Source organism: Camelus dromedarius, chromosome 3 (assembly GCF_036321535.1).
Source record: "Camelus dromedarius isolate mCamDro1 chromosome 3, mCamDro1.pat, whole genome shotgun sequence".
NCBI lineage: Eukaryota > Metazoa > Chordata > Mammalia > Artiodactyla > Camelidae > Camelus > Camelus dromedarius.
Window position 1 is genome coordinate 49,604,190 of NC_087438.1, and position 129,660 is coordinate 49,733,849.

At 35.6% G+C, this 129,660-nt stretch overlaps 1 protein-coding gene across 1 annotated transcript; it reads right to left on the bottom strand.

The window, feature by feature from the left end:
• Positions 1 to 3,609: 3,609 nt before the first annotated feature.
• Positions 3,610 to 112,748, bottom strand: ANKRD31 (ankyrin repeat domain 31). The gene is given in 27 exon segments (XM_064481560.1): positions 3,610 to 3,798; positions 6,080 to 6,104; positions 12,848 to 12,894; positions 15,628 to 15,730; positions 18,482 to 18,622; positions 22,889 to 23,885; positions 26,196 to 26,292; positions 29,187 to 29,274; positions 35,224 to 35,339; positions 36,941 to 37,103; positions 42,465 to 42,607; positions 49,855 to 49,992; positions 53,979 to 54,149; positions 54,930 to 56,451; positions 57,412 to 57,464; positions 61,664 to 61,808; positions 67,739 to 67,881; positions 74,959 to 75,114; positions 81,169 to 81,278; positions 83,323 to 83,594; positions 85,917 to 86,474; positions 88,949 to 88,992; positions 90,689 to 90,765; positions 97,772 to 97,812; positions 100,011 to 100,120; positions 103,783 to 103,856; positions 112,446 to 112,748. Coding segments are annotated over 27 exon segments (5,775 nt in total). The 5' UTR covers positions 112,541 to 112,748; the 3' UTR covers positions 3,610 to 3,652.
• Positions 112,749 to 129,660: the final 16,912 nt, after the last annotated feature.

A 129,660-nucleotide genomic window follows, 5' to 3' on the forward strand; every position in this document is an offset into this window, starting at 1 on the left:
AGCTAGAAGAAAGATGGAAACAATAATGACACAGTTGAGTTGAAGAATTAACTAACCCAAGGTTCCTACCTCTGGACTTACTATATGAAATAATAAAGTTTCCATTTGAATAAAGTTTCATGTTATTGTACTTGAAAACACTCTAACCAATTAATAGTTCTTAAGTATCTGGTATGTTCAAGATATTTTACTGGAAACACAAAGTGTAAAACCCTAAACCTGACCTAAACAAGTTTTCCAGCTACTTGAGGGAGATAAGCCATGAAAAGAAAACTAGTAATATCAAGCAGTAAATACTAAGTGTTTGGCCTGAGAAAGCACACAGGAGGTCGTATATGAGGAGAGGACTCAGAGATGGACTGCGGGGAGAGGGAACGTTCCCTGTAGTGTAGACAAGCGTCGGGTACAGTAGGGACTGTGTCACCGTGCTAGGGCTGCCATAACAAAATTCTACAGACCGAGTGGCTTAAACAACAGAAAGTTATTTCTCACACTTCTGGAGGGTAGAAGTTCAAGATCAAAGAGTCAGCAGAGTTGATTTCGTTCTGAGGTCTCTCTCCTTTGTTTGCAGATGGCTGCCTTTTTGCTGTGTCCTTACATGGTCTTTTACCTGTAAACATGCATCCCTGGTGTCCCTTTTTTATGTCCAAAGTTTTTCATATGAGGGCACCAGTCTGACTACATCAGGACCCACCATAACTGGCTTGATTTAATTGAATCATCTCTTTAAAGGTCCTATCTCCCAATACAGTCACATTTGGAGATACTGGGGGGTTAGGACTTCAACATACGAGTTTTGAAAGGACACAACTCAACTTGTAAGAAGGATTTAAAAAGGAGTTTAAGAATGAGTCAAAGGTTAGAGATGACTGGGAGTTGAAGCTGGAGTTATGTCAGGACCAGAGAGGAGGGGCCTCAAATGTTGGGCCTGTATTTCACTCTTACAGCCACAGCAAGGAAGTAAAATAGACTTTTAGGAAAAACAATTTGGCATGATGTGCTGCAAGTTTTTACAGGGGAAAGAACTGGGGTGAGAGAGATGGGATACGATTACTGTTGCACATAGTCTAGATTGAAGATGAAGTCAGGAGGGAAAGTAGAAGGCACTGAATAACAGAGAAATGGAGGAGAGGAGGACAAGATGCTTATCAGCAGTCAGACCAGGGGAGGCTTGTGCCATAATGTAAGTCTTAAAGTATTATTTTGTCATAATGGATTATGAGTCCTGGGACACTGGGGTTCCAGCTTTCTAATACTTAGGTGTACTTGCCTGGAAGGGAGAAGGCTTCTGTGCTGGGTATGGAGTATCCTGGAGATGCTCAAGCAGTTAGTTTCATAGAAATGATACAAGCATCAGAGAAAGTTGGATTATTAGATATTTTTGGAGGTCTCTTTTATGGCTTAGGGTCTGAAAGCTTCAGCATTTCATTTAGAACCCAGAAGAGGCAAAACGTCTATCCAACACCCCAAACTGTCCAGTCTTCTCACAGGGATGATCTGGGGTAAGGCAGATGTCTAGACCCCCAACCCTGATGCGAGGTTTAGTTCTTTGATTTGGTTCTGCTTTTGTTGTTTAGTTTGGGCAGTACTCAACATGCCTCTAGCAGGTGTTATGTCAGCTACCAGCTGGTATATTTAATGTCAAGTAGGCTTGGATAATTAAGTCTAAGAATTTGATCATTAAAACGAGAACTCAGAATTGCAAGATTTCTTGTTCTATAAACTTAGCATGCAAGGCTTTTGTAAGTTGTAATCACTAAACAAAATACCTGCTCTTAAATTATTCTTTTAAAAAAAAATTTTAAATTACAAAAGAAATGTGTGTGTGGCTTTAAGTTGACAGTGAACTGTAAAAGTATCCTTCTGCCTTCCCCAGTCCAACTCACTTAGGGACAGGCACTGCAAACAGATTTATTTGTAGCATTCCAGTCCTTTTACTTGACATCCTCTACCCCACACACATACTTATCCATACAAATACACATTTCATAGCTTAGAGTGGATATGCCATACATAATATAAAATATGTATATTTATATGGCTATATATATTATACATGCACCCAAAGACATATAATTTTTATTTAACACAACCAGGTCTGTATTAACCATTGTTTAACAATTTGCATTTTTTTTCACTTACTTATATATACAGTTTCCCCTGTTAGTACATGCATTCCCAAATGGCCCATGTTTGAAACACCTCCTTAAGTAATAAAAGTCATATAGACCACCTCAGGTAGATTATTCAAAAATTTGGAAAACTGGATAGTCTAAGAAAATGATAATGGAATAATAAAATTCTCATCAGTTCTCAAATATTATAACACGTAAGGTCATTCTATCCTGAACATTTTCAATGGACTCTCAAAGAAAAATAAAACGATCTGTCTTTGCACTCTTATTAATAGGCAAACCTTTCCAAGTGCTTTCTTTACAGAAATTTAAAATTTTTATCTGAATAGAAAGAACACACATGGAGCACCAATTTCAAAAGCTGCCAAAAAGTACATGTACTTAGTCTTCTTTTGCCTTCAGTTCTCCAGACCCATAATTTTTATCTTCACAGGCATCTGTTGACAAGTTTCTTATGTATCCTAAAGATATTTAAGATTCTGTACATTTAAAATAAGAAAATATCAAAAAGCAACACCAGGGGGGAGGATACAGCTCAGTGGTAGAGCGCGTGCTTAGCATGCATGAGATCCTGGGTTCAACCCCCAGTACCTCCATTAAAGTAAATAAGTAAATAAATAAACCTAATTACCTCCCCCCCAAACAAAAATAAATAAAAAAATTTAAAAAGCAACACCATATCACTTCCTCTCTCCCCTCTCCAAATTTGAGCACTGGCTAGAGTGATTTTTATTGCAATTTTGACTTCTCTACCCAAGTGAGAGAGAAGGGACAGAATTAGACCACAAAGTTTAAAAGTGTATTTGGGAGCCTGGGGTGAAGAAGGATAAGAATAAGATGGCTATTAAAGGATTAAGACAGACCCTTATAAACAAAGCTCATAGTAACTTATAAAGCTCTTGAATGTAACCCTTTAAAAAAAATCATCATGATAATGTAGCAAAAATCAAAGGTGAAATATATCCTATTTAAAATAATCAGTCCCCATATCAACATTTAATTCATTTTTTGTTCTAAGACTTAGCATAGATACAATTCTACCCACACTAAATTTTATGAAACTTAAAAAAAAAACCTCTTTCATAACTCTACATTTTGATTTCAAGATAAATTTCAAAGTAAATAGGGGAAGGTACTGGGACTTAAAAATTCTTTTTAAAGTAGGTTCACTTTACCAGGGACTTTTCAGGACCAATTATCACTCTTATTTGGAACTAGCGTAATTTATGCAAAGGTAGAGGTGTTGATTTAAAGATGAGCTTTAATTTTACGTTAGTAAAAAGAAAGCCAGAGCATCAATACAGCTTATGTCAAAAATGCCTTTATTTCAATGACAAAAAGTATTAATCTTACTACAATAGTTGGAGAGTTATATTTTTTCTTACAACAGTAAACACACATCTTAAGTAGCAACTCTTAAAGTGTGTGTTAGGCCCACCAGCCCACACAAGACAAAATATGAACATTGGTTAGTAATATGAAAAAATACCTAATAACACTATTAAGAAAACAAGGCTTCAGAATGTTAACTCTTCACATTCCACATAAAACTTCCAGTGCTCATCCATTATATGACATGGGAGAAATTCTTGTTCGCTGACTAACAGTATTTCATTTATTTGAAGGTAATGTGGGATACTTTGCATTGACTCTCCGGACATTCCTGTTTAAAGAAGTATCGACAAATTAAAAACTGCCTTTGAAAAAATACGATTTAAATTTACTTATTACAAACCTGTGAACGAAAAACACTGCAAACCATATCAGTAAACAAAGAATGCTGAAACCATCAAGTCATCAGTGGCTGCTGCCACCCCCCAGTGAAGACAAGCCGGCAGCCCAGCCTCTGCAGCCACTCACGATCGTGCACTCTGAGCAGACTCAGAATAAGAAAGGACAGGCTACTGGCCCTAGATAGCTAGATGCTTGTCAAAGGGATGAATTCAATGAGCCCAAATGTTTGCCTCCTCCCATATACAGAAAAGCACTAAATTCTTTAACTTGAGATGCCTGCTTTTCTTTAGATAACAAGTAATCTTTTATTGTTCCAACTACCTGGTCTTTGTTGTAAAGCTCCTCTATATCCTAGCTCTTCAGAGCAGCCCCTCAGAGCGATCTGAAAGGCTGTCATCCCCGCCAAATAAAACATAACTCTCAACTTTTAGGCTGCACATTTATTTCAGTCGACAAACCCTAGACCCTAGTCAAGTCTGTGAGCACGTGTAACAGGTTTCCAACCAGCTCATTCTTCACTCACTCCATTTTCTATACCCATGAAAAGGCTATAAACCAGCACTGACCAATCTTGGGAGAAAAAAGTGTTTGCAGTCTAAAACACTAAGGCAAGAAAAGGATAACTGATGCTTCTGAAGGTAGTTATGAAAGGGAGCAGGACCCTGTCAGCCCCCCACCCCACCCCCACCTCTTATTTATAGAAAAGCTGAAGCCTCCCAGGCTTCCATAAGTCTTACAAGAGCAGGCTCAAGCAGTTGATTAGGACAAGCCCGCAGGCACTGGGGAATGGAGACAACTCTCACCACCTATCTCAACGATTAACTGAGATTACTCCCCCATTCCCTTGAGAACTTCCAGGGCTGAACAGAATCTTTGGAGATTGGGGGGGGGGGGGTATGCTGGATCCACCAGATTGCAGCCATTCTGGTTAAAAGCAACTTTCCTTCTTGTTACCAAGGTTGTTGCCCCCAGGATCTTGCCCCTCCCTTGACTAGAAACCAATTACTCTTAATCTAATCTAAGTCTCAGGAGGCAGCTGCAGAGAAGGGACAAGAACAGGTTAGAACCCATGGAGCCAAAGATGGTGGAGGATTTGACTTCCAGTGGACCTTGAGCCTCATTATACACTCACTGTAATGTATTAGCATGCTAAATGATACACCCACCAGCACCATGACAGTTGACGACTACTGCGACAACTACCGGAAGAGCCCATACAAGGACTGAAAAGCCCGTACAAGGACTGACTGGCTCCATCACACCTGGAAGGAGGAATGATGGCAGAAGCCTCCCAATCCACATGGCTGGACCCAGGCCAGAGCCATCCTACTGGCCGTCTTGGCTGATGGCTCCCTGCTTGAGCGCCTTTTCTTCCATTTCCCCTTCTGAGCAATAAAGTGGCTGTTCACTGCATCCCTCTGCCTCTGCTGTGCAAATTCTTTCACAGCCAGTGACAAGGACCCACACTTTGGTGGGCTCCTTAATTTAGGGGTCCCTCCATCTGCTGACAGTTACACAAAGCCTCCCTGGGTCTCAATTTCCAGCAAGTTGAGAATAAAACAGTTGTGAAGATTAAATGAGATACTTCATGTGAAATGCTTGGTTACCGCCTAATACAGAGCAAACAATAAATATCAGCTGCTATTATCATCATTATTCAGTACTGAAAAGAGTGTTAGGCTGGAAGACGATCAATTTTCTAGGACATACAAACTTGGTTGCGATCTCAAGCAAGTTTAATGGCTTCTCTAGACTTCTATCTGCTCTGAGAGGTGAGAGAGCTGATGATCAACAGGGTCCCTTTTAGCTCTGCCAGTCCAAGAACTGATGATTCTAAAACTGGCTTCTTTAAGCTCCCTGACAGTCTTAGAGACTTCTTTTTTGGAGAAGTCTATATAAGCTATACATCATTCAGCTAACTGAATCTTATTCCACGGATAGCACCAATATACTGTACGTGTGACCTCGGCCAGGCAGTTTCAGTTATACTATATAGCCCAAGAGCTTTCTTTGTTCATAACTCTAAGCAGTGCAAGTACGTTTACATAATTCTTTATCTGCATGGATATCCTGTGTTTCTGATGCCCAGTATCCATTTATTCTTTTAATGGTGATTCCACCCTAATGTGCCTCTGGAGGACCATCCCTCTCCCCAACACCTGGCCCATATACTTCTGGTGTTATTGTTCTCAGCTGTGTGGCTGAACCACTCTGACTCCATTTTGTCAGCTCCATCTTAGGCCTGCAGTCCTACCTTCTCCTCTTTATGCATGAGTGAACTTCAGCCTACTCACAAGGAATGCGCCCTAGCCAGATCCCTAACAACTTTTACCCTTGCCTTCATCTGATATGACAACTGGAAGAATGCCTTTTGCTGATGCAGATTATTTAATGGTCTTGAGACCCCTGGGGAAGGGCAGGGAGGAAAACAATGCAGACCAACCGTGCTCCTCCCTCATGGTCAGATTCTATTTTTAGCTTTGATCCCTTTAAGTCCCCTTGTACCCCTCTAGAAGGCACAGAGTGCAGCTGTGAATGTCTCTGCCTGATCCTTCCTGCCTGTATGTAAGTTACCCACGGTAAACTTCATAGCTGCACTTTATGGAGTTTCCTGCTTTGTTTTTTGGTCTTAAAGTTCCTTCTCAGTTTGGGGGATATTATTTAGTATCTCTGCCTTCCAATATCAAACTCCTTATTTGTTTAGATATAAGCCAATCAGTAAACAGGCATTGATTCAGGGTAAGACCATGACCCATTCAGAGTGAAGTGAGATACAATGAGATCTTTGTTACACATTCTAGGAAAGAGTCACATCCAAATTCTCCCCCACCTCTGGACTTGGATCTGGAAGCATGTAGCACTGGGGTGATGAGAGCAGAGGCCGCTAGGATGTAGCTGGGAAACTGAAAGCAAGAGAAACTGTGTGCTCAGCCATGCTGTTTGAACCCCGGCTTAAGCCTGAAGACCTACTCCTTGTCTTTCATGTACGTGAGTCAACAATGCATGTGACTTCTGGGCTGGGGTTGCGGGGGTGCGGTTTAAGCCAGTCCAATTTGAGTTTTAAACTGTTATCTACAACCCAAAGAATTTTACCTTTCTTACATATGGTCCATATGTAAACACAAACATTCCCTAATTAGTAGCTTTGTTTTGTAGACTATCAGAAACAAGGTATGCCACAAAAGTTGGAAGCGGAAAGCATTCTCTCAGGAAAAACCCATGGAAATAAGGTTTTAAATATTAATTTAAATTCATTTTGCTAATTTTGGCTTAGTTTCATCAGAGCAAGGACGGAGCTGTACGCACGTGCATGCGCGCACACACACACACACACACACACAAACCTACTCTTTCAACGAGTGGGTCCTGCCTCAAAAGTCACAGACCTAAATATTCCTCAAAAGTTGTATGCCTCAAAAGTCACAGACCTCTAAGAGATGGCCAGGGACACCTGATGAGCTTCATCTTATTTGTAACCAGAAATTATTACCGTGGTGCTCACATAGAGAAGGTCACCAAGAAACTGCAGATGGTAAGCAGAAGCTCCAGAGGAAGCAAATTGCCCATCTTCCCAACTGACACAGTGGAAACAGTGGCCCAAACTTGGGATGCTTAAGATGATATAACAAAATTGTCTGAAAACAACATTTTCAGATGGACATTTGTTAATCGAGTAACTCCTAGAAGTGGAGTTTTTAATAAAGCAATGCTAATGCTAAACCTTTCTTTCCTGTTGCCTTACCATTCCCGTCACTGACCTTTGTCAAATGAGAAAATACCACAAATGTGAAAGCTTTCTGTAAAATTGTAAAGTGTTACTCAATATTGCTTTGTACTCCAAACTAGTTTTGCTTGTAGATGAATCTGGGCTTTCTCCCTTAAGGGCTATAATAAACTAAGAAAAAGGGACCATTTTAGGCTCACCTCCTTTTTTTTTTTTTTTCCCTTCTTCTTGTAACAGGGCTGACTTCATCATTAAAGCCAGAAGGGTGTGATGGTTTTGATTTATAACTTTCTCAACATGTTACTCATGATATATCCACATGATATATATTGACTGATATTCTACCTAGTGGCCATTGACATGGCTTCTCTTTCAAAGGGACAGAGGTCATGACAGCCAATATCCCATCCCCATACGCACTCAGGTTCACTGTCAGCATAATACACTTCCAAATTCCCTACAATTACAGGACTTTAGGAAAACTGCAAGTGGCTCCTCAGTAAGAGAAAGTGCCACTTCCTGGGTAAACCCATGGACGTGAAGTCTGGGAACATAAATATCATACTACAAAACATAGTATTATGACTATCTCCTAGTTTCTCACAGAATAGCTTCTTTTCCATAATGATCAGACTGGAAGAAAAAAAAGAACGTTTTTACAAAACACCTGTTTTCATCTCCTTTATCTCCCATCTTCTGCTGCCTTTTCCTTCTCTGCCACCTCTTCTGTACTAGGTATCTCTCAACTCCATCCTGCACTGCATTCCCACCCATTTCATTCCAGTCAGTGCTGCCAGGACCTGGCACCTCTGGCTGACCACTACTTCTAGCTTCCAAATTTCTTTGTTGTTATCCACAATTCCCAATATACTGGGATGAGGTGGGCAACAAATCAAAAAACATATACATACAGAAAACTGTGCTAAACAGGATAATCCCCATAAAAGGAAATCTAAGAATACAGCAAACTGATTACAAATTTATGATCCCAGTTTGAATTGTGTAAATTAACTATACAATTGTTAGGTTATCTTATTACATAATAGTACGAGCTTCAAAATTATTTGGATCATTCCAGGCAAGTAACATCCAGCAAAGTTAAAGCCAAAGAACTTCACTAACTTTTCTTCCTTTTTCGAAGTTGAGCAGACCTTTTCTCCATATCTACACATATCTCTATCTGAAAGCATGAGTGCCAGTATGTAATATTTTTAAAACTCTTTACTTTTTCTTTTCTTAGAAAATGAAACATATATGCAGTGTATTACATCTACCTTAAATAAGTGAAAAATATATTGTGGGTTGTATCAGCAGTCTTTTGAGAAATAAAGAATAATCTTACTACTGTAGCTGAGGACACAATTCTAGAACTGAGATTCTCTTCTGTGGGCCCTCGTCAGGGCTCACTCTGCATGTCTCCTGGCGTTCGGGCTTTTTGAGTTTTTAGTCTTTTAGTCTCTTACCTTTGTATGTACTCTGAATGTGGCCTGCAGGTGTGGTCTTCCTGTAACCCTCTCCCTGCCCTATCTCCCCTCCTGCCCAGGTAACCAGTGCTAACAACCCAGGATATAGTATATCCTTCTATAATTTGTTTCTGTGTTTTAATAACAATATCCTACATCTGCCCATCAGTTTTCAGTACTTGAATCCTTGTACAACCATGTCAGAAAAGAAAAGGAAAGAGTTCAAGTAGTTAGGAAACTGAGACTTAGATTTTATTTTTTTGATTTAATAATTCATTTATGGGACTCAATATACTTATTTAATATTAACTTAACAGGCTGCACAAAATAGGCACTTAAAAATAAAAGAGGAGTGAACAAAAGTTTCCCCCACCAATCTGGTCTATACTCTCACTGCATACCTTACTACTCCCACCAAGCCCTGGGCCAGTGAGGAGAGATGGGCACAGATAAAGGGACTGTGGGAAGGACACACTTAAAAGATCTGCTCCCAGACTGGAAGCTCCCGAACATTGGAGCCTTGCTTCTCCTCTAGCCTTGACTGTCATGGAGGTCGGGAGCTGAGAGGGAATGAAGCAGCAAGATTCAAACATTGCATGTACAACGTTTAAACTGACTTTACAGGAAATGATTTTACTTTGGGTCCATTAGTAATTGTTACTGTTCCATGGAAAGATCTTAGAAAAACTAAGCGGCTGTGATCTGTAGCAATATGAACTGACAGGTACATCACTGTAACACAGCAGGAGCAAATACACACATACAGTCTTCAGCAGTCTGACAATATCTACTGTTCATTCTTCCCAGTCCTCACTGTGGGGAGCATTAAGTGGAATAGAACTCAGAAGTCTAGCTTTGCTTAAGGTGCCAGACACCTCCTGGCTCTGGAGTCTCAAGGAAACAGAGACAAAGAGGAGGATTTAAAAAGAAGTTCTATCACTGAAAAGATTTTTGTGAATGAGGAAAGGAGAAATTAGAACCCTGAGAGATAGTAAATCTGTTATTTGGTCAAAGAGTTATCATATTTGTGATGGTAACCAAGGACACCTACTCGTAGCTTTGTGATAAAGAATTTTTCCATCAGGACTGTGAAAACCACCAACTCATCCCACTGCTGGGTAGGAGCCCTTCTCCCTTTAATTTCCACTTTTACTTGAGGTAGATTTCCCATGCAAAGTCAGTGGCTTTTGAGATCTGTAAATAGAACTTCTATACTTTTACTGTTCTTTTTCCTGTTTTTTTTTAAATTATCTTAATATATCAAAAGCAAAAACAATCAGATTCATTATTTTAACTGATGGTTCACTTCTGACACATCTCTTACCCATTTTACTTCTCTGGTTCTCAGTTTCATCATATGTAAAACAGGCCCAAGGCAAGCTCATATATTAGGTTTACTTCTAACTTTAAATGACTGAACTCAGACTTCTAGAACTTATGCTTGCAAACTAAGCATTCTACACTTCATTAAGATAATGGAATGAAATGTTACTCTAGTTTTAAATGAAAATGAACATACATATACATTCTTATTCTCAATTAGAAATATAATTCCAATCAAAGGCAAAATGACTAAGAATTATTTTAATAGATTGTAAAAATATATCTGCTCTAGTTATGCTGGGGAAAACATTCTGTTATGGCTATTTAAATACAAAGTTCAATGCCTTTTGATAAATGAAGGATCCTAAAGGATAAATATGGTGACAACAGTATTACATGATTTGATATTTAAAACTAAATTAATAACTGGCAAATATTTACACTCATAAAATCAAAAGCCATCTGTGAAAACTGTACTGGAATCAAGAAATAGACTTGACCATTATATTAGGAAATTTAAAACTATTTAGGCCCTCATTGTTCAAAGGAAAATTGAAATTAACAGGTAGTTCCTTAAGCTGAACTGGATTTGAGGCACTTGATTTTATATGTAAAGTCTTCAGGTTTTCTACATCTTTGCTGTATAGACATGAACCCTGGACTGAACTAAAAAGAAGCTTCTAAGTGTCCTAATATATGTAAAATAATCTGGCAGGGGGCTTGGCACATGGCAAGTGCTCAACAGATAATTTGGTTTTTTTCTCTTTCCTCCCTTATCAGTAGATGCAAGATATCAAGATTGAAAAAAAAATGATTAGAATAATGAAAAAGAATCAAGAGTTGTACATAGGAGCTGAGATAAACACCCTCTGCTCTGTTATCAGGCACCCATCTTCCTTGGGTGTTCAAGAAGTTCTTAACCACATAAAACAGAAGCACCTGTGAACGTCTGTGTTCTATCACATATACTTTTGCAGAGAAAAGCAGCACAATAACAGCACTGAAATGAAGAAAACTCTTTCATTAGAGTCATTTATTTACAATAGACTATCAGCAGGTCAAAGGATCATTTTTATTATAAACAAGAGTCTATTTTTTCCTGAAAAAGCATGTTCTATTTTCAAATGAACAAGTGACGTTAGGTCCCCATGAAAGAAAATTACAGATTATATAATCAGTGTGCATTAAATGATAGCTTGAGAAAAGAAAGTCCTCAGGCAATACTTTTTTTTTTTTTTTTTTTTGCTTAGATGATTCGGCTTCATGTGCTTTGAGTGTCTTGGTACTATGGTGACAGGGGACAAAAACACACAAAATTGGCTTTCCATGTAAATAGTGATGTAATCTATGTAAACAGCTTGTTTTTTAAAAAACTTTGTGAAAAATATGTCACTGTCCATACAAATTATCCAGAAGTTTTGGGAATGTTCATTTCCCCCTTCCTAAATATACTGAAATATCAACAAACATTCCCTCAATAACACAAAGGAGGAACTACAGCCAAGCAGGCAAAGAGAAGAGAGGCCTGCGAGGAAGTTGTGAAATTTCAAGGGAAAATGCATCATAGACTCCCTCCATTTTAAAGTTTCAAAGGACTTGAGAGAGAGATACTTCAGGGATTTCATCAACATTTCATCAACAGAACTTCATTTTTAAAGGCTGGTGTTGGTATGTTTAAAATCTTTCATTAGAAACAATATATGTCCTCAAATGTGTTAATATAACTCATTTTAACACCGTGGAGTCCATCAATACATTAACTTGAGTTGCCAATTTAACTCGTTTTTGTGTACAACTCAGAATAAGGCTCTTCCATCATCTTTGATTTACTGAAGAAAATCATTTTATCCCTTATCTTCATGACTCAGTGTTTTCTTGATACCATGAATCCAAAATGATATGTAGAAATAAACTGGAGGATAGGGGAGGAGAGACAGTTCTCTTTTAAATTTCTGGTTGACAAAATGTGAAGGGCCATCACTTATACCTCACAGTTAGAAACAAAAAATTCAGATAAAGGAGATAAAATTCAGATAAAGAAGATGGCATTAACTAACCAAAAGCCCATTTACCATTTGTTGAATTCTTCATCACAAATTCTGTTATAACATGTGGGATCTAGGTATGTCTCCCTATTAGAACAATCATAAGTAAATCCAGTTTTAAAATAAGCAGTCCTTTGGATCATATTCATGCTTCCATGCACTCATCCATTTATTCAATGAACATTTACTGGGAAGCAACTGTATGCCAGGCACTGGGGATATAACAGGAAGCAAGAGCCCACAAAAACCTCTCTGAACTCAGAGATCTCAGTCTATCAGGGGGTTAAGATTAGATAACTAGAAATTGTTTATAATATAGAGTGATATGCATAAAACTTAACAATATATTTGCACAATAGTATGTTACAAATTATACACTTAAAAATGTAGATAAAATTGGAAGTTTTTCTTTTTTTTTTTCACCAGCTATTTATTTGGTTCTTGTACTGAGTAATCTAAACAAAGCAGGTCTTAAAGTGAAAGGAAGTGCTACTAATAATTTTGCTGGATTAGGGACTGCCCTGGTCACATGAGGATACATGGTTATCCCAGTTATGAAAAATGTAAATAGCTCCTCCTAGTTCCCCTTATTCCCCCAAAATACTATTCTAAAGAGCGTGATCATCAAAAAGCATAAGAGAACAGATATGTTCATGATCTTGAGTAGGATAATGAAATCCACATGGACATGTTTTTCCTTTAGACTTTACGGTCTGTACAGTGCCAGAGCCACGACTTCCATGACCACGTTTTGATATGCAGAAGAGTTTGGAAAAATATTCTCTCCAGAATGCTTTGCTTGTAATAAGGTTAGAGATTTTATATTTTTCTAACTTGCCTGGTCTTTGGATTTCAGTCAGGTACCACGAAACCAGGTACAAAAGAATCCTAAATCAAGGTGTTCAAACAAAACTCTGACAGCAGCCTACAGAATGCCTGCAGGGACCTGTCTGTAGATTCCTAGGTTTAGGCCAAGGTAGCAAGAAGCTGGGTGGCATACTGGCACCTCTACAGTTCTCAAATTAGCACTATAATTTTCTGAAATATCTAAAGGAAAGAAAATTCTGGATTTCTGGAGAGAAATTAGTGGGAAAAAACTTTGTATTAGTAACAAAGAACCAGTAGCAAAAGAAGCAGCAACTCAGAACCCATTTTTCATTTCCTGCTCACTTAGCAGGGGAGCTGGGAGCCCTCGGAGGAAGGAGACACACGGCTGGGGCTAGAAATACACGCCTAGAACTAGAAAATCTGAGAAGCAGATAACCTTTGTGATGTAAGAAAGAACTTATACTTTTCTGCTTTGGTTCTTGAATTAGAAACTAGGAGAAAGGGTTTGCTTAACTTTCCTTCGTGAGTGTGTGTGTGTGTATGTGTATGTGTATGTGTATGTGTATGTGTATGTGTATGTGTATGTGTATGTGTATGTGTATGTGTGAGAGAGAGAGAGCATGTGAGTCTGCAAGCATGAGAGTGGGTGTGCTCTGGAATCAAAGTGAAGGGCTAATAGCAAGAATTTTCAAATTATTACCTGCATAAGAAATCAGATACTACTAGTCATTCAAAATCTATAGTCGGGCTAGCTGTTTAAGAATCACTTTTAAAAACTCAGGTTCCTGGGCCCATCTCTAAAATCAGATTAGATCTGCAGTCAGGGTAAGGAACCAAAGACCACGAATTCCTATAACAACTTCCAGTTTCTTAAGCCCTTTAACTTATCTGCAATTGCTATTTTACTTTCTGAGTTTCCCCAAAATGATAAATAAAACAGTTTTGAGTCTCTTCTTAGAAAACTGGGGGAAATGCATCTTATTCTGAAGCCAGTTTTTGAGACAAAGGACTCCAGGAGGTTAGGGTGAATTAGGTATAAAGTTAGGAAAGTACTTTGAATTACTGGGATTTGTTGTAAGGAAAGGAATAACCTTGAGAAACACCTGTTTAGGGGGCTTGGTGACAGTAATCCTGTTTGGTTCTTGACTCTGGTTATCACAGAAGTATCATTTTCTGTTTTGTATCTCCTCTCCTCATATATTGTCCCCAGTTAATCTAAGACAGGGACACTGGGGGAAAAAGAGGAGGTGCTGCAGCAGAAAAGGATAACATAACATCAGTTATGTCTGTTTTTCAGAAATGTGTGCTGCCCTTTCCAGTAATGTCAGAATCTGAGGCTGACTGGTGAAGACTACGTTGTCTTCAGTTTTCTGAAGGCGTGTTCCATCAGATGAGCTGTACTAGTTTACACTAATAAGCAAAGAGTAATGCTAGTATCTTTTTTTTTTTTTTAGAAAATATGGGAAACTAACCAAATCATACCTGCAGGAAGGAAAAAATATTTTTTCTTTTATATGACAGTTAAAAATCCACCTAAAGTAAGTACAGCATAGATTCAGAGAAAGGAATTGTGAAGGAAGGTGTTATTCTGCTAATTTAAGTTAAATGGAGTTTAAATGGAGTGCTGTAAACAAACAGAAAATAACAAGTTTGGTGGGAATGTGGGGAAACTGGAATGCTTGTACATTGCTGGTAGGAATGTAAAATGGTTCAGTTGTTATGGAAAACAGTATGGCTGCTCCTCAAAAAGTTAAACATATGAAACTATATAACATAGCAACTCCACTCCTTGGTATATACCCAAAAGAACTGAAAACAGGTACCCAAACAAATACATGTATACCTATGTTAATAGCAGCACTATTTCCAATAGCCAAAAAGTGAAAACCCAAATGTCCACCACAGGATAAATAAATAAATTGTGGAAGCCATAAAAAGGGATGAAGTACCAACAGATGTTACACTGTGGATGAGCCTCGAAAGCATTACGCTAAGTGAAAGATGCCAGACACAGGACGTCACATACTGTATGATTCTATGTATATGATATATTTGGAATAGGGAAATCCACACGGACAGAAAGGGGACTGGTAGTTCCGAGAGACTGGAGGGAGTGGAGAATGGGAAGTAACTGCTGAATGGGTATGGGTTTCTTTCTGGGGTGACACAACTGTTTTGGAACTACATAGAGGCAGTGGTTGTATAACACTGTGAACATACAAAATGCCACTGAATTGTTCACTTTAAAATGGATACTTGAGTATTATGGGAATTTCACCAGAATGAAAAAAAAAGACAAAAAAGTGAAAGGCCTTCTCCAGAGATTTGAGTGTATTTTCCCCACAACTAAGAAATGGGCATTGGACTGCACATACCTGGAGGACAAGGTTGACGTTGCTGAGGTACCAAGTTTGGGTCTGGAGGGGTGGGTAATTCCTCAGAAACATACTTTAAAAGCTCCTTCCCTTGATATGTTACCTGCACATAATTAAACATAGAATTTCAAAATCATACATTTTATAAGAAGCAAATACACCTATCTCCTGCAAATTTTAACTCCGATAAAGTATTAACTGTTGTACATTATGGATGGGCAAACTATAGCCCACAGCCAAATCTGGGCTGTCACATTTTTTGTAAAAAAGTTTTACTATAACACGGTGATACCCATTCATTTACTCAATATCTATAACTGCTTTTATGCTAAATAGGATTCAGTAGCTTTGACAGAGACTATATGCCCATGAAGCCTAAAACATTTATTAACTGACCCTTTGTAGAAAAAAGAATTGATCCTTGTTGTATATCACTAATTCTCTCAGCCATTCACTTATTCAGTAACTTAAGCCAGCACCCGCTACTTTATAACTTAAAAAAAAATTAATGTTGCATTAATAAAATTAAACCATAAAAGTAACGATACTTTTCAAGAAATAAGATACATAACTGGTTAGGTTAACAGCATTTCAGATCTATACATCAAAGTTTTTTTGTTTTTCTTGGTTTGTTTGTGAACTTAGCTATTGTTTATCAGTCCAAAAGGTCAGAGCTTAGCAATCCGTGCATTTGCTGGGTAATATCAAGTAGTAAAATTTTACCTTAGTTCCGTTAGGGGTCATGAGTCCCCACAGATCCTAAACACGTCACTAGGGGTAATTCACACATATAAAGAACACAGCTTAAAGGAAATCCACTAAATTAAAAATCTATTTTCCATAAGGTAGGAGTGATTTAATGCACATGGATAATAATGAACAGATCTCAAAATGAACAGGTACTAGGTCACTTCAGGAGACTGCAGCAGCAAGAGGCATGACGCCCAGTGGAGTAAGCATGAGGATTCCCCCGGCAGAGCTGTACAGCCGCCCAGCTGCTTGGGTAGGAAATATGAGTCATCTCTGTGTCTAGTGGCTCTGTCACTCTGTCTGATGCAGGACAAGACCTAGTTGTCTGGCATTTCTTGTCTGACAACCACCCAGTCCCGGATCTATAGCCCCATCATCCTTCTCAGAACTAATTAGTAGAAATGCTCACATTTACCAAGGTAGTGAGAAGCTCCTATCATCAAGATGTGACCTGAATTCAGAAGTTACCTCACGACAAGAGGAGGCAGAGATTACTGTCGTAAATTTTCAAAGCGGCTTTTAAAAATTGTAAACAAACTCGCTGGGGCAGTGTTTCTTAGCCTGGGGTATTTACTAGAAGTACACGAGTGCCCTACAGTAATCTGAAAAACCATTTCCATTTTTAGGATAATTTTTTAAAAATCTAAGCTTGCTCAGATAGTCTGTATATCTTATATCAAAGAACTGCCCTAATTTTAGTGACCACATTTGCATTTGGCTTCATCATCACATAGGTGTTAAACAATGTGACTAAATGACATGGCTGATGAGAAAGGACTAGAGGCAGTGTGATATGCAAATGAGACATATAAGTACAGAGTGAGGGCCAAATGATGTCACAGCCAGCTATTCAAAAGCAGAAGGTGCAGTAGTTCCAACAGAGAAAAAGAGTGGGAGGACTGAGTCATCACTGGGCACAGGCATGCTGAGCTCAAAAGAACCTAAGCTGCAGCCATTAGTACCATATACTTTATAATAAAATGGGATTTCCATGGGTAAAATGTTAATTATTAACATGCAATAATGATTTATGAATCCATAGAAAGGATTACACAGGTTGAATTGAAAGCAGATGGCCTAGTGACTCCAGTGCTGGGAAACAAAAAACTAAAACTTTAGGGGGAAAAAGGCGGACAGAGAGACTATAAAGCAGAGAAAATTTAAAATGTGCTCATATAAGTGAAGGAAATGAAACAAAGTTCTGGAAGCACCGGTCACAGAGGTCTAGAAGGCTAGAATGCGGAATTTAGGGACAAAGACCGAGAACAGGAGCTAGGAAGGATGGTGGGTACAGCTGAGTTGGATAAAGAATTAGAGAGGAAATGCCTTCTATTACTGGCGCACTAAGGTTTACTGTAATGGCGAGTGGAGGTTGAAGGTATTTGCAATTCTGTGAAACAGTAATGTTGACTGTCTGATGATTCACACTTTCCTGGGTGAATCACTCCAAGATTGTTCCTTGAAGTGGTGCCATGGGCATCCAGAGGCCTCAAGGACCTCAAGGGTGTCAGTAATCAATACTCCTCAAACTGGTGGTTAAACTGGGCTTATAACTAAGAAGACAGAACTGAGGGGAGACTAAGTCTGGGAAGTCTGAATTAAAAGAAATATTTCTTTTTGGGGGGCTAGCAATTCATGGAAAAGACTTTGTTCAAACATAAAAGTGCACCATTGGGGGGGGGTGTCTTAGTCCCATGATCATTATTTTTGTCTTTAGGGGAAGATTTTGCTTTATTTTTTTAGAATACTAATACCATATCAACTAAATTATCAATACACTAGTGGTCCCAAATTTTCTATGTGGAGTCACAAGGACCTGCAATCCTTGTAGGGGTGTGGTGTGGTGCTGGGGGCAGGAGGGGAAGATAAGGGGCATTCAAATTTCTGAGACTAGGTGAGGAACAAGGAAGAAGATTCTCAGTCAGTTGTGCAACCTCGCTGTGGGGAATTCTGGCAAATAGGAGTTGTAGGAGAAAGCATGTAGCATGCTGCAGAAGGAATGCATGAGGACAAAACTAAAAAAAGGAAATAGTTTTCTCATCAAAAAAAATATGTACCTTTCTATCTGAATATGAAGTTAAAGATAAACTTAAGAATGACCCACCTTACTCCAAGCATAATTCCAGGTCACATAACTGTCACCTCCTAGAACATCCTTGAGCCAGGTGACTGGGTTTTGATAAATCTGACCATTTTCTACCTTAATTTTGCCACTCAATAAAACACTGGCTTTGTGGGTAGTCTCCTGAGGTAAAAAAATAAAACAAAAATTAATATTAAAAAATACCTGAAATATGTGAACTTCTGCTTCTGTCCATCATGAACTAACAGGGACCAGATTTACCCTAATAAACACTCAATACAACCAAAAACCAGACAAAAATAAAAATATGAAACAATGGTTTCCAATCTACCAAACATCAGGAAACAAAGTACAGTGACCCTGAGAAATGAGAAACTAACGCGGTGAGCTCTACAACTGACCCAGCTCACTGCCTTGAGAGAGTGTCCAGGTCACGGTGCAGGGAGACGGACTCCAGGCACAGCCCGTGGATTCCCTGAGTTGAGTAGACACAGTGGGGTCTAGGGAGGCACAATGGCTGGAGTCTGCAGGACAGAGTACTGAAGAGAGAAAATTACAAAGACAGAGAGAGCCCTGTAGATCTTCAGAGGGTCCTCTTTAAGTATTCAGCTGAGTTGTGATGGGTCGTGTGTGAGGAAATTACGTAAGGCTGGGAAAAGAACACCTGAAAAAAATCAGAGGTACCTGAAAAAATCAGAGGGAATGGCATTTTCTGGGATTCTTAGAGGGCAGAAATAAAGCCTGTTCCCAACAGTAAGACTAGAAAAACCTCAAAACTGATGGGGCATTGGTTGGTACATGGAAGAGTCTTGCCTCTGTAGTGGGAAATAGTTAGCTCTAGACTGACCGCTGCTCCAATCCTAGCAAATTGTAAAAGCAAGACCCAAAAGGATCAAATTGTTTCCACGTAACTTAACTACATTCTAGAAAAAATCTCCAAAATACTTTTAAGAATACAAAAATATCCAGCATCCAACAAGATAAATGTATGGGATCTAATAAAAAATTAACAAGCCTAGAAAGAAGTAGATAAATACAATCCATATGGAGGAGATAAAGTAACCAACTGAAAATGACTGAAGATGGACAAAGATGTTAGAATTAGCAGATAAGGACATTAAGCAGTTACTATAATCATATTTCACATGTTCCAGGAGATATGTGGAGACATGGAAGATATTAAAAAGACTCCCAACTTCCAGAGATGGAAATTACAATGTATGAAATGAAAAATACACTGAATGGGATTAACAATAGATTAGACATTGCAAACCAAAAGATTAGTGATTTCAAAGACACAGCAAAAGGAAATGCATGAAAAAACACAGAGAAAAGATAATTTAAAAAATTAACAGATCATTATAGTGAACTGTGGAATGACTTTAAGCAATCTAATCTGTGTGAAATTGAAATTCAAAATAGGGAAAGGGAAGAAAAAATGTTTGAATAATGGCTGAATTTTTTCCAAAATTGAGGAAATAATAAAACAAGAGATTCAAGAAGTTCAACAAACCCCGAGCATAAGAAACACAAAAAATTAAACCAATGCTCATTATAATCAAAATTACTTAAAACCAGAGATAGAGAAACTTGAAGGCAGACAGAAAGGGAAAAAAAGACTTATTACTGAGGAACAGTTAAGAACAATGTTTCTTGTGGGAAACAATGTAAGTAAGAAAACAAGGGAGCTGTATCTTTAAAGTGCTGAAAGGAAAAAAATTCCAACCTAGAATCCTACACCTAGCAAAAATGTATTTCAAAAATGAGGTGAAATAAACTTTTTTCAGACATGCAAAAGTCAAAAGGATTTATTAGCAGCAGATCTCCAAGAGAAGATATATTAAAGATAGTCCTCCAGGCAGAAGGAAATTAGAGCAAATAGAAATCAGGATCTACACAAAGGAAAGAAAAGTACAGAAATAGTAGTTACATGGGAGAGATAATTTTCCTTACTATTTAAATCTCATTAAAAGATAACTGCTTAAAAATATAATAATGTAGTACGGATTTCATAACATTATGTAAAAGTAAAATATGAGAAAACAGGAAAGTCAGAAGTAGAGAAATAGAAGTATACTATTTTGAGGTACTTAAAGTAGACATGAAGTGGTAAAATAGCACTTAAGGTAGATGGTGAGAAGTTAAAAATATATACTATAAACTCTAAAGGCACAACTAAAATAAAAAGTTATAGCTATTAAATGAACAAAAGGGATAAAGCATAAAAAAGGTGAAAAAATGAACAAAGAAGAGATAAGAGTAACAGAAAATAAGTATCACATGGAAGATTCAAGCTAACTATAGGTCATACTGAACGTAAATATTCTAGACTTGACCTTGCATTAGACAAAGAATCCTTAGACAGGATACTAAAAATATAATCAATGATAGAACAAATTGATAAACTGGATTATATCAAAATTTTAGACTTCTGTTCTTTATAAGACAATGTTAAGAGAATGAGAAGAAAAGGCACAGACCAGGAGAAAATATTGGCAAAGTATCTATTTGATAGAGGACTTATAACCAAAATACATATTTTTTTAAAAACTCTCAAAAAATCAATAATAAGAAAACAAGCAACCAATAAAAAAAAAAAATGGACAAAAGACCTGAACAGACACTTAACCAAATAATAAATATGGATGGCAAATAACACATGGAAAGATGTTCAACATAATTAATCATTATGAAATGTAAATTAAAACCACAATGATAAACCACTAAACATATGCACATATTACATACATACATATAGCTACACTTTATGTTAACATGACTAAAATTAAAAGATTAATCATACTAAATATTGGCTAAGTAAAGAATGTGGAGGAACTAGAACTCTTATATACAGCTGGTGGGAATGTGAAATGTTACAAACAATTTTGGTAGTTTCTTAAACAGTTAAATATATACTTACCATACATGATCCAGTCACTCAAGAGACCTAGGTACTTTACTCAAGAAAAGTGAAAGCCTATGTCAGACCAAAACTTGTACAACAATGTTCACAGTAGCTTTATTTGTAATAGTCAACAACTGGAAACAACCTAAATATCTATCAAGGATGAAGTGATAAACTATAATATATGCATACTATGGACTACTACTCAGCAATAAAAAAGGAATGAACTATTGATACATGCTACAACAAGGATGAATCTTAAATAACTATGCTCTGAGAAAGAAGCCAGACAAAAAAATAAATGCAATTTTACTTATAAAGAATTCTTGGGAATGTAAACTAATCTACAGGGAAAGAAAGCAGACCAGTAATTGTCTAAAGATCGGCATGAGACAGAAGAGGTATGAAGGACATATACAAAATGGTACAAAGAAACTTCTGGGGGTAACAGATATGCTCATTATTTTATCTGTGGTCATGACTTCACAGGTGTCAAAACTTGTCAAATTATACACTTTAAATATGTGCAGTGCATTGTGCATTAATTATATCTCAATAAAGCTGTTAAAATAGCTAAAATATGAAAATTATATTAAAACGTTATTATTGCTGATCTAGAGAAGTAACCACAACTGTCAGAATTTGAGTTAACGTAACTAATTACTAAAGGAAATTTGAGTTGCTTTGGCTAATGTGAGGTAGGCATACTTAGGAATAAATTGACTGACAGGCAAACTAACAGGAACATAAAGGATCTGAGATTAAGCTACTAATCCAGGCTTTATAGTTTGGAGCTTTAAAAGTGAAATTTTTTTCTCCTAACTTATCAATAAAGTTTATTAACTAGAAAAAGCCTACTGTCGAGGGGTGGGAAAGGTTGCAGAAACGGGTCATTCAGATTAAATTCCAACTAGCCTGGACTGGTTTCTGTTGGCTTGGTCCATAAGCAAAGCAGCATTCCAGGACTCTGCAATCTTTCCCACTGTTACCTCCTCTTTCAAAAAGTGAATGTGGGGGAAAGGGAAAGGAAGCCTCTTTTGCAGGCATTTCTAGTAGAATCTTTTTTTCCTCATCTCCTTTTATGCATATGTGATATTGTTTTCACTGAGTCAGATTTACCCAAATTTCAAGTCACTTTTTGTTTCTAAATTGAGCTTCTATGGAAGATGAGTTTATACTTAAACCCTTATTAGGGGAAGCTTTAGCAGTACACTGGTAGTTCCCAAAACTTTGGAACCAAAGACAGCTCCAATTTATTATTTTTATTTTGTTCTTAAACCCTTCCTGCTGCAGTATAATTGACTAATTCTGGTCTGAAAGCCCAAAGATGCTTGTGACTAAAGTGTACAGGGCAATTTTAGAAGCATGATTTCACTTACTAAGAATACAATGGTTGTGTCTTTCTGTCCAAGAAGCCTAGTCAAACCCTATTTCCCTAAGCAGAGCTAAATGCTGACACTATGTGACAGCAACATTTACTCACTTATTTATACAATTTATATAATTTTAGAGAAAAAAAATACCTGTGTTTTAAATTCCAGAATGTTATTTCCTGGATTAATTCTTCCTAGCAATATCAGATCCTTTATCTGCATGCATTTCTTTTTAGGAGCTGTACTGTAGTTTAAAGGTTTTTTAATAGTATGTTGACGGCTAGACTCAGAGGAGGAAGAGCTCTGACTGTCATTTGCATGTGGAACAGCAACAGCTGATTTTTTAAGATACGGTTTCATCTGATGCCCAGTATTACTGCCAAAGACATCAATCTCTCGATGTGCCAGGGATTCTGATGCCCTCCTAGGTGGTTGCTGGGAAGCTGTTTTCCTGTTGTCTCTTTTTGGATCACAACTGGAAAAAGCCTGATCACAAAGAACAGCTGATGGATAGGGCTCATTGTGGGAAAGTACACTTGTGGTTTCTGAAATATTTAATGCGCCAGTTACTGCTGAAGGTCTAAAGGATGCATGCTCTTTGGCTGCCATATCTGTAAGATCATTTTCTTTTTGTGAATATTCTGCTTGAGTAATAAAAGTAACAGATTGGGATGGTAATTTAATCTTCTTAGTGCCATCTGAATGTCTGGATTTTGATAATCTGTCCAAGGTATAGTCACTGATGAGCTTAGAATTTAGCTCATTTCCAGAAAATCCTTCCCTTCTCATTCCCTTTGAATTTAGGCAAGTGTTGGTGTTCTGGCTGTCATGCCAGATTTCCGAAGACAACTGTGTCTCCTGCATGCTTCCATAAACAAGGCTGACAGGAGAAAGTGAACCTGACTGGGGCTGCACTGAAGTTTCCAGACTGGTAAACTCTTGCCTGCTTTTTTCATTAGAGATTTCTGAGCTGGATGGCAGCTTCTTGAAACTAAGACCAGACAAAGGTGTAACATTCTTATAGTTGTGAATTTTCTCCCTTATTTTTTTCTGGTTTTTTGTTACAGTTAAAAGGCTCTTCTGTCTTGTGGCCAAGTTAACCAGTTGTTCTCTCAGGACTCCTTGCTTAAATGACTCCATGGACACCCTACAGGAAGAAACAGAAAGAGGAAAAAATACAAAAACAGTAGAAAACTTTTTTTCAGCAACCATTTAGATCTTGTAGCTATGCATAGATAAGCCGTCTCAATTTAAATTTAATCAGCTCAAAGTACACAACAGTCTATCTTTGCGATGTATGTTCTTTGAGAGGAAACTGACTCTTTACTTGAGGTAAGCAAGTTTGCCTTTTTTTAGGAGATGACAGTGTGGTTATCCACACTTATATTTATAACATTATGTATCAGCTGTGAGTCAACCCTAAAAGGGAAATTAAACTTGGGTTGTTTATCTAGATACCTACCAGTCCTTCAGTTAGGAAGCACCAATTGATGGTTAAGGAGGAACAAAACTCTTTAAATTTGGAATTTGCTTACCTGTTTACAGTGAAATTCTGTATCAGGAAGTAAAATTTGGCAGTAAATTCCATTCAAATTCCCTTAGCAATGGAGGAGTGAGATTGTTTTGTGAATAATTATACATTAGCTAGACCTGAGAAATTTCAATTCATCAAGTAATCACTGAAATTGTACTCTGAATCCGTACTGAGGTACTCTGACATCAGAGGGACTCCCCAGACAAGCATTAGCCTGTGTGCCTTCCCCAAACCAAGTTCCTGAATGGGAGGAAATGGCTCGTCCCTATCTGTCTTTTGGTTATACCCACCTATTCCACACTGACCTTCAGGATTTGGACACTGCTTCCAGTGGCTCTCAAACTTTTTGGTCTCAGAACTCTTTTATACTCTTAAAAGTTACTGAGACACCAAAGATCTTTTTTTTATATGGGTTATATCTATCAATACTTACTGTTTTAGAAAATAAAATGGAGAAACATTTAAAACACAAGAATACACAAGTGTGCATATTTCATTAGCTATGAGAGTGATGATTATCATCACACACCATGTGGCCACTAGAAAATTCCATTGTACAGTCATGAGAAAATGAGAGCAAAAAAGGCAAATAACATCTTAACATTATTATAAAAACAGTTTTGATTTCATGGACCCATTGAAATGGTCTCAGGAACCATTCTCTGAGAGCAGCTGTTTTGAGGGAAAGCAATAGTACAGATATCTGCCTCTCTCCTAACATAGTTTAGAGCTGCTGGTACTGAACTCCAAGCAGACTGGATGTTAAAGCGAGGAGTAGCTATAATTAGAAGAAGCTAAAGAAGAAATCAGATTAGCAAACAACTGGTAGTATAAAATGCAAGATGCTGGATAGAGGAGAAAAAAGAAAAAAATTAGTATCACACTTAAAACTATGCAAAACAAAGAGTTCAGACAGAAAATAAAAATTCTCTTTATAAGATGTAAAGTCTAATAGCAATATTAATAAGAACATATATATAAAACATGGAATACTAATCAGTTGTAAAAAAGAAGGAAATCCTGCCATTTGTGATAACACAGATAGATCGTGAGGGCATTAGGGTAAGCGAAATATGTCAGACAAAGAAAGAAATATATTGTATGATCTCACTTATGCTTGGAATCTAAAACAAAAACAAAAAGTCATAGACAGAGAGAACAAATCGGTGGTTGGCAAGGTGGGGTTGGGAGGTGGGTGAAATGGATGAAAGTAACCAAAAGGTACAAACATCTAGTTATAAAATAAATCAGTCATAGGGATGTATTATACAGCATGGTGACCATAGTTGATAATTCTATATTGTATATTTGAAAGTTGCTAAGAGAGTAGACCTTAAAAGTTCTCATCACAGGAAAAAAGAAAAAAATAAGGAGCATATGTAGCTAAGTCTATGAAAAACTAATTAAAAAACAATGCCCAAACAAGAAAAACATATCTAGCATCTTTCTCAAAACAAGGATGATAAGAGGTATATAACCAATAAAATCAGGATAAAACTCTTTAAGGACCCTCAGAGTTTAGAAGTACACACAACCACAAAATACACATGATTAAACTGCTTAAAAGAACAACATCTGTGACAGCAAAAGGAAAAACTTTTAATGTAAAAAATATGAGTTTACTAAGGAAAGAAATTTTCTCATGGGATTCATGACCAGATAGGCTTTCATAAAGTTCATGGCTGTAGACAACTTTTTAAGATACTAAAAAGTTCTTTTCTGAACATTTCAAGTAATAAAGTAGAAAAATCTCTCTCTGGGAAGTACAATTCCCCATGGAGGTAATAGAGTAGACGACCTCATAAAGTCCTTTTTTGGTCCGAAGCAACATTTGTATTCTTAAGAAATTCTAGGCCTATTATAGTAGATAAAAATAGATAAATTCTGAAAACTCTAAAGCATTCCTATTTTTTTTTCACTCACCTGTATTTTTTAGCTAGATCATCCCTTTCTGCCTTCTGCTTGGCAAGCACATTGTCCATAACTTCCTTGACCTCTAACATCTTATCAATGTATTGTTCTAGAAACATGGTAATAAAATAAGTCAGTTAATTGAGAGACAACAAATGCTAAATTTGGTCACACAGGACTTAGCCTTACTGTTAATTTAAAAAGCCATTATTTCCCTACCCTCTTCCCCAATATCAAGAGCCCAAATACATAAATCAAGGCTGATGGAATTAAGTCACTCTATGGAAGTACCCTGAAGTGTATAGGCAAGAACACTGTACCAAGAAGGAGCAGACCAGCCTGAGTTCTAATCCTGCCACACCACTGATTAAGCTTTGTGAACCTGGATAAGTCATGTGACCTCTCTTGTCAGCTCCCTTATCTGTGAGATCCCTCAACCAGATAAAGATATGAAAGGTGTCAGAATATGGAGGTGGGGAATTTGTAAAGCTATTTCTTTAGATAGCTGTAGCTTCACTGGGTGGGAATCTTCATCCTGAGCAGTAAAAGTGAGAAGTGAGGGGGTTTCACCCCTTTACCTCAAGCCTAAAGGGTTGTTTCTCAAAGGGCTATTGAGAGTGTAATAACTCTCTGTTGAGGTGATAATGGACTCATTTCTGACTTCCTCCTTGAACATCTAGAGGCTGAGAGCCTGAAGAGCAGAGAGCTTCCACAGCAGGGCAAAGACAAAGCTGCTGTTGTGCTAGGAATTAACTGTCCCCTTTTCTTCCAATAGTGGGTCCAAAGTGCCAGGATCTTGAAGATGGTGTGGAGCCTGCCCTGTGGTCCTGCCTCATGAGGGCTTGTATCTGAGGGTTAGAGATCTGTGTAAGTTGGACCACCAGAAGAAAAAAAAGAAGCTGAGAGAAGACTCAGAGGGGCCATGGAAAGAAAAATGTGCACTATCACATCACAGGAACCATGCAGAAGTTTCAGAAGAGCCTCAGAAATTTTGCTTTGAAAAAACTCAAACAACTGTGAAAGAGTGATGGAGCCAACCAGTCAGGACTTGATCACCCGCCAAGAACTCTAGAGCCCCACTGTCTTACCTCTCCTCCTCTAAAGGGGCAGTGAGACACAAAAAAGAGATCATGATTAGAATAATTAGATAATCATGGTTATAACAGAACTGCAGTTAGAGTAAGTTACAAAGCCTGGGGGTGGGCTTAGAAACGTTAACTAAATAGCAAAGAGGGTGGTACATTTTACTCTATAGAATTTGAGAATTTCTGTATTTAAGCAGACACTAACATGTTACAAATAAAAAGACAGTTAAGTGAAAAAAAAAGAATCTGTAGCAGTTACGGCAGAAAAGGTGTCAAAAACTTGACTGCATAACATAGCTCCAATTTATTAACAAACAGGAACAGTCAATTTATGACACAGAAAATAAAACTAGTGAAAAAAATACCACTAATAATCAATAAGGCAAGTGAAAATATGGGACATATTTTCTTATTAAACTAGTAAAATTATTTTAAATGAAAATACTGATGCTATTAGAAATGCAAAGGAAAACAAACACTAACGTGTGTTCAGGGAAATACAAAATTATTATGTTACACTTTAGGAAACCAATTTATCAATATGAATCAACAGATTTTTAAATATTTATATACTTTTGACTCAATAATTCCAATGACGTTAATTTTTTCTAAGAAGATAATCCTAAATCGAGAAAAAGCTATGTGTTATAGCAAAATAGCAAAAAATTGGAAAAATATAAATGCTCAACAAAAAGGGAAAAATTAAGTAAACCGTGGAACACTTACTGAACAGATACTATGTAACCACTAAGAACGATGATTATGAGAAAAAGAGTGTAAAAATAGCCCATCTAGCATAATCCAAACTAAGCTTTTTAACAATTTTGAGGCATAATTACATGACTATGTTCTTAGAAGAAAAAGGAAATAAAAAAACCAAAATATTGTGGTGAATTTTAGCATATTTTTTCCTCATTACTATTTTTGAAGTGTATCTATATGCCTGTTATAATGAAAAAAGTATAAATTTTTAAAATTCATCTTAGAAGCATAAGGTATTATAAATACTAAATAAAATATATAGACTATACATATTGTTTGGGGGCGTAAATTACTTTGTATTATTTTCCTCAAACTATATTTTCCTCAAAATATAACATGTACCATGTGTTAGGCCAGCATGAAAAGTAGAATGCATAAAATTTAAAAAGAAATAATTTTTTAAAAGGGTATATAACATGAGTTAGGCTAAGAATTAAGAGCTATATCCCGCTACACAAAAGATGAGGTACTTTAAGCTATTTTTAGCTAACTACTTTTAACATTCAGATCTGCATCTCTGAGGAGCTACTTCCTACCTTGGGAATTATACCTGAAGAAAACATAGCTGCGAGCTTGCAAATATTCTATGAAGTTTTGAGAAATTAAGATTATTAGGTCAGGGATAGGAGTCTAACGTACTATTTGGAATCACTAGTGTTTTGTAAACAGGAAGACAGCTATGCAGTAAGACATTCACGTGGTACATCTGCTCACCTTAAAAGTTTGAGGATTTACTCTACTTGTATCACCACTGCATATTCCTTTTCTGATCTCTTTTTAAGGGTTACCCTAGCTGGGTGAAGCTGAGGAATCAAGGAGTAATGTAGTCTCATCACTAGTCACTATGTTATGTTTTTTGTCACATCTCGATCTAAACATATCACCAGTAGTGGCTTATCTCTGATTATGGTTCTGAGTGTCTCTCAAATTATTCACACTATACCTTGAGCCTAGAAGTATTTTCATCAACAACGACACAAACTACTGGTCTGCATCACTGATTTCTAATCATTATTCCTGGCACTTAACTTTTACACTTAAGAAGATCACTTTTCAGCCACTGTGAACTCTGAAATAAACATGTACCTTAAGAAGATGAAGTATCAATATCTTGGATGATTGAAATAATCAAACTTGAATAAGAATACATATTTACCTGCATCTTCAGGAGTTCTTATTTCAAACTCTAATAAATTTTCTTGTTTTTCTTCTATATCTTGTAGAATGGCACTAACGTTCTGATGCTAAAGATAAAAATATTAAAAACTTCATCACAAGAAAGTAGATGTTTTTCCCTAATATGCAATTGACAAATGCATGGTAAAAATGCTACAGAAAGTGCAACTAAAAATGCTCATTTCCCTTCGTGTTCAAAATGTAATCATACTTCATTTAAACTTAACTATATAAATACATCATGATTTACATAGCAGATCTGCTCCTGGAAAATAGACTGTAAGAGAATCAACCATACAAAGAATCATAATTTCTCAGTGACTTCTGTTATAATTATAGGTGTAGGAGAAAAAAACAACTAAAAATCACATATATGCAACAAGTTCACTTTTAGGCTTTATGACTATCATTGTACACTATTAAAATCTCACACATAATCTTAGAAACACAAAACACTACTCTCTCAAAAACTCACAAAAGGGATTTAAAACCACCTCTTTATGCACTTGTCAGTACTAATAGTCCTGCTGGAAATGCCTTCAACATACTCTGCCCAGATCCCTCTCTTTCCTTGAGATGGAATTGTGGAGTGGACTCTGGAACCAGACTGCCTGGGATTGCATTCAGGCTCCATCTCTTCCCAGCTGGGTGACTACAGCAAGTTAGCTATCTTTTCCTTGTCTGAACTGAGTTAACTTATGTATAATGCTCAAGTCAGTGTCAGCATAAAGTAAGAGCTCAATAAATACTATTGTTATTATATAAAACCAATCTTACACACAAAACCTCTGAATAAGCTAATCCATACTGATTTCTCCTTTCTCAGAATTACTTAAGAATTTTAGTGCTACATAAACTAGCATTAACATGTATAATGTCTTATACATTATATTTCCTCCATCAAAATAATGAGATCTTGCAGACAGGAGCATGGCTTTCATATCTGTATATGGTTTTCAAACTGCTGGATATACAGTTCTTGCTCAATAAATGACAACTGATGGACCGATTCATTATACACCCTTTCATATATCCTCAATATATATTCATTTTTAAGACACGTAGGTCCTCAAAGACTTGTGAAGTATGTCACTATAAAGTTTTACCTTGGTGCTCACAAGGGAAATGCACATAATAAAACCATTCAGTTATATGGATAAGCAATCCCACTGTTGTTATTTATGAAATGCATCAACATGAAACTATAAAATATAAATATGCAACACAAGCAAATGCTATGGTTATAAAAGTAAACTAAAGGTCTGAATCTGTGCCTCGGCTAAATTTCTACCTACAGACTGAGATAAAGAAAACATCTTTCAGTGCTGACTTTTCTTTCAGTTTTGCCTCATACTATAGATGCACTCAATTTTGTCCATCATGGGTCAAAACTTTTCACTCCACACCAGCTCCACAATTTACTACCACAGAAGGTCCAGTAAAACCTTCCCTCCAAGATCCCCCTTCTTAAGCCTTTCATTACCACTTATTTATCTTACCAAAAAAAAAAAAAAATCCTAACCTAGGATCTGCCTTTGGAACAAGCAACTTAAAGACAGTTTATATTCTGCTTACTGTAAAGCTTCACTATGATTTTATTCCAGATTTGTAACTTTTACTATGGCAGGATCATCCTTGCTTCTGACATCTCCTTTATAATTCTGTATAATAAAGCACAGTGGCTAAGAGCATAGGCTCTGGAGCCAGACTGCCTGCAGCTTAACTCTGCCATTGCTACTTCACAGAAATGCAATTTTGCATCAAGTTACTTACCCTTTCTTACCTTAGCTTCCTTATCTGTAATGAGGAAGGTAATGATACTAACACAAACTACCTGGAAGAATTATTAGGAGGACTAAATGAGTGAATATAAAGCACTTAGAGGAGAGCTTACCGTCTAATAAATACTCAGTAGTGAGTACCAACTATTGTTATTATTATTACTTCTGTACTCATTCTACACAGCGGTAGTGAAGGGGACTGCCTACATGCAGTAATTTGAAGGTGTCACATGGTAGCACCAAAGTAAAATCATCTCATTTCCGTTGCAACTGGCCATAGAGTTGCCCCTCACCCCTAATTTGATTTTAAATTTTCAACGTTCAAAAACAATTTTACATTTAGAAAAGACAAACTATTAATGACGTTAAAGTCCTAATATTTCTTTTAAGTTTTTTTTTTTCTTTTTTTAAAAAGCTGGTTTTCATTAAACTCCTTTATCTCCATTACATTTCTCTGAGGCTTGGTATCTGAAATGACACACATTATTCCTGAAGCAAATACTCATACACTTAATAATAATAGGGCAGTTTTTCCATAATGTTTCAATCTTTACATAAAAATATAACTTAAAGATACTTATGGCCAACACGGTAAACTGATGATATAGAAGGATCCCTGTCTACTTCAAACACAGAGAAAAATACATTAGACAACATACAATAAATGTTACACACACACACACAGCTAAGACTGGAAAAAGAAAAAGAAATAAAGTGAAGCTAGCAGTGGCCTACAGGGATTTGGAACAAACATAGGTATTAGGGGCTGGGTTTTTAACGCCTACATAGGAAAAGGAGATAAGGCCTCAGGCCCTCATGAAGAAGGAATTAGAATGGAGTCCCCACATAAACCTCATGACCTCAGGTGGGTTTCCTTTAGCTTAAATAAGGATTAGAAAGACTCTACTTGTAACACACCCAATGCTTTGGATAGAAAATTAGGAACCAAGCCTAAGTATATGAGAACTAAATTTATACAACCTGTGAGGTTCAGGAACCCTAACTGAGAAATCAGCATAAAAACTGGTGTGAAACTGATAAACTTTTAGGGCCTTAACAGAAGCAAATGTTACACGCAAAGTCTAGGCACACCCAAATTCCCATAGTAGACCGCCCTTGCTGCAATGAGATTACCATAAAAATCACAAACCACCTGAAGGATCATGTTATCATGAGAAAGAGTAGGGAGGTGACTTCAAAATTCCTTCTAAAGTGTTTGAAAAGATTTCTTAAATGCTATCAATACTGTAGGGCAAGAGCAGAGAAGTCTTGTTTTGTTTTAAAACAAAAACTTTAAAGGAAATATAGATTGTAGAAATAAAAAACACAGTTACTGAAATTAAATACTCAATGTATGGGGTTAAATTAGAAACATCTGAGGAAAGAAAAAATGAATTCAAGAGGGATCAAAAGGTATTACCCAGAATATAGTGCAGAGAGTTAAAGAGATGGAAATATGAAAAAGATATATAAAGACTGGTCTAACAGCCATCTAAATGTGAGTTTCAAAAAAAGAAACTCCTGAGAATGGAAGAGAGGTAATATTCAAAGAAGTAAGAAATTCTGAGAGTTTCTAGAATACAAATGAGAAACGTATCTTCAGATTAAAGGGGCATGTCTAGCCCTAAGTATAATTAATAAAAACATATCCACATTTAGACATAACCCAGTGAACACATTGCAGAATATAACAAAAAGATTTTTAAACTGCAAGCTTAAAAGATATATTAACTACAAGCAAAGGAAACTAGGTTAACAATGACTTTTCATTCATTACAACAGATACTATGAACAATGTAAAATATTTTTGAAATGCTGAGGCAAATGCAATTTAGTTTGAATACCATTTAAAATATTTAAGGAATAAATTAGTTGATTAATCATAGTTTAGGTTTAATGAATGATATTTCCCCCTCTGCACTAACAAAAAATATGTAAGGGAGGTCTAATCAACATATGTAGCCTTAATCAAAATATTTTATTGAGGATGCTACTTTGTTTAAGAAGTTTAGTGTCCATGTGTTCTTGGATTAGAAGAATCAATATTGTTAAAATGACCATACTACCCAAGGCAATCCACAGATTCAATGCAACCCCTATCAAAACACCAATGGAATTTTTCACAGAACCAGAACAAATAATTTTAAAATTTGTTTGGAAATACAAAAGACCCTGAATAGCCAAAACAATCTGGAGAAAGAAGAATGGAGCTGGGGGAATAATGCTCCCTGACTTCAGACTATACTACAAAGGTACAGTAATCAAAATAGTACTGTACTGGTACAAAAACATAGAGACCAATGGAACAGAACAGAAAGCCCAGAAATAAACCCAAGAACATACAATGGAGAAGACAGTCTCTCCAATAAGTTGTGCTGGAAAAACTGAATAGCTACATGTAAAAGAATGAAATCAGAACATTCTCTAACACCATATACAAAGATAAACACAAAATAGATTAAAGATCTAAATTTAAGACTGGATACTATAAAACTCCTAGAGGAAAACACAAGCAGAACATTCTTTGACATAAATCACAGCAATATTTTTTGAATCCCTCTCTTAGAGTAATGGAAATAAAAATAAAAATAAACAAATGGGACCTAATTAAACGGAAAAGGTTTTTGCACAGCAAAGGAAGCCATAAACAAAACAAAAAGCCAACCTACAGAATGGGAGAAAATATTTGCAAACAGTGTGACCAATAAGGAACTAACTTCCAAAATATACAAACAGCTTATACAGCTCAATATCAAAAACACAGACAAGCCAATCAAAAAAACGGGCAGAAGATCTAAACAGACATTTCTCCAAAAAAGACATACAGATGCCAACAGGCACATGAAAAAATGCTGAATATTGTTAATTACTGGAGAATGAAAATCAAAACTACAATAAGGCATCACCTCACACTGGTCAGAATGGCCAACATCAAAAAGTCTACAAATAATACATGTTGGAGAGGGTGTGGAGAAGAAAGAATCCTCATATTGTTGGTGGGGATATAAATTGGTGCAGCCACTATGGAGAATAGTATGGAGGTTCCTTAGAAAACTAAAAATAGAGTTACCATATGATTCAGCAATCCCACTCCTGGGCATATATCTGGAGAAAAATATAATTTGAATATATATATACACACATACATACATACATATACACAACGAAGTATTACTCAGTCATAAAAAAGAATGAAAAATGCCATTTGCAGCAACATCAATGGACCTACAGATTATTATTACTAAGTGAAGTAAGTCAGACAGACAAAGACAAATATTATATGATGCTGCTTATGTGGAATTTAAAAACATGACACAAATGAATTAATTTACAAACCAGAAATGGACTCACATAGAAAGCAAAGTTATGGTTACTAAAGAAGAAAGGAGGGGGAGAGGGAGGAACAAACTAGGAATTTGAGATTAACATATACACACTACTATATATAAAACAGATAAAACAACAACAGAACTACTGTATATCACAGGGAACGATACTCAGTATCTTCTAATAACCTATAATGGAAAAGAATCTGAACAAGAATATATATATGTGTATGTGTGTGTGTGTGTGTATGTATATATGTGTGTATATATATATAAGTGTATATATGTATATATAACTGAACCACTCTACTGTATGTCTGAAACTAACACAACATTGTAAATCAACTATACTTCAATAAAAAAATTTAAAAATAAGTAGTGTCTAGTAAGCCGTGTGTTTTAAACTAAGAACATCCCCCTTATAAGTAATACATGTGCAACTACTATGTTTTTTTAATAAAATATACCTTTATATGAGGGATTTCACATATAGCAAACATTATCACCATAAACCATGTGGGGTCAGGTTGCTTTCCTCTTCTATGTCTAAGTTCCAGGGTCTTTTCTACCTAGTATGTATCCCAGATATTTTTGGGAGTAGATGGGTAAAGATACTATGACAGTGGCACCATCTGTGGGATAAGGAGTAGCCAAAGAACCTAATGCAGGTGTAAAGGATAAAAGCTAAACCATAATTCTGTGTTCAGTGCACATAATGGAGAGTTAAATATACAACATATTTTCTTGGCTGATTTTGCTCAATTATGCTGTATTATTTTCTTATGACAAAAACCATTTTCAACCAGCATGCCCCTAAAATGCAAAGAGTGCTGCAAATAGCCAATGGCTGGCTAGCCCAAGGAATGGCATTTTCTAGGCTGAAGAACAAAAGGATTTCAGCCTCACTCACCATAGGAAGGTTCTCCACTTTTTTCCCTTGGTTTGAAAGAGAAGGTATATCAACAGTTTTGCAGTCATCACAAAAACACTGTTTATGTCTTTTTGACCAGACAGCAGGAGTTTTCACTTTAAAACATAAAATTAGTAGATATAATAAAAATGTGCAAAAATTTAGCATCATTTTATCAATTGTAATGGTTACATTTACTGAATACTTACCACATGCTGGATATCAAACTGTCTCTGAATCACCTTATTTAACCTTCATGCATATGAGCCCTATGAGGTATAATTATATCCATTTTACAGAAGAGGGCTTACAGGGATTGAAGATGTTGCCTAATGTCACACAGCTAGTATTGAAACCAGATGTGCTTTCAAGTCCATGCTCTTAACCACTAAGACTATAATTCATTGTCGCTGCAAAGTTTTCTCCGACCCTCTCCCATTCTGGATTCTCCTTCTCCATATAAGGCCACCCCATATCCCTCATTCCACTAGGGTACCTGATCAAGGAAATGTGTATACAACAAACAACAGAGAAGTGGAAACAGATATAGAACTTTATCACAGAGTTCCCAATAACTCCAAATTGGCTATGAAGAGGGAGAGAACCAAGCTGGGTCTCTAAGAAAGGCCCTGATGCTACTTACTGACCTACCATATGGTAGCAGGCAAAGAAAAGAGGATTTCTGTATCAGTCTCTTGACTTTGACCTACATGTGATCTAGCTCACTAGTAAAGCAGGACACAAAGATGATCCTTGGCTCTGACCAATCATATCAGTAATATGATTCCTCCCTCGAAAACCAACAGTTGGTAAGGATAGTGGTAGGCTAGGGGAAAAGGGTGTGACAGGGGTTCTCTTCCCAATATTCTTCCTCATCAAGAGGACAGATCAGTTCTTGGCTTTCTTCTTCTATCAGTCAAAGTTCAAGCATTAAAAAAAGGAAGAACAATTCCCTTTCCTCAACACTTCCAAAATTGCATTTAATTGCCTGTTTTCTGGTTGGTCTTCCCCTAAGACTGAAAGCTCCTCCTGGGCAAGTGCCTGGTTTGTTTAGCAGGTGCTCAACAAATGCGTATTTTCTAAATAAGTGTTCACTAAATGCTTATTTCTTATAGGTAACTCATTATATTATTTAATTGCAAACTATTGCTAAAAATGGTTCACAAAATTTTACCTGACTATACATTCCTTTGAAATATTCTTCCCACTATAATATATATATATAATGTACACACATATATATGTAAGTATAACATATTTGCTTAACAAATTCATATCTCGCATTAAAATACTAGAGTCTCAAAAAGCTGGCATCAGCCCAACTTCCGCATGAATCATCACACATTTTAAAGTCACAGAATCCTAGTTACAAAGACTTTAGCACAGCGTCATCTTTTTTTAGACCCACTACACGTAAACCAATCTGGACAGTTTCATAAACATCTCTCACGTTCAGTGTTAGAGCAATTAAAGCTTGTTTAATGAAATGCATTTTGTTTCAACATATAATTCCAATACAATAGGACCATATGATGTATGAAGTAAACCAAGTTTGGAAATGTTATTTCTAAAAATAAATGATCCTTCTCAAGAGTTTAATAAACATACAAAACACTTATCCCCAGTTACTAAACAATTTACAGAAATCTGAAGATTATCTTCTCCTAAGCAGAGGTATACACCTGTATAAGGAAGCAAGCAACACTGACATACATACCAGTGACGACAGCATTAGCCTCAGCTCTATTATCAGTCTCAACGGCACCGTAAGATTTTAGCAGCTCTTTCGTGTTTTCATCATCTGCTTCATCCAAGGCTGTCTTCTGCTTTTTATCCTTTTGATTAGGGTTTGCTCCATGTTGTAGTAGAATTTCAGTTGCCTAGATAGCATTTTTTCAAAGTTATCTCTACAGACACATTAAGATCAATAATCTCTGCTTTCATTACAAGATGCCACTACCAAGTATTAAAAGTTATCAAAAAAAGTTTTCAAACTCTGGCCCCCCAATTTTTGATTACATTTGATATGACAACTGTAAACTGATCCACAGATTTGGCCTGATCTGCCCTCACAGGAGAACCAAACATGATGACATGAAAGCACCAGATACATTGCCTTCACCACCGAAGAGGCAGACTTAGGTAGACCGATGTGCAGAAGTATTTAGTCTCTCTAACAGAGCCCTTTGTCCTCCCACAAGATGCTGGAGACAGGGTGGAGAAGGGAGCAAGGATCATTTCAGGATTATATTATGAATTATATTTTAAATTGCCATTAGACACAGTTGAATAAAGTTCCGTTCAAACTATATTTCATGTTTACAAGGTTTTATGAGCTAGCCTGGGAACCTAATATCCATCCTAATGCCTATACAAATATGTCATGTTTCCTAAATAACTGACTTACCTTCACAGAATGCTAATAAGGTAAAAAGAAACAAATAATCTACTCCAATTCCATCTTTTACAGAAGAAGAAACTGAGGTCAAAGAGTAATGTTGTGATATTTGGAGGGTAAACAGTTTCTAATATAAATAATGTTTCTCTGAATAACTCAAAATTGTGTATTAGAAGTAAGTTTGTAATTCATCAAGGTTAAAGATGGTCACTAATCAGTTTACAGTATAAGTTAATTAGTTAAAAAAAGCAGTAATTCCATCTGCACAAGTGACTCAAACCACTGACAAATCTTTTGATTAGGAAAAGATGGTCAGGATTTTGTAAAAGTAAAGATATGCTACATGCTAGTAGCTTTTCTCTGTCTACTTGTGTCCAGGTATCAAGAAGCAGAAAACCTGAAGAGCAAGTGGGCCAGCAGAAATTATAAAAATAGCCCCTTATTTGTTCTATTAGCTTAGAGTTAGCTCAGCATAAAACAAAACATACCTGTTTTAAAGTCAAGCATACAAAACTCACTCCTGCTACTTACTAGCTGTGTTCCTGGGCAAGTTACTAACCATCTGAACCTCATTTTTATCACTTACGAGGAATACACGTGAACCCTTGTAAAGTATCTGGCACACAATGGGGCTTAAGGGAAACAGTCCTCTAATCAGCCCTCTGTACACTCCAGCAGGGGTTCTGCCAATCCTCCCTGCAGGCTCTCTGCCTAACCTTATGCTCATTTGTAGACCAGCCAAAGAACACAAGGGATCCCCCTTTAAATCTCTGGAGAGTTCTCTCCGTGTAGATCCACTCTATCTGGTATTTTGCCCCATAAATTCTAACTGCCGGAGTCTTTTAAACTCCAAATTGTATCTTTTTAACTCACTGAGACTATAAGGCTATCTGTTTTCTCCCTCCCTATGCTTTTGCCTAGAAATCCCATCTAGTCCATAAAATGGGGCAATCATAGGGTTCATCTCATTGGCTTCCTTTCTCTCAGGGACTACTGCCCCCTGCTGCATGTTGACCAATGTCTCAAAACTGTTATTTTATGTGTCTCACTAACTTTCCTAGTTGTTAAGTTGGGAGGGAATATCTTGTCCCTGCTATCCCACCTTGTCCAACAGTGGATGTCCATCTTCACCCACATTTTATCTTTTTAAAAAAATCTTTTCCTCTCATTTTCCTTTTCCTTATCTTTTTATCCTCTATATTTTACAAGGAAGAACATATGACACTCTTAGAAGATAACTTAAAACAGAAACTAAGATTTTTTAATTGAAAGTTCAATAAGAAAATAAGATGTTTAATAACTTTGCATGTAGTCATGCAAGATAGAAAATTAAGAATTAAATATAATAGGGTGCTATATAATTGATATTGATTAGGTCTACAATACCATATATTTACCTCTCTTGTCCCCTCTTTTTATCTTTCTAGATCATCTATCAACATCTAATCTCAAAATAAAGAAACAGGGACAAAAGTGACAAAATGAGTCAGAAATAAAATGAGCCAATGACAGAAGAACTGTCACATGGAAAGTTAATGAAAATATGAGGGAAAATGCTGGCAATGTATCAGTACCAAAGGAATTAAAATATCATTAAAAAATACTACTTCCTTCTTTTCTTTAAAATAAAGGTAACAGAGATACGGAAGGTTATTTCAAAAGCAAACTTCATCTGTATCACCACTGAGGTAAAAGAACATAAGTGATTCTCTAGATCAAGCAATAGTAAACTATGGCCCATGTGCCAGATACGGTCTGTTGCCTGATTTCGAAGTAAAGTTTTATTGGCATACAGCCAAACCCACTCATTTACATATTATCTACATTTGCTTTTATACTACAATAGTTGAGTAGTTCCAAAAGAGACTGAGTGACCCAGAAAACCTAAACTGTTGATTATCTAGCCCTTTAGAGGAAGTATTTACCCATCCCTCCCCTACACCAGAGCCGTCCAACTGAGTTTTCTGTGACAATGGAAATGTTCTCTTCTGTACTGTCCAATATGGGAGCCACTTGCTGCGTGTAGCTACTGAGTACCTGAAATGTGGCTAATGTAACAGAATAAATGAATTTTTTAATTGAATTGATTTTAAGTAATTTAAATTTATTAGCTACATGGGGTTAGTGGCTACAAGATAGGACAGTACAGCTCCAGATCAAATTCCTTATCTCAGGGCTAAAGGTATCTTTATCTTTTTCAAGCAGCAGAACTAGGCCTAGAATTCAAGTCCTCCAATATTCAGTTCAGTGTTTTGTCTACTAAGCCAAGCTCCCCTTCTGCTATTTCCTGTGGTTTATTTTCGGTTCTTGGCCCTTATCTTCACAGAGGACCCTCCCCTCTATATCTGAGTAATCATTTTCTCCAACCCTTGCTATGCGGGAAGCTGGCATCTTCAAAATAGGAAAATTCTCATTCATGAAGGCCACTTATAAAGTCTGACCTAATCAAACATTCCTTCCCACTCTCATTAACATGGCACTTTTCCCATCCATCAGGTTAAAATCTATCTCTTGATTTTTGGTCAGTTTACCACTGGTCACTGATACTGTAAATAGCCAACAATAAAATGGAAATACACTACAAATTGATTACGAAGTCAAAATGCACAGATGTAGGATTTCCTGAAGTCATACATTAAAATAATGTTGTAAAAATGCTTGAAGCACCTGCAAAGCAACTGATAAATGAGAAATCTACAGGCAAAATTGTTAACCTAAAAAAAGAAAAATCAAGATTTGATTATGAGTGGATTAATAGAGGACCTAGGGAAAACTTGTGGAGCCTCTCAAAATTTTTGAAAAAAGACCTTCCTTGAGGTCGTGGTGCAAAAATCAACTTTGAGATAAAGGATGTCCTATGTGCTGTCATATTGTTTTGCCAGAAAAGCTAGACTTCAGTCTTTTGCTGTTCCATAAATTAGTATATGTTTCAATTAGAAACTCAATACAATACTATTTAGAAAAGAGTTACCATAGCAGGCCTAAGACTGCTATCCAGAAAGGCTGCTTGCAAGGCTGGCCTTTTGCTGGCATCTGTGAACTTGGCTGGAAAACAGTGTTCCACACTGATATAAAACTTTCCCTAACTGATAAGGGTAGTTCGCTGCACTTAAAGTGTCTATACAAGCAATGTGGTTTATGCTTCTGGGAGTCTGGAATCTTGGTATGTGCTAGGCAGAGGGTGCCTACATGACCAGCCCCCAGTATACATAATGAGCTTCCGTGGGCAGAAACATCACACTTATGCTGCTACATTTTCTCTGCTGAGGGAAAAGCAAACTGTGTGTGACCTCCCATGAGGAAGACAGCGTGGTAAAGCCTTCCCGACTCCACCTTTTTCTCTGATGATCCAGCTTTGCATCCTTACTACACTGCTGAAATAAATCTGAGCTATAGTACAACCATATGCTGAGCTCTGTAACACTATCTAATAAATTTCTAAATATAGGGGTGGTGCTGGGGAGCCCCTTATTTTGTTTTATATTGCATTTTTTAGGATAATGTCCAAAATCCTGATTTTCCCATTATGATATTTTGGTCCTTATTTAAGTAGTTTCACTTTAAGTGGTCTTTTCTCTGTACAAATAACCAGTAAGTTAATCACTCTAATGATTCTTCCTGTGTGCTTTCTTCCATTGTACAACCACATAACCTTGACGTTGTCTATTCTTTTTTAATTTAAATATCTTAAAGGTCAAAGAGCTTCTGCAGTCAAAGAAGCCTCTCTGGACATTAGCCCACCTACCTGGTTATTCTTCATCATTAGTTTGTATCTCTTATCTCTGCAAATCATAAATTCAACACTATTCTTTCATGACTACATTTAGGCTGAAAATACTGGGGATATACTTTCAAAAAATTAAATAAAAACTACCAGGCTATTGAAGAATACCTAGAGACAGATAAATCTGGCATTAGTGAGACATACAAGGACTTTTAAAATATGAACCCTGGTTTTATACGGTTGTTGGTAGTTTCCTTAACTACTTTTCAAAGCAAATAATTATTCCTGAAGTCTACATTGCCTATTGACAACAATAAAAGTTTTCTCCTAAGGTTTGTCAAACAAAAAGATGAGTTTTAAAATGTGAAGAATTTCAACGTTTAGATTTGAAATTCAGTGTTAACTGAAATAATGACCCCAGTAATTTTCTCTTCTGATATTTTTACCATAGCTGTCAGATGAAACAAACAAACAAACAAAGGAGAAAAAGATATAACAACCCCCTAGGAAACAAGCAACTTGAGCTTTTACCCATTTCTTTGAAACTTCAAACCCGTTGAGAAATTCTGAGTTTAAAAAAAGGCTGGCTGTCACATATGTCATAACTATATAGACTCCTTTACGAACAACAGCAAATCATTTGAGACAATTAAAAATGGAATATACAATATTGATAGGCTGTTTACTTTGAGCCCTTCTATTTTATTGACTTACATGAACTATATAATGAAGAGAAAATGAAAAAATAATTCACTAGGAAATATATTGATTGTTAATCTATCCACAATATCATACTCATATTCATTTATACTTTTAAGCAGTTTTTAAAAATCCTTTGTTTTAAGGAATCATGTTAGTTCTCAGTTTAAAGTATCTTCATTGTCTTCACTCAATTTTCTTTATAATGTCCTTTTTTTCTTTATAATGTATTTTTTCTTCTTTTATGGGGAGGGGCTTGATTAGGTTTATTTATTTATTTTTAATGGAGGTACTGGAGATTGAACCCAGGACCTCATGTATACTAGGCATGTACTCCATCAAACTATACCCTCCCCCTGCCCCTGTCTTCACTGGATTTTAAAAAAAAGTAATAGGAGCCCAATCTGATGTATACTATACCTTTAAATGGTTGTTTGCAACAGCATCATGTAAAGGCAGAATTCCATCTAGATTTCCACAATTAACTTTAGCATTAGCTTTTAACAACTCTACAATTGTATCATTACATCCTTCACTAGCTGCCTCACGAAGTGGTGTCCAACCTAAAAAAGGAAAAGAGAAAAACAAAACAAGATGCTCACAAATCAACATTCAAGTAATTTCTTCATTATCAAGTTTATTTTCACTAATAGAATTAATATCTATATTGATTCAAGTATATATATATATTTGTATATATATATATACACACACATACACACTAAGTACTGGACAAGGAATAATATAGAAAACAGGCTGCCTTAAGAGCCTCTGAGCCCACACAGCTGCCCATGGACACAGTCCTGCCCAGGGCCCAGCAGCTAGAGACCCTGGGACCCAGGTCCACCCACCAGTGGGCAGGCACTAGCCCCAGAAACCTCTGGGTCCCAGCCCTGCCCACCAGCAAGCCTGTTCTAGCCTTGGGAACAGCCCCACCCAAAAGTGGGTGAGCATCAGCTCCAAGACAACTATAGCCCCACAGCCTGCTGTGCCAGGACCCAGCCCACCCACGAGCAGGCCAGCACCTGCCCCAGGACCAGCTGGGCCCAAGTTCCAAGCAGCAAGCCAACACAAACCTCAGGACACTCTGACCCTGCTGCCACCTGTGTCTGAAATTGCACCCCTGCCACCCAGCAGTCTAACACCAGCTCTGGGACCTCTGGGCCCTGCAACCAGTCCCCAGGACCTGGCTCTGATCACCTGTAGCCCAACACTAGTGTTAGGAACTAGCTTCACCCACTGGCAGGCAGACAACGGCCCTGGGATCTCCTGTACCCAGACTCTGCCCACCAGTAAGTCAACATTAGCCCTGGGGTCCTCTGGGGTTCTGCAGCCAGCTGCCTCGTGACTCAGGCACACCAACCAATGGCCAGCAGTCTCTATACAAGGCAGAGCCTGGCAACCAAGCCAACCAGGGGCTGGCCAAGCCTACCAGACTAACTGCCCACAGTAGTTAGCCAGCCACAACAGAAGGACTCATGCAGCCCATACAGGAGGCACCCATAGAACATAGAGCTCTGGTGATCAGAGAAGAGTATGTTGCAAGGAAGCATAAGACATCTCCTACAAAAGGCCACTTCTCCAAGGCTGGGAAATGTAACCAACCTACCAGATACACAGAAATAAAAACTTCAAGTTAGGCAAAATAAGGTGACAGAGGAACATGTTCAAAACAAGGGAACAAGATACAACCCGAGAAGAAGAACTGAGTGAAGTGGAGATAGAGAATCTACCCAACAAAAGAGTTCAAGGTAATGATCATAAGGATAATCAAAGAATTTGGGAGAAGAATGGATAAACAGAGTAAGAAGCTAGACGTTTTTAAAAAAGACTTAGAAAATATAAAGAACAACCAAACAGAGATGAAGAATATAATAAGTGAAATGAACAATACACTAGAAGGAATCAATAGTACACTAAATGATATAGAAGAATGAATAAGTAAGTTGGAAGACAGAGCAGTGGAAATCACTGAAGCTGAATAGAAAAAAGAAAAAAGAATAAAAAGAAATGAGGACACTTTAAAAGACCACTGGGACAACATCAAGCATACCAACATTTGCATTATAGGAGTCCCAGAAGGAGAAGAAAGAAAGGGGCAGAGAACATATCTGAAGATACAGTAGCTGAAAATTTCCCTAACCAAGGAAAGCAAATAAATATCCAAATTCAGGAAGCACAGAGAGTCCCAAACATAATCAAACCTAGATGACCACACCAAAACACACTGTGATTTAAATGACAAAATTTAAAGATAAAAAGAGAATGTTAAAAGCAGTAAGGGAAAAGCAACAAATAACATACAAGGGAATGCCCCTAAAGGAGTTCAGCTGACTTTTCAGTAGAACTCTGCAGGTCAGAAGGTAGTGGCACAATACTTTTAAAGTGATAGAATGGAAAACCTACAGTCCAAAATACTCTACCCAGTAAGGCTCTCATCCAAATTTGATGAAGAGATCAAAAGCTGTATAGACAAGCAAGAGCTAAAAGAGTCCAGTACTACCAAACCAGCTTTAAGAGAAATTTTAAAGGGACTTTTCTAAGCAAAAAAGAAAAGGTCACAACTAGAAACATAAAAATTATAAAAGGAAAACACTCATCAGTAAAGGCAAATAAACAGTAGAAGTAGTCAATCAACCAGGTACAAAACTATTAGGAATGTTAAAAAAAATAGTAGTAGGAAAAAATCACTCTATCCACAATAAACAGTTAAGGAATATACAAAAAAAAAAAAAAGGAGATGAAAAATATGATGTCAAAACATGTTGTAATCATGAGGAGAGTAACAATGCGAGGTTGTTTAAATATGTTTGAAATTAAGAGATCTGCAAGTTAAAATAATCATAGATAGATAGATAGATAGATAGATAGATAGATACACACACACACACATATAAAACTCATGGTAACCACAAACCAAAAATCTATAATAGGCACACATGCAAAAAAGAGAAACAAAACAAACACTAAAGATAATCATCAAATCATAAGAGAATAAAAGAAAAAAGGATCAAAAAAGAACTACAGAAACAACTCCCAAACCATGTACACAATGGCAATAAGTACATACATATCAAGAATTACTTTAAATGTAAATGGGCAAAATGCTCCAATCAAAAGGCACAGAGAAGGAGAATGGATACAAAAACAAGACCTATACATATGCTACCTGCAAGAGACACTTCAGATCTAAAGACACACATAGACTGAAAATGAGTAGACAGAAAGAGGTATTCCATGCAAATGGAAACAAAATGCAAACTAGGGTAGCAATACTTATATAAGACGAAATAGGCTTTAAAACAAAAACTGCTACAAGAGACAAAGAAGGACATTACATAATGATCAAGGGATCAATCCAAGAAGGTAAAATAATTATAAATATATCTGTACCCAATATAGGGCCACCTAAATACATAAAGCAAATATTAATAGACATAAAGGGAGAAACTGACAGTAATACAACAATAGTAGGAGACTTTCACACCTCACTTTCAATAATGGACACATTATCCAGACAGAATATCAGTAAGGAAAAATGGGCCTTAAATGACATATTATAACAGATGGACTTTACTGACATATATAGAACATTCCATACAAAGTCAGCAGAATACACCTTCTTTTTAAATACACAAGGAACAATTTTTCAGGATAGATCACATGCCAGGCCACAAAACAAGCTTTGGTAAATATAAAAAAATTGAAATACTATTGAGCATCTTTTCTGACCACAACTCTATGAGATATGAAATCAACTACATGAACAGAACTGCAAAAAGCACAAACACATGGAGCCTAAACAATATACTACTAAACAATTAGAGCACTGAGGAAACCAAAGAAAAAAAATAAAAAGAGACAAATGAAAATGAAAACACAATAATCCAGAAGCTATGGGGTGCAGAAAAAGCAGTTCCAAGAGGGAAATTTATAGCAATACAAACTTACCTCAGGAAACAAGAAGAACTCAAACATCCTAACCTTACATCTAATGGAACTAGAAAAATAACAAAAAACCCCAAAGTTAATAGAAGGAAAGATATCATAAAGATAAGAGTAAAAATAAATTAAATGAAGGGTAAAAAAAATAGGAAAGATAAACAAAACTAAGAGCTCGTTCTTTGAAAAGTTAAACAAAATTGAGAAAACTTTAGCCAGACTCACCAAGAAAAAAAGAGGGCCCAAATCAAAAAACTTAGAAATGAAAAAGAAGTTATAACTGACACCACAGAAATACAAAGGATCATAAGAGATCACTACAAATCACTAAATGCTAAAATAGAATACTTACAAGAAATGGACAAATTCCTAAAAGTGTATACTCTCCTAAGACTAAACCAGGAAGAAAAAGAAAAATATGAACAGATCAATTACCAGTAATGAAACTAAGTCAGTAATTAAAAACTCTCAAAAAGTTTCAAAGGTGTATTCTAACAAACATTTAGGAAAGAGTTAACACCTATCCTCTAACTATTCCAAAAAACTGCAGAGGAAGAAATGCTTCCAACTTATCTACAAGGCTAGCATCTCCCTGATACCAAAATCAGTTGAAGATATCATGCAAAAATAGAAAATTACAGGCCAATATCACTGATCAACATAAATGCAAAAATTCTCAACAAATATTAGCAAACTGAATCTAACAATGCATTAAAAGGATCATATACCATGATCAAATGGGATTTATCCCATTGATTTAAGGATAGCTCACTATTCACAAGTCATTCAGTGTGATACATCACATTAACAGTTTGAAGAATAAAAACCATATGATCATCTCAATAGATGTAGAAAAAGCTTTTGATAAAATTCAACATCCATTTTGATAAAAACCCACCACAAAGCAAGTATAGCGGGAACATTCCTCAAAATTATAAAGACCATATATAATAAGCCCACAGCTAACAGCATATTCAATGTGTATGTGTAGAAGCATGTTCTCTAACATCAGAAACAAGATAAGGATGCCCACTCTCACCACTTCTATTCAACACTATATTGGAAGTCCTAGACACAGCAATAAGACAAAGAAAAAAAGAAATAAAATGTATCTAAACTGTAAAGGAAGAAGGAAAACTGTCCCTCTTTGCAGATGAAATGCTATGCAAAGAAAGTCCTAAAGACATCACCAAAAAAAACTACTAGAGCTCATCAATGAATGTAGTAAAGCTGCAGGATACAAAATTAATATACAAAAATCTGTTGTATTTCTATACACTAACAACAAATTATCAGAAAAAGAAATTAAGGAATCTCCTCATTTTCAATTGCATCAAAAAGAATAAAATACCTAGGGGTAAACCTACCTAAGGACGTAAAAGATCTGTACTCAGAAAACTAAATGATAGTGATGAAAAACTGAAGATGACACAACTAGATATAAAGATATACTGTGTTCATGGACTGGAAGAATTAATATTGTTAAATTGACCATACTACCCAAGGCAATTTGCAGATTCAATGCAATCCCTATCAAAATACCAACGGCATTTTTCACAGAACTACAAGAAACAATTTTAAAATTTGTATGGTAGCATAAAAGATCCTGAATAACCAAAACAATCTTGAGAAAGAACAGAGCTGGAGGAATCATGCTTCCTGACTTCAGAGTATACTACAAAGCTATAGTAATCAAAACATTAGCATACTGGCACAAAAACAGACATACAGACCAATGGAACAGACTATACAATCCAGAAATAAACCCATGCACTTATGTCAATTAATCTATGACAAAGGAGGCACGAATAAACAATGGAGAAAAGAGTTTCTTCAATAAGTGGTGCTGGGAAAACTCAACAGCTACATGTAAAAGAATGAAATTACAACATTTCTCACACCATATACAAAAATAAACTCAAAATGGATTAAAGATCTAAATATAAGACTGGAAACCACAGAAATCCTAGAAGAAAACAGGCAGAGTACTCTGACATAAATCATAGCAATATTGTTTTGGATCTATCTCATAAGGCAAAGGAAATAAAAGTGAAAATAAACAAATGGGATCTAATTAGAATGGAAAGCTTTTGCACAGAAAAGGAAACCATCAACAAAATGAAAGGAGGACTTACTGAACAGGAAAAAATATTTGCAAATGATATGACCTATAAGGGATTAATTTCCAAAATATATAAATAGCTCATACAACTCAATATCAAAAAAACCCCACAAAAAACAAAAACCAAAAAACCAAACAACCCAATCAAAAAAATGGTCAGAGGACCTGTAAAAACATTTTTCCAAAGAAGATACACAGATAGCCAACAGGCATGTGAAAAGATGCTAGGCACTGCTAATTATCAGAAAAATGCAGATCAAAACCACAATATCACCCTACTCCTGTAAGATGGCTATCATCAGAAAGAACACAAATAACAAACATCGGTGAGGATGTAAATTGGTGCAGCCACTGCAGAAAATAGGATGGATGTTCTCAAAAAACTAAAAATAAAACTACCATATGATTCAGCAATTCCACTCCTGTGTATGTACATGAAGAAAACAAAAACACTAATCCGAAAAGATACATGCACCTCAATGTTCACAGCACCATTATTTATAATAGCCAAGATGTGAAAACAACCTAGGTGTCCATCAACAGATGAATGGATAAAGAAGATGTGATGGACTGACAGGCAGGTAGGTAGGGTAGGTAGATACACACAATGAAATACTACTTGGCCATAAAAAGAATGAAATTTTGTCTCATGCAAAAATACGGATTTACCTGGAAGGTATTATGCTTAATGAAATAAGTCAGACAGAAAAGATAAATACTCTATGTTATCACTTATAGTGTAATCTAAAAAATAAAAGAAACAAGCAAATACAACAAAACAGAAACAGATTCACAGATACAGAGAATAAACACTAGTTACCAGTGGAGAGAGGGAAGTGGTGAGGGACAAGATAGAGTAGGGGATGAAAAGGTACAAACTACTACATATAAAATCAATAAGCTACAAAGATATACAGCACAAGGAATATAGCCAATATTTTATAATAACTACATGGAATATAATCTATAATAAGTCTGAATCACTATGCTGTATACCTGAAACTAATATACTATTGTAAATCAACTATACCTCACTAAAAAAAGTGTTTCATTTAAAAAAAAAAAACTCACCTAAAATATTTGTTGATACAAGTACCAAAACAAAAGACTCACGGAACATAAAATATAATGGGACCAGAGTAAATACTAATCATGTCAACTGGTTTCAAATCAGATATTAAAATAGAGTAAGATACCTGACATTCCTATTTTCTTCTGCCACATTGTTCTTTAAAATGACATTTGATCAATCAACCTTTGAGCTTTTTCCTCTCTAGAATTCTTCACACAAGTGTTTTTTTTGTGCTTCAGAAAAACAGTACCAGATCAATTTTAAAATGGAGATTTAAAATAAAAACAAGGAAAAGGAGAAAAAGGAACAGTATTAAGAGAGAAGGAAAGAAAAGAAGGGATAGGAAAATGGGAAAACTTGGCATTCTTTCCAAAGTTAGGGAAGGATACTAAGGCCTCCAAGGAGAAGGCCTTAATAAAGCTTCTTTTGCTCCTCATTCTGTATATTCCCTCTCAGTGCTCCCAAATGCATGTTAAAAACTGCTTCAAAGAAGGTTATTTTAGAAATTGGTGGGAACCAAGATAAATCTGATACCAAGTAAATAACAATATATTATAATTTTTTTCAAAATTAATGGCTATACATCAACCAGGATCAAAATGGGGAAGGGTAGATGAAATGTATATATCAGTGAGTTCAAATTATAAAGACAATGAAAATTTAAAAATCCAAACCTGCATTATCTTTTAGATTCACATCTGCTCCAGACTGTACTAGAGCTTTCACCAGAGACAAATTTCCTCTTCTGGCAGCCAAATGAAGCCGGCTTTCCCCTCTGGCAGGCCTCTTGTTGATCCCAGCTGTTTCCATTTCTGTAAATTTGCCAAACATAACTAAGGCTTCTTTTCTACCAAGTGCTGATTATTATGAAAGAGATCAGAAAATACACAGCAACTTGCTCAAAACATCCTAAGTAGGACACACTACAGAGAAGCATACCTTAATTAATACTATCATTGCTGTTACTATTTTGAAGTGTAACTTACAAAGAAATGATAAAACATCTAAGACATTACTTCAAATTCATTCTAGCAGTTGTTCACTATATCGTATGCTTGATTTAAACAAATAAAACTTGCTTCATTTCTACACTCATTTCACTCTCAGTAGTCCTTTAGCAATTTATAAAAATTTTCTTAAAACAAAATATGATTTTATAAAAACCTTCTTTCTATAACTATTCCCTATCTCAATCAGTGTGTTTCTGATCATACAAAATGCCAAGAACCAAACTATGGGGTATGGCCTACTAGGTATTTTATTTTTCTTTCATAGAAAATGCAGTACAGTATCATTATCCATTGATTTTTTTTTTAAAATCGTTTCCTTGCATCACAAATTAGAAAGACTTGAGTTGGAGCTAAAAACAGTGAACAGTTTTTTCCCTATTTCCTCCCCCAAACCATGCTAAAATGATGTAGCAAAAGGTTCTAAGTAAGATCATATAAAGAAAATAGAAGAGGTAACAACAGAGGACAAGGACTTCACTTGAGGAAGTGGAAAGTCACTGACAAGAGAAGAGTTAACTGATTTGGCAGAGTGTGGAATGTTCCAACCCAAGTACCTGCAAAGGGAATCTGGAGGAAGAGAGGCCATGTAAACCCAGGTACTCAGCACTTCAGGGTGTCACCTACCATAAAAGGCAGCGTGTGAAACAGGCTGGAAACAGGAAGACTGAAAGTATAGATATAGAAAAACTGGGACTCCAAGTTCCCTTTCCCAAGCCCAAACTGCCTGGCAAGTACTCCCCAGCCAGGAACCTGGAGGTTTATTTTCTGTAGAAACTGCATCAGCGAAGCTTCAGACTGTGATGCAAGGCAAAGTACAGGATTAGGATGAAGAAACAGAAAAGTCCCTTAACGCAGTAGTTCTCAAGGTGTAGCTCCAGATTAGCAGTATCAGTATCACCTGGGAAAATTCTTAGAAATGCAAATTCTCCAGCCCACCCCAAGCCTACTATAGAGGGCAGACTTTAAAATTGCTCCTAGTGATCCTCACCTCCCAGTATTTATGTCCTTGTATGACCCCCTTCTCTTGACAAAACTTGCTTCTAGTGAACAGAATACCTCTCCCTTGAGGGTATTTCACTTCCTTGACTAGGTCACAGGAGACTGTATCACCTTCTGTTTTACTAACAGACCTGTTCTATTGCCTTCAGCTTGCCCAGCAGATGAAGCAAGTGGCCACGCTGGAAAATTTCATGCGGCAAGGACCTGAGGATGACCACAGGACACGCCCAACTGCCAAGGACCAGAGCTCTACCAACAACCACATGAGCTTGAAAGTGAGCCCTTCCCTAGTTTAGCCTTCAGATGAGACCCCAGTCCTGACCTGCACCTTGAGCGCAGACTTTGAAAGATCCTGAGCAGAGGACCTGGCTAAGCCATGCCCAATTCCTGACCTACAGAAAGTATGAGATAGCGTGTGTCATTTGTGGTAATTCATTATACACTAACAGATAACTAATATACCTACTGAATCAGACTTTCTGAGGGTAGGGCCCAGCAATCTGTGTTTTAACAAGTTTTGCAGATGATTTTGATGCAAGCTAAGGTTTAGAACCACTATATTAAAGCATGGGCCCCTTTCCCTGCCCTATTTCCTAAATGCCAGCAACCAGGCATATAAATTCAGGGCAACAGAAAGAAAGAATAGAGGAACACTCTCTAAAAGATGGATTCTTTGGTTATATCAATCACAGGGAAGACTGACAGCCTCATGTCTATCTTCCATTGACATCCAGATAGAAACATATTGCTCTTTGGAAATCTGCACTCAAGTTCTTTATTGGAAGAAGATATGTATTTCATGTTATACATACATATATAGAATGTATTTTAAAATTACAAAATACCTAAGATAGTAGGCCTGCAGATTGCAAGTTTGAATTGAAAAAGCTCTCCCCAAAATTGTTACTGTGGATGATACAAATCCTCTCACTTTGTTCCTGATATATCTGTAGCAAAGAAGCTAGGCACGTGACAAATATTTTGGGGCAAAAATCAAAAATTATTCAATGTTACTGCCATCATAAATTTCTATAACATTCAACTAAAATGTTTAAATAACAATATCTGACAGAAACTAGAAAGGAAACAAATAGTATTCACACTGACCTCACAAGAAATTTCTTCATAAAAGTCCACTGTAGTTAATGTTAAGTACTTCTTAATTACATTATACTTTATTAATATTTGAATTATTATTATTAATTACTTATAAAGTATAATGCAATTAAGAAACACTCATTTTCCAGTTTCTTTATATGCAATCTTTCTTTTCTTCCCTGGAAGCTTTTAGGATCTTTTCTCCCTTGTTTTGAAATTTCAGTGAGATAGATGTTTTCTTACTCATTGTACTGGATACTGGCTCACTCCCTTTCAATATGGAAACTCCTGTCCTTAATTTCTTGTACTATTTTTTTGGTGATTTCTTCTCCTATTTTCACTGTTCTTTCTGAATACCCTGGAGTGATCTTCTGATCTCTCTCTTTATTTTCCTATTTTTATCTTCTATTTTTGTCCTTTACAGGAGACTTGTAAATAAACCTTTGCCTTCTAATCCTGCTATAGATATCTAGATATTTTTTTAATTTATGCAATTATATTTTTAACATATAAGGACTACCTATTGTTCTCTGAATGTTCCTTCTTTTGTACACATTTTTTTCAAATTTTAGAGATTTCCTGATTCTTGTGTTGTTCCTGTTTCTTCTGGGTTCCTTTGGTCTGGTTAGTTTGCTTCAATGTCTCTTTTATACTGGGGTTTTCCACAAATATTTGATCTTTGGCTACCCATATTTAAATGAGATAAACTAAAATGCTGATTGAAAATGTGTGAAGGATGAGGGGAGTAGGGCAGCACTCAGGGCCTGGCTGAATTCTCTGTTGAGTGATGAAGATGTACGCTGGCCTTTGTGTTAGGGAATAACCAGATGTCAATATTTAGAATTCTTTCCTCTGGGACAGTTCAATTTATTTATTAGTTAAATCAAACAATTGGGCACTGTGTTCTAAACAACAGGGAGAAGACACTTTTTTCTTCAAGTAGTCTACAGTCTAGTAGAATGAGAGACATGTAAAAAAAATTACATTAAAATATGATTAAGTGCTGTTAGGGAAATGTATTAGTTTCATGTGATAGCTGTAACAAATGACCACCAATTAGGAGAATCCTTCCTGGCCTCTTCCAGCTTCTAATGGACACCAGCACTCCTTAGCTTCCTTAGCTTCCTTGGCTTTTGGCCAAGAGAATGCCTAACATTCCTACCTTCTATTACATCAACTTTTTCTTACTAAATCAACTTTTCAGTGCTTAACATTTAACCTGAAGTGGTCCAGCCTATTACTCACCACAGAACTAGCTCCAAGAACTATTAAAGCATAGTTAGCTATCCATACTGCCAAGTGTACCCAGTTCACTCACCTGACACACAGAAACTAGTGGCTATGCTTCTTTAACTTCCCTATGTTTAAACGGTTCAGTGGAAGTATCTAAGGGGTGTGGCACAATTCAGATGTGCTGCCCTTACTCAACATTCTCACTGTCTCTACTGTTTACCTTATCTCCTCTAACATAAATTAGTCATAGGCAAAAATACAACAATATATTGGAAGACTAACAGATTCTCAAGTGGTGCTTAATAGTAAAACCATCTGATAAATACAGCTAAAATAATCTTACAAATTAGTAAACGAGTAAAAAAATAAACGTAAATCTGTACAAATTCCCTGAAGGACAGTATATTGCTAGGTTTGATCATGCAAACCTTTACCTATATAAGTAGAGAAATACACACCTTGGCTGCAGGTAGCTTTCAAGAAATTTTGTCTTTTTCTCAAATTTTTAACTTTTTTGTGTTCTTGGATATTAGTAGGCATATGAATTTCTAAATCTGTTTTTTCTTTTTTCTCCTCACAATTTCTTATAGTGCTTTCATCTCCATTGACAATAATAGTTAATTCCTCATCTGAAAAAGAAACATTTTACAGTATCAGTGGTACTGGTTACTTGACTGAAAAAGAATCTAGTCAAGTAATTGTTCCAAGCTTCTGTTCCCAGCTGGACTGTTTATTTTAAAGGAATGGAAGCCTTTAAATATGTTTTCATAGGGAGGAAGTGGGTGGGAAGGGATAAATTAAGAGTTCGAGATTTGCAGATACTGACTGGTATATATAAAACAGATAAACAAGGTTATACTGTATAGCACAAAGAACCATATTCAGTATCTTGTAGTAACTTACGGTGAAAACTAGTATGAAAGCGAATATATGTATATTCATGTACGGCTGAAGCATTGTGCTGTACACCAGAAATTGACACAACATTGTAAACTGACTATACTTCCTCCCTCAAAAAAAGAAAGAAAAAAGTTTTCATATAACAATATAAATTAGTTTGCTGGTTGCAATTTCAACAGTGAATCATTGAAATCAATGGAGCTAACAATTTCCTGCAATGAAAATGATTTTAGGCTTCTTGATGCTAAATAAGAGCTACACTAAAAATAAATATAAAAATTGACAGAAATACTATTTATTAACTTCTGTCAATATCAATTTAGCACCATCTTTGATAATAATGGCTTTACTTTCAAAGTAAACACTATTAATTAACAGTATCTCCAAGTTACGGCCCACATGTCCTCATTCTTACCAGTTTGGGCATGGGTTGAGTGAAATTCAGCTGGAAATTTCTATAAAATAAGTAAATCTACAGTACATGTGTACAAACTGAGCAATACTACTACCTGCTTTGTGAGAAATCTCCTTCTCTTCTCTTTGACTAAGTTGTGAGATGCTGGTCAATTCTTTACTGATATTGTCAGTGGAATGAAAATCCATATTATGTATGGTTTTGTTCTCTTGTCTCCTTTTTTCAGCTTTAGTTGTTTCTATTACTTGAGAATGAACAACTGTGGATAAAGAGCTATTTGAAGAACTTGTTTTTTGGCCTTTGTCAGTGTAATTCCTTTCAGCATCTCCTTTCTTATTCACCTTTTCCACAGTGTGTGCATCTGTCTGATTCATTAAAGGAGCTGATGTTCTGTAGCTACAATCCTGTGGCCTCTCGAATAGCTCCATATGACTAGTCAACTTTGAAACTTCATGTATTGAGTGTGTTCTCGTACAAGCCGAGGAAGTATGCTCAGGACTGCCATGTAAATGATCAAAAGAAGTTCTACATGCACATTGTTCATAATCTGGAACGTGTTCAGAAACCATTATATTACCGGAATTTGAAAAATTAATAGCTTCCTGTTGTGGAACTATGGTTAAGTTGTCTGCTTTGAATGCATTTCCTTGTGAAAAATGGTCTTCAGAAGGTAAAAACTGTTGAAAATCCATTTCTTCCCTATTTGTTATATTCTCTTTATAATTATCCTGGTTTTTGTAACCTGAAAAACTTACCACCTTTTTAGATTTTACAGTCTCTCCAGAGGCACGGGAACCAGTATCATCATCACCATCATTAAAGTTTTCCTTTATAAAGGATGGAGAAGAATTTTCCCACTTATTATGGCTCTCATCTTTTTGATCTGAGTTACTGTTTTCATAAGATTTACAAGGGCTAGTGTGCTGCTGGTCTTGGTGAGTCTGAGGCTGCTGATCTGCAGTAACAGGTGGTAACTTGGTCGTTTTATTCAAAAAAAGTCCTGAGAAAGAAACAGCTTCAGCTTGGTCAATGGATTCTAATCCCAGAAATTTTATTTCTTGACTATCTGATAAATCCAGGCTCTGAGTATGTGTCTCTTTGGAAACTGAACAAGTCCCGACATTATTACTTAAACCAATTTTCAAGCCTGACGGGGCTGAGCTAGAAGGTTTACATGACTTTTCTGGAAGGTCATCAAGGGTTTGGAGAATCTGCTGCTGATGAGGAACCAACTTGTTTGTTCTTCTGGAAGAAGAGACAGCTATTTTCTTTCTTGGATTGCTTTCTTGGATTATATGATCCACTTGAATCCTTTTATGTCGTGTATTTCTTCTTCCTTTATCTTTAGACACATTTGTGCTGGGATTCCTGACATTATGGAGATCGTCCTTTTTGAGTCCTATAGAGTATTTCTGGTTAAGAGCTGACTGCTTATACTTGGATTTACCAAATTTCCTGCTTTGGGAATCTTTTTGGTAATATTCATATACAGCTTCTTTATTTATAAATAAACTGTCTTTGCCTTCTTTATTGACTTTTGCATGTTCTGGCTTCTGTCTGTTGGAATTTTCATCACAAGCAAACCCACTGTGATTTTTAGAACTGAATTTTGGTTTCTATAGAAACAAAATACATAGCATTAGTTTTCACATGTAGTTCTACACTCAATTCATTCTGGATTGTTGATAAAGCAAACTATTATTCCATTCAACTTATAACTTGATCTAACAACAGGGTCTGCTGGGATATATATAACTTGATATATATTTCAGAAAAGTAGACTAACAGAAGAAAGGTAAATGTAATAGACTCAGACCCAGTATGTTTACTAATCTTTATTTGCTGCTGTACATTTTAATTTCTTTTTGCCAATATTTTAGCACTAACAATCTTATTTTCACAATAAAAAATTTAATCTACTTAATTTTTATAGGCTTTTAAAATAATCAGATAAAAGTTTTCCTTTTAAAGGGAACTTTACAAGAGTGCTTTAGAAACACTCTCCTCTCTCATTTGTTACATAGATAGAGCTAGAATTAAGAGTTTATTCCTCTGCTATCTGTGAGAGACCACAGGTTGGGCAGCAGAAGAAGGGATTTAAAAAAAAAAAAAGACAATGTGCAACCAAGTTGCTCTGTATGGAAATATTACTGTGGGCCGCTAAGATTAAAATAGGAACATTGCTTCCTCTCACATATCACAACCCAAGCACCAGATGAAGAGTAAATGCCCACATGTAAAGTCTGAAGCGATGGATCAACACCTTTGACTCTTATACTGTGCTTAGGCCAGAGGAAATTCGACATGGTTGATAAACCTCATGGCTCCATGCAGAGGAGGAAGGAAATGGCTACCAATACATTAGTGTGTCCAGATATGTTACATTTACTCAACTGCTTCCCAAACTAACAGCCCAGAACCTTCTGGTTCTCATGTAGTTATTCCAAAGTGTCTTAATCAAAGGTGAAGCCATTATTCCTGGTGAATGCTTCAGTAGTCTTCCTTTCCCCTCTGATGATCTATAACATCACCAGCAAGTGCATTTTACAAAAATGTTTATTGCTAAACAGATATACCTTGTGCTGGTGTGCATCCTCTCTGTCTGAAGGGTCAGTGCTATTCTTTTGAGCTGTAAACAAAAAGAGAAAATCAAAGGAAACAGCCTCCACTGGTCAGACTCTAGAATTCTAAAACCCCAAGTCCTTTGTCATGAGAAAACCAAGTGGAAAAAGTGAAATTATGCAAACACTTTTTATTAAAATTGGCACATATAACATTCCTATAATTTATAATTTACATATTTATTAGAAACTAAATGCTATCTTTAGAGAGCTGAAAACATTACTGTAAGAAAAGCAAAACAGACTCAATAAAATAATGCTAGAGATGGGCACTGAACTCAGTATTGTTGTATTCCCCACAGTTTATACTCAGATATGCTACTATGTGCAAGCTTTTATAAGGCAAAAAATTATTTCATAATTAATTGTATTATCATAATTTCCTAATATGTCTGTCTTAATAAAGTTGCAGGACACAAGATTAATATATAGAAATCTGTTGCTTTTCTATACATTAATAATGAACTACTAGAAAATGAAAGCAAAAAAAAAATTCCATTTACATTCACAATCTTACCAAAAAGAATAAAATACTTAGGAATAAATTTAATCAAGGAGGTGAAAAACATGAAAACTATAAAACATTTATGAAGCAAACTGAAGATGATACAAAGAAAAGGAAAGATATCTTATATTCTTAGATTAGAAGAATTAATACTATTAAAATAATCATACCACCAAAAGCACTCTAAGGATTTAATGTAATCCCTATCAAAATATCCACAACATTTTCCACAGAACTAGAACAAATAATCCTAAAATGTATATGGAACCACAAAAGACCCTGAACTGCCAAAGCAAACTTGAGGAAAAACTGGAGGTCTCATGCTCCCTGACTTCAGACTATATTTCAAAACTACAGTAATCAAAACAGCATGGTAATGGCACAAAAATAGACACACAGATCAATGGAACAGAATAGAGAGTTCAGAAATAAATCCATGCACCTACTGTCAATTAATCTATGACAAAGGAGGCAAGAATAAACAGTGAAGAAGAGACACTCTCTTCAATATACAGTGGCTTCAGTAAGTGGTAAAATGGACAGCTACATGTAAAAGGATGAAATTAGAACATTTTCTCACACCATATACAAAAATAAACTCAAAATGGAATAAAGATGCAAATGTAAGACTGGAAAGCATAAAACTCCTAGAAGAAAAACATAGGTAGAACACTCTTTGACATATTATAGCAATATTGTTTTGGATCTATCTCCTTAGGTAAAGGAAACAAAAGCAAAAATAAATAAATGGGAAAAGCTTTTCCACAGCAGAGGAAACCATAAACAAAACAAAAAGACAAACTACTGAATGGGACAAAACATTTGCAAATGATATGACCTATAAGGCGTTAACATTCAAAACATATAAACAGCTCATAAAACTCAATATCAAAAAAATAAACAACTCAATCAAAAACTGGGCAAAAGATCTGAACAGACATTTTTCCAAAGAAGATACACAGATGACCAATATGCACATGAAAAGATGCTCAACACTGATAATTCTCAGAGAAATGCAGATCAAAACCACAATGAGACCTAATCAAACTTACAAGTTTTGCACAGCAAAGGAAACCATAAGCAAAACAAAAAGACAACCTACAGAATGGGAGAAAATACTTGCGAAAGATGAGACTGATGAGGGCTTAATTTCCAGAATATATAAACAGCTCATACAACTTAATAAGAAAAAAAACAAACAACCCAATCCAAAAATGAGCAGAAGATCTAAACAATTCTCCAGTGAAGACATACAAATTGCCAACAGGCACATGAAAAAATGCTCACTATTGCTAATTATCAGAGAAATGCAAATCAAAACTACAATGAGTTATCACCAAACACTTGTCAGAATGGCCATCAATGAAAACTCCATAAATGATAAATGCTGGAGAGATGGTGGAAAAAAGGGAACCCTCCTATGCTGCTGGTGGGAATGTAGTTTGGTGCAGCTGTTATGGAAAACAGTATGGAGATTCCTCAAAAAACTAATAATAGACTTACCATATGATCCAGCAATCCCACTCCTGGGCATATAACCAGAGGGAACCTTAATTCAAAAGGATACCTGCACCCCCAATGTCCAGAGCAGCACTATTTACAATAGCCAAGTCATGGAAATAACCTAAATGTCCATCAACTGGATAAAGAAGCTGTGGTATATTTATAAAACAGAATACTACTCAGCCATAAAAAATAATAAAATAATGCCATTTGCAGCAACATGGATGGACCTGGAGATTGTTATTTTAAGTGAAGTAAGCCAGAAAGAGAAAGAGAAAGAAAAATACCCTATCCACATTTATATGTGGAATCTAAAAAAAATAGAAACAAGCTTATTTACAAAACAGAAACAGACTCACAGACACAGAAAACAAACTTACAGTTACTAGGGGTTGGGGAGAAGGAGGTGAGAAGGGATAAATGGGGAGTTCAAGATTTGCAGATATTAACTAATATATATAATATAGATAAACAACAAATTTATACTGTATAGCCCAGGGAACTATATTCAATACCTTGTAGTAACTTATGGTGAAAAAGAATATGAAAATGAATATATATATGTATATGTATGACTGAAACATTATGCTGTACACCAGAAATTGACACAACATTCTAAACTGACTATACTTCAATTTAAAAAAAAAAGCACAATGAGATATCACCTCACACCTGTCAAAATGGCTATTACCAAAAAGTCTACAAATAACAAAGGTTGTTGAGGATTTGTAGAAAAGGGAACCATCGTATACTGTTGTTAGGAATGTATACTGGTGTGGCCACTATGGAAAATGGTATGAAAGTTCCTCAAAAAAACAAAAAATAGACTACCTTATGATATATCCAAAGGGTATATATCCAAAGAAGATGAAAACACTAATTCAAAAAAATACACACACCCCAATGATCATAGCAGTATTATTTACAACAGCCAAGATATGGGAGCAACCTAACTGTCCACAGCAGATGGATGGATAAAGATGTGATAAACGTATATACAATGGAATATTACTCAACCATAAAAGAGAATGAAATTCTGCCATTTGCAACAACATGGATGGACCTGGAAGGTATTATTTTTGGTGAAGTAAGTCACAGAAAGACAAATACTCTATGGTATCACTTATATGGAATCTAAAAAATAAAACAAACCAATGTATATAACAAACAATGTATAAATAGAAACAGACTCACAGATATAGAAAACACACTAATGCTTACCAGAGGGGAGAGTGAAGGGGGAGCAGCAAAACAGGAGTATGGAATTAAGAGATACAAAATACTATGTATAAAAAGCAGCAACTATATATTGTACAGGGAAATAAAGCCATTATTTTGTAATAACTTTAAGTGGAGTATATAACATATGAAAATATTGAATCACTAGGTTGTACACCTGAAACTAAAATAGTATTATAAATCAACTATACTTCAATAAAAATAAGTAAATAGATAAATAATTCTTACATAATCTTTTTGAAATTGTAGATCAAGGTTTTCTGTTTGTTTCCTTTTTTTGTTTTTTGTCTTTTTAAATGGAGGTACTTGGGATTGAATCCAGGACTTTGTGCATGCTAGGCATGCGCTCTACCACTTCAGCTATACTCTCCCTCTCAAGAGTTTTTTTTTTAATTGAAGTACAGTCAGTTTACAATGTTGTACCAATTTCTGGTGGAAAGCACAATGTTTCAGTCATACATATACATATTCATTTCACATTCTAGATCCATTTCTTTTATAGTCCAACTTAACAGTGTAATGAATGAAAGGACAAAAGTGCAGCCATAAGAAAATATTCTTAAGGAATGGAAGTAAGCAATCCTGGCCATATTCATGGAAAAGGATACAGCCAAATATAATTTACATCACCTCATTTACAATAATTTACATTATTCAGTTAGTGGATAATGGGGGTGAAAAAACAGAACTTTACAAAAGTTTTCTTAACTGTCTGCAGTGCACATTCTGGGGGAAAAGTACATTTGATATTACCTTTCTTTGTTCTTTTAGAGTCTTTCCATTTGATGAATCTGCAAACAAATCAGTGTGCTCTATGAAAGGAATGGAGCAAGAACACCACTGGATGGATTTTCTCAAAACTTATGAGGAAAATCTATTCAATTTCTATAATTCTAAATTCAACTTCTGTAATTCTGCACTGACATGATGAACAGATATGACAAGGCAATTTAATCTTACCTGATGTGAGATGTCTTTTACGTTTAGAAACATATCTCTCAAGAAGACGCTTCATACATAAATCTTTGGCCTCATCCAAAGCACACTTTCCATTGTCATTTCTAAATAAAGGATCTGCTCCATTCAAAAGAAGTAACTCTGCCACCTAGAGGAAGATTGTTCGTGGGAGGGAGCCCAGACAAAAGGTATATTATCATAAATGTGTGCTAGCATACAACTCTAACCAATATCAAAAAATTTTTTCAACAATACAGAGTTTGGGTTTACCTGTAGTATCTCTGCCAAATAAAAATAATTAATGTAATTGCTACTGAAACATAATTTGTTGATATACATATGCCTTCTCTCACAAAAAAGAAAAAGGAGAGAGGGAATGAAGGAGAAGGAAGGCTGGAGAGAGGGAAAGGCAGAAATGCTTGTGGTTCAGCTGCTGGTGAAATGGAGCTAGCAGATACACCAGGAATTAGGACTGGGTTCTGCAGTAGTAAATGTAATTTTAACAGATTCCAAGAGATAGTTATATCTTCTATATAAATCTGTGTTGCTGTTACTTCTCAGTGTTAGGGAGAAACTGGTAAATCCTAAATCTGTTACTATTCCTCAAGTAATTTCCACTACAAATCTCTCTGACTTCATCACCCGCTGATGCCCTAAAGAAAAAAATGGCCTCTCCTTTCTTTTATGCACATATTTTACATCCAATATACTCTGTAGTGTACTTAGTTCTTATATTATCTGTCTCTCCTGTACTCCAAGTTTTTTAAAAGCCAGACTTTTTTCCTTTTAAAGTTGATGTATTATTTTTGAATAAGGAATTAATAAATACAGTTCAAAATACAGAAGGCTCAGAAAGATAAGTTTCCCTCCTCTACCTTTGTCCTCCAGCCATCTAATTATTTTTCCTCAGTCAGCTCTGGTATCAGTTTCCTCTGAATTTTTCCAGATTTAGTCTAGTCCAGTAGGAATATATGTAAATATGCATGAATGTGTATATATATATTTTCCTACACAAGTGGTCACATACTATGTACATTCCTCGGTATCTTAGCTTCTTTCTCGCCCACCCTATCCTACAACAGAACTTGAATATTGTTTCATATTAGTATGGATTGAACTTCCTCATTCTTCTTAGCAGCTGAGTAATAGTTTACTTTTGAATGTATTATATGAATGTACTATAATTTATTTAATCAGTACCCTATTGATGAATGCTTAAGCTACTTCTAAGCTTTTGAAACAGATACATACCTAAATCATCTTTATATCCCCAGTGCCTATCTCAGTATCTGGCATAGAGTGTATGTTCAATAAATGTTGTTTAATAAAAGAATAAATGTTGATCAAGGAGGATGTGGAGAATATGGTTTAAATAACAATACTAGAAGAGGCCTAAATCTCCAAGGTAATGTCTGGAATGAGAAAAAGGATCCGAATATCTGTAAATTTTATGCACCTAAAAATTAAAGATATATACATTTTTTCTTTTATAAGAAAGCATTCTAGGAGAGAAAAATGTCCCACAACACACATGGACATTATGACCCAAATCATTTAAAAATTATTAAGACTCAGAAACCTGATGATTCTGCTTTTCAAATGACTTTATTGTGGGAATGCTAGATAGGGTGATTGAAAGTAATAGTAAATTAATTAAATCTATTAATTCATATACAAGCCACATACAAGAAGAAGATAAAAGAACTTATGCCTAGATCTTCATGTTTTGTTCAGCAAAACAGAGAGCGCACTGTTTTCTTTCAGGAAAAGTAGTTTTGTAAAAGGGTTGCCAAAAGAGCTGTGTTGTTTATCTCTGGAGGTTTTATGTCAAATAACTAACCATGCAGTATGAGAGTAATTCAGGACCAAGGAGCATGAGAAAGGAGACTGGAGGAAGAGAAAAGGCAGGGGCCAGCACCTCATTTTTCTGGAAATCTGGGTTGGTGATCCCAAGGAAGTGGATACATTACTCTGGCAGTCTGTTTTAGACAATGGATACTCTGCTTCACCAACTATCCACATTTACCAATTTCCTCTATAGCTTGGTATTAGGAATTCTGAAGTCTACTTATGTTATATATCCTCTAACTTAAAAAAAAAAAACTCTCTTCTCACCTAATGGTAGTAAATAAATTACTCCCAGTGAGTTTTTTACCCCTATTTAAAATCTGCATTTAGGTTCTGTATTAATTATCCGTTACTAACAAACAAGTTACCCCAAAATTTAGTAGCCAAAAACAGTAATAAATATTTATAATCTCACAGATTCTGTGGGACAGGAATTTGGGAGTGGCATAGGTGGGTGGCTCTTTTTCTCAGGGTCTTTCAGGAGTTTGTAGTCAAGAGGCTGGCTGGGGATACAATCATCTAAAAGCCTGACTGAGGCTGGAGGATGATTCCAACATGGCTCACTCACATGGCTGTGGGCAGGAGGCCTTAGTTCACTGCCATGTGAACCTCTTCACACTGTTGCTTGAGTGTCTGCGCAATATGACATCTGGCTTCCCCCAGAGTTAACGAACAAGAGAGTGAGAGAACAAGGAAGAAGCCACAACAGCCTTTAACCTAGTCTCAGAAGTCACACACCATGTCCCTTCTGTCACATCCTACTGGTTTGAAGCAAGTCACTGAAACTCCAGCCCACACTCCTGAGAAGAGGAATTGGGCTCCACTTTTTGAAGGGAGGAGCGTTAAACAATCCGTGGACGTATTTTAAGGACACCATGTGTTCTTAACTGGAATAAGCAGAGCAATTTCAGTAAGTGGTGGGCATCACAATCCTCACTTAGTTTATCAAGCAGTAGGCCCCTCAAGGAAATATACTTCTGCTTAAAGCTTGCCCATGGATTTTCACCTTTAATCAATTATTGAATCAAGTGCTTTCCTCCTTCTAGAATCCGCTGACTTCCCATGGTGCTGAACCACACTGACTCCATTTTGTCAGCTCCATCTCAGGCCTGAAGCCTACTTCCTCCCGTTTCTGTGTGCCTGAGCTCTAGCTGACTCACAAGGAATGCACTCAGGCCAGATAAATTCATACCAACTTTTACCCTTGCCTTCATCTGATGTGGAAACTGGAAGGCTGCCTTTTGCTAACACAGACAGTAAATGGTCATTAGACTTTTAGAGAAAGGAAAAACCCCTGGTTCCAGTCAGTGTGGACATGCTTCTCATCAGGTAGTCACGTAGTCTATTTTTAGCTTTGGCCCCTTTAAATCCCTCTGTACTCCTTTCAGTGGTGTGGAATACAGCTGTCAATGCCTCTGGGTCGTTGTCTGTCCCATACTGCCTGTATGTAAGTTACCCACAGTAAACTTCATAATTGCACATTATGGAATTGCCTACTTTGTTTTTCAGTCTCAAAGTTCCTTTCAGTTCAGGGGATATTATTCCATATACCCGCCTTCCAACAACTTCCTTGTGTAAGAAGCCAATAGGACAGAGAATAAAATTCTTTCGAGTACTTGAAAAGTCAATATTTTGACCACATATCCCTAATGGGATAGAAACAAAACAAAAAAAGCACTTCACCAGTAGTTTCACTGTTAATAATAATATTGCTAATATTACTAATATCACTAATAGTAATACTGTAAATATATGGTACAATAAAGAAATAAGTTAATGTATTAAGAAATAAATATTTAACACAACAGAAAAAGATACAAGTATAAAATCAAAGTTATTAAGAATCAATAATATTTAGTTTGAAATGGAATTATCAGCAAGAATTCATGGTTTGTTTTTCTTTCTAAAAGTATGTATTTCACTGAAAATGCTTAAAGGAAAGAAATCCAATAGTAATGAGCACACCTAGCACCCAGATTGTGGTCTCTAAATAGATTTCCTGTTAAAACATCCATTTACAGAAAATATGGGAAGAAACAAGCTACACAATATCACAAAGATAAAATGGGTCAAATCCAGAGTTTAGGAAATTCTAAAAGACAAATGACCCAAGTTCTACAAGACATACAAAAAATAAAAATACAGGAAGAACTGTTAGAGATTAAAACATACTTAATATGGAATCTTAAAAAAAGAGACAAATTTGAATTTATTTACAAACAGAAACAGATTCACAGACATAGAAAACAAACTTGTGGTTACCGGGGGGAAGGGGAGGGGTGGAGGGATAAATTGTGAGTTCAGGGTTTGCAGATACTGGCTACTATATATAAAATAGATAAACAACAAGGTCATACTGAATAGCACAGGGAACTATATTCAATACCTTGTAATAGCCTATAATGAAAAAGAATATGAAAAGGAGTATATATATATATGTATATATAACTGAATCGCTACTCTGTACACCAAAAATTAACACATTATAAACCAACTATACTTCAATTTAAAAAAATACTTAAGAGACAACAAATACATGTAATGTACAGACCTTGGTGGATCCTGTTTCAAACAAAAACTTGCAATAAAAACATTTTTAGATAAGTTGGGAAATCTAAATATGGACTGGATATTATTATTAAATGGTATTACGAAACTTAGTTTTTATTAGGTGAAATAACAAAAAATGTTCTTATCTGTTAGAGATGCAGAGACACAAGAACTTATGGGTACAATGGTATGATGTCTGGGATTTTGTAAAAATATTTCCAGCAGTGACAAAGTACCATACATGTTCCAGCCTGGAGAGAAAGTTTGACTCTTTACAGTCTAATAGAGTTTATAATCAAACTTTATAAGAGTATATAATCGAACTTTATCCAAACACAAATTGAATGCATCATCACCACCTCTGAGGGGTATATTTTCAATATATGTGAATCCCAAAAACACTGTCAATGAATTTCCAATTCAACATCTCATATACTCATATACCACAGGACACTTGATCAAATAAAAGCTTGTTAAAATTGTGGTAACTTACATTGACTTGTCATACCATTTCCTTTACATACTAACAAAGAGAGCCGAATAAAAGATGAATCAAGGTTAGTCTGAGATGACTTGCTGTTAGTGATGTCCGTGGATTCTCAAAGATCACTACATTCTTGCCTAAATGTCTCCTAGCATATGTTCAATAATTTGTTCCAGATTTTTCTAAGGAATCACTCTGAGCTGATCATCTGTAATTCATAAATTCTGCCTTTTCCACACTTAAAAGAATGTATTTATTTTTTAACAGTTTTACTGGGATATAAACCACACACCAAACAATTCACCCATGTAAAGAATATAATTCAATGTTTTTTCGTACATTAAGAGGGTTGTGCAATCATAACCACAATCTAATTTTAGAACATGTTCATTCCCCCAAAAGAAACCCTTTAATCATTACCTGTCACTCTCCATTACCACCCTCTATCTCCTCCTATTCCTAATCTTCTGTCTCCACAGATTTGAACTACTATGAGTATTTCAAATAAATGGTATGCATTTTTAAACTGCTTTTCACTTAAAAAATAGGATATTATCTTTTAGCATTCCTACCTTTTCGTATCTTTCCAATATAACAGTCAATGCCTGTAAGATAATATGTTCAAATTCCTTCAACTCTGGAGTGTTTAAGAAGCTCACATTCCCCAGCTGCTGGGTCCAGCATCGGGGTGCCATGGCTTTCCTGTCTCACACTCTAAGAAGGAAACATTCTCCTAAAGTCTATAAAGTATTATACAAAAAGAGTCTTAAAGAAGTTTAAAAAAATACTATGTGTAACAAAAATACATTCTGTATTTATTAAAAGTAACGTGTAAAATGGCATCTACCATACTAAGCACAACCAACCCATCACACAGTAAAATTTTATTATAAATTCTGAGTATTGATTAGCAGAAAAGACCAAAACTGAATTCCTATCTGCTTTTCTATTGCTTGGTCCCAGAGATTTTTTTTTAAATTTTTTTATTGATTTATAATCATTTTACAATGTTGTGTCAAATTCCAGTGTAGAGCACAGTTTTTCAGTTATACATGAACATATATATATTGTCACATTTTTTTCTCTGTTAGCTACCATAAGATCTTGTATATATTTCCCTGTGCTATACAGTATAATCTTGTTTTTAATACTTGCACAATGTAGTGTTTGCTCTGCAAACAAAAGAATCACAGTACCTTATAATGCCCATTCATCACAGCATCTTGTAGGGGAGTGATCTGGTACATTCCTCTGATATTTACATCTGCTCCACCTTTTAATAGTTCATTTGCTACTTGATAAAATCCTCCTACACTAGCTTCATGCAGTGCTGTCCAACCTATTATACAAAAAAGAAGTGGTATTTGTTTATATTTGTCATCTTTTTTCCAGCTGGGTAATTCCTTTATTCTAATAGCAAACATTTATATCTTTCTCCTTTTGTATAAGGCATTTCCTCTTAACTCTGAAACTAGTTACATCTTTTTTTTTAATTGAAGTATAGTCAACTTACAATGTTGTGTTAATTTCTGGTGTATAGCAGTGATTCATTTATACATATTGATCTATCTATAAATATTCCTTTTCATATTCTTTTTCATTATAGGCCATTACAAGGTATTGAATATAGTTCCCTGTGCTGTGCAGTAGGACTTTATTGCTCCATCTTAATAATATTTTGCACTTGCCCTTAAAATAGGAACTCTAATTCTAAGTTGTTGCTTTTAAAATATTTTGGTTATATGAGACAAGATAATCTCACCATGAAAGCAAACTATATTATTTGTGGATTCAAAAAATCTGATGGACAAATAAAATTCCTACCCCTAACTCTGTTGGAATTAATATGGAAAAAAATGAAAAGTAAAAAATACTTTAAACTATTCCTGCCCCTCTCAAATAAAAAGGATATAAGTGGGGTCATTATTAGTTCACAAAGAATGCTGACTGCAGACTATTCTTCCGTGAAGAAGTAGGGGAAAAGTCGTATTTATAGCTCAAGGTACTTTCATTAAAGTAACCCAGCTAGCAGGACTACACAGAAGTCAGTTCGAAAGCATAAATTGACCCTTGAACAACATGGGTTTGAACTGCAGTGGGTTCACTTTACGTACAGATTTTTTTCAACAGTAGATACTACAGTAGTACACGATCCAGGGTTGGCAGAAGGAGGAAACATGGATACGGAGGGCTGATTATAAGTTATACTCGGGTTTTTGACCACACAGAACCTCAGCACCCCTAGCACCTATGTTGTTCAAGAGTCAACTGTGTATTTCTTTTCTTCCTATTTGCAAGAAGTTAGTTACAGTAGTTCAACTAACAAACTACAAACTGCTCCAAGAAAACAAGTCATCAGATAAGTTATCTCTTTTCTTTGCTAGTCAGAAGCAATGGTATGGGTCATATTTATTAAATTCCAATAAATCATATAAGCGATGTAATAAAACCTAAAAGTTGCATGTTAAAGTGTATTTTACTCTTTCCATAAACCAGACTTTCTCAATCTAGGCACTAACATTTCCAGAACTTTCTCCATAAACCAATTTCTCAATCTTGGCACCAACATTTTGGGCTAAATAATTCTCTGTTGTTCTTAGCACTGTTCAATGTTCAGCAGTATTCCTGGCCTTAATCCACCAGATGCCAGCAGCATCCCATCCCTATCATAGTTGTAACAACTAAAAATTTTTCCAGAAACTACTAAATGTCCCCTTGGAAGTAAAATCACTCCAGTTAAGAACTACTACAGGAGTTCCTCCTAGAGTTTTAATTAGAAAGCCTTGAGGAAGAAATGAGAGTACCAAAACTGGTAAATATACAGTTAACAGAATTTTTTTCCCTATAAATTTCCTTAAAATGAATATGGGTACTTAAAGCAAAAATTACTATGCTTTGGGGTTTACACTGTATACAGATGTAATATATGTGACAGATACAACATAAAGGATAAGGGAGATGTGTTCAATATTCTTACATTTTATAAGAAGTATTACAATATTAACTCTCAGGAGAGTATGAAACACTAAAAAATGTATAATGTAATCCCTAGAGTAACCACAATAAAATAATACAAAGACAAAGAAAGAAAAAGCTGAAGTACACAAGAAAAAACTAGTAAAATGGCAGTTGAGTCCAAATATTTATATTAAATGAAAACTGACTACTCACCCCAATTAGATAGGCAGAAGTTGTCAGAATGGATAAAAAAGTGAAACTATATGCTGTCTCTACATTTTAAATATAAATACATAGATAGTTTGAAAATGAAAGGATGGAAAAAGATATAGCAAACAGAGAGGAAACATAATAAGGCTAGGATGTCTATATTCATATCATACATAGTAGACTTCAAGACAAAGTGTAGTACCAGAATTTAAGAGGGATATTTCTTTTTTTTTAATTTTTTTTTGTTTGTTTATTTTTCCTTTTTCTTTTTTTAAGTTCTTCTGTTTCTTTCTTTTTTAGGGAATGGGTAATTAGGTTTATTTATTTATTTATTTTTAGAAGAGGTACTGGGGATTGAACTCAGGACTTCATGCATGTTAAGCATGCACTCTACCACAACCTCCCCTCACTGATAAAGAGGGATATTTCTTAATGATAAAAAGGTCAATGTAATGGAAGACATGACAATTACAACTGCCTATCTACCTAATAACAGAGCTTACATACAAGAAGCAAATAACAAGCAAAATACAAGAAGCAAAAATTCACAGAATTAAAGGTAGAAATAACTCCACAATCATAGTTGTGAAGACTTCAACAACCCTCTAAGGAAATGACAAATCAACTAGATAAAAAATAAAGACAAAGATGATCTGAACATTATCAACCACCTTTAATCTGAGTGACATTTATAGAACATTACTAACAACAACTGAAGAATAAACATTCAAGTGCACATGGGGTATTTACCAAGAAAGACCATATCTTAGGCAGTAAACCAATTCTCAACAAATGTAAAAGGATCAAATTCATAGAAAGTATATTTTTGACCACAATGGAACTGAATTAGAAAGTAATAATAGAAAGTTATCTGAAGAATCCTCAAATATTCAAAAATTAAACAACTTCTAATATAATCCTGGGGTCAAAGAAGCAATCATAAAAGAAATTTAAAATATTTCAAACTGAATGATGATGAAAATACAACATATCAATAATGTAGTATGCAGCAAAAGCATTATTTAGAGGGAATTTAAAGCTTTAAATGCTTACAGTAGGGAAGAAAGTACAAAAGTCTGCGACCTTATGCTCAAAGGTCAAAGAAGAACCAATACCTTAATACCAAAACCAGTCAAAGATATCACAAAAAAAGAAAATTACAGGCCAATATCACGAATGAATATAGATACAAAAATTCTCAACAAAACACTAGCAAATCAACTCCAACAATGCATTACAAGGATCATACACTATGATCAAGTGGAATTTATCCCAGGGATGCAAGGATTTTTCAATATCTGCAAATTAATCAATGTGATACACCACATTAACAAAAGGAAGGATAAAAACCATGTGATCATCTCAATCAATGCAGAAAAAGCTTTTGATAAAATTCAACATCTATTTAGGATAAAAACTCTCCAGAAAGTGGACACAGAGGGAACATATCTCAACTTAACAAAGGACATATATGACAAACCCATAGCTAACACCATACTTAATGGTGAAAAGCTAAAAGCATTTTGTCTAAGATCAGGAATAATTCTCACCACTTTTATTCAACAAAGTTTTGGAAGTCATAGACATAGCAATCAGAGAAGAAAAAGAAATAAAAGGAATCCACATTGGAAAAGAAGTAAAACTGTCATTATTTGCAGATGACATAATACTATAAATAGAAAACCCTAAAGAAGCAACCAGAAAACTACTAGAGCTCATCAATGAATTTGGTAAAGTTGTAGGACACAAAATTAATATACAGAAATCAGCTGCGTTTCTATACACTAACAATGAAATCACAGAAAAAGAAATTAATGAACCAGCCCCATTTACTATCACATCAAAAAGAATAAAATACCTAGGAATAAACCTACTTAAGGAGACAAAGGACCTGTACTCTGACTATAAAACACTGATGAAAAAAATTGAAGACAACACAAACAGATGGAAAAATATACCGTCTTCTTAGATTGGAAAAATCAATACTGTTAAAATGGCCATACTACCCAAGGCATGTGCAGATTCAATGAAATCCTTATCAAATTACCAATGACATTCTTCACAGAAGTGGAACAAAAAATGTTAAAATTTTAATGGAAGCACAAAAGACCCTGAATAGCCAAAACATTCTTAAGAAAGAAAACAGACCTGAAGAAATCACACTCCCTGATGTCATACTATACTACAAAGCTACAGTAATCAAAACAATAGAATACTGGCACAAAAACAGACATATAAATCAATGGAACAGGACCGAGAGCCCAGAAAAACACCCATGCACTTGTGGTCAATTAACCTATGACAAAGGAGGCAAGAATATACAATGGAGAAAAAGACAGTCTCTCCAGCAAGTGGTGCTGGGAAAGTTGGCTAGCTGCATGTACAAGAATGAAATTAGAACATTCTCTAACACCATATACCTAAATTAAATACCTAAATGTAAGACCAAATACTATAAAACTCTTAGAGGAAACCATAGGCAGAGTACTCTTTGACATAAATCACAGTAATTTTTTTTTGGAAGTAGCTCCTAGAGTAAAGGAAATAAAAGCAAAAATAAACAAGTGGTACCTAATTAAACTTAAAAGCTTTTACCATATGATCCAGTAATCCCACTCCTGGGCATATATCTGGAGAAAACTATAATTTGAAAAGACACATGAACCCCAATATTTACAATAGACAACATATGGAAACAACCTAAATGACCATCAACAGATGCATGATAAAGAAGTTGTGGTATATTTAATACAATGGATAAAAGACAGTCTCTTCAGCAAGTGGTGTTGGGAAAACTGGACAGCAGCATGTAAATCAATGAAGTTAGAACACTCCCTCACACCATACACAAAAACAAACTCAGAATGGTTTACTTAAATATAAGACAAGACACTATAAATCTCCTAGAAGAAAACTTAGGCAAAACATTCTCTAACATAAATCTTAGCAATGTTCTCTTAGGGAAGTCTACCCAGGCAACAGAAATGAAAGCAAAAATAAACAAATGGGACCTAATTAAACTTACAAGCTTTTGCACAGCAAAGGAAACCATAAGCAAGACAAAAAGACAACCTACCAAACAGGAGAAAATATTTGCAAATGATGCAACTCACAAATGTTTAATTTCCAGAATATAAAAATAGCTCATACAAACTTAATAAAAAACAAATAACCCAATCCAAAAATGGGCAGAAGACCTAAATAAGCAATTCTCTAGTGAAGACATAAAAATGGCCAATAGGCACATGAAAAAATGCTCAATATCACTAACTATCAGAGAAATGCAAATCAAAACTACAATGAGGTATCACCTCACACTAGTTAGAATGGCCATCATTCAAAAGCCCACAAATGATAAATGCTGGAGAGGGTGTGGAGAAAAAGAACCCTCTTACAGTCTTGGTTGGAATGTAGTTTGGTGCAACCATTAGGGAAAACAATATGGAAATTCCTCAAAAAACTAAAAATAGACTTACTATATGATCCAGCAATCCCACTCTTGGGCATTTATCCAGAGGGAACTCTAATTCAAAAACATACATGCACCCCAATGTTCATAGCAGCACTATTTACAATAGCTAAGACATGGAAACAACCTAAATGTCCACTGACAGATGACTGGATCAAGAAGTTGTGGTATATTTCTACAATGGAATACTACTCAACCATAAAAAATAATAAAATAATGTCATTTGCAGCAACATAGATGGACCTGGAGATTGTCATTCTAAGTGAAGCAAGCCACAAAGAGAAAGAAAAATACCGTATGATATCACTCATACGTGGAATCTAAAAAAAAAAGACAGATGAACTTATTTACGAAACAGAAACAGACTCACAGACATAGAAAACAAATTTTCAGTTACAGGGTGAGGTGGGAAGAGATAAATTGGGAGTTCAAGATTTGCAAATACTAATATATATATATAAAATAGATAAACAATACGCTCATACTATATAGCACAGGAAAATTGTATTTACTATCTTGTGGTAACTTATGGTGAAAAAGAATATGAAAATGAATATATGTATGTTCATGTATGACTGAAGCATTATGTTGTACACCAGAAACTGACACAACATTGTAAACTGACTATACTTATATATATACACACACATACATACACACACACACACACACACATACATATATATATATGTATATATGTGTGTGTGTGTGTGTGTGTGTGTGTGTGTGTATATATATATATAAAATTTTTTTTAAAAGAGAGATTGATGTTTGGGAAATCCACAAAGTCAAGTTAGCAGCATGCAGAACTACTCCTGAACTTAAGGAATCGATACAGACTAAGAGAAAGAACCATATATTTCTCAAAATCAAGGGAGCAAGTGCTCTGGTTAGCAAGTAAGTTGAGGGATACCCTAAGACCATGACAGTTGACCTGGGTATGAGATTTAGAATAACAGTCATTAAAACCCTGATTATGGTATAAACCCAGGCCCTGCTTAAGTAAGTGCTGAGAGTACACTCATAATCACCTGCCTGTCCATGGATTGTGCTGTTGATCTCTGTGTACCATTAGACTTTGTGCACTGTTTCATACACCCAGAAAGTCTAGAAACAATAGTACAAGTATGGACACATAAAAGCAGTATCTAGGCTGGCCCAGTGTTGCTTGGTGTTTTAAGCGCTTAAGTGCCTTTAAGGAATCATTCCTCTCCAGGAGAACATGTCAGGTTCTCCTTACAGGAGACTGTACCAGAGACCCAGCCTCTGCAGAAGACTGTTCCTTCTGAGCTTCCTGCCACACCCGCTTTACCTCATAGTCTGTTCTCTCCATTTCCCTGGCCATTGCCCCTGCTGTACATCTATCACTTTATCATCAGTTTTCCCCAAAATTCAGTGTACCATAAGCTTCTTTCAGCTGTGGACCTCATTTTCCTTCCGAGAAAAGTTGAATCTCATAGTAACAAGGCCCATGCAAAGCCAGCAAGCCAGCCCCAGGAGCCTCATCCTTCTGTGCAATGCCACTGCAAGTGGCTCAGCTGATGGGCCCCAGGCAGGCATAGCCTTTGAAGATGAAACAGAATGTTATTCTCCCACCTCTCCCTGTTGTCTTACCACTGCCCTGGGAGATGATGGTGAAGCATTACCTAAGCAGAAAAATTACCTGGAAAGTTTCTGTTTGAGACTTGCCTTAGGCCTACTTTACCATACCTTCATAGTAATGACGCAGGAAACTACAAACCACTTTCAAGAGAACTGAGGGTGGTAACTGCAACCTACCAGCGTAACTTGGTTGATTAACATTTCCACCCATTTTTATGTAATGATGAACAAGACCAGCGTCATTGTGCAGAGCAGCCTTATACAGTAAGTTCTCTCCAAAAATGTTTCTCCGGTTAATGTTAGAAAGAGACATTTTATTCATCTTCATTTTTTCTGAAATGAGGGAATGAACAAAAGAAAATTAAAAAAAATTAATAATCCTTAAAATCTTGAGGTTTGAAAATCATGGGGTGGGTATAGCTCAGTTGTAGAAAATGCACTTAGGCATGCATGAGATCCTGGGTTCAATCCCCAGTACTTCCATTAAATAAACAAATATTTACACCTAATTGCCACCCCTCCCTCAAAAAAAAAAACCAAAAATAAAGTAAAATAAAATGTTTTTTTGAAAAATAGAAAATCAGAGAGAACACAGGTTAACAGGATGAATCCTGTCAATATTCTGGAATAAAGGTATATTATGAAGAAGTATCATCCATTAACCCAACTATAATGGTATCTACATGCAAAAAGTGAAAAAGACGAATGTCATTAGTTTGAAAATATGTGACTAAATTATAAATCATGTAATCAGCTTATGTTGACTGAAACCCCAGGAAAGGTACATATATGAGAAGACTGACAGATTACCTTCTTAAAAGTTCTGGTGAAAGAGATTATTTAAATCTAGAATTAGATGTTATTAAACCTAAAAAAATGTTGTAAGACCAAAATGTCTTATAAAATCATGAGGAGAAAATCTCAGAAGTGCATAAGGAAGATACAAAAATTAACCCCAGCAAGACCAGAAAAGAGAATGCTAAGTTTTCTTTCTCTGCTGAAAATAGTTGTCATGAAATTAAATAAAGAACTATGATCTTGATCTGTAAAACAGTTTTGACTTCTTAAGCTGGAAATACACAATTAAAATAGTTTTCCAAGTTATGTATACCGAGTACCATTTTTCCACCGTGCCTCCTAAAATGCTAAAAAAACTTCTGATTTAGATAATCCAAATCCTGCCAATTTTTGGTTTTCCTGAATTTCAGAACAGCTTTCATGATAGATTTTTCCAGTATTGATATGAATAACCTGCCCCATTCTAAAACCTCAGAAAGGTAATTGGGTACTGCAGCAGATTTCTTAATGGACCACAATTTACTGCTTTGCTTTTATTTGATTCCCTTCATTCAGTTGCACTGTAAAACAAACCAACTGCTGAAAATTTGAGACTGCCTTCCCCACTCCAAACTACAAACCATTCTGCTCCCACCAGATAAACTATATGCTTACCAAAAATCAGTAGTCTCTACTCCCAGATCAGTCTTTGCCAGTTGTACTTGCTGTTATAATTATGTAATTTATTAAAAATATCAAATTAAAAAGAATACAAAAATCATCAGTGAAAACTTAGTCATCAAAGACATTCACTTCCAGTCATGACTAAAAAACTGTGACTTGCCACCCCATTGTAAACAACTAGAACGCTAGACAAAATATATGGGGGGAAGAAAGGTATATTCAGACATTGCAAAACAGGTAGTTCAGATCTATGTCTTTCCTGAGTGAAGGCAAACACTGAAGTGAGCCCTAAGGTCACTCCAGCTTCTTGTCTGGAGACTTTTCAGAGTATCGCACAAGAATACCAAGGTGACTCCGCTGAATTAAGGAGACAGATTAGAGTTTGAGGAAGATGGGGTGAATAGCATTTGCAGGGTAGGGCACCAAAGATGAGGGAATAGAGAAAAGGTACTAGAAATCTATAAGGAGGGCTCCTTGAGTTGTCATCTGAATACTAAACCGCTTATCTGTGGGGTGAATCATCATGAGGCCAGGCAAGAACAACTACCCAGGAACTATAAACTGACAGCTGTCAGAGATCACACAGGGTGGGAGACATTCACATTACTGCCAGCCTGAAGAGAGAGACCTTGCTGAACAATTGGGGCATTTAGAGAGACCCTTAATGGGTCATGTCTTAATCACAGGGCTAAACTAGACCCTGAGTAAAGCCTACACTAGACTTGCTTCACAGGGTTTTCAGTGTTGAAAGGATCAAGCTGATCTTCAAGTAATTTGTTGGCCAAAACAAAAATCAACAGTCTTTAAATATATGGAGAGAGACACTCAACACTGTGCTGCATATGGATATCCAACTGTTCACCACTTTGTCAAAGCTCAGGGTTTATTTCTGAACTTCCTTCTCCTTCCACTGATCTATCATCCTATCTTGACTGCAGTGTCATGCTGTTTTGATTACTTATAGCCATATAATAATTCTTGAGATCAGGTAGTGTTAGTCTCTAACTTAATTTTTTACCAGAGTTGTCTTACTATTCTAGGTCCTTTGCATTCCTTATGAATTTGAGAACCAGCTATTGAATTTCTGCCAAAAACCCTCCAAGGATTTTGATTGGGATTGTTTAGAATCCATAAATACATCTGAGTAGAAATAACATCTTAACAATATTGAGTCTTCTGACTGATGAACAAGCTGTATCTCTCCATTTCTCTCCATCAAATTTTCCTCGGTTTCTCTGAATGATATTTTATAGGTTTCAGTATACCTATCTTTTACATCTTTTGTCAAATTTTATCCCTATGTATTTTTTGATATTGTGGTATAAATTTCACTAATTGCTTGGTTTTCAAGTTTTACTGTTTGTTGCTAGAATACAGAAATATAACTAATATTTGTATATTGATCTCATTTCCTGCAACTCTGCTAAACTCACAGTAACTTTTATTGTAGATTCCATCAGATTTTCTATATACATGATGACATCATTTGTGACTAAAGACTGTTTTACTTCTTTTCCAATATGGATGCCTTTTGTTTTTCTTCCTTATTGTACTGGCTAGAACCTCCAGTACAATGATCAGCAGAAGCGTTGAGAGCAGACATCCGTCTTACTTCTGATCCTAAGGGGAAAGCACTCAGCCTTTTATCACTGAGTATGATAGCTGTGTATTTTCTGGTAGATGCCCTCTGTCGGTGACCAAGTTCTCCTCTATCCTTAGTCTGCTGAGAGTTTTCATCAGTAATGGATGTTAGATTACTGTCAAAATCTGTCTCTGCATCTATTGAGATAAGCATATGGTTTTTCTTTTTTAGTTTATTAATGTAACAAATTATAGTGAGTGATTTTTCAAATGTAAAGCCAACCCAGCATCCCTGGGATAAATCCCCTTGGTCATGATATTATAAAGTTAGATAGTTGAATAGTTGGAAGTTCATGATGATATAAAGTTGGATATGATTTGCTAAAATTTAATTTAGATTATTGCATCTAAGTTCATGAAGAATACTGAGCTGCAGTTTTCTTTTCTTGCAATGTCTTTGATTTTGGTGTCAGTTTAATGGTGACCTCGTAAGATGAACTGGGAAGCATTTCCTCATCTTCAATTTTTTGCAGAAGTTTGTGGATAACTGGTATTATATCTTCCACAAATGTCTGGTAGAATTCACCAGGGAAGATGTTACAGACTGAACTGTGTCATCACAAAATTTATAAGTTGAACTCCTTATATAATAGGGTTGGTATTCCTATAAAAAAGGAAGAGGTACCACAGCTCTCTGCACACACAAAAAGGACACTGCAAGAAAGCACTCTCTGCAAGCCAGGAAGAGAGGTCGCAGCAGAACCCAAAATTTCCAGCACTTTTCCAGGACTTTCAGCCCCCAGAACTGTGAGAAAATAAATTTGTCATTTAAGCCATCTAGTTTGTGGTATTTAGTCATGTAGCCCTAGCAGACTAATATAGAAGGCATCTGGGCCTAGAGGTTTTTTTGTTGATTTAGTTTTTGCTGAGGAAGTTTTTAATTACAAATGCAATTTATTTAATAGATATATTATTATTCAGGTTGCCCACTTCTTTCTAATAATTTGTGTCTCTCAAGGAATTTGTCCATTTCATCAAAGCTGAATGTGTTGGCAAAAAGTTGTTCATAATGTTCCCTTATTATCCTTTTCATATCTGTAGATCATGTCATGATGTTACCTCTCCTGCTTCTGATACTGGTAATATATGTCTTCCTTTTTTTCCTGGTCAGTTTGGAAGAGGCTTATCAATTTTACTGATCTTCTCCAAGAACCAGATACTGGTTTTATAGGTTTTTTCTGTTTTCTGTTTCATTGATCTTTGCTTTACTATTGTTTTTGTCTTTACTATTTCCTTTCTTCTGTTAACTCTGGACTTCATTCACTCTTCTTTTTCTAGTTTCTTAAGACAGAAGTTGATGCCACGGATCTGAGAGTGTTCATTTCTAACACAGGTATTTAGTACTATAATTTCCCCTGCTAATTACTCTTTTCATGACATCTCCAAGTACTGTAATATTGTATTTTCATTTTACTTTAGTTAAAAACACTTTCAAATTTCCTTTAAATTTCTTCTTTAACCCATGAATTATTTTAAAGTGTGCTGTTTAGTTTCCAAATATTTCAAGATTTTATAGAGATCTTTCTGTTACTGATTTCTGATTTAATTCTATTTGGTGTCAGAGAAAATACTCCTTATGACTTTAATCCTTTTAAATTTATTGATACTTACTTTATGGCCCAGCATATAAATACCTTGATAAATATTCTGAGTGCATTAGAAAAGAATGCATGATTTTTTGTTCTTGGGTGGAAAGTTTTATGAATGTTAAATAAGTCAAGATGGTTGACAGTGTTGTTTAAATATTCTATATCCTTACTGATAATCTGTCCACTTGGGTTACTATAATGAGTTCCCAATCCCTGAAAGAGTGGTACTGGAATCTCTGACTGTAATTGTGGGTTTGTCTATTTCTTCTTGCAGTTTTATTAGTGTCTGCTTCATGTATTTTGAAACTCTATTATTGAGAGAATAACTGTTTACTTTAAATAAACACTCAGGAGTAGAATTGCTGGACTGTACGGTGAGGAAATCTCCATACTGTTGTCCACAGTGGCTGCACCAATCTACATTTCCACCATCACTCCCCTTTGCTTTTATTTTCCAGAATTTTCTTGGCTAGTCTTTTATATTTACCTTTCCACCGAAGATTTTTTATCATTCTCATAGCTAACCTTCTGTTCTATAAAGCAAAATAAAATAAAAGAAAATAATTAACCAATAAACAAAAATCTGTTTTTGATTGAGCTCTCATACATTTATAGAAAAATTTAGGGAGAAGAAAAATTTCTTACAACACTGAATTTTTATGGTCAAGAATGAGGTTCTTCTTTCAATTTATTTCAGTCTTTCTATATGTACCTCAGCAGAATTTCATACTCTCTTCTTCCAGGTGTGGCAATTTCTGATTAGGTATGTAAGTAGGTATTTTCTCTCCTGTGTAACTATTATAAACGGGATCTTCTCTTATATTTTGTAACTGGGTTATATATATTTATATATGTATGTGTGTGTGTGTGTGTGTGTATATATATATATATATGAAAAGTATTTTTGTCTTCTTTTGGTTTATTGAATTTTTTCAACTTTTTAGCTGGAAATAATTTCACTTTTAAAAACGTTGTAAAAATAAAACAAATGATTCATCCATTGTTAACATTTTGTCCTCTCCCTCCTATACACACATATATATGCACACAGACACATATAGACATAAAGAGTAACTTGTATACACCATGTCCATTTATTCACTAATACTCAAGTCATATTCTCTAAAAACAAGGACATTATCTTATATAACTAAATTATAATTTGGGAAATTTAACATGGATACAATGTTATCATTTAATCTACAGCCCATATTTCAATTTTGCCAACTGAACAATTATCTGTTATTTGGTAAATAGTCTTTCTAAATTCTCATTGTTTCTGACAGTTTTTTACTTCATTCTTTAGTGTTTTATAGGAACAAAGAAACAACACGTAAAAATACAAAAAAATTGCCTTCTTTCTTCTATTTATTCTTCTTGGTATAATTTCCCAAAGCCTATGCTAGCTTGGTCACACCACAAGTAGGTCAAACATCTAAATTTGAAAAGGGTTCTGAAACTAACCTCTCAACAGTACAAGTATAGGAAATATACCAGCCTATGAGGCAGAAGTTCAGGATCAAGTCCTAGTTATACTACTAATGAGCTGTGCAGTGCTGGGAAAAAATCCTTAACCTCTCTGAACTTCCTCATCAGTAAATGAGAAAGTTGTATCTCTAAATCCTTTTTAGTACCAGAATTATATGTTTCTTTAAGTTACTTATTTAAAGAAGTAAAGAAATAAAATATGCCTTACCATTCTTCCGTGTAAATTTTTTGTTTTTTCTGATCTGTTCTCTACTCTTGAGTCTGGATGAATGCACAGTCTTCCCTTTACCTTCAATCCTTAAAGCAAGATTCTGCATTCTTGAAAAATAAATGTGGTTTTAAAATTACTATCACATTCTCTACAACCATTCATAGAGAATCACACCAAACTTTTAACTAAATTTCTTAAAAACTCAAAGGTATTTTACTGAGCTGCTGTCAAACTGCATGGCAGTTTTAAATATGGAGATGGCTCCTGAGTAAATTGCAGATAATTCTGTGAGCGACATGCCATTATGGTTTCCAGCCTTGTCTTTGTGCCACCCGTGGGTTTCTCTTCTTTGGAGGCAGTCACCCACAAGTGTGAGTGTACTGAGTCTCCTGGCCATCACTCCCTATGTTGGCATTTCACTATCCACTGTATTCACAACTCCTAGGTAAAAAGAAACAGGCTCTTTGCAAGAAAAAAAGGGCTTGCCATGTGGTAAGGCATTGATTAAAAACTGCAAAATGCTGGCATAAAAACAGACGCAGAGATCAATGGAACAGAATAGAGAGCCCCAAAGTAAAGTTGCTTGTATATCGTCAATTAATTTATGACAAAAGAGCCAAGAATACACAATAGGGAAAGGATAGTCTCTTTAATAAACAGTGTTGGGAAAACTAGACAGCCACATGCAAAAGAATGAAACATATCACACACAAAAATCAACTCAATGGATTAAAGATTTAAATGTAAGATTTGAAACTATAAACTCCTAAGAAAAAAACATAGGGAGTACATAAGCACTCTGACATCAATCTTTGCAAGGATTTTTTTGGATTTGACACTGAAAGCAAAGGCAACAAAAAGCAAAAATAAACAAGTGAGACTACATCAAACTAAAAAGTTTCTGTACAGCAAACAAAACTATCAACAAAATGAAAAGATGACCTATCAAATGGGAGAAAATATTTGCAAATCATATATTTGAAAAGGGGTAAATATCCAAAACATGTAAAGAACTCATACAACTCAATAGCAAAAACAAACAATCCAATTAAAAAATGAGAGAGGAACTAAAAGGACATTTTCAAAAAAGACATCCAAATGGCCAACAGGTACATGAAAAGGTGCTCAGCATCACCAATTATCAGGGAAATGCAACTCAAAACCACAGTGAGGTATCACCTCACACCTGTCAGAATGGCTATTATCAAAAAGACAACTAATAACCAGTATTAGGGAGGTTGTGGGAAAAAAAGGAAGTCTTATGCATAGTTGATAGGAATGTAAGACAGTGCAGCCACTATGGAAAACAGTATGGAGATTCCTCAAAAAATCAAAAATAGAACTACCATATGATCCAGCAATTCTGCTTCTGGGTATTCATCCAAAGGAAACAAAATCACTGTCTTGAAAAAAATATCTGCACCCCCATTTTCACTGCAGCATTATTTACAATAGCCAAGACATGGAAGCAACCTAAGTATCCATCGATGGATGAATGAATAAAGAAAATATGATACACACACACACAATGGAACTGTACTCAGCCATAGAAAAGAAGACAATCCTGCCATTTGCAACAACGTGAATGAACAGGCCTTGAGGGCATTATGCAAAATGAAATAAGCCAGACAAGAAAGACAAATACCGTATGATCTCACTTACAAGTGGTATCTTAAAAAAAAACAAACCCAAATTCATAGATACAGAGAACAGACTGGTAGTTGCTGGAGGTGGGGGATGAGGTGGGTAGGTGAAATGGGTGAAGGTGGTCAAAAGATGCAAATTTCCACTTACAAGATAAGTAAGTCCAGGGGATGTAATGTACAGCATGGTGACTATAGTTAATACTACTGTACTGCATATTTGAAAAGTTGCTGAGAGAGTAGACCTTAAAAGTTGTCATCACAAGAAAAAGAAATTTGTAACTATGTGTGGTGATGGATGTTTAAGAAAGAAAGAAAATTAGCATTAGGCTGAAATACAACAATCTCCCATTACTTTGTCTTAAAAAAAAAGTAAAAGTTTTCTGGGTTTTTTTTTTAAATTGCAAAATAAATACAGTAACAACACTGAAAAATAAAGTTCCTTACTTAGAGGTAACTGTAACTCTAATATTCCAAGCATAAAATTATCTTTAGAGCTGTAGCATACCTGAATTTCTCAGTTGACGAGTTACTATTTGCTTGATCCTCACAGCCAAGTATTTTGGGTAAAATCTTCTCTGGCATCTTATATATGTCATTTGTGGGCTTTGCAACTCTGCCTACTTTCAGTCTGGATGATCTCCTTAACACACATGGAGTATCCTGGTCAGAGCAATTTTTCACTGGATTTGAATTTCCCTTATTATTCAGTGGATTATAAGAGGCAATATTTTGATGAACCAAAGTTTGCAATCCTAATGGATTTGGGTCTTCAAGAGTCTGTAAAAAGATGTAAGTACATACACAAATAATTGTAACAATGCAAAAAAAATTAAAAGTAGAAGAAATTAAGTTTTATCTTGTCCTTTGATCACACAAAAATATCTCGTAAGATGGAAGTGAAAAACTCATAGACATATATGAACATGATGAAAATTTTGTAATAATTTTGTAATAAACTAAAAGGTAATGCAGATTTAAAAGCCTATGACTGGAAGAGCATAAGTAAAAATTACTTTTATCAACATTGATCCTTAAAAATCAAGGGTAAACCTAAGGTCACTCTGGGTACTTTAATTTCACAGGAAATGGGTAGCATACAATGATGCGAGACACATAAAAACAGTGGGCTAGATCAATGTTCCATTCAACCTACTATTTTGTTATTTGACAGAAACAGTATGTAGTATTTATGGGATGAGATAGTATATAACCTCCATTATATTGATTTTGAAAGGTTAACAGTGTATCATGAATGGTTCTAACTTCCCTTTAATAATCCATTATAGATTTAACTTTCATGAGGATATATATTTTTCTACATATCATGTAAATCCTTCTTGAATTTATTTGTATATCCAGCTTGCAAAGCTTCTCAATCTCATATTTTTATTATAGTTGAGTAAGAGTATTATTTGGATTTATTCTAAATCAATCTCCTTTCTACTTTTAAGCAGACTTTTTTTTTGAAGACCTGCTAAATTCATGCTCACTCTGTCAATACCAATCAATTTCCTATACTTTACTCATATTACCTCTTTTTAGACTAGAACCCTGGAATGTTTAATTTAATCCTATGCCCTTTCCCTAAGATTAGTTTCTCTTTTCTGGATTTTTAAAAATCTTATTATGTCTGTTTTGAAATTTTTTGACCAGAATTGCATGTAGTATTATTCCAGGTATGTATGTTATAACATGAACTCAGTATCATGTTATTTAAATATTCCAAGAAATGTTCATAGGAGCATTTTGGTAATAGCCAGAAGGAAAAAAAAGAAAGAAAACAATGCAAATGACCATCATTAGAGAAACTGGTCAAATAAATTATACTATTATACATACACACAAATACATGCACACACAAAATACAGCCATACAGTGGAATACCGTTCAACAAGTAAAAACATTCAAGTACTGCTACATTTGTTGACATAGAAAGATAACCAAGATGTACTATTAAATTTAAAAAACAAGTTGCAAAGCACTATGCACAATATAATCCCATTACATAAAACAAATTTACATAGAATATGCATATAAAAATGGAGGCATACACCAAACTGTTAACAGTAATTATCTCTAGAAAGTGCAATTGTGGGGGACTTTTTCTTCCTCTATTATTATGTATTGCTATATTTGATTTATTTATAATGAGGCTGTATTGCTATTTTAATGAGGAAAAAAATAAAGATTATTTTTATCTATTCTACATATACCTGTCAGTATCCACAAATTTCGAACTCCCAGCCTGTCCCTTTCCACTCCCCAAGATTATTTTTAAAAGGAAAAAAATTATCAACAAGAAAAAGGGACTTGGCAAGTGGTAGGCTACTGGAGGGTCTCCAAGTGTAATACTCTAGGAATTCCAAATCAAGGACTGTGTCACCTGACAGTATCCTCAGACACAGAATGCAAAGATCTATTGAAGCCAGGCATAAGTTTTTCCCTCTCCTGGCAGCCCAACTGCATATATTTTATGTCCAACTAGAAGTTAACATGGGGTATCTCATCTCTACTCTGTATCCAGGTAGACACAGTGATATTGTAAGGTAACAGGGATAATTCTGGTAAAGAATTTTTTCCTTGTATGTAAGCAATCTAATGATGATATATCCTCTTAGGTTTTTAGGGGAGAAACTTACCTATTTTTACTTTTTAATCCCTTGAAAATTCTACCCTGGGAACCTCAAAAAATATCACTGTATTCTTCAAAATCAAGATGTATCTTCTCAGTGTTGGTATATGGATAGAAGGTTTGAATTTTTTTAAATAACTTACTTTTTAAAATTTTTTATTTTTTGAATTTTTTAAGGGGGAGAGGTAACTAGGTTTGTTTGTTTGTTTGTTTTAATGGAGGTACTGGGGATTTAACCCAGGAAAGGCATGCACTCTACCACTCAGCTATATATCCTCCCCCGCCAGAAGGTTTGCATTTAAAATAAACTATATGGGCAAGGAAGACTTGTTAAAGGTTACTATAAAAGGCAAAATCATAGACTCATGCTTACTTACTTGCTGCACTGAAAGATGCTTGTTCTGCAGCTCAGCTAACCTGGAATCTTGTTCAAATGGTGGAGTAGAACAAAGAGTCTCAAAATTCACCTCTGCTACTTGTGTACAGTCTTCATCAATCTGAGACATACCAGGCTCCACTTCTAAACATTCATTTCCAGTACTGAGACAAATGCCTCCCTCTTTTCTGTGACAGATGGGTTCCACCTTGGCTTCTGACAATGTGTTTAGGGCTGCTAACAACTCAGCTGGCAATGCATCATCCTTTGTGTTTTCTAGTAAATCTTCGTGACATGTCAAAGGCATTGATAGGGAACCCAGAGAGTTACTCAATGGGTTCATCAACTCTCTAGGTTCAAAATTACTCACTATTCCAAACAATCTTTCCTCCTGGGTGATTTCTGGTGATGTTAGTAATCCTTCCAAGGCAGACACAAAAGTTTCAAGAGAGCTTTCTTCATCCTTGGTTTCTTTAGAAGTCACGGTTAACACGACTTCCTTTCCAGGCTCAGAAAATGTATTTGGTGCTGCTAAGATCTTCTTTGGCTCTATTAATGATTTTTCCTTTACAGGAAATGTACTAGATTCTTCAGTAGTAGTACCTGAGAGAAGGCTTATTTCAGGAGAGTCTCTGCCTGCACTTAGTTCCTGTATATTCCAAAGAGAAGTTCCATCATTATAGTGTATACAAAAGTGTTTAAAATGAAAATGCCATAGTATTCTAGTTCATCATATTGCTAAGTTACCTTCAAAAAGCTTTATCAACTGTCCTCCCTTCCATAAATAAAAATACTCTTTATTACTTTCTTATACCAAATTACTAATGACTGTGAATACATGGTTAAACATTCAATAGTGGACCAAGGATAAAATTGGCTGGGCCATAATTACAGATGGCAAATTATCTATTCAGTTAAATTGAAATTATCTGGGCTAAGGGAAGAGGCAGCAATGACATGGATAGTTAAATTAACAGATAATCTAAAAACTTCACTGCAGTTAATGGTTGTAAAATTCTCCCTTGCTAAAAATCTCTATTGAATTTAATTTAAATTACTAAATGGGAACAAAATTGGTATAGTTTCACCTTTTTATTCCTCACCTCTGTGTAAGTATGTAAATGTGAAGTAAAGAACAGGAGGTCAGCGGGAAAAAGAAAAGAAATGAATTTTCTATGAAAACATTATAAGCTCTGGCTATAAATCAATGGTTCTGAGTTGTGGTTACATTAAACAAAAAACAGAAAATTCATATTTCTAAATGACTATTATTTTAAAAGACATCACCTTAATAGGTTATACCTTTCCTCACCATGTTTCCAATGAGCAAAATATTATTGGACCTCCTATTTTGAAGTGCTTTCAAAATCATTTATAAGTCATTCAAGAAAATCAGTCTCAATACTTCAAAGGCACTGGACTTTTTTCCAACATTAAAACTGTTAATTTGTTTGACCTTACAAAACAGAATGGGTTTCAAGTGACTTTTGGCTGTTTCTAAAAACCAAATCCACCTTCACTTACACATCACTCTGCCAGGATGCACTGTAATTTGTAAGCCCCTTAATGCCCAAATTTGATTTGAATAAGAGAGATGGAAAACATTTTATTCTCCTTCTCTTCCATTTATCTTCTCTTTACATAGCATACAGAGGTTGAGAAGATATATTTATTAGTAGTGCAAACTCTAATTTGCTCAGAAAGATAAAAGAAATTTAGAAGGAATTGAAAAGCTGGATCGTATCTATTCTTTAAGTCACAGTTCAAGGTCTCCCTCCTATTTGAAGTCCCTGTATCTACTAAATTCAAAGCCCTAAATGTAATAAAGTAAATATGTTGAACTCTGCCCCAAAGGAACTTAGTTTCTAAGTGAATACTGAAGGCATTAATACATAAGATATTAAATAAAATATAAATAATGTCAAAAATACTGCATGAACTCAAATGAATGGCATAAACCATAGCCCTAGTATTGTAAGAATAAGTTTTCTAGGGGGAAAAAAAAGGGAGGCAGTGAAGGATTTTCATGATCGCCTGAAAAATGCTTGGTTAAACAAAGTAAACAGGTTTCTTTACCATAGACTTTTTAGAGCATGTGAATTTCTAAGTCTCTGAGGAGACTTGAGCATACAGTGTTCTCTAAACTTCCTTGTTCAAAAAAATCCTTTTTCTCCGAAGATCTATTCATGTCATAGGATGCAAGTGATTGGGAAATACTGACACTCAGTGAGTAATGAAAAAAGGGAGCAATTACTTTGATCAAGATCATCACAGTCCTGAGACAAATCCACAGAGAATGAAGGGACTTACGCCAGAAATTAGTGATTTGCAAAGGAGTGAAAGAAGGAAAACACATATTTATTAAGCAACCTAGGTGCCAGACACCAAGAGCTATTATTGCTCTCAGTCCTCACTATACTATCACTATGAAAGGGATAACTTTCCATATAATACACATGTAATTGACACACATGCCCTTGGAACACGCACATATCTGCTTCCAAACGGTATGCTCTTTCCCTTGCTTTCTGTCTCCTCACTGAATAAAGGCATGGAAGTGCGAATATGTAAGGTTCAACTGAGATGAAGAAAGGTACCGGTATGGTAGGGTTGGCTTGGGAGGTCCTTGATTGCAGGAGTCTGTTATGGGCAGAGTCAGTCTTACCGTCCTCTAAGTCCCCATTGCACCAAGCAGAAAGCAAAGCCAAAACAAGCACTCAACACGTGGTTACTGATTAACAACTGGAAGACAGGAAAGCAGTATCTAACAGGAAATATTAGAGGAACTAGGGTAATAGACAAAGCAACAGAAGGCATTTTTGCTACAACATCTCAGAGACTACTCTGATATTAAAATATATGTTTCTTTTCTAGATAAAGAATAAGAGACAATGCTAGATGAGAAACACAGATCAAGAAAATTGTATTTCATTAGAGATAAGGAAGAATAAATACCGAAAGGAGTTGTTAGACAAGAATAGATTTCTATCTATTGAAACAGTTTAGTTATATTCCTGCCTAGTTATCTTCCAGCCTGGATGGGCTTGATACTTTAATCAATACAATTTTTAGAAAAATCGAAACCCAAGATCTGAATAGCTAATCTCTATTACACAGACCAACCTTTTCTGGATGTGGCAACACTTCAGGATTTTCAGCCTCAGTCCCTGGAAGATAACATTATATGTTTACATTCCAGTTTTATTAAAGCATTAAAACATATTATCTCACTCAGCATTTCTTAATCATATACTTAAAATGACTCCCTCAGACATTCATGTGCTATATCAAATATTCATAAATATTATACCAATTTATCGATATAAAAGTATCATGTTGGCAACAAAGTTACAAAATTCTTCCATTTCTTAAAAAATATTTCACAGGAAGCCAGGTAAAATTATAATCATTTGGAATTTGTTTAGTTAAAAACCAACCTCTCTATTTTGGCTGAGCTATTCTAAGTATTTGCAACTACATGAGGAAAAATCGTATCTACTTTCTCAGTGTCATTATCTTCTCCATTGTAGGTAACAGAATTTAAATGAATTCATGCTGTTGAGTTAGGCATACTAAGGGACATCATGTAGGGGCCCAGGAGTCAGGAGATTGTCCCAAACGCACATGTATTAACAGATCTCTATTTCTTAAAGTCATTAAAAATTTTTAAACATTCTACTATAGTTCCTTTTCTTTTTGTACTGAGACTACCTTTTGTAGTCTCAATTAACATTTTGTGACTATCATTAGAAACTTATGATTTTTTCACCAACTTAAGTTACTTCCATGAGCTAAAATCACTGTTGGATTTTTTCCCCCAACTAATTGTGTCACAGGTTGTCACAGTGGGAACACAACTGACAAAGCCCTTTATCCTTTTAGCCCTGCTGCCAGACATCCTTGAAAGCATCTGTGCTTTCCAAAAATGGAAAGATGTTTCAAATTCATCCTAATTATCTTCAAGTTCCAAAACAGATTCGCTATCCTTTAAGGGTTCCCAGTTTATTTAGTTGTATACCCAAAGCACCCATACACCTGGCACATAGCAGGTTCAATAAATATTTGTTAAAACAATGAACATATTAGTATTACATACCAAAATCTAAGCACTAGGAGTACATGCAAGAGTTGGTAATGGGCCTAAGTGGTACCCCTATTGTTATAGTAGCAGAATAGAACAGAAGTTAGAGCTTCTGTACAAAACAGAAGATAGAACTTTTAAAGTGTAACTTTTCGATTTCAAGTATCATATTCTTGTGCCTTTTCTTGTAACACAAGGATTCAATGACCACTAAGAATAATTACTACACTATCATACAACATACACAGGAGACACCTCAAAGAGAAAGACAGCCATTGATTAACATAGCTGAAATCAAGTAAATGGTCTGCGGAAACTACCACTCAAGAAAGATATCACATACATATTAAGAATACTATAAACAGCAGGGAGGGTTTAGCTCAGTGGTTGAGGACATGCTCAGCATGCACGAGGTCATGGGTTCAAACCCTAGTACCTCCATTAAGTTAAAATAAATAAATAAATAAATAAATAAACCTAATTACCCCCCTCCTCAAAAACAAACAAAGCAAAGAAAAAAAAAGAATGCTATAAGCATAGAAAACAAACATTCCTTTCAAATTTGAGCCCCAAAATTACAAGTCAAAAGAGTAGACATTTGGTCGAGCAAGTATTGATTGAACCTGAGTTGCTTCTCATATAAGTAAATTTATGTAGCATGATTTCATATGTAAAATGTACAGGAGACCAGCCTGGCTGTAAATAAATTCATAGCTAACTAAGCCTTCTATTTTTAGGCAAAGACAAATTTACTTCATGTGACTCTACCCATAAAAGCATACCTCGAATACTCTGGTGGTTCAGTGAAAGTTCAGCCTGGGTACATGACACAGCGAACATTGGACTACTTTTTCTAGTCCTAAACAACAACAAAAAATCAATTAATTAATTAATAAGTAAATATAAAATTTTAAATGGTAAGGAAAAAACCATTTCTCATTCATATACAATTTAAATTTTTTTCATTTAAAGGAATTTCAAATAGGGTAATTTTTCTTTGCTCCATCATTCCAGTTACTTTTACAATTACCACCAATTAGTTAACATTTACACTTCAAGTGACTGCAAAAATGGAGAGCCGAAAAGTTAATGGATGAACTTTAGGAGTATAAACAAGCTAAATTACGTTTAGGTCTGAAAGTACCTTTGGAGATGACTGGTCTACCAAACAGGGGTTAGGGTCAGAGAGAAAAATAGGTTCTAATTTACGTAGCTTGGCTATCTAAATCCTCAAATACACTGAAAGTCTGTCATTATAGTTTGAGATGTAAGTAAAAGTCACTAGCAAGAAAATTCTCAGACATTATTCATCGTTCTTGTATTTCACAGCACGGAAAGAAAGGGAAGAAATACTGAAGGGGAAAAGGTTGAAAACAAAATAAAATGCCTCATCTAAAATTTTGATCATCTGCCCTGGGATAATTAAAAGTTGACTGAAGAAAATCGATCAGTGAACTATTTTTTTTCCCAATCTACTTTACTATACAAGTACAGTCAAGATATCTTCCTTAAGAAAAAAAAAGCCCCATGTTTCAGCTGTTTTAAGAACAGTTTTTATGCACCAGGCATAGCTACTTGAATCCTAAGCAAGAATAATAAATTGTACATTCTCTCCTATCTAAAAATAAAAGTGATCAATATAAGCTATCTTGAAAATTAAACTGCTCACATAGAATAATTTTTATGAGGCAAATAGAAAAGAATACCGCTTTTCCCCTCTAAAACATGATTCTTTGAGAACACAAACTGATTTAAAACAAAACAAAATCACAGTCTGAGACAACAACAGGAATTTTTTCCTCAATTATAAAAGAGAATTTAAGATACTAGTTTTGAAAATAGAGCAAACTTTCATCTAAGTTGTTAAAAATGGTTACTTAGGTAAGTAATTTGCTTTTTTTTTTTGACACTGTCTTGTCTGGTTTTGGTATCAGGATGATGGTGGCTTCATAGAATGCGTTTGAGAGTGTTCCTTCCTCTTCAGTCGTTTGGAAGAGTTTGAGAAGAATCAGTTTAAAAGACTTTGTACGTTTGGTAGAATTCCCTAGTGAAGTCATCCAGTCCTGAACTTTTGTTTGCAGGAAGTTTTTTTTTTTTTTACTATGGATTCTATTTCACTCCTAGTCATCTGCTCAAATAATCTATTTCTTCTTGATTCAGTTTGGTGGATTGTGTATTTCTAGAAAATTGTCCATTTCTTCTAGGTTGCCCAATTTGCTGGCATATAATTGTTCATCATATTCTTAGGTTTTGGTTTTTTTTTGTATTTCTGCAGTATAAATTGTTACTTCCCTTTCATTTCTTATTTTGTTTAGAGTCCTCTCTCTTTTCTTTTTGGTGAGCCTGGCCAAAGGTTTACTGATTTTGTTCACCCTTTCAAAGAACCAGCTCTTGGTTTTATTGATTTTTATTACTGTTTTTTAAATCTCTATTTTATCTCTGACCTTCATTATTTCCTTCCTTCTCCTGACTTTAGGTTTTGTTTGTTCTTCTCCTTCTAATTCTTTTAGGTGGTAAATTAGGTTGTTTATTTGAGACTTCTGTTTTTGAGGAAGGCCAGCCTGTATTGTTATTAACCTCCTTCTTAGTATTTTGCTGCATCCTATAGATTTTGTATGGTTATGTTTTTTGCTGTCATTTGTCTCAAGGTATTTTTTAATTTCCTCTTTGATTTCATTGTTGACCTATTTTTTCAAGCTTTTTTAAGTAGCATGTTGTTTAGTCTCCATGTAATTAATTTTTTCTTGTTTGTCCTTCTGTAGTTGACTTCTAGTTTCATGCTGTTGTGGTGAGAAAAGATGCTTCAAATGAATTCTATCCCCTTAAATTTGTTGAGGCTTGTTTATGTCCTAGTATGTGGTCAATCCTAGAGAATGTTTCATGTGCATTTGAAAAGGATGTGTATTCTGGTTTTGTGGGGGTGGGGGGGTAAAATGTCCTGAAAGTACAAATTAAGTCTAACTGTTCTATTATGTCATTTAGGATCTCTTGCCTTATTGATTTTCTGCCTGGAAGATCTGTCCATTGATGTCAGTGGGGTGTTAAAGACTCCTATAATTATTGCAATTCTGTCAGTTTTTCCTTTTATGTCTTTTAGTATTTGTTTTATGTATTCAGTGCTCCTATATTGGGTGCATATATGTTAATGAGTGTAACATCCTCTTCTCGTATTGATCCTTTTATCATTACATAGAGTCCTTTTTATCATTCTTCATGGCTTTTGTTTTAAAGACTATTTTGTCTGACATTGAGTATTGCTACCCTCTGCTTTCTTGTCATTTCCATTTGCATGAAATATCTTTTTCCATCCTCTCATTTTTATTTTATTTTTTTCACCTCCTCACTTTTAATCTATGTGTGTCCTTTCCCCTAGAGTGGGTCTCTTGTAGGCAGCCTATTGTAGGCTCTTGTTTTATTATCTAATCTGCCATTCTATGTCTTTTGATTGGAGTATTTAATCCATTGATATTTAAGGTAATTACTGATAAGTATGTATCTGTTGCCATTTTAAACCTCGTTTTCCAGTTGATTTTGTATTTCTTCTTTGTTCCTTTGTTTTTCTTTTTGTTTTTCCTTTTGTGATTTGATGGTTTGCGTTTGTATTATGCTCATGTTCTCTTCTTTTTTGTTTTTGTGACTCTAGTGCATGTTTTTCATTTCTGGTTATCCTGTTTTTCAAGTATGTTAACCCATTACTATACGTACTTATTTTAGACTGGTAGTCATATAGGTCCAAACACATTCTAAAAAAAAAAAAAATGTATGTTTTCTTACTCTCCTCCCCCACATTTTATGATTTTGATGTCTTCTTTTACAACTTCATGTTTATCCTTTTGCTGTTCATTGTAGTTATCATTGCTTTCACAGAAATTTTTAAATTTTTAAAAAAATCTGTGGGCTGGCTTATTTCAGTGATTTACTTTCCAACTGTGATTTTCTCCTTCCTCTAGATTTTTGCTGGTTTTCTATTTGGAGAAGACCTTTCAATATTTCTTTTAGGCTAGGTTTAGTATTCCTGTATTATTTTAGTTTTTGCTTGTCTGAGAAATCTTTTCTCTCTCCTTCTATTCTAAATGATAATCTTGCTGGGTAGAATATCTTAGGTTGCAGTTTTTTCCTTTTCAGGACTTTGAATATATTTTGCCACTTCCTTCTGGCCTGTAATGCTTTTGTACAGAAATCAGCTAACAGCCTTATGGGGGTTCCCTTGTAATTAGCTCTTTTTCTCTTGCTGTCTTTAGACTCCTCTCTTTATCTTAACTTGTGCCATTTTAATTATAATAAGTCTTGGTGTAGGTCTGTTTGGCTTCATCTTCTTTGGGACCCTCTGTGCTTCCTGTACCTGGATATCTGTTGCCTTTTTTAGGTTTGGGGAGGTTTCAGCCATAATTTCTTCAAATACATTTTTGATCCCCTTTTCTCTTTCTTCTCCTTCTGGGATCCCTGTTATGTGTAGATTGGGATGCTTTATATTATCCCATAGGTATGGTATATTTCTTTTTCTTTGGTCTTTCTTTCTGATTGGGTGATTTTCATTATTCTAATTTTCAGATCATTTATTCATTCTTCTGCATTAACCAGTTTGTTATTTATTGCCTCTAGCTCAGCTTTTGTCTCAGCAAGTGAGTTTTCTAATTTTAATTGGGTCCTCTTTATTATTTCTAGTTTCTTTATACAATGATCTGCCTTTCTATCAATAGCCTTTGTTAATTCCTTCAGTATTTTTATCACCTCCTTTCTGAATTCAGAGTCTAGTGGACTGGAGAAGTCTGTTTCACTGTTTGTTCTTTCAGGGGAATTTTCTTGACCTTTTAATTTACAGTGGTTCCTCTGCTTCTTCATTTTACTTTTATTTCTTTGACAGTATGAATTTAGGAGAAACTGTTATCTACTGTGGTCTTGAAGGGTTGTTATATGTGGGAGTGTCCCTGTATAGCCAGCATGAGTCTAATATTTTTGGTGCAAGGGTTGTTAGTATGGATGCCTGCGATGTCTTTCCTTATGGATAAATTCCTTTGATGAACATAGATGCAAAAATTCTCAACAAAATATTAGCCAACCAAATCCAACAACACATAAAAAAGATCACACAGCATCATCCAGTTGGATTTATCCAAGGGTCACAAGAATGGCTGAACATACATAAATCAATCAATGTGATACACATTAACAAAAGAAAAGACAAAACCCACATGTTCATCTCAATAAATGCATAAAATGTGTCTGATAAAATTCAATATTCATTTATAATTAAAAAACTCACAAAAGTGAGTACAGAGAGAACATATCTCGACATAGTAAAAGCTATTTATGACAAACACACAGCCAACATAACACTTAATGGTGAAAAACTGAAAACCTTCCCACTAAAATCTGGAACAAGACAGGATGCCCACTCTCACCACTTGTATTCAATATAGTATGGGAAGTCCTAGCCATAGCAATTAGACAAGAAAAAGAAATAAAAGGTATCCAAATTGGAAGAAAAGAGGTAAAATTGTCAACTATATGCAGATGACATGATATTATATATAGAAAACCCTAAAGACTCCACTCAAAAACTACTAGAACTGATAAACGAATTCAGCAAAATAGCAGGATACAAGATTAACATACAGAAATCTGTTGCATTTTTTTACACTAACAATGAAATATCAGAGAGGGACAGTAAAAAAAAAAAAAAAATCCCTTTTAAAATTGCATACAAAAAAAAAACTTAGGAATAAACCTGACCAAGGAGGTGAAAGACTTATAGCCTGAGAACTATAAAACACTGGTAAAGGAAACTGAAGATGATTCAAAAAAATGGGAAGATATACTAGGCAAGACTGAAAGCAACATACATGTACAGAGGAATGATTAATTGAATTACAGTACTGTAAGTTAAGTAAGTGAAATAGTAAGAGGCTATCAAAATTCATGCTTTTAAAAAATCTTAATGATGTGAGAAAATTAGCATAAACTACTACTTATAATTTAAAACCAGGAAACAAAACTATCCAAAGCATAATCCAAATTTTGTAGAAAATATAAACAAAACAAAAAATATAGAAAGTCTAAAATTAAATGTACCAAAATGTTAACAACAGTTCTCTCTAGGCAGTGAGATTACAGATGCTATATGAGTCTTTCTTAGTCTTATCTTTTTTCCCCCTTCTGTAGATGCACTTACATTACTGATACAGTCAGTAAAAGGGTTATTATAAAATAGTGGTTCTCAAACTTTTTGATCTTTGGACTCTTTTAAACTCTTAAAAATTAGTGATGAACCCAAAAAGCTTTTGTTCATGTGGCTTATATTTATTTGTATTTACATATTACTAATTAAAGTGGAGAAAAACATTAAATAAGCATTAATTTTAAATTAACATGTTAAAATATTTTTATGAAAAACTGTATTTTCCAAAGTAGAAAAAATTAATGAGAAAATGGCACTGTTTCACATTTTTAAAAATCTCTTTAATGTATGGCTTAATGAAGACAGCTGCCATCTGAGCTGCAACTGCATTCAATCTTTTGCCATATTTTTTTGAAGTTATAACAAAATCTGGGCTCACAAAGATACGCAGTTGGAAATAGAAGGATTATTTTAGTGCATATTCTGAGTAACAGTGCACATTCTTTTTAGATAACATCAAAAGTCTAAAAGCAAATTTCCCTAAAGGTTAATGGACATGTAAAAACTGAAACAAAATCAATGAACTTCTTGTATTCTTTTACATTATAACCCATTGGTTTATCTTGCATTTTAAATGGAACCTTTATTTGTCTGTGGGTGGTGTTGTGATGTCATGCATTGGTCTTTTAGAAAATACTGATTCACTGAGTTATGCAGATCTTCCCTATACTAATCCATGTCATTATAAAATCTCAAAAAGGTCACCTTTGTAAATATTTCCATTGACCTCACTAGAAAGTTTTAAGTATTGGAATGTCATCAAGGTCAAAATGGTAGACACAAGCTTTCCTAAACTCTAATTTTCACTTGAAAGCTTAAATTTTTTTATTGGCAGCAAATACCATCAGTTGTTTTCCTTGAAGTGACTGGCTTACTTCATTCAATTTCAAGAAAATGTCTGCCATGTGTGTCTACGTGTGAATATCCAGTTTGTCTATCAGTTAACCTTTCTAATTAAAAAAGAGTGAAACTAGTTTTCTTACAATGCTTATAACTCAAACAAGTACACAAGTGATCTTCTTAAGACAACTATTACACTTCACACAAAAGGTTAAAAAGATATATATTCAAGGGTAGAAATTTACTAACAACTTTTCTGCTTCATCAAATGCATTAAGTAAAAATGGCTTTTTTTCTTTTTTAACTACTAGTACATGGCAGTGAAAAACACAATGACTACTAGTACTATTTTAGTGTCACTGCCCTGATGCCTACTAAGGCTCCAGCATTTTATCTACCACTTGTTTTAGCACCATAAGCACAAACATCAAATAGGCAAATAATGTGTATTATTATTTAGTTTTGCCCTCACTAACCCTCTGTGAAGAGTCTCAGGGACTCCCAGGGGGACCACAGACCATAATTTGAAAACCACTGTTTAAAAAAAAAAACTGAAGGAATATTAAAGTATAATAGTTGTATGAAGTCTAATTTCAATAAGCTCTGCAAATTCTTACTTTATGCTTTTTAAATAATATTAATAGTCAAAGAATCAACTTAATCTGATTTAATCTTTCTCATGAAATGAAACTTATCTATAATGTTTGTAAAATACCATATATTTATGCTGCTAAAGAGACAATTATTCAAAAATATACAATAACTCTAAAACTCTTAAGATTCATTTTGTATGTGTAAAATTACAAAAAAATCTACAACATAATAATGCCAAAATCACCATACTTACTGTAACAGAACTTGATTTTGTTCCATTTCATCTTGAGGTTGCTAGAAAGAAAAAAACAGTAGTTTTTCCCAATTGATGAATGCTAAGCTAATACAACAAGGTAAAAACAATATTTAAGATAAATTTTACCTTATTCTTTCTTAGTATCTTTTTTATTGTGGTAAAATATATATAACATAAAATTTACCATTTTGACCATTTTTAAACATACAGTTCTGTGGCATCATGTACATTCATATTGATGTACAACCATCACCAACATCCATTTCTAGAACTTTTCCATTTTCCCCAACTAAAACTCCATACCTATTAAACACTAACTCCCCATTTACCCCTTTCCCAACTCCTGGCATCCACACTTCTACTTTGTCTCTATGTATTTGACTATACTAAGTGCCTCATGTAAAAGGAATCATACAGTATTTGTCCTTTTGTGATTGGCTTATCTCACTTAGTATGATGTCTTCAAGGTTCACCCATATTGTAGCATGTATCAGTATTTTTTTCCTTTCTTAGGCTGAATAATATTCCATTGTATATGTATGTACTTCATTTTATTCATCTACTCATCTGTCGATGGACACTTGGGTTGCTTACACCTTTTGACTATTGTTGATAATGTTTCTGTGAGTGTGGGTGAATAAATATATTTTCAAGTCCCTGCCTTCACTTATTTTGGGTATACACCCAGAAGTGGAATTTCTGCATCATATGGTAATTCTATGTTTAATTTTTTTAGGAATCACTGTACCATTTTCCACAGCTGCTGCACTATCCTCCATTTCCTACCAGCAATGATCGAGAATTCTAATTTTTCTACATTCTCACCAATGTTTACTACTTTGTTTTAGTAATAGACATCCTAATGAGTGTTAGATGGTATCTCACTGTGGTTTTGATGTGCATTAATGATGCTGAATATCTTTTCACGTGCTTATTAGCACTTGTATATATTCTTTATTGAAATGTTTATGCATGTCCTTTGCCCAGTTTTAAATCAGGTTGCTTCTGTTGTTGTTCAGTTATAGGATGGACCTGGAGATTGTCATTGTAAGTAAAGTAAGCCAGAAAGAGAAAGAAAAATACCATATGATATCACTCATATGTGGAATCTCAAAAAAAAAAAAAAAAAGAACTTATTTACAAAACAGAAACAGACTCACAGACATAGAAAACAAACTTATGGTTACCAGATGGGGAAGGAGGTGGGAAGGGATAAATTGGGAGTTCAAGATTTGCAGATGCTAACCACTATATATAAAATAGATAAACAATAAGTTTATACAATATAGCATAGGGAACTATACTCCATATCTTGTAGTAACCTATAATGAAAATGAATATATGTACATATAGGTATGACTGAAACATTATGCTGTACACCAGAAACTGACACATTATAAACTGACTATACTGCAATTAAAAAAAATTTTCTGTAATTAAAAAAAAGAAGTTGCAAAACTGAGTTTTAAACAAATTATTAGAAGCTAAATACAAGCTTCTCAGCTTTAAGAAAAAATAGGTGGTGTTGAGTATTTCCCTTTTGATTAGAGATCATTCAACTGATACACACGCCTATATACAATATTAGATATACCCTCATGTTCACTCTTCGAAACTGTTGTCTATTTCTGCTATTAAAATAGATGTATCTCCCCCTCCACTTCTTAAGACTCTGTAGTTATCTCCTGCTAGTTAATTTATTTACACCAAGATGTTAATTGAATCATCCCTTACCTTTCCCCAGGGTAACTGCATTAAAAAGAAACAAACAAATAAAAATTTGCATATATAAGTGTGTATCCACACACATGCACTCACACACACGCCAAAAGTATCTTTCAGTAGTCCATATTTCAAATTACACCACATAGACTAGTATCTTCTTCACAAATTTAAGATGACCTCTGACATATAATGGAGATGAAAATCGTAATTATTATATCCTCTTTTAACCTTCTCACTTCCACAGCTCTAGTAGAAAGAGAGATGAAGAAAGGAAATATTTTAAGCCTTCCTTCCTAAATCAACTGGCTTTCACCAAAGTTGCAGCAAAGAAACAATGACTGTCTAAGAAAAGGGAAAAAACTGACTAAGAGAAAAAAGAAGCAAAACAATAGACAAAAAGAATTATTCATTAGTAATTTTCCTCTCTTTGAAATAGTTAAATAACTTGAAATAGTTAATATTAAAAATTAGCAATTTTAATAAGCAGGTATTTAATCAATATGCTACACACCTGTAAGGCTGCATCCTCACTAAGAAGAGGCATCATCTTATTTTTACTCATTTGCTCTTGTGAATTCCCTCTGAGTTTGAATATAAGCTGAATCTCTGGAGAATGTGTGCCTAGAAGGAAATACAATCATAATAATCATATAATATAATCACATAATTATTTGCAATAGTTTTATTGCTCTGCTTTAACAATGACACAAGGATTTTATAGACACTGAAAAATGCCATTAAAAATCATTTTGTAAGTCATAATTTCCTGACTGCCACTTTTATGTGTCAAAGTTTTTAAATTTAAAAAGAAACATATACACTACACTGAATAAAATAATACTTGATATTTCTTTGCCTCAGGATGAATGAATGCAAAAGATATGTAAAGACAATTGTACAGACTTAAACCCTGCTAGAAAGAATACTTTTTTTCTTTTTTTATTTCATTTTAAGTCATTTTTAAAAATTCATTATGCTAACATATCACCCAAGAAGAATCATATTTTCTGTTTCCAAGATAGCAAATTTGGCCCATATTTTAACTTTTCTTCCCTTCTCAGTTCCTAAAAAGAATCCAAAGAAATGATTAGTTAAAAAAAAAAAAAAAAAACAGAAGCAGCAATAGGAAAAAAGAACCATACTCACTATAGATTAGAAGATAAGAACAGATTAAAGGGAAACCAAACATTGGTAAACAAGTTTGTCACTCATCACAGGAAAAGGGGGGGCTCCTTTAGATGTAACTAGTATATCGATTTCTTCCATCAGAATCCCAGAAAACCACCCAGCTCAGAGCAAATCCTACCAACAAAATATGAAAGAAGGTAAACTGGAAGCTCACAGTGGCTAAAGTCTCACACCTCACTGAGCTTGCTGCTTGTACCAAAGAAGCTTAGGATGTATGCTGTAGTCAACTACTCTGTGTAGGATAAGAAGTTCCCTATCAGATAAGGAAATGTACTAAAAGCTAAGGTTTATAAAATAATGTAGTGATGGCACAAAAGTAGAAATAGTCAAACAGGTCAACGAAACAAAACAAAAGGTGGGAAACAGACCTATATTATATCTGGAAATTTAAAATATATCAAAAATGGTATTTTGGTTGCCGGTGGCAGGGGGAAGGACAGACTGGGAGTTCGAAATTTGTAGATACTGACAGGCATATGTAGAAAGATAAACAAAATTATACCAGATAGCACAGGGAAATATATACAAGATCTTGTGGTAGCTCACAGTGAAAAAGAATGTGACAATGAATATATGCATGTTCATGTGTAACTGAAAAATTGTGCTCTATTATGGAAATTGACACAACATTGTAAACTGATTATAACTCAATAAAAAAAAGGAAAAGTGGTATTTTAAACAATGGCAACAAAATGACTTATTCAATAAATAATACTGGGGCTGTAAATTAACCATTTGAAAAAATGAAGTTAGAGACCTACCTTCCCTCCCATATGCTAAATTAATTCAAAAATATTAAAAACATAAAAGTAAAAACTGTAAATATAATAAATGGAAATAAAGATAAAAGAAAATATTTGTATGGTCTTGAGAAAGGTAAAATACTTCTAAGTTTGAAAAAAGCAAGAAACTCTAAAAGAAAAGACTGACAGATTTTACTATATAAAAACTTAAAATTTCTGCACAACAAAATGTATCATAAATAACATTAAAAGATAAGTAGAGAACTGGGTAAAACAACATATATATGACGAAGTTTTGCTACCTTTAATATCTGAAATGTTCTTAGAAGTCAATAATAAAATGAGAATAATGAGGAGGCAATAAGGCAACTCACACAGACACACACACAAAAACTATGAATAGTCAATATTATAATACGCCTAACCTTGGTATCCTTCAAAAATACAAGGACATACTCAGTCTTCACCAGTTTGGCAAAATTGAATATGTCCTGTGTGGTATCTAAGAGGGAAAAAGTCACCTTTTTTTTAGGGGGCAAGATTTGATATGTGTTCATCCTTTAAAACAAATCTCATTTAACTAGTTATTCTAAGGAAGTAATCAGAAAAGTAGGCAAAGGTATAGTATTGAAAAATATTAAACATGTAATCAAAATCATTATATAAAGCACACTCGTACAAAGGAATAATATGCAGCAATTTAACAGGTTGAGGTAGATCAACATAACAAGGAAAAACATGTAGTATAATATTAATCATGAAAAAGATATTTATATTAGACTTACAAATCTAATTACAAATATTATATTACAAAATATTACAATTACAAAATACTACAAAATTATAAAATTACAAAATATTACAAAAACATATTTATGGGGGGAGGGTACAGCTCAAGAGGTAGAGCACATGCTTAGCATGCACAAGGTTCTGGTTTCAATCCCCAGGACCTCCTCTAAAAAAATAAATAAATGAATGAATAAACCTAATTACCCCCCCACAAAAAATAAATAAATGAAAATAATACATATATTTATATTGGTATACAAAAATCTAGAAAGATATACGAATACTAAACATTAAACACTGGCATGTAGAATTACAGAGAAAAGTAGGGGATGGAATCTTTCACTTTCTATATTACTAACTTTGTATCTTAAAAATATTTCATACTTTTAATACTTAGCAAAAATAATTAATGTCTATCCATTTGGAAGAGGAAAGGAAAGGAAAGGGGGAAAAAACTTTGTTGGAATATTAAAACAGATCTCTAACTTCTAGTTGCATTTTATACACCATAAGAACACATTCTGGAGACCAATATTACACACTGTCCCTTCCAATTACACACAGGAAAAACTACTCTATGATGAAACTAACTTGCCATTGAGGTATCAGGTGAGATGATGTACGTTGAAGAGTTTGTGAACTACAGTTGACCACTGAATAACAGGGGTTTGAACTATGCAGGTCCACTTAAATGAGGATTTCTTCCTAAAAACAATACAACCAGCCCTCCATATCCTTGGGTTTTGCATCAAGATGACACCAACCACTGATCAGACTGTGTACTGTGTTTATAATCCGTGCCTCATGTAACTCATGGATGTGGGATCTGCGGATGGGAAGGGCCAACTATGGAACTTGAGAATCTGAGGATTTTGGTATACTTGAGGGCCCCTGGAACCAAACCCTTGTGGATACCCAGGGACAACTGTATACATACAAGAAGATTCTCATGATGTTTAGGAGATTTTCCTTCTAATGTACACCTATTTCAAGACATCCTCCGAAGTAAAAAATGGCCCACAAGAAGAAATCATAAAAGGAAATAACCTACTATTTAAACAGCTACTGCAGGACTGATCTTTTTTAACCGTGACAATCAGTGATATATTTTTCTAGAAGTGTTTAAATTGATCTAGAAGTAGACTCAGGAGGTATGGTGAATTTGTAGGTGAAAGGCTCTTTTTAAAAATATATACCAAGGATATCTGTATCTTAATTTTAGTCTGAAAAAAATCAGACTGGTTATTTAAAACTACTATTTACTTACACAAATAGTCAAGTTCTAGGGTTAAGCTGGAGATTTGGGGGGTGGCGGAAGAAGAGCTATTTGAGTGCCACTTTCACATCTCTGTAGCCCTCTCTAGGAGTCGTAAATATTTTCCAGAAGTTACACTCCCCATTGCTATCCTTACAGTAATAGATCTCAGGGTCTACTACAGATGCCTGTAAGAAACTAACTCTGTGAAAGTTACAGAAAAAAACTAAATGTAAAAGGAGAAGTTAAAGGAATAATAATACTTAGAAAATTAAAGAGGCAACTTAGTGAAAAGAATTATCTCTCACCTCTGCATGTTCCACTTATTCCAGGATGGAGACTGAACTCACGTCTAAGAGATGTGTCTTGATCAAAGAGCAACCTTCCAAACACCAAAAAAAGAAGGTACAGATGTTACGATGTTTTCTAAACAAAGACTAACAATTTAACTGTCAGTTTTTAATTATACCTAAATTTTGCTAAAAGTCTTAGTTACACCACTATTAGTATTTCTACATCAAAGTATTTTTTTCAGAAATGTAGCCTTTAATTTAAAACTTATCCAAGATGAAAAATAAAGACTTATTCATGCGGTCATGTTCATTTTTACAAGTATTCTGTTATTTTGGGGCATTTGGGAGTAAGGGACAAATATGACTGATGTCCATAAAAGAAGAGAGAGACACCAGGAATGCATGCACACAGAGGAAAGACCATATGAGGACACGGCAGGAAGGTGGCCACCTGCAACCAAGGAGAGCCCTCAGGAGAAAGCAATCCTGCCAGCACCTTGATCTTCGACATCCAGCCTCCAGAACTGTGAGAAAATTAATTTATGTTGGTTAAACCACCCAGTCTGTGGTATTTTTGTGACAGCCTAAGCAAACTGCTACATCACTAGTCTTCCCTAACTTCCCAAGACAGGAAATTCCAGGCTCAGCTTAGTACATCTGCTTTAAAACTGGAACCCCATCATTTCTCACGGAGCCTTGGTTCCTTTGAATAGGATATCACGTTGGAAGTCCACAATACTAATATTATCATTAGCTATGTGATTACTGAAAAAATGTTATTTTGCAATTCCTTATGTCCTTAGAATATATCACGTGGCATGTTTAGCTAAATTCTATGTTTTAAAGGCACTTAAAATAATCCCTTTTTGTACAAGTATGCTACTAATCAATACATAAATAAGTTCACTTGTTTCACCTTGCTTTTTGCTTTTTAAGAATTTTTTTCATGTTAATTTTATTATGTTTTATAATTATGTAAACCATTTACATCATTGTTGGTAGGATGTTTGGGGTTTTTCTTAATGGTACACCATTTGTCATTCCAAAGACAAATGTACAAACCAAGATCTATTTAGAGAGGTCTAGCATTCATCCCTGTCCCTTCATCCACCTGTCCTCTCCCTTCCCATTTTTAAAAATTGTATGGTTTATCCTTCCAATGTGTTTCTGGAAAGTTAAACAATACATGTGTGTGTCCTCACCTCTTCTTAGATAAGCAGTGGCATTCTACACATGCTTCCCTACTTTCTTTTTTACTTAATATATCCAGTAGACTGATTACAGGATAAAGAAAGTCCTCATTCCTTTTTATAAATTCATAGTACACCATTGTGTAGATTCTTAAATGATTTTAATAGCTTATTAAAAGATGACTGTGGAAGTAAGAAAAAAAATCTTTTAGTTAAAAATTTACAGAACTGTCTCATGTTTCCCATTCCTAATCACAAACACACATCACATAAATAAATTCACATACATTATGAAGAAAGAACAGCTTACCAAAGAAAAATTAAAGTACCATTAAGAAAAACCCCAAATATCATACCAACAAAATTAACAATGAAAAGGACTCCAGTCCTTAATCTTCCTAGCACATCCACTATGCGAGTAAATGCAAGTTCCTTCTGGGAGGAGAGTAAGTATCTTTTTTTGTCTCAATTACTACTGGCCATTACTAAGGATTGAAAATTCATTATTCAAATATGGATAATGCCATTACTGTAGTGCACTTTTCCAAGTAAAACAATCTATATATCTTACTGTCCCTAAATGTCAGGGTTATTTTACTTCTTAAAAATTTTGAGATTTTTTTTAATCTAAAAATAACACAAAAGGGGCATGGAGGAATTTTGGAAGGTAACGGGGCTGTTCTGTATCTTCACCATGATAATGGTTATTATAAATTGTATGAATTTGTCAAAACTCACAGAACTGCACAGTAAAAAGAGTAAATTTTGCTGTATGTAAAGTCTATCTAATAAAAAAAATTTTGAAGTAGCACAAAGATACTAATTTTCCATAAGTAAATTAACAAATTTAACATTATACCAATAAAAGTATCAACAAGATTTTGCTGAATTAGATAACTGATTCTAAAATTCCTGTAAAATAAATAAGAACAGCCAGGAAAAAATTTTAAATAAGAAAAATTAGGCAGTAATGACCTACAAAACATTAAAATATTTTTGGATACAAAGTGTTTTTAATATGAAACTGACATAAGATGACAGAACAATAAACAGAATAACCCCCCCCACAAATAAACTCACATAGATATGGGAATTTAGTATATTTAAAAGGTGATATCTCAAATCAGTGAGGAAAAGATACAATTCTTCAAAAAATTATACCAGGACAATGAAGGAGACATCAGGAAATAACTTAGTTGGGTCCATATTTCACACAGTACTCCAGAAAAAAAATCCACATGAATCGAAGATGTAAATGTTATAAACAAAGCAAAAAGTACTAACAGAAACCAAGGAGGGATTCTCTAACAATTGTAAAGGAAAGAAGGCCTTTCTAATTACGATACAAAAACCCAATAATTCAATTATTAAGATTACAAACACACATACTCTTTGACATAGTGCTTCTATTTTTAGAAAATAATTTCATATATGTTCTCAAACTTATGAATACTTAGAGAATATTTCTCAAAGGATAAGATCAAATATATTGGTTGCCTATAGGAAAGAAAACAGCATGGCTGAGGGAGCAGAGATGATAAGGCTTTTTACTACATATTCTTTAATACTTAAAAAAATTTTTGGACTATGTAAATACATTATCACTTCAAAAAAACCGTAGAAAATGTGGGCAATAAAGAAAAGTACAAATAAGAAGACAGAAATCTCCTGTAATTTTACTTGTATTAGGGCTTTGGTGGCATTATTTACAATAGCCAAGACATGGAAGCAACCTAAATGTCCATCAATCAATGAATGGATAAAGAAGATGTGGTATACACATATACAATGGAAAGTTCAGCAACGAAAAAGAAGGGAATCTTGCCATTTACAACAACATGGATGGACATGAGTGCAATTTACCAACTGAAATAAGTCAGACAGAGAAAGACAAATACCATGTGATATCACTTATATGTGAAATCTTAAAAACATACAAACAAATAAAAAAGCAAACTTACAGAGAATAGATTGGTGGTTTCAGGGCAGGGAGGTTTGTGGGAGGGGCAAAATGGGTAAATGAGGGTCAAAAGGTACAAACTTCCATTTATAAAATACATAAGCCTTAGGGATGTAATGTACAGCATGAAGATTATATTAATAATACTGTATTATATTTTTTAACATTGCTAAGAGAATAGATCTGAAAAGTTCTCATCACAAGAAAAAAATTATAACTATGTATGATAATGGATATTAACTAGACTAATTATAGTGACAATTTCACAATATATACACATATCAAATCATTATTTTGTACACCTGAAACTAATATAATGATACATGTCAATTATATCTCACTGAAAATCAAACAAAAAACAAACAACAAGACTTTGGTGTATTTCCCTCCAGCTTTCTTTCCATGGAGGCTTATGTGTGATGGAACCAGAAATTCTTTTATAAAGTTTGCATCAGTCTGTATAAAGTTTCATGGACTACATTTTTCACTTAACTTTATGTTTAAACATTTGCAATGTCACTAAAATTCTTCCTGAAACCATCAAACATTGATAATACTCTACCATAAGAATAAATCATAATTTATTTAAGCATTATATGTTTTAAAACATATAGATTATTTCTAATTTTCTATTACTACAAATAACTGAGATAATTTTCTCTTACATAAATCTTTAGTCATTTTTTTTTTCACTTTTTCCTTAAGAGAGGGGTGATGGCTATTTTTAATACTAAAAGAAAAATGAAGCAGTGGAGATCAGAAAAATTACTTATCCATGTTCAACCAACAAATTGACTGAAAATAAAACATTAATATCTCATTGGGTTCTTAGCCAAACTACTAAACTAATACTCCAAAAGTCACCAACTACTTCATATGGATAGCGTATTTTAACAATAAAATGTGTCACTGAAATATTAGAAAGATGAGACGCTAGAAGGTATTAACTATATAAGAGGGAGGGGGAAATTAGATGGTTAGGTTAAAAGGAAAAATTTCAGGCAAACATCTGATTGAAATTTTGAAATAATTTTTACTGCTTTGTTAAAATACAATGAAATTTTTCATGACAATTAGGGTGTTACGTTATCAAATTTTTTACAATGTCATGCTAAGGTGTTGGCTTATTAAAAAAATCTAATTAAAATATCCTTTCAGTGTAACACTTTTAAAAATAGTACTTGGCACCATTCTGTTTTAATTACTGGAGTAGCTAATATTTTGACATACATCCTGACCAAAAATGTTGCTTTCTTTAGCTAATTTAATGTGATTATTAATTCTTTGGCTATTTTTCCCTTCCCCAAGTGCATCCTTTGTAACAGGTATTTTCTAGCTAGACAACTCACATGAAGATAGTGCTAGCCTGTCTTAAGGGATAGAATTAACACCCATCAGGCAGGGTATTATGTTCAATTAGCCTTTTACTATATGCAATTAATAATGTTCAGAGGACATGATTTGACCTGAACATATACCTAAATCCATGCAACAATGAACTATCTTATAAGGTGGTTCTGTTTAAATGTACTGAACAGCATTAGTCTGAGCCATACCCCTTAATGTTATTGAGCAGTTAATATTTACCAGAGGCTGAGACAGAAAATAAGGATTGATAAAATGTTTCCAGGGCACGTGAAAGAAAAAGGAATCCTGCCTTGCAGTAAACAAATCATAAGAAAACAAGACCTTATTAGTCAGCAACTTGAATTCTTCCAGAAGGTTAGTAGCAGCACCTAGCAAGTAAAAAAAAGGACTGGATGCATTTTACAGTTTCAAGAAGGGCTAGGACCAAGTCCAGACTCTCAAAGAGTACTTTTCAGACACAGTTAACAAGTGGCATCCTCACTTTTTTACTTGCTTTATCTAATCCTAATGAGCATCAAACCCTTTCTCAGAGCTTAGCAAACAGGCCTTAATAGCTGCAAATATTTTAGGATTATTTAACTATGCAAAACTGTATGTCTTGCCTGTTGGGGATCTCTGAGCTACCAGGACCTGTGCTCCTCCTGCCAGTCGAAGTTGGGAGCTTGTGCATGAAAAACAGCCAGAATAAACTGCATACAAGTAAGTAAAGAGGAAAGGGGGAAAAAAAAAAGCAACGGCACTCAGCTCCAGCAGTGCTTAGATTCTGTATTTCCATTCCTAATTTTTAACCTTGGGCTATGAGCTCTGAAAGAATGATGTTTCTATGCAATTCCAGAGAAGCATTATAAAATGAATCAGAGCGGAACAAAAAAAGATTGGCCAGCCAAGATGGAGTAGGCCATGTATAGCCTAGTTCTTCACTCATTACAACTAAAAACTCTGGTAGAATATTTTTTAAAAGCTACCCGATTAATCTGAAAAGTAAACAATAGCAGGTAAACTGGGGACTGAAGTCTAAATCTAAATAATAACCTTGTAGTAGGTGAGTTTCACAGTTTGGGGTTTTTTGTTTTGTTTTTTGGTCTTTTTTTTTTTTTGGTCTCCAGCTTTGATCCTAGGCCTAAACCTGGAACTGCACAGTGGGCAGAGACAGCAAAAACTCCAGAAGAACCCTTCTATCTTTATCCAGAAGACTAGACAAAGGGGACCCTGAATGGCAAAAGGTATGGGGGAATCCTTGGGTTTTCTTTTGTATGTTTTCTCTCTTTAGCCTCAGAGCCATACGGCTACCAACCATGGCAGCTTAGGCACTTAAAACTCAAGAGAAAACATGTCTCTCTCCTACTAGAAAAACCATACTCCAAAGACTATGGAAAGAATCTCTTTTATTTTCTTCTCTCTCTTAACACCCTGAAGGTGGCCCCAGCTGCAGGAAACTGCTCTACAGGGAGAAGGCTAACACTGAAAGAAGTCTATCTTTCGGATCATATGAACCAACATGTGCATATGGAGAGGGAAGGGTGCATGAGAATCCTCAAGAAAAGAGAGCAGGATGGGGAAAAACCTAATTCTGCATCTGTTCCAACGTAAGTCTCAGGTTCAAGCCAGAGCTGCCCACATACAGAGAAGAAGCGTAACAAGGGCTTAGAGAACCGAACTATGATATTAACTACTATCCAAATTCCAGATTCACCCTTGATGGTAGACGAGTCAGACAGACTCAAACACAGTAAAGGCTTGAAAATTGGACTGATGTAACCACCGCCTACAGAATGCAAAACAGAACGTGCAGTCAGAACCTAATCAGAGTGACTGTCATTCAAAACAAACAAAAATCACCACCTTAGAGGATTTTAACAGGAACAAGAGTCCAAAACATAACATTCAAAATATACAGGATCTAATCCAGAATTACCCAACATGCAGAAGAATACGAAAATCTGACTAATTCTTGAGAGAAAAGATAATAGATGTCAATACCCCAGCCCCACAAGCCCAGTCAGAATTAACCAAAGACTAAAGCAGCTAATATAATCATTCTCTATGAGATAAAGGTGAACAGTCATCAAATGGATGAAAATGTTGAAATTCTCAGCAGAGACATAAAAACTATGTAAGAGAATCCGATGGAAATTTTAGGAGCTATAATATCTGAAATTTAAAATTCACTGAATGGTCTCAACAACAGAATGGAAATGACATAGGGAAGAGTAAGTGAATCTGAAGACAGAGCAGAGCAAGAGAAATTATACAGTCTGAAGAATTAAGAGAGAAAATATTGAAAAAAATTAACAGAACCTCAAGGATCTAGGAGACTATCGAAAGGTCTACCATTCAGGTCATTTAAAATCCCAGACAGAGATGAGAAAAAGATTGGTACAGAAAAACTACATGAAGAAATCATGACAAAAAAAATCTCTCAAGTTTGGTGAAAGACATAAATTTATAAATTTGAGAAAGTCTGTGAACCCCAAACAGGAAAAACACAGGGAAAAGCATGCCCAGACACATCAGAATCAAATGGCAGAAAACTGAAGATAGGGAGAAAAAAATGAAAGCAGAGAGGGAAAAAAAGATGATACGTTACACAGAAGGGAACAGTGATTTAAATGGGGAAGGAGGGGCTTGACTACAAAGGGGCAGGGCAGGACAAGGGAGGTTTTCTGGAGTCAACAGAACTGTTCTGGATCTTTAGGGTGGTGGTTGTTGTAAGACTAGATGTACTAGTTAGTCATAATGCTCCCTGTACACCATTAAGAGCAAATATTACTGTTTGTATATATAAATGAGCCAGAAATCTGGATATCACCCTTTATCGCTGCCCCTTCCTCATCCTCCCTGTCTAATCAATCACCGTCTCCTGCCTAATTTACTTCCTAAAGATTTCTCAGATTTGTCCCTTTCCCGCTATTCCCACTGTTCCTGTCTAGCTGAGCTCTCATCATCCCAGGCTGCAACTACTTTGATCCCAAAGCTAACCTCTTTGCTTTGCAAAAACTAATCCCTGCTCTAACAGTACCAACTTTAACGTGGACGCTTGTTCGAAATGCAGAATCTCGGACCCCCACCCTAGAACTCCTGAATTGGAATCCACCTTTTAACAGGATTCTGAGGTGATTTATAAGAAATTTATAACTTTTATGAAAATTTGAAAAGCCCTAGTCTAGGGCATGCGTGAGTGAATAAAAATCTGACAGTGCTGCTCCTCCACTTAATCCCTTACAACCTCCCTACCAGGACACGTGAGGGATACGAGGCCTTACATGACGTTACCCCACCTTCCTCTCCGCTCATCTCTCACCACACCCATCTCAGCACTGAACACTTCAGTAACACTCAACTGTAGATTCCAACACACAGAACACAATGCTAAGCGCCACCACCACACCTTTACCTATGCAGTTCCCTTGGCCTGAAAACCTCCTCTCCTTCATCTAACTCCTAACCCACCTTCAAGCCTCTATTCAGAAGTCAACCATAGCAAACTATGATGACCACCTAGGCTGAGGTAAGCGTCCCTCTGGGCTCCTAAACCAGCCTGGGTATACCTCCAACCCTGGACTTCCCACGTTATAACGAAATTATCTATTTACGTCTTTCCTGGCCTGTAGGTCCCTCAAAGGCAGTGGTCTCATCTCTTTTATCTTTTCCCTGGATCCAGCACAGAGAACTAGGTTATGTGTTGATGAACTAAACTACCATTTTTTCTTGATTCTTAAAAAACCATCTGTTTCCACTCTGATAGTAACCAGTCTCCCCCATCACGCATTCTTCTTACCCTGAGAGAAAGTATATTGACCAACTCGTAGCCCTGAGCTACGAGTTGCTTGAAGCAAATGCACTTGAGAAATTTACACACAAGACTTTTTTGTCTGTGCAAAAAAGCCCAGTCTAAGAAAAAAGGCTTGTTAAAAACGCCATAAAGCCACCTACTGTAAAAGCTCATTTTGCCCTAAGTTGGGGAGGGTGGGCATTTGTGGTCTTCTTTATTTACAAAGGTCTTAGCTCAAGCGAGCTGGCCCGCGAGGCCTACTCCCGCCCACAGGCAGACTGACGTTCCGCTGGTAACAACTTGCACTCGGATCTCAAGGGCCACCCACCGCCAGCGCCCAGGCTTAACGGCGGTCACTTTCTCCAAGGCCGGGCGCTAAGGGGGTCACCTTCTCCAGGGCAGCTCCTCTTCCTCCTGCTCGCTCTCCGTCACCGACCCCTCTATCACCGTCTCATCACTGTCCCAGTCCGCACCTTCCTCCATCTTCGCCACGCTCTCTTCTTATCCTCCTTCTCTAACTCCTTTCTTACCGAAAAAAATAATAATAAAAGTGAGGGGGGAAAAAAAAAAGAAAGATGCTCTGAAGCCCAGGGAAATTGGGAGTTAAGAACAAAACTCTTGGCGAGAACGGAGCCTCGCTGGGAGGCCACAGAGCGCCGCACGCCCTGCCGCGAGGGCGTCGTCGGGGAGGCGGTCCAGCGCCGCGGACTGGCCGCGCGCCGCCGGCAGGGGGAGCCGCGCGCCGCACGTCGGAGCCGCGCGCCGCGAGCCGCGCGCGGCCCCGCCCCCCCGGCTCCTTCGGCCGGAAGTGGCCTGAAGTGGTCGGCAGCGCGCGCCCGCCCGCTTTGCGCGTCCCCGCCATCTAGGGCGGGACCCGCTGCCACGGCATCCGCTTTCCGCGCTTTTCCTTCGTGGCTAGGGTGTGAGGCGACTGGAGCTGCGTCCGCCGGCATCAGAAAGGAAGCGTTGCGGCGGAAAGACCACAGGCAGAGTCCTGGCAGGGCGGGAGAGCTGGGTCACGCCCCCTGCCTCGCACCCGGGCTTGTGAGACCCAGACCCGGAAAGAACTGTCGCTCTGCCCGACGTTTCTGAAGCCAGAAATGTGACCTTAGCTCCGAAGAGTGTGTTTGAGTCCACAAAGTGCTTCCTTTCTCCTTAATCCCTCTGATACCCCTTCCCCAAGTGTCCCCTGACATAGGCAAAACAAAAATGTTAATCAGAAGTTTTTAGATCATCAACGCATCTAATTGATGTATTTTGTATTCGTATTTTTCCCTTATCAACTGTTTGTTACCCTTAAATACATATTGTGTAGGAAAAGCAGATTAAATGCTTTATTTTTTCCCTTTTTAAATTTTTATCATAACATTGGTGCCTAGCAGCCTCCAAAAGTAACCAGTTATTTTTAAATGAAATGACTGGAATTTGATTTAAATCTATCTGAAAGTTTTTAGTTCAGACTCATTCAAAATAAAGCCAAGTGAGCGCCACCTGCCAAGTGAGAGAAAGGCTCTGGAAAAGACAAACCCCTTCCACTCAGCAAGTGTTTAGTACTCAACTTGAAATCTCCAGGGTCTAAACACATATTGGGTCTTTAAATGTTTGTCAAGTAAATGGACAATTGACTCCTCAATTTACTCCTCTTTTCAGTACAGGAAGTGGCTTTGCCATGCTTATTTTACTATATAGATCATATTTAAGCCACTGCTGTTTAAAACACGTGGTTAGTGGTTGTCTTTTAAACTTATTTGAAGCTGGAGAGGGTGTGGAGGAAAGAAAACCCTCCTACACTGTTGGTAGGAATGTAGATCGGTGTAGCCACTATGGAAAACAGTATAGAGGTTCCTCAAAAAACTGAAAATAGAATTACCATATGATCCAGCAATGCCACTGCTGGGCATATATTCAAAAAAGACGAAAACCCGAATTTGAAAAGATACATGCACCCCAATGTTCATAGCGGCACTATTTGCAATAGCCAAGATGTGGGAGTAACCTAAGTGTCCATCAACAGATAAATGGATAAAGATGTGATATATATATATATATATATATATATATATATATATATATATATATATATATATATATATATATAATAAATACGTATATGGATTGTTACTCAGCCATAAAAACAAAGGAAATATTGCCATTTGCAGCACCATGGATGGACCTAGAAAATACACTAAATGAAGTCAGACAGAGAAACAAATATTATATGATATCGCTTATATGTGGAAACTAAAAAATGATACAAATTAATTTATTTACAAAACAGAAACAGACTCACAGACATAGAAAACAAAGTTATCATTACCAAAGGGGAAAGGTGGGGATTAGGAGTATGGGATTAACAGATATACACTATGATATATAAAATAGATAAACAACAAGGATTTACTAATATAATGCAGGGAACTGTATTCAATATCTTGTAATAACCTATAATGGAAAAGAATCTGAAATATATATATATACATATATATATATAACTGAATCATTTTGCTATGTGAAACTAACACAATATTGTAAACCAACTATACTTCAATAAAAATAAAATAAAATTAGTTAATATACAATAAAAATTAAAAATAAACTTAATTGAATATTTTTCAACTCTGTAAACAGTAGGCAGGAGAGTAATAAATATGCAAAGAACTAGACTTTGTTTTTTTAACCCCTTGTCACCTACATCCTCCATGCTTAAAACAGTCCTAAACTCCTAGGTAAAAGGCTGATGGGAAATTTTACACTGAATAGATCAGGCTGACAACATTTATATCCAGTGATAACCTTAACATCACTAAAAGTGAGACAACCAAATATTATGTTCCTCCTGGCATGATACAATAGGAATAAATGGCACTATCTATGAATTATTCCATGCCCCCCAACAAGTTAAAAACCTGAATCTAATCAAGCTTCTAGATCTGTCAGTTATTTATATGGCAGGGGAAGGTGGGGAGGGAGAAGAGAAATATGTTAACACCAGGAAGATGAAACTGACCAAATCTACAATGTGGAAATTCAGTAGGACAAATGACCTGGTTTCTTTCAACAATTATATATCATGGGATAAAAAAGAGGGAATGGAAACTCTTGGATTTAAAGAGACCCTAAGAATAGGGAAAAAAATTCAAGTACTTAAAAGGAAAATGGATTGTTTGTTAATATAAATACTAATACATAATGAGTTAGCCAGAAAACCTTGAAAAGAGCATTATGTTTTTTTAAACCAACAATTTTTTTAAACAATTAAATAACACAAGGCAGAATAAAATCAGATTATATCAAAATTTGAATCTTTGAGGAATAATATTGTGTAGTAAATGTATAAAATGAAACCAAGTAATCCTTCAGAACTATAATTAAATTTTCATTGCTTGATTCCATTTAGGCTGTATGTCTTTCAAGGCAAAGTCCTATTTGAGAATTCTTTACTCATTTTAAAGGTGAATTAAAAGTAGAATGCCAGCTTTGCCACCTCAGATTTTCATTAGGAAGGAAAATGCCAAAGTCATATCCAAAAACATGAATACCATTCTGTGAATGCTCCTGAGGTTCAGTGCCTTGAATCCCTTACTGGCCTTGCCTTCTAATGGACGAGGCAGACGATAAGCAAGTACATGAATAAATGAGATAATTGTGCAGGGAGTGATGTGTGCCTGAAAGCAATAAATGGGTTTCTGATTAGAGAACATGGCCAGAGATCGCCTCTCTGAAGAGGTGACATTTGACCTATGACCTAAAGCATGAACATAAATAAATGCAAAGGCTCTGAGACATCCGAGAAGAACAGGAAGGAGGCTTGTGCGCCTGGAGCCGGGGAGTCAGAGGACAGCAGTATGAAATGAGTCTTGAACAAAGCAGGAAGTAGAGTATGTACATATATATGTATATAAGGTGTAATGCACTGAGACTGTGGATTTTCAAAAAGAAGTCTCAGTATTTTGTGGCTACACAATATATTTTGTTTTCATAATTAAAATTTTTTCCTGCCTGTAGCTTTTTATCATTTACATCCTATCCAGGTTAACTTAGATCCCAGAACTGTGAGAAATGAGACTTTCATGGAAGACTTGATTGGTCACAAATGTAACACAATGGCTCAAAAGAAAAAAAGACCCACCACATGTAGAACTGAACGTGCATGTCATTATATGCAAACTATCCCTTAATGGAGAGAAGCAATAAAAAACAGAGTATGCTGTTCTTAAAATAGCAGAGTCAGGTAGTGGCTTGATATGCTTGATATCCTCTCATTTCCTCAATTCCCCTAAATAACTCCAAATAAATATACACTGTAAGATAAAGGTATGAATTTGCTGTGCAGCTAAACAGCTAAATGACAACTGTGTTTGCTATTCAAACGCAACCTTGGTTGTAGTCGTAGCCCTTACTTCAAAAAGATGATCATGCTGAAGCCTTTCTTATTTGAAATTCCAGAGCTGTCACTGTTCAGCTCTTTGCTTTATTCTGTAAAGAGTGTACCATGGGAAGTTATACAGATCTATGTATTTATCTGTACTTCATTCTTCTTAATGACAACACAGTTTTCCACTGCATAATCCCCTACTGATGGACATTTAGGTTGTTTCCAACTTTTTTAAATGACAGTTGGTGCAAGTATATTAGTAACAGGAGTAAATTCCTGTAAGTGGAAAGGCTATCTCTAAGGGTTTGGTATGTATATGTGAAACATTTTGAGAGATATTATAAACTACTCTCCAAAAAAGATGGTACTACTTTCTCTCCAAGTGTGTATGAGAACATCAGTTTCCTCCCTTATCCTTGCTAGTACTGAGCATTATCAATCTTTTTTATCATCTTTGCCAACCTGACAGACAACACAAACAAAGCTTTCATTGCCTATTTAAATGCATATTTCCCTAATTTTGAGTTAGGTTAAGCATCTTTTAAAATCTGATGTTTTTACTATTAATTACTACAAAGAGGAGATGTGCAAAGGAAGAGAGATGTGTAGAATTACAGGCTTCTTAGCATCTGAGCCGTTAATGAGCGTTATTTGCTTGGACAAGCAGACAAGGAGGAATCTTTCAAACTTACCAAAACTAGTTGACAAAATCAGTGTCATTTTCACCAGGGTTGCCTGAGTTTCTAATTCTTTGACACCCTATCATGGCCTTGTCTGTTACATTGATTGCCAATTTTTTTATACCAACATTATACTGTGTTTATAGGGGGGAATAATTTTAAGAATCTGTACAAAGCCCTGATAATCATGTTTAACATCTATATTCCAATATTGTTGCTTTTTTTCCTGTCATCATAAATTATAAAATGTTGCAATGATCATCTGAGACAGATGATCAGTGTATAGCTGTTGCTCCTTAACTAGGACATTTTGTATTTTTCCTTCTAAAGAAATATATTATTCATGGTCTAATAGAGCTAAACAATGAATAATTATAATAGTAGAAATCACACAGAATAACAATATCTTGGGCATTCTGGAGCAGTGGGATAGGGAGGGTTGTTATAATTTACCACTAGGCATGTCTAGTCCTCTGATTCTCATTTTTAAAATACCGAGGGTTTTTTGCAGTCATCTTCTGCTGATTTATGAGCTTCATTATAATATCTTTTTGTCAATTACTAGAATAACAGATGTTATTAGTTATTCTTCAGAGGCTTTTCATCATGAAATATTAATTACATATTAGGCTACTATCTTAAATTTCATAGTATTGTTAACTTTTTGAAGTGTTTTTGTATCTGTTTTATGTATGCCATTTCAAAATAAAATCGAGCTTCTATCTTAAATTCAACACTAAGAAGAGACAGCCTATAGGAGTTGTGGTCAGCATATTCCTACACAACTGAATCAACCATAATGATGACTAAAAAACACATTTAGGTACTGAACCAACATCGAATCCTGTGTAAACCTGTCTTTGCATTTTCCCTCATTTCGCAGTTTTTGAGAAAGGGTCTCATGTGTCCTGATTTTTCTGATTACATATATATTCTGATTCTTTTTTTTTTTTTTTTTTTGGTGGGGGGAGGTAATTAGGTTTATTTATCTATTTATCTTCATGGAGGTACTGGGGATTGAACCCAGGACCTCATGCATGCTAGGCAAGTGCTCTACCACTGAGCTATATATACCCTTCCCCTATTCTGATTCATTTTTAATTTCACAAAACAGTTCTAATTTGTGCTAAACACCATGTGAATTGTTTGGGTTAATGGACAGCAACATTTAAAGAAATCCAAATCTGAGAAAATGAATGCTCTTTTTGGAAAATGTATAATACTTTTCATAGAGTATTTGGTGAAATACTTTGTATACCTTTATTTTGGGGGGAATATTACTTAGGTGAAAAGTGGATTTACTCTCCTAATGTTCATGTTATTTTGGACCCACTCATTTGTGGTAAAACTCAAAATAAAGGGATAAGTGAAAAAAGAAAATTCAGGATAGTGATTACCTTTCCAGGAGAGGCATGTGAATGGTACGGGGAAAAGTTCATAGGAAACTAAAAAGAATTGGTAATGTCCCATGTCCTGAGTTGTGTAGTATATTGCAGGTGTCTATTTTGTTATTATACTTCATAGCTTCCACAGGATGTGTGTATTCTCTCTCTATATATATACACATAGACACACATACACACACACACACCCTATACCATATATAATGTGTTATAATCAAACAAAAAAGTATATATGTATATACATGCTCAATATATATAACTAAACAAAAAGTATATATATATATACACACACATATATAATATGTACACAATATTTTATAGTTAAATAAAAAAGTATAGGAAAAAACAGGAAGGGAAAGAAATGTGTTAAAATGTTAACAGATAGTCACTCTGAGTGGCAGAGTTCTGGATAATTATTTTCTCCATTATAATTGTCCACATTTTCCTAATTGCTTAAATTGTACTATAATACTTTAATAACCAGAAAACAGTAATTTTTACAATATTAAAATTTTTATTAGGATGTCTAGAATGTTTGTACTGTTTTTTGAAACCTGCTTTGAAACTTCAGTCAAGTTTCAGGTGCCCTGGGAGGGATGATCTTTAAAGATTTAACATTGCTATTTAGTTGACAAATGTCAAAATGCTAATACACAAGTTTCAACTATGCCAATATTGCCTTTAAAGAGTCAGCCTTTAGTCAGTTTTACTTCCTTCCTATCTTTCGAAGATATGCTTCCTGTCTCTGTGGTTAGGCTTTTGTCCTCACTATTTCTGACAGCTCTAAGGTTCCCTTGAGCTCTAATTCAGTAACTCAGAAGCCTAGATGAAAAATGAAGACTGCATTTCCCTCAGCCTTTTAGCAACATCTAGTGGGTGTTTAAAGACAAGACAAGGCAGACATTTTCCTACATAATTTGAAGAGCAGCAGGTTTGATGGCAAATCTGACTTACCAAAAAAATGTTATATCTTCAAGACAAATATAATCTCTCCTGTGATTAAATAACCTTATATACAAGGGTGTGGATGTTAACACTTAAGATAAAATATAGCTGACATTTTCTCATCTCACCTGCTGTGAACTTAAATAACATTTGTTACTACATTACATAATTGGCATTATCATAAAGAACCACGTGAGAGGTCCTAAGCAAGAGTACCAGAGCAGTGTTCAAGACCTCCAAAAGCAGAAGAAGGAAGAACTTGTGTAGAATAGCATCTGTAAGGAACAGAAGTCTCCAGGAATATAAGCAGAGAGGAAGAGAGAACAGGAGGGAAGGGGGAGGGAGGGAACACAAGAAGAGAAAAGTAAAGCAAGGTCATGGAACTGGAACGTTTACAGAATCCAGATTTATCCAAAGGTAACTGCAGTCCAGTCATTGTTCTCTTAACTAAGTGGTAGCCCTCAAGCCTGTTTGAGGTACCTGCTCCTCCAAAGTTTTTGCCATTTTTCCCTTTAACTTGATGTCACTTTCACTAGAAGCTCAGGACCTAGGTAGGTGAGGGATGGTAGCTGATGAGTGAGAAAGAAAAGCTCCCAACTTCAGTATTTAGATGTAGATGAAGAAAGCATGGTTGCAACTCCTCTGATCCTCACCAAAACTTGAGTCTTAACAAAGGCAGCTCTCGCCCTAGAAAGCTAGGAACACAATCCTAAAAATAACTTGCATTCTGATCTTTGCAATGTAAGAGAACATTCTCTCCACGTTAGCCAGTAACAGGAAGGAGTGACCTGAGGTCAGGCACCCTGGGACCTTCAGCCTCATTATTTTTTAACTCTATTACCTTAGAAACTTTCTCTAATCTCTCTCTGCCTTAACTTCTCTAGCTGCAAATTAGATAGAGATTAATTTCATCCCTGCAGTTTTCACAGACATTTCTCCATAATTATCAACAATTATTTATGAAAATGCTTTCACTCATAGGAAAAAACTCCACAAAGCCTAGATAATAGTGTTAGCATTCCTATGTACACCTAAGAAAACTGCCTATGGTTATCAACATGTGGTGTTGGGCACAATTCCACACAAGTTACAGAAACTAGTTCTATAATCTGGGACCATTTTTGTCCTAATTTGGCTTGTTAGAGAGGGAAATAGAAGCATTATTGAGGAATTCTTGAGGCAGTATGGTGGGAAGGCAACAAATGTGAGGTTCAGGAAAGAGAAAACTTGTCCAGTATGGAAAACAGTATGGAAATTCCTCACAAAACTAAAAATAGATTTACCATTTGATCCAGCAATCCCACTCCTGGGCATATATCTGGAGGAAACTATAATTGGAAAAGATACATGCAGCCCAATGTTCGCAGCAGCACTATTTACAATAGCCAAGGCATGGAAGCAAACTAAATGCCCATCGACAGATGATTGACAAAATTGTGGTATATGTATACGGTGGAATACTACTCAGCCATAAAAAATAAAACAATGCCATTTGCAGCAACATGGATGGACCTGGAGATTGTCATTCTAAGTGAAGTAAGCCAGAAAGAGAAAGAAAAATACCATATTATAGTGCAATCTAAAAAAAATCACACCAATGAACTTATTTACAAAACAGAAACAGACTCACAGACATAGAAAACAAACTTATGATTACCAGGGGGGAAAGGGGAGGGTAGAGGGATAAATTGGAAATTTGGGACTTGCAGATATTAACTACTATATATAAAATAGATATGTTTATACTGTATAGCACAGGGAATTATATTCAGTATCTTGTAATAGACTGTAATGAAAAAGAACATGAAAATATATATGTATAACTGAATCACTATGCTATGCATCAGAAATTAACCCAACATTGTAAACCGAGTACAGTAAAACAAAATATGGTGTATATACACAAAAGAATATTACTCAGCCATAAAAAAGAATGAAATATTGCCATTTGCAGCAACATGGATGGACCTAGAGATTATCATACTAAGTTAGGGACAAACAAATATCACATGATATCACTTATATGTGGCATCTTTAAAAAATGATACAAATGAACTTATTTACAAAACAGAAACAGACTCATAGACATAGAAAACAAACATATGGTTACAAAGGGGAAAGTGGGGTAGATAATTAGGAATTTGGGATTAACAGACAGTACTACGAATAAAATTGATAAACAACAAGGACCTACTGTATAGCACAGGAAACAATATTCAATATTCTGTATAATGGAAAAGAATCTGAAAAAGAATATATATATATTTATATATCTGATATATACATAACTGAATCACTTTACTGTACACCAGAAACATTGTAAATCAACTATACTTCAATAAAAATTTTTTAATTTAAAAAATAGCATGAACATAAAAAAAAAAAGACATACAGATAGTGTAACATAATAAAGAACATCCAGGTGAAAGCAGCAGTGGCAGTAGCACAGTGTTTGGATCTCTACAGATTCCTACATAAAAACAGAGAAATTAGGGGGCAAAACCAAAAACCCACGGACAACATTTATACCACCACCGTTTGTCAAGGTCTCTCCCTGGACCTGAAAAATACAGACGCATGGAGATAAACACCAACGGCCACCAGAGCTGTGTGGTACCTGGGCCTGAGCAGGAGGAAGCAATCCCAGGCCTGCCTGACCTGAGAACAGGAGAGCCCCAAGCAGCCAACAGACAGTCCCGGGGAAGCGTGGAGCACCCATTTCAGAACAGCTGCTAAGACTGAGAAGGGTGTTGTCCAGCACGTGGAGGGTGAGTAAAGGGGTTCTTGGTAAAGTATGAAAAGGGCTCAAGCAGCCTGGTCTGTGTGAACTTGGAAAGACAACCAGGCAAAGCTGCCTCTCAAGACAAAATCCCATACGGAGGAGCAACTGCTAAAAGTAGGATAGAAAAGAATAGAGACACAGTGTGCCTTTCATAATATAAGAATATTGTTTGGAGATGACTGGATAAAGAAGATGTGGCCTATTTATACAATGAGATACTATTCAGCCATACAAACAACAACATAAATAACACCATTTGCAGCAACATGGATGTCCCTGGAGAACGTCATTCTAAGTGAAGTGAGCCAAAAAGAGAAAGAAAAATTCCATATGAGATCACTCATATGTGGAATCTAAAAAAAAAAAAAAAACATAAATACAAAACAGAAACAGACTCATAGACATAGAATACAACCTTGTGGTTGCCAAGGGGGTAGGGGGTGGGAAGGGGCAGACTGGGAGTTCAAAATTTGTAGATACTGACAGGCATATGCAGAATAGATAAACAAGATTATGCTGTACAGCACAGGGAAATATATACAAGATCTTGTGGTAGCTCACAGTGAAAAAAAATGTGACAATGAATGTATGTTCATGTATAACTGAAAAATTGTGCTCTACACTGGAATTTGACACAACATTGTAAAATGTCTATAACTCAATAAATAAATGTTAAAAAAATACTGTTTTTGTAAAGTGTACTGTTTCCATTTTTTCTGTGTGTGTATTACTATGATGTAAAGTGTTTTTTTAACAGTTGGTCTCAGGCAGAAAGTTTGAAAACCATGTTGCAATAGCTGTCTCAAGTCATCCTAACGCTGACCCTTCTTACTCTGCCTTTTGAATCACGTTCCTAAAACTCTTCTGTGGTCTTTTGGCTTATCTACCTATAGACCTTTAGGCCTGCATTTCTCTGAGGTCCATTGATCCTGTTCAACAAAATCACCTGGGGTACATTTTGAAAAATGCAATTACCAAATAAGAATGTTAAGCGGGCTATTTTCTGGCTTCCTAAATGTAGTCTGGGGTACTGTAGGTTTAAAATGGATCTTAGTCAAGCCAAACACATCAGGAGCCTTTTTGTTTCAAGTAATAACTCCTGATGGCAATGGCGATTCAATGTCTATATGTTCTGGCTTAGATCTACTTGTAGACACCATGACATATACCCCACAATCAAGTGCCCCAACTCTGGAATAAATAGAAGTTTAAGGAACCAACCCAGAAATGCCAAGAAGCTTTTTGATATGTTGGTCAAGAAAAGATGTAGAGAACAGTGAACAATCCCATCCTGGGACAAAGAGAAAAGAGACCTTCTCCCTCTCCCTCCTGTGTACACAACACACAAATGAATGTAATTTTGAGTCTTTGAGCAGAGGGTGAAGGTGGGAGATGGTAATTTTCTGGAGCCCTTTCATGGGGTTCCTGGTGCCTCGTACCACTGCAGCTTACACAACCCACCTCCCTCATAAAACACATCTTAAGTTTTTCACTTAAAAATGTATAGTTAGCTCTCATGTGTCGACCAATAAGACCTAATTACCCAGAAGAAGGGCTCAACAATTTGTATTTCCAGTAAGCAGCCCATGTGATTTTGTAGGAAATTCTAACCTAAATATGGACAAGCTGCTGAGGAGAATAAGTATTTATTTTCCAAAATTTCAACATTTATTCAGGTCAAAGTGAAGCCAGGTGTCCAAGCTGCCGTTGCACCATTCATTTGTACAGTTTGTGTGAAGTTTACAGGTCAAATTGATTGCACAGTAAAGGAACTGGCTGTGAGAGGTCTGTTTGCATTTGTGCTTTTACTTGGTGCCAGCTGGTGATGAAATCCACCTTCTCCAAGCTACATCAACTACAAGCGTAATTTCAAATAGGAGTCCTCTGCTCAGCTTCCCTGGCTAAATTGGGTGACTGACCTCCTCCATTAACTCATATCCCTTTCAAAAAGTCCAGGAGGTCCTCGTGGGTGGATCACTGTTCTCTTTATCTGCCTGTGCTGTTGGTTAAAGGATTTGAAGTTGTTATTTGCCATTGCCTGCCTCTGCGTGGTTCCACTCCAGGTCTCAAAGGTCTTCTCAGGCTCCTGGAGTTGACTGCACAGAATTCCCCAATCACAGCTGGCATATTGTCTTGAGATAGGCCCCTGGGACCCAGGACCTGGGACCCCAGGCTGCAATGCTAGCACCCGGACAAAACATCTCCTCGAGCAACAAAATACAAAGAAACTCTAAGGAACTAAAAATAACTGTGTGCATGCCCAGCTGGAGCAAGTTACCAACAAGATACTAAAAGACCAAGCACCCAACTGCCACTTCGGAGGTGTGGGGAGCAGAAGCAGAGTACTACACATGATCCCTGCACACAGCACCATCAAGCGGGTGGACAGACCACCTAAGCCACCCCTCCAGCTCAACCCCTGGGCCCACTCCGACCTTCATCCCATTTAAGGGGGTGAGCAAGGGAACCTGTTATTTGTTTTCTCTGCCTCATGCCCAACAAAGCCTTGCCTGAATTTCTCACCTGGCCTCTTCTCAATTTCTATTGATTAAGGAGACCAAAAACCCTGGGCAGTAACACTCTGTCCTCAATACATAATCCTATTTATATTTCATAGATCCCAGAGTGGCACTGAGGTTAAAGTATACAGATTTTTTTTTTTTTTTTTTTTTTTGCTTTTTTGCTTTTCTTCAAGTCCTTGGACAAGGTAAGGTCATTGCATATCCTGCTGACTTCAGAATTATCCCTTCCCAAGAGGCCTAGTCCTTTCAGACCAAACTTTGGTGCCCTAACTCCTTATGCTAAGGATGTTTTTTCCCAGGAATTTCTGCTGTTTTCAAGATCTGCCCTCTGCTCCACTACAATGAGACTTGTTTGAACCTGCAGGGTAAATGTAGTTTATGCTCCCTGTCTGGGGCTACCACTGTATGGAATATTCTGAACAAGTTAGAAAGCAAAGAGTTGAAGTTTAGTTTGTCTGAAAGCTGTCAAATGGCTAGACTGTAGAACATTCAGAGATATTTTTCCAAATGTTCTAAGATACAGTAAACAGCCATCATCATTTACTGAGCGATGACATGCCAATTACTATGCATACATTCAACTTTACAACACCCTCTGTGATAAATCATCTGATATTACAAGTGAAGAAAGGGACTCAGAGAAGTCTAGCAAATGGCCTCCAGTCATGGAGATAATAAGTGGGGGAGGAGAGGTTGGCAGGAGGGCACTAGGTTTGCTCCCAGGTCCAGGTCCAAGTCTATGCTCTTTTAAGCTTGGCACTGCCAGATCAAGACATTTTAAAGTGAAAGAGATCAAATCAGTTGAGACCCCAGTAGATCAGATTGTACTTTACCATGTTGTTTGAGGAAACGCAGTTATTCAAACACAAATAAAACAGGCAGATTACTCAAAGTGAAATTGAAGACACAGATATTTCCCAATGCTTAATTCTTATCAGTTCAGTGAAATCACAGACCTTGATACTGCAGAGCTATTTGGTGGAAATTAAGCTACCATTTCTGAAAACCCAGAATTCAGATATTGATGAGTACAAATCATGATTTAAGTTTCTGGAACTGTGGAGTTTAGACTTTCCCAACAGTTTCAATTGATATGAAATCAAATTGTGTTACATGAGAAGGTGCAGCTTTCTTGGAATGATGAGCATTGGTATATAATCAGTAAACTATCTTGAAATGCCATGCTTTTGCAGGCTTCAGTACAAAAGGTAATGTTCGGGTCCATCTAACAGTGAAAGAACATTCTCTTTTTATAAAACTGCTAATCTAAAGGCTGGGATACACTTCTTTGAAAACTATTTACAGTACTGAGAATTGAGTAAATCAAAATTAAGAGGAGGTCTGAATTAAAAGACAAATGACCATAAATACAAAACAGAAACAGACTCATAGACATAGAATACAAACCTGTGGTTGCCAGGAGAGGAGGGGGTGGGAAGGGACAGACTGGGAGTTCGAAATTTGTAGATACTGACACATATATATAGAATAGATGAACAAGATTATACTGTATAGCACAGGGAAATATATACAAGATCTTGTGGTAGTTCACAGTGAAAAAGAATGCAACAATGAATATATGTATGTTCATGTATAACTGAAAAATTGTGCTCTAAGCTGGAAATTGACACAACATTGTAAACTGACTATAACTCAATAAAACAAAATTAAAAGTTAAAAAAAAGAGGAGTTCCAAATTAATAGAATCCAAGGTTCTGATGAACCTTGAAATATCATGTGGCAAGATGTTGGAGGGAATGGAATATGCCACCCCAAAATATTCCATATTGGCATAAGGATTATTTTGATCTGAAGACAATTGAGAAGAAGGAAATACAAGAGAAGCTCTCTGCTCTCCCTCATTTGCGTAAAAGCAGAACATAAATTTGCAAAGGTGTCTCCCCTTTCCTCTTGAAAAGGAAAAACTCTCATGTTTCTTTATACTTTCAGTACATTCTGACACCAGATGTTTGGGGGATTTTCCCACCAAGAAATTCTCAGGCACCAGCTGGGTGTCCTACAGTTTAACTCAATTCTGACAATATCTACCTAGAGAGAGCATTGAATCCCACAAGTTGAGGGCTCAGTCCCATCCACTTCAGATGCCAGCACAAGTCAGGTTGTCATCTGTGCTTTTGACTGATAAGATACAAAGCAGAGGTTCCCCTACCCCCACCCTGGCTTTGATCACATGCTAGTATGGCTCACAGAACTGGGGAAAACAGTCTACTTTACTAGATTACTTGCTTATTATAAAATAATACAACTCAGGAATAGGCAGGGGGAAGAGATGCACAGGGCAGGTTATGTGGGAAGGAGCTGAGCTTCCAAGCCCCGTCCAGGCACCCTCCCAGCACCCCCATGTATTCACCAACCTCATCATTCAGGATTTTTATGAAAGTTTCATTACACAGGCACCATTGATTGAATCACTGGCAATTAGTGATTGGTTCAGCTCCCAGCCCCACTCCCCTCCCTGTAGGTCAGGGGATGGGGCTGAAAGTTCCAACTTCCACCTGGTTAGTTTCCCCTAGTAATCATCTCCCATCCTGTGGTTATCCAGAGGCTTTCCAAAAGTCACCTTATTAACATAAACTCAAGTGTAGTTGAAGGGACTTATGAATAATAAGACAGTTTCACCTTCGTCACTCTGGAACTATTTAATGGTAAAAGACCAAACATTATAGCAAAAATGCTCCCATTGCTCTAATAACTTACAAAATTACAAGGATTTGGGGAGCTGTGAGCCAGAAACTGTGGCCAAAGACCAAAATATATATTTTTCAGTATATCACAGTACCACACCTTTCTACCAGAAAGAACAGAAGTTACTCACCAGAGACAACTCTAGATTCTTGTCAGTTCAGAGGCTGAAGAGGAATTACATAACAAACTTTACCAACTAGCTCTCATCTTCCATTAGTTCCCCCAATATTTACCTTCTCACAATGTGCCACCCCAAAACTCACAACTTTTTTCCTTTGCCTTGTTTCCTCTCTAAAAATTTATCACCCTTTTGTTGAGATGCTATGTCAGCTCAAGTTCTAACCACTCCTTTGAGTTACTCATCCCTGAGTTCTCCTGCGTGTATGCACAATGCACATATAAATGAACTTCTTTTTGTTTTTCTCTTTATACTCTGTCTTTTGTCAGTCTAATTCACAGGGGAAAGGTTTTATCCCCTCTCCTACAACATGAATATTCAGAATGTTTTAAGTTTTTAGTTACTAATGTTCAGAGGTCTGGATTTTAGAAGCTAATAGGGGGGACTTCCCTGAGTCTAAAAAGGAAAAGCAGCAAAGTGAGATAGGATGCTCCATGAGTGCAGACATGTGCTCTGTTTCCAGGGGCAGCCCTGGCATGCCTTGTTAAAGAACAGTAATCATGAAGAAGAAGGAGAAGAAGAAGGAGGAGGAGGAGGAGGAGAAGAGGGAGGAGGAAGAGGGGGAGCAGGGGGAGGAGGGGGAGGAGGGGGAGGAGGGGGAGCAGGGGGAGGAGGAGGAGAAGAAGGAGAAGAAGAAGGAGAAGGAGAAGAAGAAGAAGAAGAAGAAGAAGAAGAAGAAGAAGAAGAAGAAGAAGAAGAAGAAGAAGAAGAAGAAGAAGAAGAAGAAGAAGAAGAAGAAGAAGAAGAAGGAGAAGGAGAAGGAGAAGGAGAAGGAGAAGGAGGAGAAGGAGAAGGAGGAGAAGGAGAAGGAGAAGAAGAAGAAGAAGAAGAAGAAGAGGAGGAGGAGGAGGAGTCATTAAAATCTGCTAAGAGGGTAGATCTTAGGTTAAGTGTTCTTATCACATAATAATAATATCAATAATAAATAAAGAGGGCAGGAGGAGACTTTCATAGGTGGTGGATATATTTGTGGCCTCGATAATGGTGATGGTTTCATGGGTATATGCTTATCTTCAATTTTACCAAGTTGTATACATTAATATGTACAACTTTTTGTATTTCAGTCATATCTCAATAAAGTAGTTTTTTTAAAAAAGAACAATAGTCATGATATGATAGTGGCAGAAGTCTCAAGTCCCATTTAGGGAGTCATTGCAGCGGTCTCTGATAACACTGTAAGTGGGCAACCTTCCTGTTCCCCAACCCTGAACAATGCCCCAGGGTATATGGAAGTCCAAAGAAAGGTAGAGAGAGGGCAGCCAGAAACCCAGTTGGGTAGGAATTTCTTTTATATACCTGTACTTATACCTGTACTATACTGTAAGATCCTGAAACCCATGGGCTAGGGCAATATTAATAATATCACTTAACATTAGCACTAGAAAATAGTATGGAGGTGTTTCAAAAATTAAAAATAGAACTACCTTATGATCCAGCAATTCCACTCCTGGATGTTTTTTCAAAGGAAAAATTACTAATTCAAAAAAGATACATGCACTTCTATGTTTACTGCAGAACTTACAATAGGTAAGATACAGAAGCCACCTAACTGTCCATTGATAGAAAAAAGTGGATAAAGAAGATATAATATACATACACAATAGAATAGTACTCAGCCATAAAAAAGAATGGAATCTTGCCATTTGCGACAACATAGACCTAGAGGGTATTATGATGAGTGAAATAAGTCAGACAAAGAAAGACAAATACTGCATGATTTCATTTATATATGGAATCTAAAAAACAAAGCAAATGAACAAACATAAATAGAAACAGAGTCATAGATTCAGAGTACAAACAGGTGGTTGCCAGAGGGGTGAGAAGAGAAAAGAAATAGGTGAGGCAGATACAAACCTTCAGTTACAAAATAAATGAGTCAAAGGGATGAAATGCTCAGCACAGAGAATATAGTCAATAATGATGTAATATCTTTGTATTGTGACAGAACGTTAGCTAGATTTATTGTGCTGATCATTTTGTAATGTACAGAAATATTGAATCACTATGTTGTA